The sequence below is a fragment of the Dromiciops gliroides genome, chromosome 4, assembly GCF_019393635.1.
Source record: "Dromiciops gliroides isolate mDroGli1 chromosome 4, mDroGli1.pri, whole genome shotgun sequence".
Classification (NCBI taxonomy): Eukaryota; Metazoa; Chordata; class Mammalia; order Microbiotheria; family Microbiotheriidae; genus Dromiciops; species Dromiciops gliroides.
In genome coordinates this window covers 431,558,369-431,702,547 of record NC_057864.1, presented here as the reverse complement: position 1 = coordinate 431,702,547, position 144,179 = coordinate 431,558,369, and positions in this window count along the sequence as shown.

The following is a 144,179-nucleotide window of genomic DNA, read 5'->3' as shown; positions in this document are numbered from 1 at the left end:
TGTTAAAGTTAGTGTTGGTGACATAGCTTTTCAAGGTGGGGAAAATTGAACCAAGAAGGACCAACACTGTTAATAAGAGAATGCAATCTCTTTAATCCTGTCACATAGTTAACTGCTGCTACTTTTTTTTCTTTCTATAACTGAGTATTATGCCACCATTTCAAATAGGTGGAAGGTAATAAGTTATCTATTGTCTATTCAACAATAAACACTTTTATTTTGCTTACTATATGCAAACACTACAAAGACAAAAAATGAAACCAACCCTACTAATAAATTGCTTCCATTCTACATTTCTCAAAGCCTTGCCAAGGATAGATTGAACATGCAGGATTCTAACATTTTTATGGAGATTTCCCAGTCAGTAATGCTGAGGACATAGTTCTTAAATGTGTCTGTGTGTGTGTGTATTACAAATATGACTGAAATGTCAAGTGTCTAGTTTAAATGATTTTCAGATGTTTCCTCTTATAATATTCTCACAATGATCAATTAATTTGGCTTCTTTTGCAATAAGTACATCCATGACCAAAGTAGTAATTCATTGAAGTTTTCTAGGTCAATAACAGCTCTTCACAAAATATATTTTTCATCTCCTTAATTACTCTTCCTAGTATATTATAAATAAGTAAAAACAACTGATTTTAGAGATGTTCATAACATGAAATAGAAACGAATTTTAAGGAGCTTTAATTAATTAGTTATACAATATAAATCCCTCCCCACTTTTTCTTGATAATAATATAAACTGAGAATAATTAATTTTATAGTCATTTAAGCTTTATAAAATACCTTCCATATATTATCTCATTTAATCTTCACAACTCTGTGAAGTACGTGCTATTATTGACCCTATTTTATAGATATGGAAACTGACTAAGATGTTAACCTCTCCTTTAAAATTCATTCAATCCATATTTATAAACTAATAAAGTCTGTATTAGATGTAATCTAACAACCCAGAGCCCCACAATCCCTTTACTTCTTTGGTGAGTTCAATGTCTAGCTCAAAGTCTTTCTCTTTAAATCTTGCTCTGAAACTAGTAATTCACTATACATATTAAAGCTCCATCAAACACATAAATTTTCAGGTCTTCAAATTACTCATTTCCAGTATCCTATTCCTCCATTCCATTTCACCCTTACTTAGCTATAGTCATAATCTGAATTTAGCAATCACCATCAAATGTTACACTTTGATGTTCATGAAAGTTTTGAAAAGCCTTCATCTCATATTATACCATTCCACCTTTACTTCTGCCTTATGACATCTAAAACTGTTCTTCATCCTCATTGTGACTTCCAATTCATTCATATTTCACTTTCCATTCCATTTTTAAGGCATGACTCTTATAATGGCAACACACTCCTCCCTTCCGTATTTGGCCCCTTTGTTACTCATTTCAATTTGACATCATCCTCTGAACTTGGGTACCTTGCTCCTTTATTTCTGATATATGACCATTCCTTGAGAAACCCCAGCTTTGGATTATTCCCTTAGTCTATTCCCTTCATTGCTATTAAATCGATAATAGAGATAGAGAAGGACAACAAAGTATACTTTTGGAGGTTCTCTTATGAAAAGGCTATTCTTTGTTTGATTTTTTTGTTTGTTTTGTTTTGTTTTTTTGCAGGACAATAAGGATTAAGTGCCTTGCCCAGGGTCACACAGCTAGTAAATATCGAGTATCTGAGGCAAGACTTGAACTCAGGTCCTCCTGAATCTAGGACTGGTGCTTTATCCACTGAGCCACCTAGCTGCCCCTTAAAAAGGCTTTTCTTTAGACCTTCCAAATCAATGCATTATAAAATTAAACACAGTGGTGTTTTTTCCCCAAAACTTTTCAGGCTACCTCAAACTTCCCATAGCATCCTCGCTGCTGAGAACTTTGCCTGAAACTTCAATGGAAATGTTGAGGACAATTTCTGAAAATTTTCTCTTCTACCCTCCTTTTCATGTCATAACCCAAAATGTCTTCATCCACTATATCCACTGTTTCACATTCACCTTAGATCCTATTCCATCACCATCATTTCCAATAGATTTTCCCATCTATCATTTTACTCTCACTAATTATCAATCCCTGCCTACTGGCTGTTACTTTGTTTCCTAGAAGCACCTCTTTGTATCTCCCAACCTTAAATAAGTCCTCTATTGATCTATCCATCCTTATAATCTATTCTCCTATATCTCTCTTCCTTTTTATTACTAAATTCCTTAAGCAAACCAACCACAATTGGTTCCTCTTCTTCCTCTCCTGTCATTCTCTTCTAAACTCTCAGCTCTCTTGGTTATAACCTAATCAATTAACTGAAACTCCTCTTTCCAAAGTTACCACAGATCTTTTTACTGACAAAACTAATAGCCTTTTCTTAGTCTTCATACTTTCTGACTTGTCTGCAGATTTTGCCATTGTAGATCACCTTCTTTTCCTTGGTAATTTCTTCTATTCAGGATTCCTAATACCACTCATTCCTGGGTCTGTTCCACTTTTATGACCTTTCCTCATTCTTCTTTGTTGGGTATGCTATCCAGTTCATTCTTGCTAAGCTTAGTTGTCCCCTCAAGGATCTGATACAGGTCCTCTTCTCCCTCTACAATGTCTTGCTTGGTGATCTCATCAACCTCCATGAACTGAATTATCATCTATATGCAAATATTTCAGGATCTATCCAGATCTAATCTTTTCCCTGTTGAACAGACTCATATCTCCAACCTCATATTGGACATATCAAACTGGATGTCACATAGACATATGAAAGAAAACCTATTCTAAACTTAATTCATATTTTCTTCAAATTCCTCCTTTCTTCCCATTTTTTTGGAAAATGCAATGAAAATCCCTGGCACAGAAATTTGCAATCTACATTTCAGCCTTGGTTCATGCCAAATCTTTGGCCAAGGCTTATAATTTATATCTTTGTAATATTTTCCATATACATCCCCTTCTATCCTAGCAGCCTATGACACAGTAGATAGAACACTGGTCCTGGAGTCAGGAAGGCCTGAATTAAAATTGAAATTCAGATACTAAGTAGCTATGTGTCCTTTGTTTCAGTTACCTTAACTGTAAAGGGGAGGTAATAATAACACCTGCCTTGAAGAGTTGTTGGGAAATACAAATGATATCATGTCTGTAAAAGCACTCAGTACAGTGCCTGGCACATAATAGAACAATATATAAATGCTTATTTCCTTCCCTTAGCACTTAAACAACCAACTACCCTTCTGGAGGGCCTTATCACTTCATGCCTAGATTATGAAAATAGCCTTCTGGTTTATCTTGTTTCAAATAGTTCCCTACTTTAGTCCATCTTATAGCCAGGTGAGAAAATCATCCTCCTAAAGTGTAGGTATAACCATATCACTTTCAAATACATACAAACACTCCATAAATTCTAGTGGCTCTTAATTACCTACAGGAACAAATACATAATCACATGTTTGGCACTTAAAGTCCTTCATAACTTTATCCCTTCCTACCTTTCTAGTTATCTTATATTTTACTTTCTTGATATATATATATATATATGTATATATATATATATATATGTGTGTGTGTGTGTGTGTAAAATCCAGTGACACCAACTTCTTTACTATTCCTATTATATGGCATTCCATTTACCAAGTCTCTGCCCTTTACTTGGTGTTTTCTTATTCCCTTGCTTCCTGATAAACTCAGTTCAAATGCTGTCTTCTATAGTTCCTCTCAATGCTAGCTCCTTCTCACTGAGATTATTTTAATTGTGCCTAGAATTTATCATCTTGGTACATGATACAGAAATTTTATTTGTTATAGTTGTTGTTGCTGTTGCTGCTGCTGCTGTTATTGTTGTTGTTTCTTCAGTGCTTGCCCCAGTTTCTGTCACATAGTAAGTTTACTAAAAGTATGTTGACTTTACAACATATGTGACTTTCCCAGTATCATATAGCTAGCAAGTGTCTATGTATCATTTTAATTCATGCCTTACTGATTATATGTTAAACCCTCTCTCATATTAAGCACATTTCATTGAGGTATTTTGTTTTAATGTATTTATAGCTACCTCCCTAGGATGAAGCCAAGCTGACTGCTGATTAAGTCTGCAAAAGCTATAACTCTTTATCTACTAGTTGTCCCTAGGCATGAGACCATACTTCAATTTCATATCTCATCTAGTTATCTGTCCTATCTTCCAAAGCATTTTGCTATTTGGTTACCATAGCAAGCACATTTCCATCTGTAAATTCCCCAGTCCTTCTCCTTATATTTGAATTTGGAATAATGATTATATCAACATTAGCATTTCTTTTAGAATGGGTCTGTTGTAGTTCAAAATCACATGACCAGATTGTAAAATGAATATATTCTCTGCTCCTCAGGAACTCTCAAACCTGTCAAATACAGGAATTATGTATAAAGGCCAAATAAATTTCTGTTGTCTCTATGGCCTGTCATAATCAAGGTTGTTTTTTTTTTATTTTTTTAAGGGCAATGAGGGTTCAGTGACTTGCCCAGGGTCACACAGCTAGTTAATTGTCAACTGTCTGAGGCTGGATTTGAGCTCAGTTCCTCCTGAATCCAAGGCCAGTGCTTTATCCATTGTGCCACCTAGCAACCCTTTTAATTTTTTTTAAAGGTATAATAAAGGTTTTTAATGACAAAAGTCAGAATAACTAATTAAGAAGCATAATTCCTAATCCTTAACATGCACACATGGCATCTTTTCTGAATGGATTGTACAACCCAAACATTATGTTTGCAATAGAACTTAACTCTCTATCCCCCTCTACTTCAGGTACCATCAAAAGTCAGATTGCTCTGTGGGAAAACACTGGGCATGGAATAAAGATGTTCTGAGTTCAAATATATCATCAGATAATTAATAATTGTGTGAGTGTTGTGAGGTCACTTGAATTTATCTACTTCAGTTGCTTCAGCTGTAAAATAGGGATAAGGAAGCTAGATGACATTATATATAGAGGACCAGACCTGGAGTTAGGAAGACCTGAAATGAAGAGGACAGAGTCAAGATGGAGGTGAAAAAGCAGCCAGTCACCTGAGTTTTCCAAAAAAACACTCCAAAAATGTCAAAATAATGTCATAAAACAATTGCTTGAGCAACAGAAACCAAAAAAGGATGGAGTGAAATAAGTCTCCAGTCAAAGACAATTTAGAAGGTTGGCAGGAACGATCTGTCACACCTGAGTGAAAGTGGAGCACAGTCCATCACAGGCCATATGAGCACAGACCTGGCCCCAGCAAATCATGAACAATCCTTGAGAGCCACTGAATCAGTAGTAGCAGCAGCTACTTCTGGAGTTCTCAACCCATAGATGGTAAGGGGGTCAAACAACTGATCAGAAGGAGATTGTAGGCTTCTCTTTGCTAGTATTGAGGCAGGATTCTATTGTCTTGCTTATTCTCAGATGTGGGTTTCAGTCCCAGGGTGAGGAAGAGTATGAACATACCAGAACTTGTGGCTGCAGTGGAGTAGGAACTTCCTCACAGTTCCAGGGAAGAAAAGAGTTCTTACAGTCATTCAGAGATCAGAGCATAGGTGAGGAAACTAGTAAACATACCTATCTTTATATCGTACCACCAATGAAGAACTCAAAACCTGCAGGTCCTAGAAATATCTCTGAAAACAGTTGCACATACCCCCTTGAAGCTTGGGAAAGTGCTCCCTCCAACCTAGAAGCAGAGCCCTACTTTAACAAATTTAAAAGCCAAGAAATAGGCTAGGAAAATGAGCAAACAACCAAAAGTATCTGACCATAAAAGTTATAGTTTTGACAAGGAAGGCAAAAACACATATGTACAAAATATTTCTAGAAGCTCTACTTTTGGTGGCAAAGAATTGGAAATTGAGGGGTTTCCCATCCATTGGGGAATGGCTAAACAAGTTGTGGTGTATGAAAGTAATGGAATGCTATTGTGCTGTAAGAAATGATGAACAGGAGGACTTCAGAGAAACCTGGAATGACTCAAGTGGACTGATGCAGAACAGTGGAATCTGAATGAAGATTGTACCATACTATTTCTACTTTTTTGTGTTTGTATTTTATTTTTTGAGGTTTTTCCCTTTTCTTCTGATTCTTTGTTTCACATGATTAATGCAGAAATATGCTTAATGTGATTGTACATATATAAGGCATATCAGATTATGTATTAGGGAGGGGAAAGGGATGGAAGGGAATGAGAAAACGTTGGAACTCAAAATCTTATAAAAACAATTGTTGAAAACCATACATGCAACTGGAAAGATATAGATATAGATATAGATATAGATATAGATATAGATATAGATATAGATATAGATATAGATATAGATATAGATATAGATATAGATATAGATATAGATATAGATATAGATATAGATATAGATATAGATATAGATATAGATATAGATATAGATATAGATATAGATATAGATATAGATATAGATATAGATATAGATATAGATATAGATATAGATATAGATATAGATATAGATATAGATATAAGCTCCCAGATGAAGGAGAAAATAATTCAAGCAGCCAGAATGAAACAATTCAAGTATCATGGAGCCATAGTCAGGATAACAAAAGATTTAACAGCTTCAATATCAAAGAATTGGAGGCTTTATAACATGATATTCCAGAAGGCAAGTGAGCTAGGATTACAAGCAGGAATCACCTGCAAAGCAGAAGGGAATATAATACTTTGGAGGAAAAAGTGGTCATTCAATGAAAGTGAGGACTTTCAAACATTCTTGAGGAAAAGACTAGAGCTGAGTGGAAATTTTAACTTAGAAATACAAGCCCCAAGAGAAGCACAATAAGGTTAACAAGAAAAAGAAATCATGAGCAATTTAATAAGGTTAAACTGAGTGCATTCTTATGTGGGAATATGATACTTATACCTTATAAGATTTTTTCATTATTAGGGTAATTTGACAGAGTATAGATAGATACAGGGCACAGGTGTGAGTTAAATATGAAAGGATGATATCTAAAAAATAAAATTAAGATGTGAGAGAGGAATGCACTGGGAGAAAGGGAAAGAGAAAAGTGGAATGGAGCAAAATATCTCACATTAAAGAAACAAGAAAAGGCTTATACAGTGGAGGGGAAGATATGGGTAGTTAGGGGGAATGAGTGAACTCTAATTTCATAGATTAGACTCAAAGAAGGAATAACGTAAAAACTCAATTTGGTATATAAATCTCTCTTACCCTGTAGGAAAGTAGGAGGGGAAGGGGATAAGAGAATTAGGTGGTGGACAGGAGGGAAGATTGAAAAGCATGTCATCAGAAGCAAAACACTTTTTGAGGATGGACAAGGTGAAAGGAGAGAGAATATAATAAACTGGGGAAGGGAATAGGAGGAAGGAAAATATACTTAGTAACAAATATGGAAAACATGACTCAAGTTTCTCTGATAAAGGTCTTATTTCTCAAACACTTAGAGAACTGGGTCAATTTTATAAAAATGAGATCCATTCCACAATTGATAAATGATCAAAAGATATGAACAGTTTCCAGATAATGTAATCAAAGCTATCTATAGCCATTTGAAAAATTGTTCTAGCTTACTATTGATTAGAGAAATGCACACTAAAATAATTCTGAGGTGCTACCTCATACCTGTGAGATTGGCTAAAAGGACTGAAAAAGATAATGACAAATGTTGGAGGGGATATATGGAAAATGAGACATTAATGCACTATTGGTGGAGTTGCATACTGATTCAACCATTCTGTAGAGCAATATGGATCTGTGTACAAAGTAACAGCAATATTATAAGGTGATCAGCTGTGATTGACTTAGCTATTCTCAACAATATAATGATCCAAGACTACTTTTAAAGCCTTATAGTGAAAAATTTTATCCTTCCCAAGAGAAAGAACTGATGAATTCAGAATACAGATTAAAACATACATTTTAAAAGTTTATTTTCTTGGTTTTTTTAATCTATTTTCTTTCAAAATGTGAGTAACATGAAATATGTTTTGCATGATTATACATACATAACCCTTATAGAATTATTTTCCTTTTCAATGGGAGATGGGCAGGGAGGGAGGAACGGAGATAATTTTGAACTCAAAATTTTTTAAATCAACATTAAGAATTGTTTTTCCATGTTACTTGAGTAAAATAAAACACTAAATTATATATATATATATATTATATATAATATATAACATATAATATATAATATATACATATATACACATGAATGTGCATGCACATATAAGTATACTCATATACACCTGCACACACACATATACACAAACAACATACATACACACACAGACACACACACATGTGTAAAATTGAGTTCCAATATACCCTCAAGACAATCGGAAGCTGTGGGACCCTGAGCATGTCACTTAATCCTGTTTTCTTCAGTTTCCTCATCTGTAAAATTAACTGGAGAAAGAAATGCTAAAATACTCCAATATCTTTGCAAAGAAAACCCCAAAAGGTGTCCCAAAGAGCAAGACATGATGGAAACAATTTAGTAACAATGACAAAAATGGGAATAACTATTGAACCTACTTTAGAGTATTGTTTTGAAGATCTAGTGAATCATTTTTAAGGCAGTTATCCAAATACCTGTAGCTCCTTGTTGCATTCTTTTCCCCGTACTTACTTCCCCCCATCTTACTCTCCCTGGGACTGAAATGTGTCAGTGCATACTCCTGCAAAAAATGCAAAGCCAGGAAATTGAGGAATAACAGAAACTGGGGAAGGTGGCAGTGGTATATTTCTGTGTGTGTGTGTGTGTGTGTGTGTGTGTGTGTCTATAGTTCCAAGGGAATGATGTAAAACGGACTGGCAGCAAGATAAGAACAGTTCTATCCCCTGAAGTATCTTGAGACAGAGAATAAAGCCAGCAACAACAAAAAAATTGCTTCTCCATTATGAGAGGAGGCCTAGACAACTTTGAGGTCTATTGCCTAGGGGAATTGATATGAAAGTGAAAGGAGTCAGACAAAAAACAAAGAAACAAACAAAACAATCAATACGGCAACATTAAGAAAAATAATGAAATTTCCAAACTTTCATGACAGAGAAAAGTTAAAGACCTTAGCAACAAACCAATAACTAATACAGAATTTATTAATAGGAAAAGGGAATATGTCTTCCATACCATCCAAGTGATTAGAAACATTTATGAATATGTAGTGCAAGACAAATAAAAATAATCAGCATTAAAGAAGCATAGGAACCTGAGGATTTTCAAGATAATGTGGGATTAAAGATGGATATTGATGAATACTTCAACAGAGAAATAGAAATCATGGAAAGGGTTTGCTAACTATCAGATATATCAGTTTACCATCCCTGTAACCCCTAACCACTCCCATACATGCGTTGCTTTCTCTTAAAAATATCTAAGTTCCTGGATAGTGAAGATCAATTTTATTTTTAAAGTGGCATGTACAGCACTTAGCATGACACTTAAAATAATAGATATTTACAAAAATTAATCAGTAAATTCACCTGGTACAACTGTACATTAAATAATTATGTCACATTTGCTTCAATCTCCTCCTGTAATCTCTATATAACATTCATTTATCTTTGACTTAAAATACCTAGTTTCATTCAAAAATCTGTTCAAATGACAAAATTTGTTTTTTTGTATTGTCCCACCTGCTACCCCTATCCCTTTGAATGTGTGTATACAGTCTGTGTTCACACATACACACATGTGTGTAAATATATGTATATGTATGCATATGTGTATATATCAAAATATACTATATATGGCACACCATACTGTTTATGTGATATATACACACATGCAGGTATACATATATTTCTCTGTTGAATATGCAATATATACATTTATACTATATGTGTAATTTATGGACATGATATATGCCTATAGATCTATCTATATCTTGATCTCTCTGCATATATATGTATACATTTATATAATCTTTTCCAAGAGAATCTAATAATATCCTTGAGAGTAAGGAATGTTTGTTATGTTATTGTATTCTTTGCACTTAATATAATGCCTAGAAAAGTGTAGCTGCTCAAAAATTCGTGGTTTATAAATAGATTGATAGGTATACACCAATTGATGAGTTGGTAATCTGGAAATCATATCATGGAATGCCCTCAGACCTTTGTGCCCTCCCCTCTCCTTCTCATGAGATTAATCCTTGAAGATCCTCTATTTTATTAGGATGCTTAAGCCAGCCGTCTATTTATTTCATATCAGGGTAATCTGAAATCAGACATCATGCCTACATGCTATGTATCCTACTCATCTCTCCCAGCTTGATGTTCCTCACCTTTAGCTTATATTGACCTTTAGACTGACCTTTAGAATGCAAGCTATTTTAGAGCAGGGACTCTGTTTTTGGTTTTATTTGTATTCCATTGCTTAGCAGCAAGTATGTTATGTAGTAAAAACTCAGTCTGATTGATGACATTGATAGAGTAATTCCATAAAATAATGCAGATCAACCTAACCATATCTAGCTATGTCGTAAGATTTTTTCTCCTATTCAACTCTAAACATATGAACATAATGTCAGTGTAATGGTTAAACAGTTCCAGTCTAGTTCCTGAGAAGAAATTGGAGGGCAGGAGGAATTGTGTGGAGAGAAATGCTTAGTCAAGCATGTGATTTGGGTAAATACATCAAAGTCATCAGAAACATTCTTTTGAGCAATTGTAGTCAACCACAGTGTCAAGTAGAGCTTTCAGCAGTATTCTGGGAGCCAAAGATTGGGCCACTCCTGCTATACCAATAAGATAAAGAAGTTTCAGGATTCTACTGAAACACTTGATCTTCAAGCCCCGGAGAGAGATATGCCTAAAGGGAATTTCATTCTATGTTTTCTGTTTTGCCCAGACTAAGTGATACCTTGAGAATGGATTCCTCAATAAATTCCTCTCATCTACTCTAAACCTCCCCCCAACCTCTCCTGATAGGCTTGGTGTATTCTAGATGCATTTTCCATCTTTATTTTCTTCAGTAATATTTCTTTTTTAAAACATTTTATTATTTTCCAGTTACATGTATAAATAGTTTTCAACTTTTGTTTATATAAGATTTCCAATTTCAAATTTTTCTCCCTCCCTTCCCTACCTTACCCCCTCCCCTAGACTGTAGGCAATCTGATATAGGTTATATATACATAATAACATTAAACATATTTCTACATTATTCATGTTACAAGAGAAGAATCAGAGCAAAAAGGAAAAAACCTCAAAACAGAAAAACAACAGCACCAAAAAATGAGAAATAATATGGTTCAATCAATATCCATATTCCACAGTTCCTTTTTTCTGGATTTGGAGAGCCTTTTCTATCATGAGTCCTTTGGAACTTTCTTGTACCATTGGATTGGTAAGAAGAATCTAGTCTATCACAGATAATCAACACATAATATGGATGATACTGTGTATAATATTCTTTTGTTTCTCCTCATCTCACTAATCATCAGTTCATACAAGTCCTTCCAGGTTTCTCTGAACCCCTCCTGCTCATTGTTTCTTACAACCCAATAGAAATCCATTACATTCATATACCACAACTTGTTTAGCCATTCCCCAATTGATGTGCAGTCCCTCAATTTCCAATTCCTTGCCACCACAAAAAGAGCATCTATAAATATTTTTGTACATGTGGGTCCTTTTCCTTTTTTTATGATCTCTTTGGGAAAAAGACCCAAAAGTGGTATTGTGGGGTCAAAGGGTATGCACAGCTTTATCACCCTTTCGGCATAATTCCAAATTGCTCTCCAGAATGGTTGAATCAGTTCACAGCTCCACCAATAATGCATTAGTGTTCCAATTTTTCCACAGCTTCTCCAATAGTTATTATTTTCCTTTTTTGTCATTTTAGCCAATCTGAGGTGGTACCTCAGAGTTGTTTTAATTTGCATCTCTCTAATCAATAGTGAATTTAGAGCATTTTTTCATATGGCAACAGATAGCTTTGATTTCTTCATCAGAAAACTGCGTGTTCATTGCCTTTGACCATTTCTCAATCGGGGAATGACTTGGATTCTTATAAATTTGATTTAGTTTCCTATATATTTTAGAAATTAGGCCTTTATCAGAAGTACTGGCCATAAAAAATTGTTTCCCAGCTTTCTGCATCCCTTCTAATTTAGGATGCATTGCTTCTGTTTGTACAAAACCTTTTTAATTTAATGTAATCAAAATCATCTATTTTGCATTTCATAATATCCTCTATCTCTTGTTTGGTCACAAACTGCTCTCCTTTCCAAAGATATGAAAGGTAGATGATTCCTTCTTCTCCCAATTTACCTATGGTATCACCTCTTATGTCTAAATCATGTACCCATTTTGACTTCATTTTAGGATTAGGTGTTTGATGTTGGTCTATGCCTAATTTCTGCCATACTATCTTCCAGTTTTCCCAGCAGTTTTTGTCAAATACTGAGTTCCTATCCCAGAAGCTGGAGTCTTTGGGTTTATCAAACACTACATTACTAATGTCATTTACTACTGTGTCTTCTGTGCCTAGCCTATTCCATTCGTCCTCCACTCTATTTCTTACCCAGTACCAGATAGTTTTGCTGACTGCTGCTTTATAGTAGAGCTCCAGATTTGGTACAGCTAACCCACCTTCCTGTGCATTTTTTTTCATTATTTCCCTTGATATTCTTAACTTTTTCTTTTTCCAGATGAATTCTATTATTACTTTTTCTAGCTCTATAAAATAATTTTTAGGTAGTATGTTTGGTATGGCACTAAAGAAATAAATTAATTTAGGTAGAATTGTCATTTTTATTATATTAGCTCAGCCTATCCAGGAGCAATTTCTATCTTTCCAATTATTTAGATCTGATTTGATTTGTGTGAAAAGTGTTTTGTAATTGTGTTCATAGAGTTCCTGAGTTTCCCTTGGCAAGTAGACTACCAATTATTTTATATTATCTACTCTTATTTTAAATGGAATTTATCTTTCTATCTCTTGCTGCTGGACTTTTTTGGTCATGTATAGAAATGCTGATGATTTATTTGGATTTATTTTATATCCTGCTACTTTGCTAAGGTTGTTCATTGTTTCAAGTAATTTTTGAGTTGATTCTCCAGGATTCTCTAAGTATGGGTTAGAGAATGTTGTAATGGGTTCCTTTTGTGCCTCTTCACATGAAATAATCAACCCCATTCCAACTTCCCCTTCCTCTTCTCCCCCTAGTCTTCTTTTATTCTGCCCTTTAAGCTTCTTTATATCATCACATCAAAGTTGATTTAATAACAATACCTTTACAGGGATACAAATCTCAAGAGTTAAAAGTATTATCCTCCCTCATATGGACTCAATCTGTTTAACATCATTGAATAACCCTTTTCACCCCTTTGTTTACCTCTTTATATTTCTCTAGAGTCTTGTATTTGGAGATCAAGTTTTCTGTTTAGTTCTGGTTTTTTTTCAAGAAGCCTTGGAAGTCCCCTAGTTCATTGAATGTCCATCTTTCAGTTTTGCTGGGTAGTTGATCATGGGTTGTAATCCAAGCTCCTTTGGTTTCCTGAATATCATATTCCAAGCCCTTCGAACTTTTAATGTTGAAGTTGCCAGGTCCTGTGCAATCCTTACTGTGCCTCCATGGTATTTAAATGTTTTTTTTTTTCTGTCTGCTTGGAGTAATTTTTCCTTCACCTGATAATTCTGGAGTTTGGCTACTGTGGGGACCAATTTTTAATTGTGGAATGTTAGCTAAGTGACTCGCCGCAATATTGGGGCAAGGAAAGAGACAGGCAGCCTCCCTCAAAACAGAGCAGGATTTATTTAACAAGAATGAACTTAAAAAAACACAAACAGGATCAGTAGGATTAAGGGAAAGGAAATAAAATGGGCAAAGGGAAATTATGCAACATGAACAACACCACTGCCCAGGCATCAGCTGAGAACACACAGAGGCGTCTTGTCACCTACCAGCTTCAAGCTAGAATGGCAGAAATACTCCCTACTTCCTAGAAGACCCCAGGCTGACCACACACAGTCCCCAGCCAACTGGCTGGCCACTCTGATAGTCACATGACTGCCCTCACTAGGCTTCCAATCATTATAATTTTGCTAGGCCCATGTAGGCATCAGCAAGTGGTGATGATGTGAGGTACCAGCCCCTTGGCGATGGCTACAACCAGTGGGTGGAGCACAGTGCTACCCACGGAGCCCCCAGGCCAGTGTGTGTGCTGAGGTCTCCTCAAATTCCAGCCAAAAGATGGGGCCATATAAACCTCAAATAAGAATTAATTCTTTACACTACTATATTCATTGAAGTGTACCATTTGGGGTCTCTTTCAGGAGGTTTTCGGTGTATTCTTTCAATGATGATTTTATCCTCTGATTCTACAATTTCAGGGCAGTTCTCCTTAATGATTTGCTGGAATATGGTGTCTAGACTGTTTTCTCAATCATGGCTTTCAGGTAGTCCAATAATTCTCAGATTATCTCTCCTGGACCTATTTTCCAGGTCAGTTGTTTTTCTAATGAGGTATTTCACATTTTCTTCTATTATTTCAGTCTTTTGATTCTGCTTGTCAGATTCTTGTTGTCCCATGGAGTTATCATCTTCCATCTGCTCAGTTTTAATTTTTAAGGCCTTATTTTCCACAGTAAGCTTTTGCACTTCTTTTTCTGTTTGGCCGATTTTTTCTCTCATTTGTCCAATTGTATTTTTTAAGGAATTGTTTTCCTCAGTCATTTTTTGTGCTTCTTTTTGCAGTGTAACTCTCATTTCTCTTATTCCTTTTCCGATGTGATTTTCTTCTTCCTCTCTTATTTGATTTTTAAGAGTCTCTTTGAGCTCTTCAAAGAAGGCTTTTTGGTCTTGAGACAACATCATCTTCCCTATTTAGTCTTCACTTCTGGGCATTTTGACCAAGTCATCTGCATTTGAGTTTTGGTCTTCCCTTTCACCATAGAAGTTGTCAATGGTAAGGGTCCTTTTTTGTCTCTTCCTCATGTTGTAGGCTACTTTTAAACTTATCAAGTTGAAGTCTGCTCTTGGGGCACAGGGTTCACACTGCAAGCTTCTTACTGCTCTCAGCTACCCCACTCGCAGCTATATCGAGTTGCAACACTGTTGAGTTGCCTACTGAGCCTACTTATGCTGAGAGAGCTACCCACTGAGCCAAGCTTTGCTGAGGTGAGCTGCCAGCTGGGATGAGTAGTGCTGAGCCGCCCTCCCCTTTCACCCAGGTGAGACAGACCTACTCTGAAGTCTTATAAATTATCTTACATATCATGATTATGTCTCTCTTTTTGTAGGTTCTGTAGTTCCAGAATCTGTTTAGAGGCTTTATTTAACATTGTTTTTGAAGGAAACATGGGAAAGCTCAGGAAAGTTCCTAGCTTCTCTCTGCCATCTTGGCTCCGCCCTCTTCAGTGCTATTAGAATCCAGATTTTGTAGCTCCCATGACTTTGATGATTAAAATTAGATCCTTAGGGACAGCTAGGTGGTGAAGTGGATAGAGCACCAGCCCTGGATTCAAGAGGACCTGAGTTCAAATTCAGCCTCAGACACTTAACACTTACTAGCTGTGTGACCCTGGGGAAGTCAGTTAACCCAATTGCATCACCAAAAAAAAAAAAAAGAAAGAAAAAGAAAAGAAAAGGTGCTTAGATAAATCTTGGTAGATTTTTTCTCTCTATTATATTTGTTAATCCTATGTTTTGGCCATATAAATCTGCTTAGTTGAATCCCTGTTGTCTCTGAATCCTGGTTTCTTTATCTTCTTTCCAGGCTCAGAGCAATTTTCACTTTCTGTAGAATGCCTTTCCTGTTCCTTTCTCATCACTGGACCTCTTCTGCCTTCCTCTCAGATTGCTATTTACATTGCATATTTTTATTATTTGTAATGTTCCTAATTAATTTCTTTTCTTTCCTTCATTAAAATGTGAATGACTTCAAGGAAAGAGTCATACATTTTTACCTTCTCTTTTTTTTGTATCCCCAATTTTCAGCTCATTTTCTGGCATATAATAGACATTCATGATCAGTAATGTAAAAATGAGGTCATTGTGTAAATTCCACCTTCTTTTTAAAAACTAAATAAATATTTTCTTTGATATTCTGAGACCAAATTCCCACTTAAAAAAAGACACCTGCATGAAGAGAAAAATTGCAAGGGAAATGCTATAGGAATGCTGGATATTCCTATGCTCTCAGAATGCAAGAGACCTTACACATTCAAACAATAAACATTTATTAATTGCCTATTATGTGCTGGGCATGGAGATAAACACCAGGGTTTCAAAAAAGAGACAAAAGATAGCCTTTGCCCTCAAATAGTTTACGCTCTAAGGAAGGAGATAACATGCAAACAAGCATCTACAAAGCAACATTTGTATAGAATCAATGGCAAATAATTAAGTTAGGGAAGAAACTAGAAATAAGATGGGTTGATAAAGACTTCCCATAGAAGATGGGATTTTAGTTGGGACTTCTCAGTAAGCCAGAGAGGTAAGTAGTCAGAGTGGATGAGGGAAAACATTGTAGACATGGCAGGACATCCAGAGAGAATGTCTAGGTCCTACAGAGGGAGATTCTTGATCATTGAAAGGCAAGGAGGCAGTGTTAATGGATTGAAGATGACCTTTCAGGAAGTAAAGTCTAAGAAGACTAGAAAGTTAGATATAGTCTAGGTTATGAAGGACTTTGGAATCCAAACAGAAAATTTTGCATTTGATTATGGAGGTGATAGTGAAGCCACTGGAGTTTATAAAGTAAGAAATGGTGCTGATGACATGATAGTACCTGTGCTTTGGGAAAATCATGTTAGTGGAAAAATGGAACATAGATTGGAGTAAGAAGAGACTTGAGACAGGCAAATTTTCTCCATTATGCAGGAAATAATATGACCTAACAGATAAAATAAATGAATCTTATAAAAATTGAGATCAATTCCAGCAATATATATTCAACTTTACCTTCAAGTATTTATAAATCAAAATGATCAGAGAATAACTGAACTTTTCCCACTATTTGCATAGCAGTCATAAATGTAAACAGCAGGAAGTTGGTAAAACAGTATATACAAATCATTCCCATTCTTATAAAGGACTGCTTAGAAACTAAATAACAATCCAAATAGCAAACCCCAGCAGCAAAATCACCCTAACAACAAGTGCTTAGGCCTAAAATTCTTGTTATTGTTAGATGAAGTGGAAACCCAAAAAAGATGGGCATCTAAATGATCATTGCAAGAGGCCATTATTTCCAAGCTTTTACTGCAGCAGGAAATAGAAATACACTTATGGGATTCACTGTTTTGTTTCATTTTTTAATTATCACATAACAATTGTAATTACATTGCACAATGACTATTGATTCTACCAGTAACAATTAGAAAACAAAAATCCATGTCATTTCTTTAAGCCATGGAAAGATGACAAAAGGATTTAGACCTTCTTTAATTATAGATCTGCCTAGTCATATCCTGCATTCTGATGTCCCTACCAAGGTCATTTTGCAATAACAGGAAGAGTATATTACAACTGTACCCTACCAGGATTTCATTTAACCATTGACCATAATGTGAATCAAATGTGAGATACTATGCTAGCATTTCAACTTCAATATCAACTTCCCTAAGCATTAATATATTTATCACTCTCATATTGCTTCATGTGTGCATAAAGATGGAATTAACTGATCTCCTTTCAGTTTTGTCACCTACAGTGCAGTCTTCATAAAATCTGTTATAACAATAGGTGGTTAGACTTGTTTAGCTCAGTTAGATTTATAATGGGCTCAAAGTCTCAGGATTCATGCTTCTATTGGACAATTGGTAATATGTTTTCCCATGACAAGAAATAATCCCTTTCTCTCTGTCCATCTTCCAAATGTATACCTTTCTTTATAAGCAGGACCAGGGAGAAAATGTAAATAGTTAAGCACAATTCTAATAGACTACTTAAGGAGAAAACTTTGAAGTTTAACATCAAATATATATACTATACAAACTATTTGGCAAAATAGGTGAAGATGGAATCCTACCAATTTCCTTTTATGAGACAAATATGGTGCTGATACCTAAACAGAAAAGAGCAAAATAACAGAAAAAAAGAATTCTAGGCCAATCTTCCTAATGAATACTGATACAAAAATTCTAAATAGAATATTAGCAAAGAGATTATAGCAATTTACCACCAGGATAATACACTATAACCAGGTGGAATTTATGCCAGGAATGAATGGCTGATTCAATATTAGGAAAACTATCAACATAATCAACCACATCAATAAGAAAACTAACCCAAATCACATGCTTTTCTCAATAGATACAGAGAAAGCTTTTGCCAAAGAACAGCACTCATTTCTATTAAAACAACAGTAGGGAGCATAGTGTGAGATTTAAAATTGGATATTAGATCATAAATCTCACCTATTTAACCTTTCCCTTAATTTATCTCCTAGACTAGTAAATGGAAGAAGCTTTTGGTTTTCTAGATAGACCTTTTATTGTTATGGTAGACACAAGGTGATGTTGATTAGAAGGATAGGAAAGTAGAAACACAATACAAATCATCTTAAGTCTAAGCTTAGTCTATATTCCTTATAAAAACTCACCAAAAACCCAAGGCCACCTTTGGGGAGAGAGAGACAGTGTCAAGCACGTGCTGCTGCTAACCGCTAGCCGGGCCCAGTCGAACTCTCATCAGCATCAGCCTGTGCAGTGCAGTCAGGAGACCAGCAGAGCAAGAAAAAAGCCCCACTTCTGTTCTCTCCTTGCCTTTTAAGCTCGCACCCCGGGAGTCGAGTGCATAGCAGGCAGTCTGACATGCGCAGCAGGCGCACTGGCGTGCGTAGCTCATGCCTTTGGTCTGCTCCCCAAAAGTGTGGTCCTTCAAAAAACTGGCATCTTTCAGTTATCCTAACTGACTGTTAAAAAACTTTCTTTTTTTTTTTTTACCACAATAGGAATAAATGGAGCTTTTCTTAAGATGATAAACAGTATCTACCTTATACCATCAGCAAGCATTATATACAATGGAGATAAGTTGGAGGCATTCACAATAAAATCAGGGGTGAAAAAAGGGTGTCCATTATCATCACTATTTTTCAATATTTTACTACAAATGTTTTCCTTAGCAAAAAGAGAAGAAAATGAAATTGAAGAAATTAGAATAGGCAAAGAAGAAACAAAACTATCAGTATTTGAAGATGATATGAAGGTATACTTACAGAGTCCCAAAGAATCAATTAAAAATCTACTTGAAATAGTTAACAACTTTAAAAAAAGTTGCAGAACATAAGATAAACCCATATAATTCATCACAATTTCCATATATGACCAACAAAACCTAGGAGCAAGAGATATAAAGAGAAATTCCATTTAAAATAACTGGAGACAATATAATATTTGGGAGTCTCTCTGCCAAGGCAAACCAAGGATCTATATGAACACAATTACAAAACACTGTCCTCATAAAAAATCATATCTAAACAAATTGAAAAATATAAATTGTTCATGTGTAGACTATGCAAATGCAATAAAAATGACAATTCTACCTAAATTTTTTTACTTATTCAGTGTCATACTAATCAGACTGCCTAAAATTATTTTATAGAGCTAGAAAAAATACCATAATTTGTCTGGAAGAATGAAAGGTCAATAATATAAAGGGAAGTAATGAAAAAGAAATGCAAAGGAAGGTGAACTAGCTGTACCAGATCTAAAACTATATTATAAATGAGCAATCATCAAAACTATTTGGTCCTGACTAAAAAATGGAGAGGTAGATCAGTGAAATATATTAGGCACAGAAAACACAGAAGTAAATGAATATAGCAATTTCTTCTTTGATAAACCCAAAGATCTAGTTTCCAAGATAAGAACTACCTATTGCACATACACTGCTGGGAAAACTTTAATATAATATATCAGAAACTAGGCAGAGACCAACATCTTATACTGTATACTAAAATAAGGTCCAAATGGACACATTATTTAGACACAAAGCGGGATACCATGGGCAAATTAGGAGAGAAAGGAAAAGTTTACCTCTAAGATCTATGGAAAGGAGAAGAATTTATGACCAAGGAAGGGATAGATAATATTACGAAATGAAAATGGATCATTTTCATTATATAAAAATTTTAAAAGTTTTTGTATAAATTGAAGTAATCCAGTCAAATTTAGAAGGAAAATAGAAAGATGGGAAACAATTTTATAGCCAGTGTTTCTGATAAACACTTCATATCTAAAATATATAGAGAACTGAATCAAATTTATAAAAATACAAGTCATCCCCCAATTGAGAAATGGTCAAATGATACAAACAAGAAGTTTTCAGATGAAATTAAAGCTAGGTATGGCCATATGAACAAAAAAATGTTCTCAATCACTACTTAACAGAGAAATGCAAATTAAAACTACTCTGAGGTACTACCTCATACCTATCAGATTGGCTAATATGACAAATAAAGGACAATTATAAATGTTGGATAAGTTGTGGGAAAACTGGTACACTAATGCATTGCTGATGGTGCTGTGCATTGATCCAACCATTCTGGAGAGCAATTTGGAACCATGCCCAAAAGGCTATAAAACTGTGCATACCCTTTGACTTAGCAATAAGTCAACAAAGAAATCAGAAAAAGTAAAAAAGGACCGACATGTGCAAAATAATATTTATAGCACCTTTCTTTGTGGTGGCAAAGAATTGAAAACTGAGGAGATGCTCATCAATTGGGGAATGATTAAACAAGTTGTGATATATGAATGTAACAGAGTACTATTGTGCTGTAAGAAAAAATAAGCAGGCAGATTTCATAAAAACCTGGGCTTACATGAATTGATACTGAGTGAAGTGAGCCTAACCAAGGGAATATTGTTCAGAGTATCAACATTTTGTGATGATCAACTGAGATAAACTTATACCTCTCCAGCAATAAATTGTTCCAAGACAATGTCAAAAAACTCATGACAGAAAATGCTCTCCATATTCAGAAAAAGAACTATTGGGTCTCAATGCAGATTGAAGCATATTTTTGAAAGAAGTGCTTAATAAATATGCATTTGATCCAATGAAATGTTTTCCTGCTAAGCAAAGTTTATGAAAATCCATTACATTTACATTTTAAGCTTTCACACGTATTTAAGATGCTTTCTGAATGACTGACATCTAAAAGGAATTAAACATTTAGCAAAACATATGCTCAAATCTTAGTTATCTGTATTAAAAAGATCAATTAAAGATAATCACCTTTCAAAATTCTAAGGGAACGATAGTTTAATAATATGAGATTTAAGGCTGCAATTTTATTTAAATCTGATTGGAATCTGTTACGGATTCTGAGAACAAGCTGGATGAGTTGAAAGGATATAAAACTAATAATTCCTCACAGTATATTTAGAAATTAGTTCATATATTATTCAGGCATTTTGCAAAATTAAAATAATAGTAATTCTTGGGGAACCTAGGTGGTGTAGTGGATAGTGGATAAAGCACAGGCCATAGATTCAGGAGGACCTGAGTTCAAATCTGGCCTGAGACAGTTGACACTTACTAGCTGCATGACCTTGGGCAAGTCACTTAACCCTCATTGACCAACAAATTATATATACATATATATATATATATATATATATATATATGTGTGTGTGTGTGTGTGTGTGTCCCTAAAATAATAGTAATTCTTAAGTCCTATAATGATAGTGCTGACCAGCTTTCTTCTAAGTTCAAACATATAAGGGATTTTCCATATTTAGCTTCATATATTCATGTTAGGTTATTAGGAATAAATACTTGGACCACTTTAAAATGAGGGAAAAAAGATTAAATTATTTGCTTAAAAATGCTCAATTAGCAATAGAATATTTATCACCGAGGAATTTCTAGATTTAGCCTAATAACATTTGCTCTACTGTCTCTGTCTTCATTGCCTTCTGATACTCCTTTAAAAATTATAATGCTCCAGTACCCCAATGAACTTGTGATTTTATTAATGAGGATACTCTTTCCAGTAATGAAGATTGTAAACATGTCACCATTTCTACCCTTTGCAAAACTTGTCAAAGTCCTCTAATAAATTTGTCGGATGTGGTCCTTTCAATGTACTGATGATGTTTCTTTCCTTCTCTTAATATTATATGGATCCTGTTGGATTATACTTTATGCTCTGAATTTGATCAACTCATGTTTTTTTCTGAACATAAATTTGCAAAATTTATCCTTTATACTGAATCTTATGTGCAATTCCTCATTTGTGGCAGCTTGCTATGCCCAATTAGTATAAACAAAACCATTAATTTTCCCCAAACTCCATACCTTGCTTTGTACCCACAGATGGTTGGGATTCTGACAGGAGAGAATGTATTAAGCAGATACATTTTCCTTAATACACATATCATTTGACAGATATCCTTCGGTCCTTATTCCCTAAACAGCTTTGCTCCCAGTGTTTAGGACTTCAAAAACATCTCTCTTCTTGGAACTTCCATCAGTGCTTGGAGACTCTTGGCTGTCCTAGAAATCCAAATGTACTCTTATGACCCTAGAATATTCTATGTCAGGCTTGCCCCCTTCTTTCATTCCTTCTTGGGACTCTATTTTCAGAAAAAAATTCCAATACACTGAATCATCCTCCTCCCTTTTTTTCTGTATTTCAAAAAAAAAATGCCCCTACTATAGAGATACATAAACCCACTCTCCCTGTCCCATTTTATTTTTAACATTCTCCCATTAGAATATACAATTTTTGAGGAGAGGTATTATAATTTTTTTCTGTTTATATCTGTATCCAAAGTTGTTACCAGTTCCTGGCACAAAGTAAGCTTGTTATCTACACTATTACCATACTTCTTTAAATTGATTATTATGTTTATAATAGTGCTGAAGTTCACTTCTTTTAACACTTTGGAGGGAGCTCTGTCTAACTGGGAATAAGTTCAGTTTGTATTTGTCATATTTCACACACACACATACACACTCCCACACATAGTTGTGATGGAATGTTATTGTGCTATAAGAAATGACCAACATGAAAATTCCAGAAAGGCCTGGAAGAACTTATGATATGAACATATGATATGAATTGATGTATAGTGAAATGAGCAGAACCAGGAGAAGGCTGGTACAGTGACAGCAATATTGTTTGATGAAGTACTGTGAATAACTTAACTATTCTCAGCAATGCAAGACAATCCCAAAGAACTAAAGATAAAGTATACCATCAACCTCCAAAGAAAGAACTTATATTGATTGGACAGACACAATTTTTCTTATACAAGATTACCAATATGATAATGTTTTACATAATTCCACATGTAAAACTTATATCTCATTGCCAACAAAAAGTCAAGTTAGGGGCCAGTTTTCACCTGTGGTAATCCTCTTCTAGCAACGTGACTTACTCAATTCAGCTCCTAGATTTATTTTCTTGATACCCACAGACAGACAATGGGGAACCCTTCCTATGGGTCCTGTTCTGAGGAAATGGACATTTTCTTCTTTAGGTATTTCCTTGTTGTCAGAGGGACTCAAACAGGGCTCATGTGTGTGCTGTAGGTGGAAGAAAGTGAAGTATGGTGAAAAGAGAGCCAGGGTTTGAGTCTGGCTCTGACACTTACTAGAAGCATGTCTGTGGACAAGTCACTTAGCTATCCTGACCCTCAGTTTCCTTCTGGTTTTACAGAGTCGGATTGGACTTGATGGTCTTTATGGTTTGACGTTCTTTGGAACTAAAAGATATTAGGGGAGGGAAGGAGAGATAGAATTTGAAACTCAAAATTCTAAGTAAAAATGGTTTTTATTATTTAAAAAAAGAAAAGACAGAATATCCCTAAATTTCTTTCCAGAATGTCTGGGCCAATTCATAGTTCCACAGCATATGTGAGTATTTCTTTTTGTAGCATTCAAAATACCCAATTTTTGCCATCTCTACTAATTAACCCCAATCAGAGATCACATTGATTTTAAATTACATTTCTCTTCTTATTAATAATCTCATATGACCTTTCATTTAATTTTAATAATTTGCAATTGATATTTAGAATGGTTTATTTGCTTTGATCACATCTATTTGAAAATCACTTTATATTTATATTAGTCATTGTGTGTCTTAGAAACTTGTCAAGAAGCATTTATTAAGTTTCTCCTCTGTGTTAGGCACTGTGCTAAGTTCTGAGGATACAAATTAAGGCAAAAGACAGTTTATGTTCTTGAGTATCTCACAATCTAATGAATAAACCTGATCTGTGATATTTGACACAATTTTTTTTTTGACCCTTTTTGTTGCTTCACAGCTTAATCCACTTACTTGGTTTGATGAATGTAAAAATTCAATTTCATATAATAACATTATTCTTTATCACTTCTGACTGTCCTTTCTTATTAAATGTTCTTTCTTGAGTCATGGCTTTGAAGTATATCTGTTATGAATCTCTTCTAATTTTTTATGTGATATAATTTTTAATATTCATGTACCATATCTTTTGATATCATTGTGATATATATTGAAATGCTGGTTGCTCCTCAAAAACATTCATTTCTGCTTACCTAGTCATATTTTTCCTAGTAACTTTTTTTCCAATAGGGAATTCATCCTAAAATAATTTATGGTCTTGGATTCATCAGTCACTAGGCTTATCCTTCCTTTTCCAGACTCTTCTGCCTTTCTACTTTTTCTGTTTTTTGTAACAAACAACAGATTATTTTGATTATTGTTGCTTTGTAATATGATTTGAAATCTATAAATTCCACTCCCCTTTTCTTCCTACTTTGTTTTATCATTTGGAGTACTAGCTTCTAGGAGACTTCAGCTCCTTATTTCTTCTAATGCTTATAAGCTAATGCTACCTTTCAGAAAATTGTGAGAATATCAGGACTAAATATTATTGATGAACATTTTTTTTTTCATTTTGAAGACTATTTAAAAATACATTTAATATGTAGGGAATTCTTAAGAAGTTATCCTAATGTTGTATTTTGTCAGTTATAGAGCATTGCCAGGAAATAAAGCTATTTTTTTTTAATTTTTTGAGCCAACTGAGGTTACGTGACTTACCCAGGAACACAACAGCTAGCAAGTGTCTGAGACTGCATTTGAACTTCTGTTCTCCTGACTCCAGAGCTGGTGCTGTAGCCACTGTGCTACCTGACTGCCCACAGCTTTTATTCTAAATGAAATTTCCAGAAAGATGAAATCTTAACCCTTTAAGTATATTATATAATGCATATTCCATGTTAAACATGATTATTTCATATTGTGATACAATCATGTTTCAATATAATAAAAGTATAATAGATAATATATTATGATTATACGATCTAATTACAAACAATATATTTGCATTTAAATATTGTACAAATGCATATGTATGCATGTATATTAATATAAATACTTTTTCATCATCATCATGGTTGTACAACACTATATGCCAAACATAGAAAGAATATGCTAAGTGCTTTACAAATATTGCTATTATTATCCCCATTTTTTTTTGTGGGGCAAGCGAGGGTTAAATGACTTGCCCAGGGTCACACAGCTAGCAAATGTCAAGTGTCTGAGTCCAGATTTGAACTCAGGTCCTCCTGAATCCAGGGACAGTGCTTTATCCTATTATCTCCATTTTATAGTTAAGAAAACTGAGGCAAAGTTTAAATGATTTATTTGGGGTCACACAGTTTGTATCTGAGATTTGATTTTAATTCAGGCCTTGCTGAACTAGTGGCACAGCAGCCTATTCACTTTACTCCCTAGCAGCCTTACATATATTAGTTTCTCTTTCCGTCATAATTAACTTATATGGCATATAATTTAACCCTTTACTTAATTACTTAGAACAATCTTTTGGAACATCAAATAGTGTACTATATTGTGATGCAGTAATGTTTCCAGGGGCTAGTGAGTTTAAAAAATGGTCTTTTACGATTTCAAAGAAGAATAATTCCCTGTATTTAATATGATACGGTAATTAAAATGGAAGCCATGGAGCTCTTAAGGGCATAGTCTTTTTATAAATTACTCTAACTTTAATCAATATTATATTTAACATATTATTTATATCACAGTTATTTCCTAATACTGTCCCTCAATGTTCCATTGCAACAAAAAGTAAAGAAACCAACACTTTTTTTTCACATTTGTCAGTCTCAACTTTCTACCTCAAATCTTTCAATATCTTTGTCCATATCTGGAATTTCTAATCTGTATCATACCATCTCTTTTCTAAAGGGTTTTACTATCAATTCTCTGCATGTACTTAGTCAATACAGCAATAGGATTTTTATCTTTCCCTGTTTTTCTTTTTATCATTTCATCACTTTATAAATCATATTTTCTAAATCTGATTAATGATTCATCATGTGTATCCAAATATTTGCAAATGATACTTTAAAATTTATCTTGTATGGATAGGGAAATTTGAGATACACAATACAGATATATATATATATATATATATATATATATATATATATATATATATATATATATATATATATATATATATATATATATATAGCTAAAGTAGGAAGGCTGAGTCTCCATACTTCACCTCGGATTTTCCCCCTTAATTCATGTTCATGTTACACTACAAGCATTTTATGATTTCAGTGGCTTTCATTCCATCTTTGCACAAAGATAGTAAATATTTATAAAATGAGTCTTGTGTAAAGAAATTCATAATCAGTGACAATGTAAATTATCAGGAATTTAATAATTCTACATGATAAAGTTATCACTAAATTCTAACAGTCTATATTCCAAAGTTCCTAATGATCTCTTAATTGCAAATCTGAAGGCTATATCACCATTTTAATCCTTTTTGTTCTGACTGGATCACTTGATATTTTTGACTTATCTCTTCCTGAATACTCTTTTCTCTGTGTTTCATGGCACTCTATTCTCTCCTCCTATTTGTTGGATAACTTTTTTCCCCCAGTATATCCTTTCTTAACCAGGATATCATCTCCTCCTAATTGTGGTTATGTCCTAAGGATTTGTTATGAGACTTTTTCTCTTCTCTTTTATTTAATGACTTGTCTGGTCCTCTGAATTTAATTATCTTCTCTCTGCTGATGCCTCCCAAATCATTATATTTAGTCTTTCCCTTGCCCAATAGTTCTATATCACCAGCTATTGGATATTTTGAGTGGATTTCCTATAAAATCTCACAATCAACATTTCCAAATAAGAGCTATTTTCATCCACCTTTCCCTAACACAAATATACACCACTGCACTCACAACCCACCCCCTCCTCCCAAGTCTTCCATTTGTATCTCTTTATTCCCCTTCATACTGTATATCTTGCCAATTGTGTTTCTCTCTTACATATATTGCTTTGTATCTCTGAAAACTAAATTCCCTAAGGCATAATCCTCCAGGCATTATTTAGAAGTATCCTTTTAAAAAAAAAGAAATGGCACAATGAAAGACATCCCATTCTGTCCCCCCTACAAAAATATTATAATTATTTTTAAATCCTCTATTTACTGAATAAAAATCTACTTTCCTGTAACTAACAGCATTCGATAAGCATACAGCCTTCTTCTTCATGCACATCTAGAAAAGAATGCTGCATATAACAGAACCATGTAGCATTCTGGAAGCAAAGGAAATTATCTTCAGAGTAGTTAAATGTTCTGACTTTCTTCCCTAGAGCATTCCTAGGAAAAGCTATTTTCAGAACTTGTATTTCTAAGTACATTGACTAAGAGTAGGTCATTGTAGGCTACAGTTCCCCAAGGAACCACAATCCCTGGTTTCTTGTGATTCAGCTCTTCACCCCTACTGTGAGAACTGTATAGATTCATAAAATCATAGAATTAAAGAACCATGGAGTTGGAAAAGAGCCCAGAAAACATCTTGTTTAGATCATACTTAATCAAGAACCTATTTTACATGCTCCCAAGAAGTATACATCCAGCTTTTACTTGAAGACATCCAGTGGTGAGAAACTCACCAATTCTTGAGGCAACCAAGTTCACTGTGGGCCACCCTCAATCATGACAGTTTTCTTCCTAGTATTAGACCTAAGCTTGTTTCTCAGTAATTCCATAGATTGCTAGAATTTCAGATTTGGAAGAAACCTTAGAGGGATAGTAGACTAATATATAATCTGTGTGATTTTTTTTTTTTTGGTGGGGCAACGAGGGTTAAGTGACTTGCCCAGGGTCACACAGCTAGTGTCAAGTGTCTGAGGCCAGATTTGAACTCAGGTCCTCCTGAATCCAGTGCTGGTGCTTTATCCACTGTGCCATCTAGCTGCCCTCGACTAATATATAATCAAAGCATAAACTCAAAGCTGTATATAACACATTTCATTAGGGTGTGAAGATGGAATTTATTTTATTTTTTAAGCTGAACATTTATCAAATACTTAATCATAAGTCATTATTTTATCACACTAAATAAGTTATAATTTAACTAATCTTATTTTATTAACAAATAAATTTAACTTAAAATATAAACTTAAAATGAAACACAAATTGCCATATTGTGGATGCATTGGGTTGTATACACATGAAGCCATAAATAAATTCATGTTGCCAACAAGAAATCTCCCCTCCAAGTATTACTTTAACATTCCAAGTCTATTATCTTATGAATGCAATATATTTTTATTTCATATCTAATTGTTAGGAAGTTGATGTTTATAAAAAGCTGTAACCTAAAACCCTATAATTTCCACTCATTTGTCTTAATTAATTTCAAAATCACAATTCTCCTAGAAATTTGGGTTGAAGCACATGGCAATTTGGATTGAATGAGGTGTGGTGAGTTTTCTGTGTAATTTGGAGGAAGGATTCATTTACAAGAAGCTCTAATTGGTCTGTCATTTTAGATTCACTAGCATAGTACCTCGCATATAGTAGGTATTTAATAATTATTTATCAATTGACTGATTGATCGACTGAAGCAACAACAAGTTGATAGCTTGAGAAGCCAAGTAGTTCCTGTATCTTAGACAACTGATGTAAAATACATTATACAGAGGCTCGACCAGAAAAGAGTGACAACTAGACAATCAGACTAAACATCTGTGGCCAGTTAAAGGAATGAAATAAGGTGTGTTTGGTGGTAAAGGAAGGGGAACTACAGTCAAATTTTGGCTCCCTACATCCTTAACATATAGACAACAAGTAATTTTTTTGACCAAATTATGGGAAGATTCTATCTATAAACTAATAATAAATGTTGCAATAATAGCTTAGAGGGCAATTAATCAATGAATCATTTAATATTTATTGAATACATGTTTGGCACTGAACTACTACTGTTATTCTTTTAAATATTTTGATTTTATGCATTGCATAACGTGTTTGTACATATTTATTTGGAGATTCCCTCATTAGTCTGTGAGAACAGGTACTCTCTTTTACTTTCCTTTGTATCCACAAAAAATAGCACAGTGTCTGGCACAGTATGTGCTTAATAAATGTGTATTGACTAAGAATATAAAGAAAAAAATGAAAAGCTTGTTGCCCTGAAGAAACTATAATTCTTGTAGGGAGATAACATTCAGATATAAGTATATGGAAACTATACAGAAAATTAATCCTAAATAGTTGGTGTGTGGGGGGGGGACATTAGAACAACAAAAGATTAGAAAAGGGGGGTAATTTTATGTTTTCTTAGTCAAGCACAATATATTTGCTAAGGCAGTAGAAGTTTTATGAACATTTTTCCCTCTCTGACAGAAATAGTAATGCCAAAATATTAATTATAACCTATTTTATAATAACAAAGCATTTAGAAGCTCATATGCGGAACTATTGTGCAAGAGTGCCTTATTCAAATATTTATTTAGTCCAAGAAGTGATTCTGAGAGTTCTAAGACACATCATGAGAGTAGAGTTTGTTCACCATTGACTGAGTTACCAAGTAGTCAGATTTATATAGTGACCTATACTTTTTTAAACACTCACTTCACAACAACTCTATGAGGTTTGTAATAAAGTGTTTTTTTAATGAAGTAAAATTTTTATACATAAGAATACTGAGTTTCTAAAATATAAAGTGAACTGTTCACAGTCATACTGCAAGTACAAAGCAAGGATCTTAGAGATTTTTGAAGTCACAAGAACATATATCTAAACTAGAAGGGATGTGAGAAGGTATCTAGTTGAATCACCTCATTTTACAAATGAGGAAAGAGCTTCAGGGAATGACTAGTCTGAGGTAATATAAGTCCATGTAATTTATATTATTATAGATAATAATATTATAATATTAGATAATTCACCTATATGGTGAATGTATGGGTTTCAATCCAGTTTCTCTTACTCAATCTATTGGCAATATTCATTCCTTCATGCTATACAGTTTTCCAAAAGACAGCCTTAGGAATTGATGTTGTTGTTGTTGTTATTTTGTTTTGTTTTGTATTTGTTTGTTATTTTAAGGGCAATGAGACTTAAGTGACTTGCCCAGGGTCACACAGCTAGTAAGTGTCAAGTGTCTGAGGCCAGATTTGAACTCAGGTCCTCCTGAATCCAGGGCCAATACTTTATCCACTACACCATCTAGCTGCCCCAAGCCTTAGGATTGTTGAACGATGGATGGTGGTCATTTTATTCCATATCATTATATCTAGCACTCTTTCCAGAATTACATACTGAGTTCAGAGAATGTCATTCTCTAGAATTCTAAAGGATCAGATTAGAATGAATTAGTTCAGTTGGGCAAGGGCCAGCTCACATGTTAAATAATGGTGTTAAATTCTGTTCACTACAGTTTAAGAAAGACATTGATGGAGGCAGCTAGGTGGCATAGTGGATAAAGCAAAGGCCTTGGATTCAGGAAGACCTGAGTTCAAATGAAGCCTCAGACTCTTGACACTTACTAGCTGTATGATCCTGGGCAAGGCACTTAACCCTCATTGCCATCCCCCCAAAAAAAAACAAAAACAAAAACAAAAAAAAGCAATGCCATTGATAAACTAGAAAATATTTGGGGCTGAGTAAGCAGAATGCTGAAGAGATTAAAATTCATTCCATCAAATCAAATGAATAAGTGTTTAGAATAACAAAGAGAAATGCAGCAGTATCTAGTTATTTTAAAGTATATGAAAGGGTCTTATGATTAAGAAGAAAAAAAATATTTCTGTTTGACCTCAGAAGAAAGACCCAAAAGCACAGAAGGAAGAACTAAATGCAATAGATTGAAGTTGGAGGGAGACACATTTAGGTTTTGGACATAAGAAAAACTTTCTTAATTAAAAGTGTATAAAAGTGGAATGGGTAACTAAGAAAGTACTGGGTTCAGTCTTCAATGTATCTAAGAAGATGTTGCATGGGGGGCAGCTAGGTGGCACAGTGGACAAAGCACCAGTGCTGGATTCAGGAGGACCTGAGTTCAAATCTGTCCTTAGACACTTGAACCTTACAAGCTATATGACCCTGGGCAAGTCACTTAACTCTTATTGCCCTCCAAAATAAAATATGCTGGATGCCCACTTGTTAGCACTTTTTAGTGGACATTCTTTCTCAATCATGGGTTGGGCAGGAAGACGAATGAATTTATTTTTCATCTCTTAACTCTTCTGTGAGATAACAGATGTCATTAACATTCAAAATTCCCTCCAGGTTTGTAATTCAAGGACAAGCAAACTAAATGCATCATGCAGTATGCTATTTGCTAGGTTTCCAATCACTGAAATATTTTGTTGTACATTAAATATTTTCTACTTATTGGATTATGTATTTTGTGGTTTGGTCCCATAAAAATATTGTCTTAAATTTCTTTGAAAATGTTTAGTATTGTAAACATTGAATGAAAATGATAGCTTTGGTTTCTTCATCAGAAAAATGCCTGTTCATATCCTTTGACCATTTCTCAATTGGGGAATGACTTGGATTCTTATAAAAATGACTTAGTTCCCTATATATTTTAGAAATGAGGCCTTTATCAGAAGTACTGGCCATAAATTTTTTTTTCCCAGGGACAGCTAGGTGGCTCAGTGGATAAAGCACCAGCCCTGGATTCAGGAGCACCTGAGTTCAAATCTGGCCTCAGACACTTGACACTTACTAGCTGTGTGACCCTGGGCAAGTCACTTAACCCCCATTGTACCGCCAAAAAAAAAAGTTTCCAAGCTTTCTGCCTCATAATTTATGATGCATTGCTTCTGTTTGTACAAAACCTTTTTAATTTAATATAATCAAAATCATCCATTTTGCATTTCATAGTATTCTCTATCTCTTGTTTCGTCATAAATTGTTCTCCTTTCCAAAGATCTGAAAGGTAGACTATTCCTTTCTCTCCTAATTGACCTATGGTATCACGTCTTATGTCTAAATCATGTACCCATTTTGACCTTATTTTAGAATAAGGTGTCTGATGTTGGTATATGCCTAATTTCTGTCATACTATCTTCCAGTTTTCCCAGCAGTTTTTGTCAAATACTGAGTTCTTATCCCAGAAGCTGGAGTCTTTGTGTTCATCAAACACTACATTACTAGTGTCATTTGCTACTGTGTTTCCTATGCCTAGCCTATTCCATTGATCCTCCACTCTATTTCTTAGCCAGTACCAGACAGTTTTCATGACTGCCACTTTATAGTAAATCACCAGATTTAGTACAGCTAACCCACCTTCCTGTGCATTTTTTTTCATTATTTCTCTTCATATTCTTGACTTTTTGTTTTTCCAGATGAATTTTGTTATTATTTTTTCTAGCTCTATAAAATAGTTTTTAGGTAGTCTGATTGGTATGGCATGGAATAAGTAAATTAATTTAGGTAGAATTGCCATTTTTACTATATTAGCTCTGCCTATCCATGAGCAATTGATATATTTCCAGTTATTTAGATCTGATTTGATTTGTTTGAAAAGTGTTTGGTAATTGTGTTCATAGAGTTCCTGGGTTTGTCTTGTCAAGTAGACTCCCAAGTATTTTATATTATCTACTGTTACTTTAAATGGAATTTTGCTTTCTATCTTTTGCTGCTGGACTTTGTTGGTCGTGTATAGAAATGCTGATGATTTATGTGGATTTATTTTATGTCCTGCTACTTTGCTAAAGTTGTTAATTGTTTCAAGTAATTTTAGAGTTGATTCTCCAGGATTCTCCAAGTATACCATCATATCATCTGCCAAGAGTGATTGTTTTGTTTCCTCCTTGCCTATTCTAATTCCTTTAATTCATTTTTCTTCTCTGATTACTAAAGCTAACATTTTTACTTAAAGAGTAAACTACGTTTCTTTATACAAATGAGAGTTTATGTTATTCTTTCCCTGAACCAAATCTGAAGATTGTAAGGTTGAAACAATGCTCACCCATCCCTTCTTTCCTTTTATTGTAATGGATTCTTTTGTAAAGGTGAAATCTGCAGGTCTTTGTTACAGACCAGTTATTGGAGTGAGACATAATGAGAATTTGATGATAACACCCAAGGTTTCAAGCCTGAAGGACTGGAAGGATGGTAGTAGCTTTAACAATTATAGGGAAGTTTTTGGGAAAAGATAACAAATTCACCTTTAGACCTGCTGAGTTTAAACTGTTTAGGGATCATCTAGTTCAAGATGTGTAATAAGCAGCTGGAGATATGAGACTCAAGGTTACCAAAGAGATTAGGTCTGGATAAATTGAAGATTCTGAATGCTGGCTAGCTAAATTGAGTTTGGCTAAGTTGTAAGGGTTAAGAATCATTAGCATATGGGTGATAAATAAATACTCGGGAGCTAATGAAACCATCAAGTTCTTCGTGTGAAATGAGTAGAAAAGGAGATATTAGCAGAAGACATCTGAGTGATCTAAGATGAGGAGATGAGGGGATAGAGAGTTCTCAACAAATGGATTCTCTCTGTCTCTCTCTAGTCTCTCTGTCTCTCTCACTGGTACAACATGGGACACGTATCTTAGCTGAGAACATGAGGGTAAAGGAGGAATAAAAAAGTTTGGAAAAGTCACTATGGTGAAAGTGATAGTAATATGTGGGAGGTGTAAAGGGGTTTCCTAGTAAATTGACGGCCCAGTTGAAGTTATGTAACATAAATTTGTAGTAGGCCCATATGATTTAATCCATCTTTTGACCTTGGGAGATATCCTAGACTGTGATAGACTTAATTCTTCACAGCAATGCAATGATCCAACATAATTACAGAGGACTCATGATGAAAAGCATTCTCCACATTCAGGAAAAAGGACTGTGGAATATGGGTGCAGATTGTACCATGCTGTTTCTCCTTTTGTTCATATTCTTCTTTCACAGCATGAATAATACAGATATATATTTAATGTGATTATATACACATGTATATACATATTTATGTCTGAACATATGTACACATACATATGCACACATGCACATGCATATACATACATATATGTCAGATTGCTTTCTGTTTTGGGGAGGGTGAGAGAAGGAGAAAAATTTGGAAGTAGAAATCATAAAAATTTTGAAAACTAATTACATATGTTTGGAAAATAATAAAAAAACTTTTATAATGTAAATAAAATAAAATAAATATTATGAGATGAAAATAGTCTTAATCTAAAAAAAAGAGACTGTATGACCAGTCATCCAATATATTGTAGAGTAAATTTTTTCACAGATTGCTTAGATGAGAAAGAAGACTTTTGTGATCAATTCCATTAAACTCATTGTAATTTTGTTTTTGTTCATTCTATTTATTTTTGGGGGGAGCAAAGAGGGTTAAGTGACTTGGCCAGGGTCACACAGCTAGTACGTGTCAAGTGTCTGAGGCCAGATTTTAACTCAGGTCCTCCTGAATCCAGGACTGGTGCTTTATCTACTGTGCTACCTATCTTCCCCTAAACTCACTGTAATTTTGTGCATATATATGCCATGTCCATGTCAAGTATATGTGTTTATTTGGGGAAGAAGAGAAAACTATCACTGTACTATCAAGGAGTACTTCATAAGGGAAGTAATACCTGGTTTGAGACATAAAGGAGGAGGAGGCTAGGTGACACAGTGGATAAAGCTCTGACTATGTATTCAGGAGGACCTGAGTTCAAATCCAGCCTCAGACACTTGACACTTACTTGCTGTGGGACCCTGGGCAAGTCACTTAACTCTCATTGCCCTGCAAAAAAAAAAAAGAGAGAGAAAGAGACATAAAGGAATTTTCAGTCATTTCAATTGTGTCTGACTTTTTGTTAACCCATTTGGCTTATTTGGGGGGGAGCAAAAATACTTGAGGGGTTTGCTATTTCCTCCTTCGACTCACTTTGAAGATGAAGAAACTTAGACAAACAGGAATAAGTGAGTTAGCAAGGGTCACATAGCTAATAAGTGTCTGACTCTAGATTTGAACTCAGGTATTTCTGTCTCTAGGCCCAGGGCTTTATCCACTGTGACACCTAACTGCCCTTCTTAATGGAATGGAAGAATGTAATAAATGACAGTGTGGGGATTCATGTAGAATTTGTGAAAAAGCTAGTTCTCCAGTTTGCCAGTAACATTGCACATATGAAAAGAAGTGATATTAAGTGAGTTTGGAAGGACCTTAAATGTCAGGCTGAAAACTTTATTTATTTATTTATCTATCTATCTATCTATCTATCTATCTATTTATTTATTTAAATATTTATTTATTTATTTATTTTCTCTGAGAGGTGACTGACAACCATTGATGATTTTACTAATGATTGCTATGGTTATACTTGTATATCTTAAAAGTTTTCTTTTGGGAGCTCTGTGAAACTGGGAATGATATTGGAGTAGCATAGGTAAGAGAACCAGTAAAGAAGCCTCAACAGTAGTACAGGTAAAATGAAACAAAGGTCAGTATGAAAATAGTAGCTGTGTGAGAAGCGAGAAAGAAATGGATGAAATTTCAAATTATTACCTTGTGCATTTATTCCATCTCCATCATTATATGATTCATATTTACTCCTCAAAAGGGCCATGCTCCACAATGGATAATGAAGTTTTATAGTTTAAAGATATTCTTAGACAGTTCATCACTCACCAACCCTCTCTTCCACTTTTACTAACGAAGCACTACTTCCCCTTTAGTCTACTCTAATAGAAGCACTGTGGATTACTTGAATGAAGTTTATATAATCATTATGTGCCTAAATAGGATAACCTGGGCTTCTATTACAAATATCAAGACAAAACAAGAAAGCAAATCTCAGAACAGGAAATGGTAGCATTAAGATCATCTAAAGGGGGCACCTACGTGGCAAAATGGATAAAGCACCTGCCCTGGATTCAGGAGGACCTGAGTTCAAATGCGACCTGAGACATTTGACACTTACTAGCTGTGTGACCCTGGGCAAGTCACTTAACCACCATTGCCCCGCTAAAAAAGAAAAAAAATATATTGAACAATGATTAATTGCAATAATGAATTTTAGTGCCAGAGTAGAGATGAGAATGTATACTTTTTGGTAGAGAGATATATTCATTTTGCAACAACTCTAGAAGGGTTGATATATTGTGATTGATTGATTTCACTTAATACTTTATTATAAAATTGTTACAAAAAAAAGCCTCCTTTCCTTGGAAGTAGGAAAAGTTGAGTAAATAAGGAAGGTGATGCCTCCATAAATACATGTGATGAGAAATGAGGTAACAATGAAATTTAAGAAGAACTTTTGAAAGAACATATTCAGAAACCTTTATCTCATATCTAAGTGGTTACAAAATAATAAGTTATGTTATTCATTGCAACCATGCATATGAATAGATAAATATGTGGATTTTGGAATTAATATAATGGAAGGGAGACATGCTATGTCTTATTACTACAGACTAAGAACTTTTTAATTTTGCCTCTTGGAATCCCTCACTATTTTTGAAATTCAACATCAGTAGTACCTTCTAAATAAAGCTTTTTTTCTGATCCCTCCACATTCCAAATTACCTTGAATTCATCTTGTATTTACTTATTTAATTATATGTCAGTTAAGTGATATACTAAATAGAGAGCTGTACTTAGAATCCTACTGCAAACACTTCCCAGATGTGTGACCGTATGCTAATCATTTAACTGCTCTTACCCACAGTTCCTTCATTTTTTTAAGGCAGAGGATAATAATACTGCCTATGCCATAGATTTATTGTGAGGATCAACATAGACATGTAATTTGTTTTTGCCTATATTAAAATGCTATGTAAATGTTAGCTATTGTGCTGGTGTTCTTTTAGTGGAATTTCTCAGAGCAAAAGGTAAAAGTCTTAAGGAGAAGGATTATACCAAGCAGCTTTCAGTTTGTTTTCTCAACATAGTGCCTAGTCCATGATAAGAGCTTAATAAATGTTTGAGTGAGCCACAATGCTGAATTGGAGGACACATAATTCTTTTGATTTGATTTGATTTATTTTTTAGCAACAAATATTTATTTTATTTTTTTCCAGTTAAATGTAAAGGTAGTTTTCAACATTCATTTTCATAAATTTAGAGTACCAAATTTTTCTCCCTCCCTCCATCATTTCCTCCCCCCTCCACAAGATAGCAACCAATCCAATATAGGTTATATATGTACAATCCATGAGTGCTCTTTCTTTTTAAATCTGTGTTCAGTCAATATCAGTTCTTTCTCTGGGAGTGGATAGTATACTTCATCATTAGTCCCTTGGTATTGTCTTGGATCATTGCATTAATGAGAGTAGTTTAGTCATTCAAAATTGCTCATAGAACAATACTGCCATCACTGTGTACAATGTCCTTCCAGTTCTGCTCATTTCACTATACATCAGTTCATATGAGTATTTCTAGGTTTTTCTGGAATACTCCTGCTTATCATTTCTTATAGCACAATAATATTCCATTACAAGCATTTATCACAGCTTCTTCAGTCATTCTCCAATTGATGGACATTCCTTTAATTTCTAATCCTTAGCCACCACAAAGAGTTGCTATAAATAATATTTGTACATTTCTCCCTTTTCTCTTTTTCACAATTACTATTGTTAACTGTTTCTCTCCATCCTATTCTATTCCCCAGGCTATTTAGTCTATTATGTAGTGGCTAAAAATCTAGTTAGTCTGTCTAAAATATCTAATTAGTACTCACCAATAAATTATAAGTTTAGCAAGAGTTAGACTTTTAAGCATTTATCAAGGAGAATAAGAATTTGGTGAAAAGAAAGAGAAAGTCCTAGAATCATCTATCTATTAAAGGGAGAGTGCCTTTCTAGCTCCCTTCTACACCCAAGTCCTGAGGAAAGAGAGCAGGAGAGCCAGCCTCGCACCCTCTTCCTCCCAACAGCAAACGTCACTTCCTGATGCCAAAGCAAAGCTGCGTGGCCTTGTCCTCAGAGGCCTTCTCCTCATGGTGCAGCTTTCCTACAGTAAGTCTCCAGCAGGTGACATCATTCCAATTGTTACAGTCCCCCCCTTTGTTTCTTCAAGAAACACAGAATGTTTCCTTGATGAAACAGTTAAAACTAACAGAATATATTACCCCATGCTAGCAAACAATGTGTTAATAACAATATACAAAAGGGAGAGAGAAAAGTTTTGTCCAGAGGGGCAGTCCCTCATGAACTGACGCTTTGACATTGGCCTTGCAGAGGGAGGGCCTCTGCAGAGAATTCATATTACAAATGGTCTACATAATAACAGAAAGGAATAAAAATAAAACAAATTTGTTCATTTAAAGTCTTTGAAAGTCTTTTCTCAGATGGTACTTGGGATGTCCTCTGGGTGTAGTTGTGGAATGGAAGTCTTTTCAGGGGTTGATATGTGGATGCAGGTAATCAGATAGGAAAATTTCCTACAACACTGAGCTTAATACAACTTTAAAATATCTTTGTCAGTAATCAAATCAAACAATGAGAGTTCTCGAAACATTTCTAATGGAATTCAGAATCTTAATTGTTATACATGAAACAAATAATAAAACAAAAATTGAAACATTCCCTAAAACTTAATATTACTTTATTCCCCCCTTCTCTATGGTAAATTGAGAAGACAATTGCTGCAATATTAATTGTAAAAATAATTTTTATCTTTTTTCATCACTTTTTGCATCATATGCCTAATTATCCTAATGCCATTTTGAGAAATTAAAGAATCTAATATACTTGGTAACAGATGTCAAGGCCAAATTCAACACTGTCTTTATCATGACACCAGAGATAATTATAGGGGTTACCATTAAATAACAGAGAAATGATGGGATATGAGCATTCCCACACTTGAACAATATATACTGCCCATGCAGTATGCCAGGCTTAAAATAGGTGGATGGGATATATGTCCATGCCACCAAACATATTGGAGGAAACTGAGTCAGACTTAATCAGATGCATGGCATTGAGATGTCCATGGCATCAGGCATATAGGAGGAGGCATAGAAGCCAGGAGTAGAATGAGATGGGTACAATGAATTGTGGGAAAAATATTAAACCAAGAGAAACCAACCTCAACATTTGTCAAAAGCCATTCCCTCAACCATACCTTGACTTCATGCATGTCTCCCCTCATGTGACAATTCAGTGTCTGCTCTTGTATGTATCCCTCTTCTAATTGGATGGCATCTTGGCCAACTGGCATCTGATAACTCAGAATGAAGGCAATTAATGTCTTAAATGATAAATTCCCATAATCCAAGTCTCATATGGATTTAAAAATTGAGCATAATAAATGCTTGCATAAAATGTGAATGTACCTTGACTCAAAATATAATATACAATTATGCAATAATTTCAAATAATGACTTTTTTACTAAATATACAATTACTTTTGTGAAAAATCAGAACATATTTAAATACAAGTTAAAGCACAACACGATCTTTTTTTTTTTTTTGTGGGGTAATGGGGGTTAAGTAACTTACCCAGGGTCACACAGTTAGTGTCATGTGTCTGAGGCTGGATTTGAACTCCGGTCCTCCTGAATCCAGGGCCAGTGCTTTATCCACTGTGCTACCTAGCTTCCCCACAAGACAATCTTAAAGAAAACTTTTTTGAAAATGAAAACTTTTTACATATATTCCCCTCTTTTTTGAATATGCTTATCAAAAATAATACTTATAGAATCAATTTACACTTTCCATGGCAACCAATTTGCCAGGAAAATGCTTTATAGAGTTTGATTAAATAATCAGTTGAGATAAAAAAATAATGAAAACAAAAAACTTCAAAATATGGGAGCACAATAGTCCCAGAATTAACATTGTATTATGAAATCAAAACCATCTTGCATTGTTTTAAAATAGAGATAAACAAATACAACAAAATACACATAGAAGAATAAAAGAAAATTAAATTCAAACTAGGGAAATCTAAATAAATGTAAATGACTGATAATATTAAACATTATTAAATGAATATGAACTTCACATTAATAAGAGTATTACAAAATATAAACTTGATCACATGTCTATAAAAAACTTTTACAAATATTCTCCCCCCTTTTTTAAGCTAAGTATAAAACACAATTTCAAAAGCATGAAAATCTCTAAGAAAATAAACGATACCATTAATTTCAAGATGTAAATGTTATAGCATAGAAATCCTATGTAACCTTTGAACTGACCTTATTTCTCTGAATGAATTTAGAACACTTGATTCTGATATCTAACAACCACGATACTCATATCAATACCTTGCTGCTTACTTCTACATTTCTGTAAAATATGTCTTCTTGAAATATGATGATTATTGTCATGTTTATTCAGCTTAAATTTGCCTTCTTTAACCCCTCTATATTGTCTGTTGGTCCTTTCATAATACAAATGCTTTATAAGGTTACTAATTAAAGACAAAAGTAGGTCAACAAAATTAGGAACAAAATGAGCATATCTGGAATTTAAAGGGTTTTCTAAGGTTGATTTGGGAGAACCACAGCAGGTCGAGTCAGAATCACAGCCAGGCTGGGAAAGGGCTGAGCCCGACTGCTCTGGTAACTGACTAGAAGCTGCAAATGTAGATAGAGAAAACTGCGCATGCTCTAAGGAAGGTGGAAGAGGTGGGGTCCCAAGAGGAGGGGAGGGGATCACCTCTCCCAAGTAGTACACAGCTGGGGAATAAAACTCAGGCCTGATTTCCCCTTCCCCCAATTTTAAGGGATTAAAGGCTTCTAGAGGCTGGGTAATTGCCTCCAGGCATGCAAAATTAGAGTAAGAATTAGTGTTAGAGTTTGGAAAAGCTGCAGATGTCAGAGGGTTCTCTGAAAATGCATAGTTGGGAGAGGGGGGTATATCTATATTTCCTTGTGTGAGCACCTTGCTGGCTCTTCTAACAAAAATTAAAATAAAGATAGAAAATCCACAAAAACAAAGAATTAACATGATCTTATCCCCCATTTGTCTGGTTAAACAGACTAAAATCAGAAATAGGTACTTAGGGAGTTGAAAAAACCCATTTGAAAACTTAAAGGGAAAACAGCCAGTACTTTAGAATTTAAAGGGACAGGGTAGGGGAAATTTCTTACGCAACCAGGAGATTAGAAGATTGTAGGTTCAGCTTTCCTCTTTGTGGTCAGCCATCTGCAGGGGCTAACATTCTTGCTAGTCTGTCTAAAATATCTAATGAGTGGTCACCAATAAATTATAAGCTTTAGCAAGAGTTGGACTTTTAAGCATTTATTAAGGAGAATAAGAATTTGGTGAAAAGAGAAAGGCTTATATTCATCTATCTATCAAAGGGAGGGAGTATTTCTAGATCCCTTCTCTACCTGAGTCCTGAGGAAAGAGAGCGAGAGAACCAGCCTTGCCCCCTCTTTCTCCCACCAGCAAATGTCACTTTCTGATGCCAAAGAAAAGATGCATGTCCTTGCCCTCAGAGGCCTTCCCCTCATGGTGGAGCTTTCCAACAGTAAATCTCCAGCAGGTGGCATCATTCCAATTGTTACAATTATCTATCTTCTTTTGCCCTATCCCTCTTCAAAAGGGATTTGCTTCTGACTGTCCGCTCCCCCAATATATCCTACCTTCTTTTACCCTTCCCTCTTTATCCCCTTACCCTCCTATTTTCTTGTATGGTTAGATAGATTACTCCACTCAATTGAGTGTGTATGTTATTCCTTCCTTGAGCCAACTCTGATGAGATTAAGGACTTTGAGCCTATTCTAATGACTGTAAAGTTCATTTATTGCCCTTCTTCTCCCCCATCTTGTCCCCCACTCCATAAGCCCTTTCCTATTTCTTTCATGTGGGATTACACCCAATGCTACCTCTCCCTTTCCCCCTCTCCCAGTGTATCCACCCTGGACCCAGGAGGACCCCAGCCCCAATCCGGCTCAGACACAAGACACTCCCCCACTACAGGATACTGGGCATGTCACCTAACTCAAACTTGTTTTGGTTCTCTAAGGTCTTGTTTTTGAAAGTCAAATTTTCCGTTCAGTTCAGGATTTTTCATCATGAATACCTGAAAGTCCTCTTTTCATTGAAGTTCCATTATTTCCTCAGAAAGATTATACTGTTTTTCTGGACAGGTGATTCTTGGTTTCAAACCCAATTCCTTTGCCCTCTGTAATATCATATCCCATGCCCTCGGATCCTTCAACGTAGAATCTGCTAGATCCTGTGCTATCCTGACTGGGACTCCATAGTAGTTGAATTCTTTCTTTTTGGCACCTTACACAATATTTCTCCTTGACCTGGAAGCTCTGGAAGTTGGCCACAATATTCCTGGGGGTTTTCCCCTTGGGATCCCCCCAGGAGGTGATTGGTGGATTCCTTCAATTTCTATTTTTAATTTCTGCTTCTAGAATATCTTTTTTAAAAATTCATTTACTTATTTTTTGGTGGGGCAATGAAAGTTAAGTGACTTGCCCAGAATCACACAGCTAGGAAAGGTCAAGTGTTTGAGGCCAGGTTTGAACTCGGGTCCTCCTAAATCCAAGGCAGGTGCTTTACCCACTGTGCTACCTAGCTGCACCCCCCTCCCCCCCGCCAGGACAATTTTCCCTGACAATTTCTTGGAAGATGATGTCTAGGCTCTTTCCTTGTTCATGGTTTTCAGGCAAACTAACAATTTTCAAATGATCTCTCCTGGATCTATCCTCCAGGTCAGCACATTACCCTCCATTTTTTTCTTCATTTGAATTTGCTTTATTGTGTCTTGGTTTCTCATAATGTCACTAGCCTCTGTTTGTTCAACACTAATTCTTAGCCAATTATTTTCTTCAAAGAGCTTTTATATCTGCTTTTCTATTTGGTTTCTCAAACTTTATTTTTATCATGTCTTTCCTTCATCACCCTCATTTCTCTTTCCATTTTTTTTCCTCTACTTCTCTAACTTTATCTTCAAAGTCCTTTTTCAGAACCTCTATGGCCTGAGACCAATTTGTATTTTTCTTGGAAGCTTTAGATAATAAGGGCCCTGATATTGCCATCCTCCTCTGAGGGTGCACCTTGATCTTCCTTGTCACTAAAGAAACTTTCTATGCTCCTCACCTTTCTCTGATCATGTTTCCTTTCTTTTACTTTTAGGTCCTTAAAGTGGGGCACTATTTCCATGCTTCACTGGCCCAAGCTTCAAGAGGTCCCAGCTGGTATGGTTTAAGGAGATGCAGGTTCTTCACTTGCCTGGCCTATTCCCTGTTCTGTAGATAACACCAGGCCCCCTTGCCAATCAGCCAGACAGCAAAATTTTGTGTGCTGTGGTTATCACTTTTGAAGCACCTGTGCCCTTCCCCTACCTGGGCCACCACTGCACAAGCCCACCTCCCAACAGGGTTGAAAAACCCAAGTTCTGCCTCAGCACTAGGAATGACCCCTGCACTCTCTCCCCCCTGCCAAGAGCTCAGCCCTCTCACCAGAACATGAGCTTAGTTCCAGACAACATTGGCACTGCAACTGATTCAGAGGATTTGGGGTTCTCTTTCTCTGTTGAGGCTTCCTCAGACTGGATCTGTGTCAGCATGACTATGAGCTTGGGCTTCACTCCTCTCTTGGCACAACAGCTCCCTTCTTCTCGACTTCCATGCCATCCTTGGTTGGAAAATAATCTCATGAGATTCTTCTGTGGAATTTTCTGCTCCAGGAATTGTCCTATAATAATATTTGGAGGTTTTGGGTGTGGTTGTGTTGTGAGTTTTTATTATTATTATGGATTTTATTAATATCCATTTTTGAAACAGAATGATAATATTGGATTTTGCTTCATATAGGGTGACAGTTTAAAGGAGCAAATTGCCTCTAAACAAAGGTAGCTAGCTATCTGTGTACTTTTCTGCACTTAGGCCTAGTGGAACATGACCTTTTTGTTGGTGGTAGCCTGACTTATTAATTAATGCTAGTATTCTTTCTTTCCTGCAAATAATGATGGCATCAACTTTGCAGAGAGTAACTGTGATCATTTGCTTTTGTCATTTACAAAGGGCACTGTAGAATGTGAGGGGAATCAGCATGAGACTCTTTGTCAAAGGCAACTATGGTTTAATATCAAAGGGAAAGTAGACGGTTCATTGAAATGAGAGGGAAGACTCTAAAATCTCCTTGGGGAAGGCCCTTTAAAGTTCAAATATTTCCCTTCTGATCCTCTCCTTTCCACTTATTTCCCCATTTATCTCCATTCCCCACAGAAAAATACAGGCAATCTCCATCTGCTACCCAAATGCTTTGCTTCTTCTGCATTAAATCACCCCAGCCACCATTCACTATTAGTGTTGTTTCTTCCAGTCCTTCTAGAAACAGTTGAAAGTTCCTAAACATTGAGGTTATTCCATCACAACTTCCCCACCCCTCCAATAATTTTCTATAGCAGATATGTCAAATACAAGATATTCTAGAGTGTGGCCTGAACTACATTAAAATGTAATTTGGAGGGGGCAGCTAGGTGGTGCAGTGGATAAAGCACTGGCCCTGAATTCAGGAGGACCTGAGTTCAAATCCAGCCTCAGACACTTGACACATACTAGCTGTGTGACCCTCAGCAAGTCACTTAACCCTCATTGCCCCGCCAAAAAAAAAATGTAATTTGGAAATGTTTGACAAGATGCATTGAAATATAGTTAATATTACATTTTATAAGTCAATATGAGGCTCACAGAAATCATTATGTGGGGTTAAATGCCCCCAATTTCTATTTGTTTGACACTATTGATTATCTATCTATCATGTATGTATTTCTTCATCCATTTGTTTACTCTAGTCATTTTGAGGTGTAGAAGTATGGTCTGTAATTAAGAAAACCTAATTAATCAATATGAAGACCCGTTCTCTGTGCAGTTTTTTTTAAATGGCTACCATTGGTCTGAAACTTTCAAAGATAACTACTGACAACCAAAAGTTACTTAAGTGTACAGCCATGATGACTTCTGGGAAGGAGATAGCCTTTACTATTTAACATTCGGTTGCTACTTATTTGTCCTAAGTTAGAAAAGGTAATAAGATCTTAATTACTTATAGATTAAAGTCCCAATATTCTTAGTTTGCAAGTCAAGGCCCTCAGCCCCATTGCTACCTCATATATGAGGTCTTTCCGTATATTATACATGTCAGTCTCTCCCCCCAAAAGTATTACTTCATTTTAATTTTTGTACATATTTTTGTAACCTAAATTGTAACCAAGGCTAAAGAGATTTGTATGCCTCTGTGTATGTGACATGAGAACAAAAGGGATGGAAAACAATGTTGACAGGATGCACTGATCCCATGTGAGTGAAGGAAATGGTTACAGACTTTATTACATAAAGACCTTTTTTGACAGAACTATGTTTGGTTCCAGATATTCTTTGGCATCGACTTTGGGCGAAGAGACAGATAGACTTTGGAATTTATGGATATTTATGAATATCAAGACCATCAAAATGTCTCCATTTCCAGGGTCTTTCTTTTTTCCTCCCTGGAATTTGTTCCAAAGAATGTCTGGAACCACACATGTTTCTTTTGAAAGATATGTCACCTACCAAAAGATCTTGATTAACTGTCACATTAATACATACAACCTTTTAAATAACTGTTTTTTCCAATTCAGCATTTTCCTTTGCATATGTAGCAGCTCAAAGATTTCCACAGGCTTGGCTAGAAACTTGATGTGTGCCTCTATGTTTCTAGCCTTTGAATGCCTGATAGGTATAAGGATGCTTGCAACAGGATTTGCCTAATAAATAACCATTTCTTGATTTTCATGTATTTATTTCCCATTTTATTTCTTGTGGGAACTCCATGACAGTCAAATGTCATCTTTCTGTGATGCCTTTAAATTGAGACAAACATTTTTTAAAGATCTACTATGTGCAATTTACTCTGAAAACAAACAAACAAACAAACAATAATATATAAAAAATATTCTATGCTGATGCCTTATAATGGTGAAAGTGACTGACCAGGGGTTCTTTAATGATATAGGAGCTCAAGTTCTAACAGATTCTATCAAGAAAGAAAAAAAAAATATCAACAATGGTTCTATTAATCAGTTGAATAGGTGCTATTCAAGAAGTTAGCATGAAGACCCTATAGTCCTTAAAATGTTTGTTCAATTCATGGATGCACTTTTTAGAAAGAGGTCAAATCATTTCATGAGAGAATCTTGTTAAATTTTCTTTGCAAGAATTCACTTCTCAGGAAATTTGCAAAAGATAAAATCAGGGTTTGATTTATTGTTTTCTCAAATTGAGAATATGGTAGAAAAATTATATTAATGCAAAATAAACTATTAAAGTGTATCATGGAAACATTTTTTCAGAAACACAATTTGCAAAACTTACTAGCACACCCCTGGTTCAAATTCTTTCGATAATATTTACTAGTTGTGTGGTCCTGGGCAATTCATTTAAGCTATATGTCTATCTCACTCAGTTTTCTCATTTTTAAAATTAAAGGTAATATATTTGATATTAATTAATATCCCTTTAATCTCTAAATATATTCTCTTATAACTCAGTGCATATATATATATATATGTGTGTGTGTGTGTGTGTGTGTATGATTTAATGATTTGGAGTGAGAGGTTCTAATTTTGGTTCTGTCATTTACTAGCTATGTGAATTTGAGAAAGTCATTTTGAACTTTATTTATTTTTCACATTTATAGAATTGTACTATTGTATATATTGTACTAGGTCATCTCTAATGTTCCCTTTGAATTTTTAAACTATATTTTATTCATGTCATTAAACATATCCAAATTGCATGCAAAAAAAGAATCTTTATTTTTTAAATTTTGAGTTCTACATTTTCTTTCTGTTCCTTTTTTTGCATCTACCCTCTCTTTGAGAAACAATCAATTTCATATCCATTATACATTTGAAGTTATACAAAATACTGCTGTATTGACCACATTTAAAAAAAAAACAAAATGAATAAATGAATAAAAATAAAGCAAAAAAAATGTATAGTTCAATCTGTATTCAGAATTCATCAGTTCCCTCTCTGGAGGGGACTAGCATTTTTCATTATGGGTCCTTTGGAATTTTCTTAGTTCATTGTCTTGATGAGATTAGCTTTCTTTTACAATTCCTTGTCCTTACATTATTTATTATTATTATTATTAATTTTATTATTTTTTGTGGGTCAATGGGTATTAATCGATTTGCCCAGGGTCACACAGGTAGTAAGTGTCAAGGGTCTGAGGCCGGATTTGAACTCAGGTACTCCTGAATCCAAGGCTGGTGCTTTATCCACTGTACAACCTAGCTGCCTCTGTCCTTACACTATTGATGTTACTGTGTACAATGTTCTCCTGGTCCTGCTCACTTCACTTTGCATCAGTTCATGTGTGTCTTCCTAGTTTTTTTCTGAAATAAGTTGTATTTCATCACTTTCAAATATCATACCTTGTTCAGCCATTCCCCAATTGATGGACATCCTCTCAATTCCCAATTCTTTGCCTCAATAAATGAAAAGCTTCTATAAATATTTTTGAAAACATAGGTCATTTTACATTTTTTCATCTCTTTGTGATATATAATTAGCAGTAATCTCTTGCAATTTTAAGCTGGGCTCCCATAGTGGCCTAGATGGGTTTGGACAGGTTCATCAGCAGGTAAACAGAAAAATGAAACATTTTTTTCAACCACAAAAAGTCACAGAGATGATCTTCTAAATGATAGAATGATTGTGATATGCAGCACTTGAGGCTAAATATGCTAAAATCATTGAGTGATTCTTCTTCTTCTTCTTTTTTTTTTTTTGGTAGGGAAATTAAGGTTAAGTGACTTGCCCAGAGTCACACAGGTAGTAAGTGTCAAGTGTCTGAGGACAGCTTTGAACTTGTACTGTGCCACCTAGGTAACCCCTGAGTTCTTCTTGTATTTAAAAAATAAAATCAGCCTTCCCCTCCAAAAAACTAAACATTCCTCTATACTATTCCAAGTGCCACCCTGTTCTTGAGGCTTGTTTTCTCCAGGAAATGTTTCCTAGCTACCCAAATCCTGAAATATAATGACATCATTGAGTAGAAAAAGGTTTTAGAAATCATCTAAACCCAAGTAAATTTCCATGCTTTTCCAACTATTCCATGCGCAACATCTCAAAAAGATTATGTAGCCATTAACCCTTGTTATGTCTCTGCTGTATTCACAAAGAAATCAAACAATTTATTTCAAAGAGTAATCCTTCAAATATTTAAAGACAGCTAAATAGTGGATAGAAATAATTACGTTTTTCAATGAGGAATGCAGAAATATGTGCTGTTATATTAGTCAGGTAAAGCCACATTTTTACTTGGGTTGCAGAATAAATCAATGAGATGTAAAACCTAGGTATAAATAATTCCCACATATCTCTATTGAATCAACTTATTAATTAAAAGAATAAGCCAGGGGCAAAAAAACCCAGTTAATCAAGAACTATTTGGAGCAGCTAGGTGGCACAGTGGATAGAGCACCCACCTTGGAGTCAGGAGTACCTGAGTTCAAATCAGGCATCAGACACTTAACACTTACTAGCTGTGTGACCATAAGCAAGTCATTTAAGCCCAATTGCCTCGCAAAAAAGAAGTAGTCAAATGTTTAAAGATGCTATATAGAAACTGATGCAGAAATATTTTAGGATTGACTGAAAAAATTAGATGTATAGTATCAAAGGTGATTATAATGACAGCATTCTAGGTGCAGCTAATATGGAGGAATAAGGCAGTGACTCACCTGAATCTCCTAAATTCACCTTCAAATGACAATAAAATAATGGCCCCAAACAAATTCTGGAGTGAAAATACTAAGAAAAAGAAAGGGCAAAACAATTTTCCACCCTAAGACAGAAGATTGTCAGGAAAGGTCTATCTCACTCAGGTAAAATTGTAGTGCAATCCAGTGAAAGAAACATCCAAGCAAGTCAAGAGCAGGCTATACTCCAGACATCCAATGAAAGGCCCTTTGCCCTTGCTGAGGTCAGCGGTGAGGCCTTGCTGGGGTGCAATAGGCCAGTGGCACAACAGGCCAGTATCCAGGCTCCAGTCAACTAGCACAAAAATCATGGGACAGCACTGCCTCCCCCACAGGAGAAGAGCTTAACTTTAAAAGTAACATAATAGCATGGAAAACTGAGCAAAAAAGCAAAAAAAAAAATAATGAAAAAAAATTTAAAAACAGGACTTGGCCTAGAAATTTAATATGGTGATATTGAAAACTAAAACACAGATTAAGAAGAGAACAATGTAAGAATACCTGTATGATAAAAGAGCCCAGATATGATATTTTAATAAATTATCAAGAGAATCCATGCTGATATAGTAAACCAGAGGATAAAGTAGAAATCAAAATAATTTAATGATCACCTTCTGCAAGAGATCCCAAATAAAAACTCCAATGAATATTGTAGCCAAATTTCAGGTCAAGGAGATATATTGCAAGTAGCCAGAAAAAAACAATTCAAATATAGTGTAGTAACAGTGATAATATGCAATTTTGTAGCTTCTACTTTAAAAGACTGATGTGCTTAGAAGATGACATTTCCAAGGGCACAGGATCAAGCATTACAACCAAGAGTGAACCAACAAAAACAATATGCAAAACATTATTGCAAAACTAATTATATATCAAGATAAGATCAAAATGGGTACATGATTTAGACATGAATTTAGACAAATTAAGAGAGCAAGGAATAATTTTCCTGTCAGATCTAAGGAGAAGGGAAAAATATATGTCCAAAGAAGAGATAGCATTCTGAGATGTTAAATGGAAAATTTTGATTATATTAAATTAAAATGGTTTTGCATAAACAAAACTAATGTAACCAACATTAGAAGGAAATCACAAAGCTGGGAAATTATTTTCACAGCACATAACTCTGATAAAGGACTCATTTCTCAAATATATGGAGAACTGAATCAATTGTACAGAAATATTCATCATTTGTCAATTGATAAATGGGCAAAGTATATGAACAGACAGTTTTTAAATGAAGAAATCAAAGCTTTCTATAAACCTATGTAAAACTGTTCTAATTTATGGAACTCTGAGGTACCACATCATACTTATAAAATTGACTAATAAGATGGAAAAGGAAAATGATGAATGTTGGAGGTGATATGGGAAAATTGCAACACTAATGAACTGTTGCTGGAATTGTGAACCGAACCAATCATTCTGAACAACAATATGTTACTGTGTCCAAAGGGTTACAAAACTCTGCATATTCTTTGATCTAGTAATGTCATTACTAGTCTGTAACCCAAAGATATATGTTTTAATTTGTTTGTTCTGTTTTGTTTTGTTTTGTTTTGTTTTGGTGAGGCAATTGGGGTTAAGTGACTTGCCCAGGGTCACACAGCTAGAAAGTGTTAGTGTTTGAGGCCGGATTTAAACTCAGTTACTCCTGACTCCAGGGCCGGTGCTCTATCCACTGCAACACCTAGCTGCCCCCCAAAGATATTTTTAAAGGATAAAGAAAAGAAACCATTTGCTCAAAACAATTTGTAGCAGCTCTTTTTGTGGTGGCAACAAATTAGAAACTGAGGGAATTCTTATCCATTGTTTCATATGATAGCAATGGAATACTCATGATTTCTTTCTCCTGTTTACCTTTTTAAGCTTCTCTAGGGTATTGTATTTGAAGGCCAAATTTTCTATTCATTACAGGTATTTTCATCACAAATGCCTGAAAGTTCTCTTTTTCATTGAAGTCCCATTTTTTGCCCTGAAAAATTATACAAGGTTTTGCTGGGTAGGTGATTTTAGGTTGTAGTCCATGTTCCTTTGCCCTCTTGAAGAGTATATTCCATGCCCTCTCATCCTTTAATGTAGAAGCTGCCAGATCTTGCGTTATTCTGACTGTGGCTCCACAGTATTTCAATTCCTTTTTTCTAGCTGCTTGCAATATTTTCTCCTTGACCTGGGCGCTCTGGAATTTGGCTATAATATTCCTGGAAGTTTTCCTTTTGGGATCTCTTTCTGGAAGTGTTTAGTGAATTCTTTAAATTTCTCTTTTACTTTATGCTTCTAGAATATCAGGGTAATTTTCCCTAAGGATTTCTTAGAAGATGACGTCTAAGCTCTTTTGTTTTGTTTTGTTTTATTTTGTATTTTTGTGAAGCAATTTGGGTTAAGTGACTTGCTCAGGGCCACACAGGTAGTAAGTGTCAAGTGTCTGAGGCCGGATTTGAACTCAAGTACTCCCGACTCCAGGGCTGGTGCTCTATCCATTGTGCCACCAAGCTGCCCTTAAGTTCTTTTCTTTTTCTTTTCTTTTTTTTTTTTTTTTTTTTTTTTTTTTTGTGGGGCAATGAGGTTTAAGTGACTTGCCCAGATATTATGTGTCAAGTGTCTGAATCTGGATTTGAACTCAGGTCTTCCTGAATACAGGGCCAGTGCTTTATCCACTGCACCACCTAGCTGCCCCTAAGCTCTTTTATTGATCATGGTTTTCAGGTGGTCCAATGATTTTCAAATTATCTGTCCTGGATCTATTTTATAGATCAGCTGTTTTTCCAAGGCAATATTTCTTACTGCCCTCTATTTTTTTGTGCATTTGGATTTGCTTTTTTTGTGTCTTCTTTTCTCATAAAGTCACTAGCTTCCATTTGTTCAATACTGATTCTTAGGCAATTATTTTCTCTTGAGAGTTTTTGTATCTCCTTTTGCATTTGGCTTTTCAAACTGTTGACTTTTTTCTCATGACTTTCCTCCATCACTCTAATTTCTTTTTTCCATTTTTCCTCTCTCTTTCTCTAAATCTTCCCTTTATCTCTCTTAATTTCTCTTCAAAGTCCTTCTTAAGTGCATCTATGGCCTGAGACCAATTCATTTTTTTTTTGGAAGCTTTGTATGCAAGATTTATAACTTTGTTTTTATCTTCTTCTGAGGGTGTATTCTGGTCTACTCCTCCCTCAAAGAAACTTTTGAACATCTGCTGCTTTCTCTGACTACTCATTTTGACCATCTTTTTTTTTTTTTGATTTTTAACTCCTTCTTAATATGTAGGGCTGCTTCCAGTACACACTGTTTTGAACTATATCTTGGCCCAGGGGGTGATTGGACTTGTTCTCAGCCTGTCTAGCCTGTAAGTAACCATAACCTGCTTTCTCTTTGACCCAACAACAGAAGTCTGATTGAAATCTGATTCTCTATGGTTGAGAATCTTGGCATGCCTGTGGCCCTCCCTGACTTGGTGGCTGTCCCTGGAGTTTGCTTGCTGGTTTAGAATGTATGTGCCCCACCCCAGTTCCAGCAGAGATTGGAGCTAATTCCCCCAAAAGCTGGACCCTTTCACTGGTCCATGAGCAGAGCTTCAGAAAAAGCAGGTAAAGATTCCTGAGGCTCTAGATGTGCTGCCTCCTTGAGGCTGTTCCTGCTTTGCATGCTGTGATCCTCTCTCAGACTGAACATCAGGTGATCCCAGTCACCTAATTAAGCTGTCTTTAACTGGAAAAGAGTCTCACTCTGTTTTTATGTGGGTTATGCTGTTCCAAGAGTTGTTTTATGGCATTATTTTTGGAGGTATATGGACAAGTTGTTGGGAGCTGGGAGAGTCACAGTCTTTCCTCTACAATTTTGACTCTGCCCCTCTGGAGCTCAATTTTTTGGATTCAGGAGTACCTGAGTTCAAATCCGGCCTCAGACACTTGACATTTATTAGCTGTGTAACCCTGGGCAAGTCACTTAACCCTCATTGCCATGCCCCCAAAAAATGAATGTTAAAAAATGTCTTTTCATGGAATTAGGAAAAATAAAATATTGGGGGAAAAAACAACAACCAGATCTTCAGCAACTAATAGTATCCTAAAGGCAGCTCATCCTGTGGATTAAGTGCTGGACCTACATTCAGAAAAACCTGAAATCCAGTCTGGTTCCATATACTTCCTACTGTGTAACCCTAGACAAGTCACTCTGTAAAAACCTAACTTGTTTTTTTTTTTTCAAGTGTAAAATAAGGTTAACAATAGCACCAACCTCATAGAGTTGTTCTTAGAATCAAATGAAGTAATAATTGTAAAATGTGCTTAGCACATTGCCTGGCACATGGCAAGCACAATATAACCTCTTGTTCCTTTCTCTTTCCCTGACTTAAAAATTAAACTTTGAGCAGCTACATCATTCCTTTTAACCTGAGCAGAAAAAGAGTCAATGAGTAAACCCAAATGGTATGTTATATTCTCTCTTTATTACATCACTATAGAGAATTTCCTCTGCTATAAATGGGAATAATAACAATAGTAACAATAATAATATCTACTTAAGTATTATCAGTAGTACTTCCTCAAAATGACACATTAGTATGTGTAATGATTGGAATGATGCCACCTGCTGGAGACTTACTGTAGAAGAGTTCCACCCATGAAGCGAAGGTCTTTGAGGGCAAGACCAGGAGTCTTTTCTTTGGCATCAGGAAGTGACGTTGGGTAGTGGGAGGAAGAAGGAAGAGACTAGCGCTCTGTCTCAGGCTTGCCTTTAGACTCTGGTGGAGAGCGGAGCTAGAAATGTGCTCTCTTTGATATATAGGAATCTAGGCCTTTCTCTCTCTCTTTACCAAATTCTTATTCTCCTTAATAAACACTTAAAAGTCTAACACTTGGTAAAGCTTATAATTTATTGGTGACCACTCATTAGATATTTTAGAAAGTGTACCTAGAATTTTAGCCCTAACATATGCATGACCCATGACAAAAGTCATGGGTCAGAGTGCTATGTCACCTCCATTGATACACATCAGTAGCTACCGGTTGGATGTCATAAGCCAATTCTCATATCTTGGCTCTATTGTCAGTGACAATTTGTCACTTGATTCTCAGATCAATCAGAGGATTGGGAAAGCTACTTCAACCATGGCTAAGCTTGCCAAGTGTGTCTGGGCAAACAGCAAATAGACAAGACAAACCAAAATTGCTTTCTATAGAGTATGTTTCCTGAGTAACTTACTCTATGGCAGCAAAACATGGACTATGTATACTAGACAAGAGAAGAAGCTTAATAGCATCCTTGGCATATCTTGGTATATCTTGGCATATCTTGGTCAGATAGGATCACCAACACAGAAGTGCTCCAAGGCGAGCAACTTCCGAGCATCTACACACTACTGAAACAAAGACAGCTACACTGGCTTGGTCATGTGCACCACATGCAAGACAGGCGCATTCCTAAAGACCTACTCTATGGCGAGTTAGCCTCAGACCAAAGACCTGCTGGATGCCCCCAGCATCTCTACAGAGATGTATGCAAGTGAGACTTGAGGGCTCTGGGAATAGACATAGGCAGCTGGGAGGAGATGGCCAAGGACTGCGCCCGATGGAGTTCAGTACTCAGGAGTAGCTTGTGTGCAGCTGAGATGGGCCTTCAAGCTCAGAATAAAGGAAAACAAATGAGACACAGGAACCGACAGGCAATGGAGAGTGCAGTTTTCTGATGTCCTCATTTCAGAAGGAGCTGAAGCTCCTCTATCAGACTGTACAACCACACTGTGACCTGTGGCTCTTCAATGCGCTGATCCATGGTCGTCCTCGACTAGTGGAAGCCTACTACTACTACTGAATTAGGCAGAAAATGATGGTGATCTCATTGTCATCTCTTTTATCTCCAATAAGCCATTGGGGTCTTTTTAAAAATGATAAAGTTATTTGTAGTAATCCAAGATATAAAATTTCAGTACTTTAAAAATAGGTAAATATTCTCTTGCTTTATCTTCTCTAATCTTTTTCTTAAATTATTCTTATCTATATTTGTTCTGCCTTTTTCAATTTGAATATCACATTATATTAAGATTTAGAGACTTAAAGAAGCACAGACATCATCTTGTCCAAGAGTTAACAAGGTATCTATGTATCTATGTATCTATCATTTATCTTTCCATCCATCCACTCATCCATCTTTCTTTCTATGTGAATCTATGTATACATGCCATAGATGTGTGAACATATGTAAATATATATTTGCATTCACATACATACAAATGTATACACATATATAAATATCACTATTTAACATAATTTGTTTCCTTTAGAGTTCTGTGGATTTTGTTTCTTGCTTTTAAAGGTTTGTTTGAGGAAAAGATTCATAGCCTTTCATGGAGAGATAAACTTCTAGCACACACACACACACCACAGATTAAGAACAGCAGATGTATCTAGTTTAACTGCTATACTTTACAGTTCAGAAACCTGAAAAACAAAGGGGACACATTATCTGCTATAGACCATCCAGTGTCTAAGTAGAAGAGCCAGGATTTCAATCTATGTTGTCAGAACACCCAGTCCAAGTATTCTTTTCTATTATACATCTTTAGATTTCAGTATTTTCACTGCCCCACCCCAGGAATCCAAATAGAAGCTTAAAAATGTATTTTATGACAATATTAATAATAACACAAAATTGGTAGCCCCAAAGTGGATCTATTCCTCTCCTGTTCTTCTTCTCATGAAACTATTTAAAATTTGCACTTTTACTGCCCTCAACATTTTTTCTGTATTTTATTATTTTCCAGTTACATATAAGGATAGTTTTCAACATTTATTTTCACAGGATTCTTAGTGCCAACATGTTTTTTCTCCCACCTTCCCTCCCTTCCTACCTCCCCAAGACAGAAGGAAGCCTGATATAGGATGTATATATACACTCATATTAAACATATTTCTAAATTAGCCATCTTGTGAAAGAAGAATCAGAGCACAAGGGAAAAACCTCAAAAGAGAAGGAAAAAAAGTCCAAAAGTAGAAACAGTATGGTTCAACCTGCTTCATAATTCACAGTTCATTTTTCTGGATGTTGAGAACATTTTCTATCATGAGTTCTTTGAAAATGTTTTGGATCATTGCACTACTGAGAAGAGCCAAGTCTATCCCCTTTGTTCATCATACAATGTTGCTGTTACTTACTGTGTACAATGTTCTCCTGGTTCTGGTCCTCTCAGTCAGCATCAGTTCACGTAAGTCCTTCCAGGTTTCTCTAAATTCCTTCTTCTCATTGTTTCTTACAGCACAATAGTATTCCATTAGATTCATATGCCACAACATGTTTAGACATTTCCCTGTTGATGGGCATTCCCTCAATTTCCAATTCTTTGCCACCACAAAGAGAGCTGCTATAAATATTTCTGTACATGTGGGTCCTTTTCCCTTTTCGATGGTCTCTTTGGGATACAGACCGAACAGTGGTACTGCGAGGGCCAAAATTTGATATATGGAGTATTATTTGGGTGACTCACCTTAATATTGGGGTCCTGGAAATAAGAGGGACCCTTTTAGGTTTAACCTCCCCTTTGAACTGCGCTTTTTAGATATTTCTCCCAGGCCAATAAGAAAGGATTAGATTTTATTACTTGGGAATTAATTAAACAACAAAGGTGAAACTAAGAAAAATCAAAGATAAGAAAATAGGAAAATTGAAATACAAAGAAATGCTCTTAACTCTAAACTTAGCTTAAACTGGTTCAAAGGGAATTAGGGTTTTCAATAAGTAACTAACCAACCTGAACAACCTGCCAATCTAAGGTTGCCAGTGTGCTACCAGGACCTCAGTTACCAGCTAGAGAGAGCAACCTCCCGTTCCAGAAGTCACTCTAGAGGTGACATTCCAGAAGTGCCCTTAAACCTCTCTTCAGGGAGCATTCAATCTTTTCTCCCCCAAAAGGGGAGGTCCTTCAAAGGCTGCCTATACCACAAATAATTGTTACCACAGTACCAATGTGTCAAGGGTATGAACAGTCCCATAGTCCACTGAATTGAGCTGTGCTGAGCTGAGCTGCCAGCTGAGTTGAGCATTGCTGAACTACCCTTCCCTTTCACCCAGGTGAGACAGACCTTTCCTGAAGTCTTCTAGATGATCTCTCTCTTTTTGTAGGTTCTGTGGTTTAGAATCTGTTTAGAGGCTTGATTTAATGTTGTTTTTGAGGAAAACACAGGAAAGCTCAGACAACTTGCTGGCTTCTCTCCACTATCTTGGCTCTGCCCCCAGAACTCTGCTCTCAACATTTTTTAAAAGTATCTCATTCTTGGCATTATCCTTTGCTGACACTTATGAGGATCTACATCATACAATGGTGAAAGATTATGAGAGAACAGTGCCTCTTGGCAAGACAATCCTGGAATATTTTTCCTGATTGTTTATTGTTTATGTAAAAAAAAAATTAGCTCAATTTGTTTTTTCCCCTTATTTATTTGTTTGTTTAGAATAGAGAAAGAACATGAGAATCTTTCCCTCCTTTTTTTGTTCCTCCCTTTCTTCACTAGTCAATAACCATGCTTCAGTTCTGGTAGGTTTAATCCATTGAGCCTATAATTCTAGAGTCACATAAAAGCAACAGCATTTGCAGCAGCTAGAGTATTTCCTTTTTCCTATCTTAGCAGTTTTGTGCAAGATGTTTTGAAGTATCTTTACTGAAATATGTGCTAATAACCTGGATGTTGTTGTTGTTTTTTTGCTATCCAGAAACCTGCTGTGTGCAATGTCACTTCCACAAAGCTGTTAAGATTGGGTGGGGTTGGGGCATGGGGGAGAAAGAATGATTTAACAGTGCTTCTTGTCTCTTGGTGGCAACATCTTTGTATTACTATCCATCTGATAGAGAACAGCTGCACCTATACCTTTGAATAAGATGAGGAGATTGGAGCAGATGAAGTTGAGAAATGTTGGTTCAGCCTTCCTGTTAAAAGATATTTGTCATTGGAAGAAACACCATCACGCTAATCAATAATGAAGCTTTATTTGAAACTGCTACTTCATGTAGAGATCCAAGGTCAATAGTATGAATATGACCATGTCTGCAGGCTTGAGGAAAACTTATCAAGATAGAAAATGGTATGAATTTGACTTTCTGGAAGATTTTTTTAAAGCAGAAATTGGTGTCCCTTAAAGCTAAATTAATTTATAAGAAAGCAAGCAAATTTGCCAATTAAGAGATTGATTAATGCTTATTATAGTTAATATATTTGCTTTAGGTCAAATCTATCATAAGTTTTAGTTTGGTTTTTGTTGTTCTTTGTTTGTTTGTTTGAGCCATACACTTTACATCATACTGGGTCTTTTGGCAAATCAGTATGCACAACCCATTTATGTTCATTTTATAGGACTTAGACTACATTTTTGTTATATTACATAATTATAGAGGTTTACTACTATTGTAGCCTTGATTTCAATGACATCTTATTGGTTTTAACTATTATATATTTAATGCTGAGAGCTTTGTCTGGAGTGGAGTCCTTGTTTTCAGCATTATTCCTGTGGGGGAATACCATGAACTTTTTGAGAATGTTGGGTTTTTCAAATTTTTTTTATTATTTTTTATGATGTAGTTTTGATAAAGACAATGTGAAAGTACTGGCTACTGCCTGTATTTGTCTTGTCTCCCCACACAAATATTAAGCCTTTTGAAAGTTCCAGAATCATTGTTTGCTTATTCACTTCATCAATGCCTACTAAAGTGCCTTAGGAGTAGTAGAAAAATAATACTACTATCAGTGATAACCATGGTGATAATGATAAGGGTATATAAGATAATGATGTCATAGGGTAAGTTTAAACAACACAGTAAGTATTCACCAATAAAATATTCCAAAAACAAATGCTAAAAAAATGTGAGTTGCAATATACTTTTTTGAAATGTGAAAAAAGGCCTGGATTTTAAACTAGTTCATTGTTCTCTCCATGCTTTCTTACATTTATCATATCTGTTGTTTTTTTACAACTAATAATATCCCATTACATTTGTGTACCACAACTCACTTAGTTATTCCCCATTCAATGGACATATATTCTTATTTACAATTACCTGCTACAGCAAAATAAAGGATTTCTATGATTATTTTGGTATAAAAAGGACACTATTATAATTTCTAGTCAGTGGCTTCTCTAGGATATCACCTTAGATTGAGATGTTTGGGAGAAATTATATGGATATTTTATTATATTTTTTTTCATAAATCCAAAGTTCTTTCTGTAATGGTCAAACAATACCACAGCTCCATGGATTTCCAGTTGGGAAATGATATTGTAATAGTAATCTTTTGTGTAATTGGTACTTTCAAAAATCTGTTACTCATGTCAGGATGGATATCCCAACACAAATGCTGAGACATTAAGTGATTATCATTTACACCCCCAAAAGAAATTACCTTCAATTTCAATCTTATGGTGATTACTTTTTAGATGTTTCCTCTGTATACTGACAAGTTTTGTTCACATATGTGCATCTATTTTGGGGCATGGACTTAAAATGATTTCCTTATATGACCCTTGAGACACAAGGACAGCAGCCATGACATGATGAAGAACTGGAGAAAGATTGCTTATGAGAATACATTTGTTATAATAACCAATATTCTTATATTCCATTTAATCTGTGATTTTCTTGCTATGAAAATTTCTTCTTCCAGTACTATTAATTTTTCTCATGCTATAAAAATCTTATACCTATACTGTCCATAAAAAGTTCAACCAAATTACAGGATGTCATGCTTTTTTTTTTTCAAATAAGCAATGTAGAGAATTCATACTATCAGTATCATACTGTATTTTTTAATTTTTAAATTTTCCCAGGTGTAAAGATAATACTGATTTTTTTTTAAAAATTGGAATAAAACAGGCATTTTCATGACATAGCACAATTAAAATATGATTGACCATAAGACCACATACCTACCATGCACAACTTGCTATTCCTTTCAAATATACAACAAAATTATTATGTAATTTTTTTTCTTTTCCCCTCATGTTAGAGGTATCTATTATATACATTTAAATAAATATTTTATTTGAATATGTATATATATATATATAAAATATTCTAAACATACTTCTATTTATCAGTTCTTTTTATGGATTCAGAGAGCATCCTTTACAGTTAATTTGGGTATTTATAGTAGTCAAAATAACTTATTTACTCATTCTTTAATAAAATATTGATGTTAGTTTTGATTATTTCCCTGTGCATTATATCATGCAAGTTTTTCCATGTTTTTCTAAGATCATAGAGCTCATTATTATTTTTTTTAAGTGAGGCAATTGGGGTTAAGTGACTTGCCCAGGGTCACACAGTTAGTAAGTGTCAAGTGTCTGAGGCCGGATTTGAACTCAGGTACTCCTGACTCCAGGGCCAGTGCTCTATCCACTGCGCCACCTAGCTGCCCCTGAGCTCATTATTTCTTATATCAAAGTATTCCACTACAATAATATACCACAACTTGTTCAGTCATTCCCCAAATGACAGACATCCCTGCAATTTCCAGTTATTTGCTACCACAAAGACAGCTCTGATAAATATTTTAGAATGTATTGTTTCATTTCCTTTTTCCCTAACTATCTTTAGAAACAGGAGTAGCAGTGCTATTGTTGGGTCAAAGGATATAAGTAGTTTAACAATTCTTTGTGTATAATTCAAGATTATTCTCCAAAATGTTTGGATCAATGCACAATTCCATGATCAATGAATTATTGTACCAATATTTCTACAATCTTTACAAAATTTTTCATTTTAGCCTTCAATTATTTTAGCCAATTTGGTAGGTGTAAAATATCTTAAGAATGTTTAATTTACATTTCTTTAATCATTAATGATTTAGATCATTTGTCCATATAACTATAAATTGTTTTGTTTTCTTCATTGGAAAATTGCCTCTCTATACCCTTTGACCATTTATCAATTGGAGAATGACTCATATTACTTATAGATTTGACAGTTCTTTATATATTTTTGATATGAGAACTTTATCTGATAATATATCTATAATCCCTCCACCCCATTTTGTTTCCTTCTGATCTTGGCTACATTTATTTTATTTGTAAACAAAATCTTCTAAAATTTTATTACAATAAAAAATTACACAATTTCACCTAACTTTTCTCCCTCTATGTCTTGTTTATTCATAAATTATTTGTCTGCCCATAAGTCTGATAAGTAATATGTTCAAGGTTCTTCTAATATTATTGTATTTTATTTATACTTAGCTCATGCATTCTTGCCCTATTATATATATATATATATATACACATGCATGTGTACAGAGAAAGAAAACTCTAGATCCATTTCCATAATGGATAATGTTGCAAAAATTTTAAATAAAGTACTAGCAAGGGCATTACAGCAATATATCAGAAAGATCGTATACTGTGGCCAAGTGAGATTTATATCAAGAATATTAGGAAAGCTATCAGCATAATCTACCATATTAATAACAAAACAAAATAATATATCATTATCTCTATAGATACAATAGGAATTTTTTTTTTTACAAAATATATGATTCATTCGTATGAAAAACACCAGAGGGGGCAGCTAGGTGGCACAGTGGATAGAGCACCAGCCCTGGAGTCAGGAGGATTTGAGTTCAAATCTGGCCTCAAACACTTAACACTTACTGGCTGTGTGACCCTGGGCAAGTCACTTAACCCCAATTGCCTCACTAAAAAATTTTTAAAAATAACAACAAAAAACAAAAAACAAAAAACAAAACCCACCTTAGACTAAGGAGCTTTCCTTAAAATAGCTTCTACCAATAACCATCAGCAAGCATTATCTGTAATGGGGCCCCTCCCAAATGAGTCAGCTAAAACTCCAATAATTTTTACCACAAATTATTTTTACCACATTCCCCCTTTGTGTCTTTGGCAAACACGTTTGCTCAATGAAACAGCCCAAAATAACAAAATATGATACCCTATGCTAGCAAACAATATGTTAATAACAATATAGAAAAGGGAGAAAGGAAAGTTTTGTCTAGGGAGGCAGTCCCTCATGAACTGGAACTTTGACATTGGTCTGCAGAAGGCCTCTGCAGAGATAACATGGAACAAATGGTGTATATAATAACAGAAGGAAAAAAGAAAAACAACAATAAAGCCCTGTTTATTTAAAGTCTCTGAGATCTTGTCTTCTTGGAGTGGTTATCAGAAAATAAATAGACTCTGGTCTGGACTCATCAGGAAAGCTGGACTCTGATCTGGATTCTGGTTGTTGTCTCTGGACTCACTTCTTTAGGTGTTAAAGTGGTGGAGTTTTTTACTAATCCTTAGCACAGCATTGTCAATTATCAAATTAAACAGTGAGAGTTCTTCAAAATATAACTCATACTCAAACTCTCTCTCTCTCTCTCTCTCTCTCTCTCTCTCTCTCTCTATATATATATATATATATATATATATATATATATATATATATATATATATATATATATATATATATTTAATATTAGATTACATTCCCCACCTTTATATAATACTTGGTTGAGGTAGCTATGCAATCTATAATACTTCTTATCACCATGTCTCTGGATCAAAGCCAAATTTAGTAATGTGTCCATGACACCTGAAAATGTTATGGAAAGGTTACCACACCACATCTTATAGTTCCAAGACATCCACCTGTGGCCTAGCACAATTTTAAGGGACCCATGATAATAATTGCTGTCTACTTTAAGAGACACAATTGATAAACTCTCAATTCATATTGAATCATACTTTTTAAACTTTCTTTAAAAATATTTTGTATTTTAAATCAGTTTTTTCTTTAATTATCTTCTATTTTAATTATGTAACTTAATTTTCTGAGCTTCCAGCATAGTTAAGTTGGTGAAGAAAAATTTCCAGGCTTTTAGGTCCTTTGTTTTATGGTGAAGGTTTTTTTCCAGATGATATCAGGATCAATAAGATTTTGCTTTTTCTATATTTTTTTCCTTTTATTTGGTAACTAATTTAAAGAGGTCAATCTGGGGGCAGCTAGGTGGTGCAGAGGATAAAGCACCAGCCTTGGATTCAGGAGGACTTTAGTTCAAATACAGCTTCAGACACTTTGATACTTACTAGCTGTGTGATTCTGGGCAAGTCACTTAACCATCATGGCCCTGCAAAAAATAAAATTAAATTAAAATAAATAAAATAAAGAAGTAAAGCTGAAGTTTTGAGCAGTTATTAATTGCTTTATCTGATAGAATTTTCTTCTACTTTGGTGCTACTTAGGACTTATTAAAAACTAACATATGATAGTGTGTAATATAAAATTCTAAATGTGGGTTCTAATCTGTTTCCCCAGTTTTGGGGGAAACTGACTAAAATAACTGATAAAATGAGTTTAGGTTTTTAAGGGTTTATCGAAAGATAGAAAGAGAAAGATTGAGAACAGAATTCCAGCAGCCTGGCATTCCTATCTTTCCTCAAATTTCCTGTGAAGTCCTCTGCTGTCACCACCACCATCAAGTCGGGAACCAAAAAAAAAAGAGAGCTCTCCACACAGGCCCTCTTTTCTCCTTCCTGTCCCCTCCCAGAAAATAGGAGGCTCCTCAAGTTTATTGGCTGGTAGCCTTGATAGTCAGCACCCATGAGCAAACGTGTTAGTGAAAGGTAATAAAATAAGTATGATAATAAATAATTAAAATAACAACAACAACAATAAAGTTCTTCATCTTGTAATAGAAAGAACTACATAATTTGCATTGAGGCTACTTTTTCAGGCTTGCTAAATTTGACTCCTTTAGAAGCACTCTATATTGTAGACAAAGGGACATAATTCAGTTTATTTTTTTATTTTTTTATGGTGAGGCAATTGGGGTTAAGTGACTTGCCCAGGGCCAGTATTTTATCCACTGCACCATCTAGCTGCCCCGTACACTTTATTTTTTATTGAAGAAGTAATTCAATGGAACAGTAGCCTATTCCCAATTTGAAAAAAAAAGCTATTTTTAAATAAGTATGTTTAAACTAATATTTTTGAAACCAGGGATTCTAGTGAGGTTTTCTGTAGCAGTCGAAAGTAAAATCTTCCAAGTTAGTTTTCTGACATAGAAAAATAACTGCAAACACCTGCCATTTTTCCTGTGTCGATTCATTAGGTGTACTCTAAATGTGTTCAAACAACATCTTAAAAAATCCTTAAAGGGCTGAGATAGAAGTGACATAGTTCAGGAACTGCTAATGTTTTTTTTTTTTCTCTCACTAATAAAAACTTTTTCCATTCTTTCAGAATCTTGACCTGTCTGAGTTATCTTAATAATTGAACACTGAGTACCTTTATTTGGTAACTAATTTAAAGAGATCAATCTGGGGGCAGCTAGGTTGCACAGTGGATAAAGCACTAGCCCTGGATTCAGGAAGACCTGAGTTCAAATCCGGCCTCAGACACTTGACACTTACTAGCTGTGTGACACTGAGCATGTCACTTAACCCCCATTGCCAGAAAAAAAAAATGTGCTGGCTTCTGTGTTCTCTTCCCTAGACATACAATGAGGTCTATTTTATTAACATAACTTGACTTTCTTATGTGCCATAGTCATTTCTGCACACAGGGCTTTAGATATTGAAATTTCTACCAAAAAAGTGATAATGGTGTTTTCTTATTAAGAATAAATTTGTGTAGAAATAATAATTTACCATATATTCCATTAATTGTACTTTTTCCATTATAAAAACTTGCAATGACCTTGCCTAACAAGATTTGAAACTATATGAAAGGATTTCTCCTCAAGAATGTTTATTTATTTATTTCACTGAGCAGGAGGTCTTTTGAAATATTACATTTTCACCTATTCAGTGTTTTGCTCATTAATTTGTACACCAAATTTGAATTACTATTCCTGTCCCCTTGAAAAAAAGTAACTCATGGATGCTGATTGATATGGTTTCTGAGCTTATTGGGAAGGACACTTTGGGGATGACTGTATTACATAAGGTTACATTTCTCTAAAAAATTATATTAAAAGCCAGTGTTGAAGGGTATCTAGGTGGCACAGTGGATAAAGCTCTGGCCCTGGTTTCAGAAGGACCTGAGTTCAAATCAGTCCTCAGACACTTGACACTTACTAGCTGTGTGACCCTGAGCAAGTCACTTAACCATCATTGTCCCCCCAAAAAAGACAGTGTCCTTTACTTTTTATCCATTTTCTATTTTTTAAAAGCCAACTCATTTTAAAATGTCATATTAGAGGTGCTATATGCACATAAAATGTTTTCTCATCTTTGATTTTTTTAATATTTGCCATCTCACAATGACTCCTACTAAAGAAGTGACATGACTGCACATAACGGTATGACTAAAATAACTGATATTGTAATTGTTATTTCCTGTCAAGATATAGTCAGTTTAATAACTTGGGTTGTCTGTGCTTGCCCTATCTATTGACTTTCTATTTGTTAATTCAAGTATTATTAATAAAGGGTTAATGAAGTACATTAAAACAATAATGTTATTTAATATCATTACATTATGATACTATGGCATTTGTTTTATAAAGTTAAAATATTATTCTGAGTATGGATCCATGGACTTCAACAGAATACCAACGGTATCCCTAACAGAAACATATTAAGGACCCCTATCCTAAATGAAGAAACACATGACTTCTGAGACTTTGAACTTTTTTATTTGCACTGATGGTATATATTAAAAGTCAAAGAACTATAATCCACATTTGAGTGCATAGTTGCATATATATTTATATATATATATATATATATACATACACATATTTGAAATGTGTATATTGACATATATATGTATGTAATTAAATGTAGGTATTGGTGAATGAACTGCTCTTATGTTTCTTCCAGTCTATTTGCTTTTGCTTCTTATGAGCACTATAAGAGGAGATTAATTATAATTGTTCTTAACTATATTTTTAAAAATCTTGTTTCATTTGTAAAAAGAATATCAATTTACCTGAATTTTGGCTCTTTCAGTACTATGTGAATTCCTTGGTCATTTGAAAAAGATGCCAACTGAAAAGTAAATGAATATTAGAAGATTATTTAGGCATAGGCCTAGCTCACAAGCCTGTGTCTGCCCCCTCTATGAGCTCCCAGATGTTTTTTGCTAACTCTAGCTATACCTTAATGTGGGCAATTGCCCCTGTTTTGACCAAGAGTGTGAACATGAAGTGGGAACTTGAAGGAGGATACCCTGCTGGGATCCTGGCCAGGTCCCTTCTAGGCATATCTCCCTGATTAACTGCCTAAGGTTCCCCAGGACTAGCTATTCCTAGGGACTGTAAACAATTCCAGGAGTAGTCCTGGGGGGTTGGCTCCCCCTCAGGCGTATGTCCTGAGAAACTAAATGTTTATTCTAACTTCTCTGGCAGTGATCCTGTGCCAACTCACTTGTTGTCAATCATAAAATTAGCTCATCATACAAGCCGCTATTGGTGGCTTCACGCTACTTTTGTTTAAGGTACTATATAAGTCAAAGTAAGCCCCCACCTCTTTGGAGTCTCACCCATTGAGAGGACGCTTTGCCTGGGATGGTCCCAACTGGGACTCTGGGAGGCTCTACCAGGGACCCCCAGGCAAATGGAACCAGGAGTTGGTGCTTCGCCGGTTTGGTGATGTATTTCTCTTTAAATCTCTACATAGTGGTCGCTTTTGCTTTAATAGTTACATTGTTAGGCTGCTTACTTTATTGCTGTTGCAAAACTACTATCTCTTTTCCTGTACTATAATATTCATTGAATTTAATTTTCTTCACCTGGTGTTGGAGTGTCATTTTTGTAGGAGTGAATCTGAACATTATCCTTAACAATATGCCAACTTAAAAGTAGGAACAGTTAAATTCAGGTGTGTAGATGATCTAAAAAAATTAACATGGCATATTGTGCTAATTTTGCTAGCAGTTCACCACATTTCCTTCTGTGAAAGCAGAAGAGAGAGCAACTGGAACAGCAAGAATTCAAGAGTTAAGAAGACGATTTATCATAAACCAGTTGCCTGAAAATATGAGGGGTTTATGTTTCTCTCTCCAAGGGCTAGGAACTTTCTTTAGGGAATCAATGGGCCGAGGTGTAGAAATAGGAGATTCATCCAATTTCCCCAAATATATTTTGAAATATTAGATCTACAATAATCCAGAGACAAAACCCTAAAATGACTACTTACCCAATTCTGACCCAATCCTATGACAATGTCAGTAGTTGTCTGAGATTTAAAGGCATAAAAATATTGTGCCTAATTATTACCATATTTTGTCTTTTGATCTGTTCTTAGTTCTTGTCTTTCTCTACATTGTCTTTTGGTGATCTCATTCACTCCAATGGTTGAATAAAATTCCTAATTAAATATGATAGCTAAATAATACCAGGTCTTAAAGATATTTACACCCCTTTTCTTTTTGGGGGGGGGGAGTTAGAGAGGATAAGTAAATTTTGAGCTATTTGGGCTATTTTTCTTGTGAACTACTATTGAAGTTTTCCTTAAACTCCTGTCACTTTTTGGTTAGAGCAGAGATGAACAATTAGTGAATGCAGCTACAACCAAAGAACATACTGGAGGTGCATGGTTCAGAGGTTTTACATGCTCAATCACTAAATATAAAATGTTTCGTGGCATTTATATTTCATATATTAGTGCTTAGCCTAGGAAAACTTCCTGCTTGGTCAATGAAATCTATTCATTTTATGATGGTAATTCTAGTTGTGGAATTTATGACTTACATCCGCCTGGCATGAGAATCCATGTTCTTCCTATTCCTGCTTTATTGAAAAGAATTTATTGCTACCTTCTAAGTAAAATGAGGTGGAATAAACAATTTCCCACAATAATTCATCATCATCAGGAAATGATTATTATTTTGCCAATATCAGGTTTAGGAGGTTGAGGTCAAAATAACTCTTAAAGATTACTATAAAACCAGGCAGTTTGGGTGCAAAGTAGATTTTATTCTAGAACAAAACAGAATGTAGCAGCACTCTTTAAACTGATTTCCATTGTTTCCGAGTAGGAAATTATGGGAGTGGGGGGAGCAGCGTTCTTCTCTGCTCTTGTTTTTACCTAATGTATAACTTTGGGTCTGCCACTTGTTATTAAATAGCATGAAAACATACTACTGGAAGGGTGCTTGGAATGATATACAGCCCAAAGTTTGATGCTACAATGTGACCTAAAAATAACTGAATTCTACAGATAATGACAGTTAGATGACATCTTTAAAACTATTATGCTCAGAATAATTTTCACTGTACAATAAGTTATAGACTGCTCGGTAAGGAATAAGGGAGGCCTCATAGAGCAGCATCTGCTCCTTAGACTAACAAAATATGGAAAGGAGTTGGTGCTAAACAGTCAACAACTTTATTATATTTAGCAAATACTTCACATGCAGGTCTGCCTCCCAGACCCCTATTTTTTCACTAGATGGGCTCTTGGTAGAGTTGCAAATAAATTATTTTTGGTAACTTGAAATGCAGAAGACCTCATTGCCCAAAGGAAAAATGTACTGCATTATTTTGCAAAGTGAAGAACCCCAATAGACAATGAAATAGCAACTTGCTAGTATTTTGTTCAATGGCTATATATGCTGATAAGATAAGATAAAGAGTAGAATCAGTATTACATATTACAAAGGAAACTATCCTTTGAGTTCACAAGATCTTGTCATATAATGTGGGCAGACCATTTAACCTTGTACTGATCAAGGAAAAGCTCTCACACTTCAAGTTACAGAGGCATGGTAGCAATCTACAATAGTAGAGTCTGTTTCCACACTGGGAATTCCATACACTGATGAAATCACAGAACAAGATTTTATATACTTAAAACAGAGACAGATAAATTGAGATATAATGTTCCCATTACACTTTAGGACAATGAAGAACAAATTAAACAATTGTAAGCAAGTTCTGAGAGGAATATTCAGTGTGAATTGATTTCCATAATTTGTGTTCAGCATTGTGGTAGGAATGAGGGGCAGGGATATACACTAAGAATATGAAACATACCCTTTTCCCTGAAGGAACTTCTGAAAGAGTAGAAGAAAAGACATTTATAGAAAAACAAACAAAAGAGAGGGATATGTCCAAATGAATATAATCAAGTGCTCAATTATATGGGCAATGTAAAGAATTAATTGTAATTTGAAGTTTTTATGCCTCAGCACGCACTGGCCTGGGGCTCCACAAACCACACAGTGCTCCACCCACTGGTTGAAGCCATTGCCAGGTCTCTGGCACCTCACCTCATCACCACTCACGGAAGCCTACATAGGCCTGGCAAAATTATAATGACTGGAAGCCTAGTGAGGGCATTCATGTGACTGTCAGAGCGGCCATCCCATTGGCTGGGGCTGTGTGGGGTGTTTCTAGGTTTCAGGGAGGAGAATTGGGCATTCTAGGTGGAAGCTGGAAAGCGACAGGTGTTCTGCTGCGTATTTTCATCTGATTCCTGGGCAGTGGTATTTTTTCAGGTATTATAATTTCCCTTTCCACATTTTATTTCCTTTTCCTTGATCCTACTGATCCTGTTTGTGTTTTTTTTTTTTAATTTTGTTCTTGTTAAAATAAATCTTGTTCTGTTTTGAGGGAGGCTGCCGGTCTCCTTCCTTGCCCCAATATTGCGGCAAGCCGCTTAGCTAGCACTCCCCAATTAAAAATTGGTCCCCATAGCACCATAATAAAGTTTCTTTGAGAAGATAAAGTCAATATGTCTGGAGGTGTTCTTGTTTTCAAATGATTCAGAATTCTTTTTCCCCCAGAATTATAAAGATTTTGAGCAAGCCTAGAAATAAAATATTGCCTTTACCTTTTTGTTATTCCTTTTTGTCTATTCTGCTTATTCACAGAATTTACATATAATAATTCTATTAGGGCAATTAATTTCTGACAGCTGAAATAAGTACTTATTTTTCAGCATCAACAATCGACATATAAATATACAGCAGAGAATATGAGAAAGGGTTGGACTTTGCATTGGGAGCTATGGGTCCAAACCCTAGATTGCCACTTATTTTTATATGACTTTTGCCTCTTAAGGGACTTCTGTAACTTTGAGTCAGCCATTTCACCTCAGGGATCTGTCTCTTCAATTTTAAAAGAAAAGATTTGTGATATATGCACTCTAACTTCTCTTCTACATCTACCTGTATACTTGGCAGAATAGCTTCACTTTTCTGAACAAACTTTCTCATTCATTTTACTAGGGAATGGACCTAAGAGATAGAACTACATCTGAGGCAATATGCCATCATGAATAGGAACTTGGAGTCAAGAACACCTGAGCTCATTTTTTGCCTCAGAAACTCCTTTGCTTTGTAACCTGGACCACAGACTTAACCTTCCTAGGCCTGTATAGTTTAAAAGGAATAGGTTGAACTCCATAGCATCTAAGGTTTCTTGCAGCTCTATGTCTATGACCTTAAGTTATCTAAGGACACTTCAAGCTCTAAATCCCTTAATAAAATATTTTAAGTGTATCCCTTTCTATGCCCTAATGAAAATTCTTTTGAATATGGATCACTTCAAAAGTAATGGGGCTATTTTATATTTGTTTTATATCTCCAGTATCATATTGCTAATTTAATTGAACTGAATTAAACTCATGCCCCACTTACTCCATCTGCCATGCTTGTAGCCCTGAACTACTTAAAAATTTGATACATCCTTGATTTCATTGTTTCAGGTATTCCAGTGAATAGCATCATAACTGCTAACATTTATACAGCATTTACTATGTGCCGGTTACTGTGTTAAATGCTTTATGATGATTATGTCATTTGATCCTCAAAGCAACACTGAGAGATAAATGCTGCAATTATCCCCATCTCACAGATGAGGAAACTGAGGCAGATGTAGTTAAGTGACTTACACAGGGTGAAACAGTTAGTAAAAGTTAATTGGAATCCATTCCAGTACCCCAGATTTTGTGGTTTCCTTTCATAAATTTTCAACTCTAGATTTTATCAGGCCTGCTGGTATCCAATATTCAAGAAAATTAACTAAATTATATATCTAACAATGAGGCAGCAGAGTGAACAGAGTACCAGACAGTTAGGATTACTGATTTCTAATCCTGTATCAGACACTTCCTGGTTCTATGTCCCTGGACAAAACGCTGAACCTCTCTTAGCCTGTTTCATACTCTATAAAATGGGATAATAGGACTTAGTTCTTAAGTTTCTTGTGAGGTACAATTAAGATAATACATTTAAAGTCTTTTACTGAGCATAAATTACTAGACAAATAGCTATTGGTGTTTTTGTATTCTTAACATTTATTGGCTGCTTACTATGTGGCAAATGTTGTGTTAAATTCTAGGGATACAAATGAAGGCAGCTATCTGGAGTGGTGGATAGAACCCTGGCCTTGGAGCCAAACTGTGAGGGCCAAAATTTGATATACATAGCATATTAGGGTGACTCGCCTTAATATCGGGGTCCCTGCAATATGAGGGACCTTTTAGGTTTAATCTCCCCTTTGAACTTTCCTTTTTAGATATTCCTTCTAGGCCAATAAGAAAAGGAGCCTCTGAGCTTTAGTTCATAAAGCATCAGATTTTATTACTTGGGAATTAATTAAACCACAAAGGTGAAACAGATTAAGGAAATAAGGAAGTAGAAGTACAGATAGATAGTCTTAAATCTAAGCTTAGTCTATGAAATCCCAGATCATTCCCAATTAAGCTAGTTAAAAGGAGTTTAAATCTCACCTCAGACACTTACTAGCTATGTGACCTTGTGGAAGTCACTTAACCCCAATTGCCTTAAATATTGGAGGCCATCTCCAGTCGTTCTGATATATATATATATATATATATATATATATATATATATATATATATATATATATATATATACACACACACCATAGCTCTGGAGGTGAGAGTGAGGTTGGTGACCTAGCACAGCCCTCCCTCATTTAAATCCAATTCAGTGTGTCATGACATTACCTTAATGTCATGGTCCTCTTCAAAAATGAAAGACAAACAACAAATAGAATCAGAAAAAATAGTCCCTGCCCTGTAGTTTACATTATAATAAAGGAAGATAACACATAATAGGAAACTGGGGGTTAGGTAGATGCAGATATAATTGTTGACTTAACTGGATGAAAGTTAGAGAGTTTTCTGAAGCCCAGAGAGGTTTAATGTTTTCCATGAATGAATGAAAAACACTTATTAAATGATTATCATGTATAGAGCATTATGCTAAGTGCTGGGCATATAAATATAAAAATAAGACATTCACTACTCTCAAGGTGTTCACATTTTTTTTGTTTGTTTTTGTTTTTGTTTTTGCAGGGCAATGGAGGTTATGTGACTTGCCCAGGGCCACACAGCTAATAAGTGTCAAGTGTCTGATGCTGGATTTGAATTCAGGTACTCCTGAATCTAGGGCCAGTGCTTTATCCACTGCACCAACTAGCTGCCACCTGGAGGTCACATTTTAATGTAGAAGATGACCTGTATAGAAGCGATGTTTTATTATTTATTTATTTCATTTATTTATTTATTTGTTTGTTTATTTATTTATTTGTTTGTTTGCTGTATGGCTTATTTTTTAAATTTAATTTATTTTCCAGTTACATATTATATATAAGAACAGTTTTCAACATTTGCCTTAACTGGATTTTTAGTTGCAATTATTTCATTTCTCCCCATGTCCCTTCCCTCCCTCCTCCCCAAGACAGAAAGCAATCTGATATAGGTTGTATATGTACAATCACATCAAACATATTTCTACATTAGTCATCTTGTGAAAGAAGAATCAGAGCACAAAGGAAAAACCACAAACAAGAAAGGAAAAAAAAACAAAATAGTCCAAAAGTTGAAAAAGTATAATTCAATCTACATTCATAATTCACTGTTCTTTTTTCTGGATGTTGAGAACATTTTCTATCACAAGTTCTTTAAAACTTTTTTAGATTGTTGCACTCCTAAGAAGAGCCAATTCTACCCCCATTGTTCATCACACAATGTGACTGTTACTGTGTACAATTTTCTCCTGGTTCTGCTCATCTCAGTCAGCATCAGTTCATTTAAGTCCTTCTAGGTTTCTCTGAACTCCTCCTGCTCATCGTTTCTTACAGTACAATAGTATTCCATTACATTCATATACCAAACTTGTTTAGCCATTCCCCTATTGATGGGCATTCCCTCAATTTCCAATTCTTTGCCACCACAAAGAGAGCTGCTATAAATATTTTTGTACATGTGGGTCCTTTTCCCTTTTCTATGGTCTCTTTGAAATACAGACCTAGAAATGGTACCACTGTGTCAAAGGTTATGAAAAGTTCAACAGACATTTAGACATAGTTCCAAATTGCTCTCCAGAATGGTTGGATCAGTTCACAGCTCCACCAACAATGCATTAGTGTTCCAATTTTTCCACAGCTTCTCCAACATTTATTATTTTCCCTTTTTTGTCATATTAGCCAATCTGATAGGTGTGAGGTGGAACCTCAAAGTTGTTTTAATTTGCATTTCTCTGATCAATAATGATTTAGAGTATTTTTTTGTATGGCAATAGATAGCTTTGAATTCTTCATCAGAAAATTTCCTGTTTGTATCCTTCAACCATTTCTCAATTGGGAAATGACTTGGATTCTTATAAATTTGATTTAGTTTCCTATATGTTTTAGAAATGAGGCCTTTATCAGAAATGCTGGCTATAAAAATTGGTTCCCAGTTTTCTGCCTCCCTTCTAACTTTGGCTTTATTGCTTCTGTTTGTAGAAAAGCTTTTTCATTTAGTGTAATAAAAGTCTTTTGTCTTGCTTTTCATAATATTCTCTATTACTTGTTTGGACATAAATTGTTTTCCTCTCCACAGATTTGAAAAGTGAACTATTCCTTCCTCTCCTAATTTATCTATGGTGTCACCCTTTATTACTAAATCACTTTTTTGTTGTTGAGGCAATTAGGATTAAGTGACTTGCCCAGCGTCACACAGCTAGTAATTGTTAAGTGTCTGATGATGCATTTGAACTCAGGTCCTCCTGAATCCAGGGCCAGTCCTATATCGACTGTACCACCTAGCTGCCCCTATAACTAAATCTTGAACCCATTTTGTATAAGGTGTAAGATGTTCTATGCCTAGTATCTGCCATACTATATTCCAGTTTTCCCAGCAGTTTTTGTCAAGTATGGAGTTCTTATCCCAGAAGCAAGAGTCTGTGGGTTTATCAAAGAGTAGATTACTATAGTTATATATAACTATGTCTCCTGTGCCTAACCTATTCCATTGATCCACCACTCTATTTATTAGCCAGTACCACATAGTTTTGATGACTGATACTTTATGCTATAGCTCCAAATTTGGTACGGCTAGCCCATCTTCCTGTGCATTTTTTTTTCATTAATTCCCTTGATATTCTTGACTTTTTGTTTTTCCATATGAATTTTCTTACTATTTTTTCTAGCTCTATAAAATAAATTTTTGGTAGTCTGATTGGTATGGCACTGAATATGTAAATTGATTTAGATATAATTGTCATTTTTATTATATTAGCTCTGCCTATCTATGAGCAATTGATATTTTCCCAATTACATAGATCAGATTTTATCTGTGTGAAAAGTGTTTTGTAATTGTGTTCATAGAATTCCTGGGTTTATCTTGGCAGGTAGACTCCCAAGTATTTTATATTGTTTGCTAGTACTTTAAATGGAATTTTTCTTTCTATCTCTTGCTGCTGAGCTTTGTTGGTTATGTATAGAAATGCTGATGATTTATGTGGTTTTATTTTATACCCTACAACTTTCCTAAAGTTGTTAATTGTTTCAAGTAATTTTTGATTTGATTCTCTAGGATTCTCTAAGTATACCATCATATCCTCTGCAAGAGTGATAATTTTGTTTCCTCTTTGCCTATTCTATTTCCTTTAATTCCTTTTTCTTCTCTTAGTGCTATAACCTAATATTTCTAACACAATATTAAATAATAGAGGCGACAATGGACATCCCTGTTTCACCCCTGATCTTATTGGGAATGCCTCTAACTTATCCCCATTACTTATAAGGTTTGCTGATGGTCATAGGTAGATTCTGCTTCTTATTTTAAGCTCCACCTATTCCTATGCTCTCTAGTGTTTTAATAGGAATGAGTGTTGTATTTAGTCAAATACTTTCTCTGCTTCTATTGAGATAATCATATATATTGTTTAGTTTTGTTATTGATGTGGTTGATTATGTTGATAGTTTTCCTAATATTGAACCAGCCTTACATTCCTGGTATAAATCCCACCTGGTCATAGTGTATTATCCTGGTGATCACTTGCTGTAGTCTCCTTGCTAATATCTTATTTAAGATTTTTTACATTAATATTCATTAGGCAAATTGGTCTGTAATTTTCTTTCTACATTTTGGCTATGCCTGTTTTAGGTATAACCACCATATTTGCATCATAAATGAAATTTGCTAGAACTACTTCTTAACCTATTTTTTCCAAATCATTTGACTGGCATTGGAATTAATTGTTCTTTAAATGTTTGGTAGAATTCACCTGTAAACCCATCTGGCCCTGGGGATTTTTTCCTAGGATGTTCATTAATGGCTTGTTCAATTTCTTTTTCTAATAAGGGCTTATTTAAGGATTTTATTTCCTGTTCAGTTAACCTGGGCAGTTTGTATTTTTGTAAATATTCATCCATTTGATTTAGATTGTTAAATTTATTGGCATATAGTTGGGCAAAATAGTTCCTAATTATTGCTTTAATTTCCATTTCATTGGGGGTAATATCACCCCTTTCATTTTTGATACTGGTAAATTGATTTTCTTCTTTCTTTTTTTTAATCAAGTTAACCAGTGGTTTATCTATTGTATTTTTTTTCATAAAACCAGCTCTTAGTTTTATTGATTAATTCTATAGGTTTCTTGCTTTCAGTTTTGTTAAATTCTTCTTTGATTTTCAGGATTCCTAATTTAGTATTTAGTTGGGGATTTTTAATTTGTTCCTTTTCTAGCTTTTTATGTTGCACGCCCAATTCATTGAACTCCTCTTTCTCTTTTTTTTATTCATATAAGCATTTAGAACTATAAAATTTCCCCTATGACCCCTATGACACACTATGACCCAGTGGGATTTATACCAAGAATGCAGGGCTGGTTCAACATTAGGAAAACTATTAACATAATCAACCACATCAATAAGAAAACTAACCAAAATCATATGATTATCTCAATAGATGCAAGAAAGCTTTTGACAAAATACAGAACCCATTCCTAATAAAAAACACTAGAGATCTTAGTAATATGTGGTGCTTTCCTTAAAATAATAAGCAGTACATATATAAAACAATCAGCAAGCATTATATGTAATGGAGATAAATTATAGGCATTCCCAATAAGATCAAGGATGAATCAGGGATGTCCATTATCACCTCTATTATTTATTATTGTAATAGAAATGTTAGCTTTAGCAATCAGAGAAGAAAATGGAGTTAGAAAAGGCAAGGAGGAAACAAAACTATCACTCTTTCCAGATGATATGATGGCATACTTAGAGAATCCTAGAGAATTAACTCAAAAATTACTTGAAACAATTAACAACTTTAGCAAAGTATCAGGATATAAAATAAATCCACATAAATCATCAGCAATTCTATGCATGACCAACAAAGTCCAGCAGCAAGAGATAGAAAGAGAAATTCCATTTAAAGTACTGGTAGGCAATATAAAATATTTGGGAGTCTACCTGCCAAGACAAGCCCAGGAAATATATGAACACAATTATAAAATGCTTTTCACACAAATCAAATCAGATCTAAATAATTGGAAAAATATCAATTACTCATGGATAGTCCGAGGTAATATAATAAAAATGACAATTCTACCTGAATTAATTTACTTATTCATTGCCATACCAATCAGACTACCAAAAACTTATTTTATAGAGCTAGAAAAAATGAATAACAAAATTAATCTGGAAAAACAAAAGGTCAAGAATATCAAGGGAAACAATAAAAAAAAATGCACAGGAAGGTGGGCTAGTTCTAACAAATCTGAAGCTTTACTATAAACCTGCAGTCATCAAAACTGACATTGGATAAGAAATAGAGTGGAGAGGGTCAGCTAGGTGGCACAGTGGATAAAGTACCAGCCCTGGATTCAGGAGGACCTGAGTTCAAACCCGACCTCAGACACTTGACACTTACTAGCTGTGTGACCCTGGGCAAGTCACTTAACCCCAATTGCCTCACAAAAAAGAAAGAAATAGAGTGGAGGATCAATGGAATTAGTTAGGCGCAGGAGACACAGTAGTAAATCACATTAGTAATATACTCTTTGATAAACCCACACTCCAGCTTCTGGAATAGGAATTCACTATTTGACAAAAACTGCTGGGAAAACTGGAAGATAGTGTGGCAGAAACTAGGCATAGACCAACATATTACACCCTATACTAAAATAAGGTCAAAATGGATATATGATTTAGACATAGAAGGTGCTATCATAGGCAAACTAGGAGAGGAAGGAATAGTTTACCTCTCAGATCTCTGGAAAGGAGAACAGTTTATGACCAAACAAGAGATAGAGAATATTATGAAATGCAAAATGGATGATTTTTTTACACAAAATTAAAATGGTTTTGTACAAACAGAAGCAATGTATCCAACATTATAAGAGAGACAGAAAACTGGGAAACAATTTTTATAGCCAGTACTTCTGATAAAGGCCTCATTTCTAAAATATATGGAGAACTAAATCAAATTTATAAAAAACCAAGTCATTCCCCATTTGAGAAATTGTCAAAAGATATGAACAGGCAGTTTCCTGATGAAGAAATCAAAGCTATCTTTTGCCATATGAAAAAATGCTCTAAACCATTATTGCTTAGAGAGATGCAAATTAAACAATTCCGAGGTACCACCTGACACCTATCAGATTTGCAAATATAACAAGAAAAGAAAATAGTGGATGTTGAAGGAGCTGTATGAAAACTGGGAAACTAATTCACTGTTGGAGTAGTGAACTGATCTAAACATTCTAGAGAGGAGTTTGGAACTATGCCCAAACACCTATAAAGCTTGGCATGCCCTTTGACGCAGTGATACCACTGCTAGGTCTTTTTCCCAAGGAGATCATTAAAAAGGTGCACACGACCCACATGTACAAAAAAATTTATAGCTTCTCTTTTTCTGGTGGCAAGGAAGTGGAAATTGAGGGGCTGCCTATCAATTAGGGAATGGCTGAACACTTTGTGGTATATATTGAGTATATAATTGTTGGTCCATATGATGTTGAATGAGATGCACAGAGACAGGAGAACTTTATGCACTGTATCAATTGTGATAGACTTGATTCTTCTCAGCAATACAATGGTCCAAGATAGTTCCAAAGGATTCATGATGGAAAATGTTCTCGAAATCCAGAAAAAAAAAATAGAACTGTTGAATCTGGATGCAGATCAAAATAAAATATTTCTATTGCTTTTGTTGCTGTTTTTCTTTTTTTTGAGGTTTTTTCCTTTTTGCTCCGATTCTGATTGTGCATATTTAATCTATATCAGATTACTTGCTCTCTTGGGGAGGAAGGAAGGAGGGGAGCGATGGAGAAAAATTTAAAACTGGATATCTTATAAAAAATGTTGAAAATTACCTCTAAATGTAACTGCAAAATTAAATATTTATATGGAAAGAGACTCCCTGGGGGAAATATATATATATATATATATATATATGTGTGTGTGTATATATGTATATATATATGTGTATGTGTGTGTGTGTGTGTGTGTGTGTGTGTGTGTGTGTATAGTAAGGGTTAAAATTCTAGCCATATTGTCTAAAATATCGAATGACTGGTCGCCAATAAATTATAAGCTTTAGCAAGAGTTAGGCTTTTAAGCATTTATTAAGGAGAATAAGAATTTGGAAAAGAGAGAGAGAAAGGCCTGGAGTCATCTATCTCTTAAAGGGAGAGAGCATTCCTAGCTCCCTTCTCCACCAGAGTCCTCAGGAAAGAGAGTGAGCCAGCACTCCAGCCTCCCCCTCCTTCCTCCCACAAGCAAAGGTCACTTCCTGACTCCAAAGAAGAGGCACATGGTCCTGCCCTCAGAGGCCCTCTCCGCATGTTCGAGCTTTGCTACAGTAAGTCTACAGCAGGTAGCATCATTCCAATCGTTATGGTCCCTGCTTTGTTTCTTCAAGAAATGGGGCATTTCCTTGATGAAATAGCCAAAAATAACAGAATATAATAACCTATGCTAACTAACAATATGTTAAAAACAATATAGAAAAGGGAGAGAGGAAAGTTTTGTCCAGACGGGCAGTCCCTCACGAACTGGCACTTTGACATTGGTCTTGCAAAGGGAGGGCCTCTTCAGAGAGTACATGTTACAAATGGTGTATATAATAACAGAAAGGAAAAAAAAAACAACAAAACCAAACTGTTCATTTAAAGTCTTTGAAAGTCTTTTCTCAGATGTCCTCTGGGTGTAGTCATGGAATGGAAGTCTTTTCAGGGGTTGATATGTGGATGCTAGTAATCAGCCAGGAAAATTTCCTACAAAATTGAGCTTAATACAACTTTAAAATAGCTTTGTCAATAATCAAATCAAACAATGAAAGTTCTCAAAAACATGTCTAAGGGAATTCAGAATCATAGTTGTTACACATGAAACATATAATAAAACAAAAATTGAAACATTCTCTAAAAGTTATTATTACTATAGTCCCCCCTTGTGGATGGTAAATTGAGAAGACAATTGCTGTGATATTAATTTTTAAAAATAATTTTATCTTTGTTTCATCACTTTTTGCATCATCTGCCTAATTATCCTCATGCCATTATGGGAAATTTAAAAATATAATATAATTGGTAACACATGTCAAGGCCAAATCCAACATTGTATATATCATGACACCTGAGATAATTATGGGGGTTACCATAAAATAACAGAGAAATAATGGGATATGAGCATTCCCACACTTGAGCTATTGCTCAAGCCATGCAGTATACCAGGCTTAAAATAGGTGGATCAAATATATGTCCATGCCACTGAACATATTGGAGGAAATTGAGTCAGATTTAATCAGATGCATGGGATTAAAACGTCCATGGCATCAGGTGTATAGGTGGGGGCATAGAAGCCAGGAGTAGAATGAAATGGGTGGGATCAAAACTTCCAGCCATCTGTACAATATTATGGGGAAAAAAATTAAACCAAGATAATCCAAACTCAACATTTGTCCAAACCTGTTCCCTCAGCCATACCTTGACTTCATGCATTTCTCCCCTCATGTGACAGTTCAATGTCTGCTCTTGCATGCATTCCTCTTGTGATTGGATGGCATCTTGGCCAACTGGCATCTGATAATTCAGAATGAAGGCAATTAATGTCTTAAATGATAACTTCCCATAATCCAAGTCTCATATGGATTTAAAAATTGAGGATAATAAATGATTACAAAAAATATGAATGTATCTTGACTCACAAAATAATATACAATTAAGCAACAATTTCAAATAATATTTTTTTTACTTAGTATACAATTACTTTTGTGAAAAATTGGAGCATATTTAAATACAAGTTAAAGCACAACACAATCTCAAAGAAAACATTTTTTTTGAAAAAAGAAAACTTTTACAAATGTTCCCCTGTTTTTTTTTTGAATATGCTTATCAAACATAATACTTCTAGAATCAATTGACACTTGCCATGGCAACCAATTTGCCAGGGAAATGCTTTATAGGGTTTGATCAAATAATCAGTTGAGAGAAAAAATAACAAAAACAAACAACTCAGAATATGGGAGCACAATGCTCCTAGAATTAACATTGTATTATGAAATAAAAACTATCTTGCAATGTTTCAAAATTAGATAGATGAATGAATAGAAGAAAATGCACATGGAACAATAAAAGACAATGATATTCCAACTATGGAAATCTAAATGAATATGAACTTAATATTAATACGAGTATTATAAAATATAAACTTGATCACATAACTACAAAAAGCTTTTACAAATATTCTCTTTTTTAAAAAACTAAGTATAGAACACAATCTTAAAAGCATGAAAATCTCTGAAAATAAACCCATACAATTAATTTCAAAATGTAGATGTAATAGCATAGAAATCCTATGTAACCTCTGAACTGACATTATTACTCTGAGTGAATTTAGAACACTTTTGATTCTGATATCTAAAATCCCCAATTCACATATCAGTACCTTGCTGCTTACTTCTACATTTCTGTAAAATATGTACTCTTCCATGGCAAAAGAAGTGGAGTTTTGAACTATGATGATGATTGTCATTTTTATTCAGCTCAAGTTTTTCTTCTTTAACCCCTCTATATTGTCTGTAGGTCCTTTCATGATAAAATGCTTTATAATGTTACTAATTAAAGGCAAAAGCAGGTTAACAAAATGAATATATCTGTAATGTAAGGGTTTTTTGAGTCAGAATCACAGACAGTCTGGGGACGGGCTGAGACTGACTGATTAGAAGTTGGAAATGTAGATATCGAAAGCTGCACATGCGGAAGATCAGAATCTGAGGAGGGTGGATTAGATCTCGTGACCTCCTGGGCAGGAGAACCAAGGAGCTTGGCCAAGGGAGATGGTGCCAGAGTAGGTGGGGTCCCAAGAGGAGGGGAGGGGAACACCTCTCCTACACGGTGCAGTGCCCAGGAATTGAACTCAGGCCTGGTTTCCCCTTCCCCTGCTTCTAGGGGATTAAAGGCTTCTAGAGAAGCCTCCAGGCATGCAAAATTGGAGAAATAATTAGCCTTAGAAGTTGGAAGAGCTGCAGGAATCAGAGGTTTCTCGGAAAAAGCATGGCAGTGAGAGGGGGGATATTTCTATTCCCTTGTGTGAGCAACTTGCTGGCTCTTCTAACAAAAATTAAAAAAAGAAAATCCACAAATACAAAGCATTAACATGATCTTATCCCCCATTTCTCTGATTAAACAGAGTAAAATCAGAAATAGGGTACTTAGGGAGTTTAAAAGGTCCATTTGAAAATTTAAATATAAAACAGCTTGTACTTAAGCAGTACTTTGGATTTAAAGGGACAAGGTAGGGGAAATTTCTCACCCAACCAGAAAAAAAGAAGATGGAGGTTTCAGCTTTCCTCTTCGTGGTCAGCCATCTGTAAGGGCTAAAATTCTAGCTATACTGTCTAAAATATCTAATGAGTAGTTTCCAATAAATTATAAACTTTAGCAAGAGTTAAGGATTTTTTTTGTCAATGAATTTTTGCATCCCTTTTTCCATTTGGCCAATTCTGTTTCTAAGGTATTATTTTCTTGAATATTTTTTGTGTCTCCTTTACCAAGCTGTTGACTCATGTTTCATGATTTTCTTGCATATCTCATTTATCTTCCCAATTTTTCCTTGACCTCTCTTACTTGATTTTTAAAATCCTTTTTGAGCTCTTTCATGGCCTGAGACCAATTCATATTTTTCTTGGACACTTTGAATATAGGGGCTTTAAATTTGTTATATGGTTGTGAGTATGCAGTTTGATCTTACTTGTCACCACAGAAACTTTCTATGCTCAGAATATTTTCAAGATATTTGCTCATTTTTCCATCCTATTTATTTTGACATTCAACTTTTTGTTAAAGCAGGCATCAGCTTCCAGGGTGGAGGGTTCACTGTCCCAAGCTTCACAAGTTTTGTTCAACATTTTTTAGAGATGCTTGTAGGGACCTCTAAGTTTTCATTTCTTCCAAAGTGATATAATCTAAGGAGAGGTGTTTACTTTTCTCCTTGACTCTGCTCTAGTCTGTGAGAGAGCACAAATACCCTCTTCTGCTATTATTACTAAGCCCCAGGTCGGTTCCAGCATGTTCATTGCCCTGGGACTGCCACCTAGGACTGATACCAGGATTTGAGTTTGGGTAAAGCAACAGAGTCCTTCCCCCAGTGCTAGCAAAGAGACAATTGTAAGCTCCTTCTGAGCAGTTTTTACTCTCTACTGGCTGAGAATCATGAGAATTGTCATGGTTACTACTGTTTCAGTGGTTCCCAAGGCCAGCTCCTGGTTTGCTGGGGCCTGGTCTGTGCAGGAAGGGCCTGAACTGAACTGTGCTCTTCTCTCACCCCAGTGATACAGGCCTTTCCTGCCAACCTTGTAAGTTGTTTTTGGCTAGAAAATAATTCAGCCTGTCCTTTTGCAGATTCTGCTGCTCCAAAATTTGTTTTATGGTATTAAATAAAAATTATTTGGAGGAGTGTGGTGGAGAGTTCATGTGAGTTATTGCCTTTTCTAGGCCATCTTGACTCTGCTTCTTGTGCTTAAAAAAAAAAAAGACTAATGACAACACATGGTGATATATTGACTTGTGTGTGAATTGTATTCAAATGAGGCAGAGTTTCACTCTCTCTCCCAGGGTCATCTGGAAGATAGCAAGAAAATTGTTTTCATCTACCCATCCCCAAAATGAAGGTTTTCCCATGCTTGGGGTAGACATCTCCTTAACTTGACAAGTGCTTGTTTAGCCATTCTGCCAAGACAGTTTTACCACTGTATGGCTGCTGTGCATTGTATATCTTCTTGGATCCACAGGCAATATTTGGGTGGAAAGTGCATATGAAAGGTAGATCAACAGCCTTGAAAAGGTATCAGCAAGTCAGTATATCAGATGTGCTAATCCTTCCTGAACACCCCATACAAGAAGATTGGGGGTTGGGGTGGGATTAGAAATGAAGAGGGAACAGATTTTGAAAAGCTTTAAATAAAATCATGGATGTAATAGCAAGTTATCAGTTGATTAAGTAAAGGAATGACATGGTTAGGCCTACACTTTAGGAAGATCAATTTGACAACTAGGCAGAAAATGGAATACAGAGATTAGAACTTTGAGGCATGGAGAAAAACGGCTATTGCTATTGTATCCAAAAGGCTATTATAATAGTCTAGATCAGGATCTATAATAGAGTGCTTGCAGTGTCCCAGCAAAAACAAAACAAAACAAACAAACAAAAAAAGATAGGGCCTGTTAAAGAGATATTGAAGATTGGATATGAGGGCTGAGTGAGAATGATATTCAAGGTTTTACCTTGTGATAGTTAAAATCTAAATGTGTGGTTGCCTTAAATTAGAAGCTTTATCAATGGTATTTGGCCATCTAGCATTTATTAAAGCATACCAGGTATTCACTTGGAGATCTATCTGAAAGTTAAGAAAAGGCCTATCTAGCCTTGAGTTTCAGCCTGGTCAGGTTCTTCCTCAAGTACTCTGCCATGCCATGAGCCTGTTTCAATCACAAACTCCCTCAAACTGAGTGTGGAAACTTTTTATAGGTCTGAAGCAGAGGTGGTCCTTACACACTGCTTCAAGCTGATTGGTTAGCGTCATCCAAATCCATTGGTTCACTGGACTTGAAGGTGTTCTCGAGTTGAGTTCAAAGTCCTTAGCTTCTGAGAACAATACCTCCTTAAGGGCAGCCCAGGTGTGGTTATAATATCATTAACTTGAAATAGGCTAATCAGAAAAGTCAATCACTCTCACTTAATTCAATCAGTTTAGATTAAGCATTCTTTTTTTTTTGTTTGTTTTAATGAGGCAATTGGGGTTAAGTGACTTGCCCAGGGTCACACAGCTAGTAAGTGTTAAGAGTCTGAGGTTGGATTTGAACTCAGGTACTCTTGACTCCAGGGCCAGTGCTCAGTCAGTTTAGATTAATCTCCAGGTGGGCCTTTGAGTATCTACCAAATTCCATTAATTTATCACAACCTTCATTAAGTATCAGAGCTCAGACTCAAACACAGATAGATCATCCAGTGCCAAGACAAGCACTCTTCTGTTAAAGGATGGAGAAGAGAGAAGAGTGTGATCCATTAATGGAAGCACCTGACTGATCCTGACATCTTAGACCTGCAGTATCCATGATCCTCACATTTAATTAATTTTAAAAATAAATTGTCCACTTTGTGCAGAGTATTATCCTCCACACTAGGAGAATAGTTTAGCTGAAACAGATATTCATTTTATAACTTTGATTTTTTTTTTAAATTAGGTAATAGATTATAGCATTGTACTGTGACAAAATTAGAAGCTTTTCCTTTTTTTCTTAGCTATGAAATGTTGTGAGTGCTCCATAATGCAAAACTGTCATATTTTTATGGTCAGTGTGGGATGAGAATAATGTGTGAAATTATACACTAACTCACATTTATATACATGTGTTTGTGTATAGATGGACCTTAGGATTTTATTAATATTTCCCTTTCAGTTGAGGTAAGGAGTTGAAGCTCAGGAATTAATAATTCCATCTCTAAGTCGTTTTCATGAGCCATGTTAAAAAAAAAGTTATAGGAAAAAAGCTGGAACAGAGTTTACCTTCACCATACATGGATCAAACTATCAATAATAATTTCTGCATGTCACAAAGGCAAAATCAATGTGGGTATTATGCCTGTATTTATACATTTACATTTGAAGAAATTACTTAAAGATGATTTGCACTTTGAAGATGGAATTCATATTACACAAATAATAGAATATCAGCTAGAGATGGCTTGGACATCCAGAATTGGCTCTCATCTCCATTACAGGGAGTTAGCTGTCATATAGCTTTGATATCCTTTTTCAGATCTTTAGCAACATTTGAAGAGAAACAAAACATTATGAGCTTTGGTTCAGCTGGTGGTTTTATAATCAAATTTCTTTCAGTGATAGAGGAGTATGATATATGGATATCTTTTCTTAAAATTAGTTTATATGGAAAAGGAAAGTTGATTTTTTTTTCAGAAAATATAATAACAGCTTGGTACCAAAGTGCTGACAACTAAAAGGCTAAAAAAATATGCAAACATTTTCTGTCAACTTGTATGACTTTCTCCCATTATTTCTCCTTATAATCATATACTTATGTCTTCTTTGGACATAAAAACCCCCCACAAAGCTTAGTATATATATTTAGTCTATGGTTAGAGCACATTTTTGTGTTATTTGTATTGAATTCACTGTCAGAACATTTGGAATAATAAAACTTCATGCATATACACACATATGCACACACATGCATACCCACATACATCTGTGTATGTATAAACACATCTGCATTTATGAAATTCATGGTCAGAACACTTTTGGTCAGGAAAATTGGGTTCTAAATTCCATCTACTATGTGTGTTCATTTGAGAAAATAATAGCTTCAAGGAACACATATATTTGTGTGTATGCATAAATATAAATATATTATATTATAAATGTGTTTATATTTAAAACTATAAATATAATTATAAATGTATTTATAATATAAACAATAATTCATAGTTTTATATATATCATATACTGAGCTTGGAATAAAAAAGATGAAAAAATGTCTTTTAGGTGTGTGTTTTAGGTATGTGATTTAGGCATGTGTTTTAAGCATGTCTCTTAGGTGTGTCTTTCAGGAATGTCCTTTAGGTGTGTCTTTCAGGCATATCTTTTAGGTGTGTATTTTAGGTATGTGTTTTAGGCATGTGCTTTAATCATGTATTTAAGGCATGTCTTTTAGGCATGGGTTTTTGGTGTGTCTTTTAGGAATGTGTTTTATGTGTACGTTTAAGGTGTGTGTTTTAGGCATGTCTTTTAGTTGTGTCTTTTTGGCATATGTTTTTGGTGTGTCTTTTAGGTATATCTTTTAGTAATGTTTGTTAGGTGTGTCTTTTAGTTGTGTGTTTTAGGAGTGTGTTTAAGGCATGTCTTTTAGGCATGCATTTTAGGCGTGCTTTAGGTGTGTGTTTTAGGCATGTGATATTAGTATGTGTCATAGGCATGTGTTTTAGGTGTGTGCTTAAACACACTGCAAGTAACATCTTTGCTAATGTCAAAATTTGATGTCATAACCTATGTGGGCAGAGCTGTGCGTGTTGGCATGCCTTTTGGGCATGGGTTTTAGGTTTGTTTTTTGGTGTGCCTTTTTGGCAAGTCTTTTAGGTGTATGTTTAAGTGTGTGTTTTAGGCATGCTTTTTAGGCATGTCTTTAAGGTATGTCTTTAGGCATGTGTTTAAGGTGTGTGTCAGCTGTTATTACTGTCATTATTGCTATTACTCATCTCATTCTCATGATTTTCTGCAGAGTTCAGATGATTTAGTAGTAGTCAGTGGCATTATCGAAATAAAACGTATATAATGACTCATGTTGATTATTTTTAAGCTCATAGAATGGTTTTCAGTTGCCTTTTAAATCAATAAATTTATATGTATATAATGAGAAATTTCTATGAACATTTAGAGGGAAACACAGCCTTTTTATTTTATTTTTTAATTTAAATTTTTGTTTTTTTATTTTTCTTAATTACATTTTAAAACATTTTTTTTTGAGTTCCAAATTTTTCTCCCACCCTCCTGAGGCTAGCAAGCAATTTGATATAGGTTATATCACTATCATGTTAAACATATTTCCATATTAATCAGAAAAAAGGGAAAAATGAAAGAATAAACAAGAACAATGACAAAAAAGCAACAACAAAAGTTAAAATAGTATGCTACAGTCTACATTCAGAATCCATTGTAGTATGCTCAGTGTACATTCAGAATCCATTGTTCTTTTTCTAAATGTGGAGAGCATTTCCATTTTTGTACGGCAATGGGGATTAACTGACTTGACCAGGGTCACATAGCTAGTAAGTGTCAAATATCTGAGGCAGGATTTAAATTCAGGTACTCCTGAATCCAGGGCCAATGCTTTATCCACTGTGTCATCTAGCTGCCCCTTGGAGAGCATTTTTCCACCATCAGTCTTTTGGAATTATCTTGGATCATTGTATTGCAGAAAAGACTTAAGTCTATCACAGTTGATCATCTCACAATGTTGTTATATCACTCAAACTGATAGGCATGAGGTGGTACCTCAAAATAGTTTTAAGTTGCATTTCTCTAATCAGTAGTGATTGAGAACATCTTTTCATATGCCTGTAGATAGTTTTAATTTCATCATCAGAAAACTGCCTGTTCCTATCCTTTGACATTTTTCAATTGGGGAATGACAATTACTCATATATTTGATTCAGTTCTCTATATATTTTAGTTATTATACCTTTATCAAAATATTGTCTGTAAAATTTTTTCCCAGTCTGCTGCTTGTTTGCATTTATTTCATTTGCGTGAAACTTTTTTAAATTTAATATAGTCAAAAGGATCCACTCTGCATTTTGTAATGTTACCTATTTCATCTTTGGTCAAAAATTCTTCCCCTCTCCATAATTCTGATGAGTAAACTATACCTTCCTTTTCTAATTTGCTTAAAATGCCACTCTTTATTTCTAGATCTTGTAGCCATTTTGACTTTACTTTGGTTTAAAATGTTGGTCTATGCCTAGTTTCTGCCATACTGTTTTCCAGTTTTACCATGAGTTTTTGTCAAATAGTGATTTCTTATCCTGGAGGATAGAGACATTGGGTTTATCAAACAGGAAATTGCTATATTGATTTACTGCTGTGTTTTGTGTACCTAATCCAATTATCTGGATTATCTGGCCAGTACCAAATACTGTTAATAATTGCTGCTTTATAATATCATTTTAGATCTGGTACAGCTAGGCCACCTTGCTTTGCATTTTCTTCATTAATTCCCGTGATATTCTTGATACTTTGTTGTGCCATATGTATCTTCTTGTTTCTTCAAGCTCTATGAAATAATCTTTTCAGAGTTTGTTTGGTATGCCACTGAATAAGTAAATTAATTTGAGTATAATTTTCATTTTTATTGTATTAGCATGGCCTACCTATTAGCAAATTATATTTTTAAATTTGTTTAAATCTGATTTTATTTGTGTGAAAAGTGTTTTGTAATTGTGTTCATATAGATCCTGGGTTTGCCTTGGCAGGTAGAATCCCAAGTATTCTATATTGTGTACAGTTAGTTTACTAGGGATTTCTCTTTCTATATCTTGCTACTGGAATATGTTGGTCATATTTGGAAATGCTGATGATTTATGCCAGTTTATTTTATATCCTTCAACTTTGCTAAGGTTCTTAATTGTATCAAGAAGTTTTTTAGTTGATTCTTGGGATTCTCTAAGTATACCATCATATCATCTGCAAAGAGTGATAGTTTTGTTTCCTCCTTGCCTATTATAATTCCTTAATTACTTTTTCTTCTCTGATTGCTACAGCTAACATTTCTAGTATAATATTAAATAATATAGGTGATAATGGACATCTCTGTTTCACCCCTCAACTTGTTGGGAAGGCCTCCCAATTATCCCCATTACATATGATGCTGGCTGACAGTTTTAGGTAGATACTGTCAATTAAAAAAAAAGATATTGTTCATATTCTTAATTAGAGCTCCACTTATTACTATGAACTTTATTTTTTTATAATAGGAATGGGTGCTGGTCAAAAGCTTTCTCTGAATCTATTGAGATAATCATATGATTTTTGTTAGTTTAGTTATTGATGTGATCAGGAAACTTCGTGACTTCTCCCTGCCATGTTGGCTCTGCTCTGAAACTAATGACTTTATGAGAAATAAAGACACAATAAAGCAAATTGAAATGAATAAAATATAGAGGGCAATGTGAAATATCTTCTTAGAAAAACAGCTTACCTGGAAAGTATAACCTGGAGGGATAATTTGAAAATCATTGGACTGCACGGAAAACATGATCAAATTGAGAGCATAGACATAATCTTTCAAGTTATTCTCACGGAAAATTGCCCTGATATTTTAGAAGCAGTACGTAAAATATAAATTGAAAGAGTCCCCTAATCACATCTAGAAAGATATCCCAAAAAGAAAACTTCCAGGAATATTATAGACAAATTCCAGATATCACAGGTCAAGGAGAAAATATTGCATGCCTTTAGAAAAAAGGACTTCAAATATTGCGGAGCTACAGTCAGGATAACACAAGATATAGCAGTTTCTACATTAAAGGATCAGAGTGCATGGGATATGATATTCCAGAGGGCAAAGGAACTGGGATTACAACCAAGAATAACCTACCCAGCATAACTTATCGTAATCTTTCAGGGGAAAAAATGGGACCTCAATGAAAAAGAGGTCTTTCAGGTAATTGTGATGAAAATACCTGAACTGAATAGAAAATTCAACTATTAAATACAAGAACCTAGAGAATCATAAAAAGGTAAACAGGAAAAAGAAATCATAAGGGATGTTAAAAGGTTAAACTGTTTACAATCATACATGGGAAGATAATACTTCCAACTCATAAGAACTTTCTCAGTATTAGGGCAGCTGAGAGGAATATTCTTACATAGAGGACACAGGTGTGAACTGAATATGAAGGGATGATATCTGTAAAACATTTATTTTTTATTTTTTATTTTTTTTGGTGGTGCAGGCAGGGTGGGGTGTCTTATTTCTGGGGCCATATTTGGGCTCAGGGTCTCCTGGGTCCAGGGTTGGTGCTTTGTCCACTGTGTCACCTAGCTGCCCCATGATGTCATCTTTAAAATAAAGTTAATGGTAAGATGAATGCACTGCACGAAGGGAAAAGGGATTGGTGGAATGTGGTAAGGAAGCTCACATAAAAGAAACAAGAAAAAGCTTATGGAATTGAGGTGAAGAGGGGGAAGGAGTGGGGGAGTGAGTGAGCCTTACTCTCATCAGAATTGGTTCAAAGTAGGAATTATATACACACTCAAGTGGGTATAGTAATATATTTTACCCTGAGGGAAAGTGGAAGCAGAAGCAAATTAGGGGGAATATGTGAAAGCAGGGATGGCAGATTGGAGGAGGGGGCAGTGGAAAACAAAACATTTTTGAGGAGGAATAATGTGAAAGAAAATATAAAATAGAGTAAATATCAAGGGGAAGGAATAGGATGGAGCAGAATATAGTGAGCAATAGTAATTGTGAAAGAAATGATGAGCAGGATGCTATCAGAAGCATGTATGAAAAATGCAAACCATCAACAGAGAAAGCACTGATGGTATCTGAATACAGATTGAAGTATAATTTTATTTGTTAGTTCCTCTTCCTAAAGTTATTTTGTCTGTTTTCTTTTACAATCTGAGTAATGTGAAGATGTTTTGCATAACTGCACATGTATGACATATTGAATTGCTTTATTTTTTAGGGAGAGGTGAGAAAAGAGGGAGGAAGAAAATTTAGAACATGAAATTTTAACAAATCAATGTGAAAAAAAAAAACCTTTTACATGTAACCTGGGGAATATTTTAAATAAATAAATAAATTAAAATTAATAATAATAATAATAATAATAATAATAATAATAAAACATCTTTATCTTTCTCTCAGAATCAAGCCCAACATCACCTTTCTTAATAGAAGCCCTATTATTAAAATGGGAGAACACAAGTACCTCCTTCAAACATAGGTCGATTTCATGTTTAAGTACTCAATTAAAAAGTTCCCATCTTGTGTTACTTTAAAAAATTCGTATGAACACTTACAAGAAAAGAACATATTAGCTAAGATAAGAAGAGTATACCAAAAAGGCTCATGAATGTAAAAATCAACTCCTTATTGAATTTTATAGGCTTTTATTAAGCCACCTGAAAGAACCATATCTTTTATTCTACATTTATTTTTATTTTTTACTCTGGCCTTATTTGCTCAGCTATATAATGCAGTTAACTTTATTGCTTAAGTGAATGAAGCTGTTGTAAAGAAAGGTCTTTGTTAAACCTTTAAAATATCTAAAACTTTGCTTGCTATTATTATTTTCTGCCATGTTAGTACCAGTGCTTCAAAATGGATAGAAAGCAATTCTTGGAGTCAAAAATGTTAGTATTTGAGTCGTACATTTGGTACATTATAGCTATTTGAAACTGGACAAGTAACTTTATGCCTCAAAGGGAAGTAAAGGGAGAAAAAAATCCAAAATAACAATAACAACAAAAAATTTATTAAGTATTTATTATGTTCCAGGCACATTGGAAGTGCTTACATTTATTACCTCATAGAACTGTAACAAAAATTCTTGATGCCTACTATTAGGATCTCCCTTTTGTAGTTTAAGAAACTGTGACAGACAGGAGTAAATATCTCACAGGGGGTCAGCATCTGAAGATGTATTTCAGTTCAGATTTCTTTTCAGATACAGTGTTCTGCACAACCTAGCTACCTCCAGGATACTCTAGGAATCTAATTTGTACAACAGTTATTGACCTAAATCATTAGAAATGGGGTTACTTTGTATATTCTAAATAAATAAACAAACTAATTAATTAATAGATAAATGAATAAATAAATAAATACATAGATGGAGGAATGAATGAATAAACGAATGAATGATGAATAAACAAACAAGAAAATAAGTGAATAAGTAAATGAATAAATGAATGAATGATCAAAAAGATAATAGGTAGATAGATAGATAGATAGATAGATAGATAGATAGATAGATAGATAGACAGATAGATAGACAGATTCATAGATAGATCCACCTCCACGGCAACCTCCCATCTCTACAATTCAGAGAGCACACGAATCCTGAGTTTGTCAGTGCCCTTGCTCTCAGATTATTTGCCCTGTTTTCTGACCTGGCTCATATAACCATAATCCAAGGCTTCATTCCTTGTGGTGGTACAGCATGGCAATTCCTTCTGTGGGTCATTAAATCTATACTTTCTCAGCTGCTAAAACTGATAAAGATCTGGGGAAATATCTTAAAACCCATGACCTTACTCCTATCAAACAGTTAAACATAGGAAAAGCATATGATTTTACCAATTGAAATGACATCAAAGAAAATATATTGCAATCTTCTTTGGGACTGTACTATAATTATAGTGGGGCCTTTCCATCCAATTTGGTGCTGAACCAAATTAGAACATGCGTTTTCTATACTTTTCAAATGTGAGCTCCTTGAAAAACTGCCTTTGGTACTAAGCATTATAAGCTTTGAATAGATGGCTTTGGTTCTATCCATTCATTCAATCATTGATCCCTTTATGCATTCAATATATTTTTCAGGCATTTATATATATTGCTATTGTCTCCACAAACAAAATATAAGCTCCTTGAAGGCAGGAATGATTTCATTTTATTTTTCTTTCTAGTAGGAATAAAATAAGTACTTGCTAACTGATTAAAATTTTCTACCCAGCTTGTGTGCGCATACAGAAACAAGACAAAGAATTGTGGTTAGTTGCTATATGAGAAGCAAAGATGACTAAGATGTCATCATTGCCTTCAAAAAGTTTATGTTCTAATGAATATTATGCCTCTTACATGATTCCCCCCAAAAAACCCCATATTATAAAGCAGAAGAGAGTAAATTGTCATATTTTTTTCCTTAAGAACCTGATCCTGTTTAATCACGTCTGTATGTTCAATATTTCCTCATGCTTCAGGTACTTAGTCATGTTTTATAATCATTTCTTTTTCTTTAAAAAGTCTAAGATTTCAACATGGATAAAACCAGTCATTGTGTATTAAAATGTGTGTCAACAGGGAAAAGAGAGATAATAATTTTTTTGTTTTATTATTTTTTATTTTTTTACTTTCTCCTTCCCTCCTCAACCCTCCCTATGAAATCAAGCAATTCAATATGTCATACTTGCGCAGTAATTCAGAACATCATCACCTTCCTCAAAAGTGTTTTGCTTTTACTGCTCTCTCCCTTCATCTGCCTTTCCCTCCTTCCCCTCTTCCCCCTACCCCTTATCTCCCTCCTCTCCCTCAGGGCAAAAATATATTTCTATACCTACTTGAATATGTATGTTAGTCCTTCTTTGAGCCAATTGTGATGATATTAAGGTTCACTCAATCCCCAACTCTTTCCCCCTCTTCCCCTCCCATCCATAAGCTTTTTTCTCATTTCCTTCATTTGAACTACCTCTCTCCAGACCATCTCTCCCCTTCCCCCTCCCCCAGTCTATTCCTCCTACACCTCAACCCAATTTTAAAGATGTCATCCTGGGTTAGTAGACACCATAGACAAAGCACAAGCCCTGGACCCAGGAGGCCCCAAGCCCAAATTCGGGCCCAGACATAAGACACTCCACCCTGTCTGCTCCACAAAGAACAAAACATAAATGCTTTACAGATATCATCCCTTCATACTCAGTTCAGACCTGTGTCTTCTGTGAATTCCTTACTGAGATAGTTCTTACGACTTCAAAGTATTATCTTCCCTTGTAGGAATGTAAGCAGTTTGATCTTTTACTATTCCTCATGAAGTCTTTTACCTGTTTACCTTTTTATGCTTCTCCAGCGTCTTGTGTTTAAAAGTCAAATTTTCCATTCAGTTCAGGTCTTTTCATCACAAAAGACTGGTAGTCCTCTTTCTCATTGAAATTCCATTTTTTACTCTGAAAGATGATGTAAGTTTTGCTGGATGCATGATTTTTGGCTGTAGTCCCAGTTCCTTTGCCCTATGGAATATTATATTCCATGCCCTCCAGTTGTTTAATGTAGAAGCTGCTAGATCTTGCTTTATCCTTATTGGAGTTCCACAGTATTTGAATTCCTTTTTTCTAGCTGCTTGCAATATTTTCTCCTCGACCTGGGAGGTCTGGAATTTGTCTATAATATTCCTGGAGATTTTCCTTTTGGGATGTCTTTCAGGAGGTGATCGGTGGATTCTTTTAATTTCTATTTTAGCTTCTGCTTCTAGAATATCAGGGCAATTTTCCCTCACAATCTCTTGGAGGATGGTATCTAAGCTCTTGTTTTGGTCATGGTTTTCAGGTAGTCCAATGGTTTTCAGATTATCACTCCTGGCTTTATTTTTCAGGTCAGTTGTTTCTCCAAGGAGATATTTCACATTGCCCTTTATTTTTTTATTCAATTGGATTTGCTTTACTGTGTCTTGGTTTCTCATAAGGTCACTACCTTCCATTTGTTCAATCCTAATTCTTAGGCAATTATTTTCATCGCACAGTTTTTTTTTAAATTTCCTTTTCCACTTGGCTTTTCAAACTGTTGACTTTTTTCTCATGACTCTCCTGCATCTTTCTCATTTCCCTTTCTATTTTTTCCTCCTTTTCTCTACATCTTCCTTCTATCTCTCCTATTTTCTCTTCAAAGTCCCTTTTGAGAGCTTCCATGGCCTGAGACCAGTTCATATTTTTCTTGGAAGCTTTGGATGTTGGAGATTTGATCCTGTTATTTTCTCCTTCTTCTGAGGGTATATTGTGGTCTACCTTTCCTCCAAAGAAGTTTTCCAATGGTCCTTTGCTTTCTCTGCCAATTTATCCTGGCTTATTATTTCTTGGCTTTTAACTCCCTCTTAAAGTGTAGCACTGCTTCCATGATACACTGTTCAAGCTACAGTGTGGCCCAGGGGGTAATTGGGCCTTTCCTCAGCCTACCTGGCCTGTGGTAAACACAGCTGCTTTCTCTTTGACCCGGGAACAGAAGTCTGATTGAACTCTGATTCTCTATGGTCAGAAGCTTGGCATGCCTGTGCCCCCCACCCCCCACACTGGGCCATGGCCACTCAATTCAGCCCACTGGTTCAAACCCAGGGCACTTTGCCCCAACTCCAGCAGAGACTGCCTCAACTTTATCCTGGCCTACTGCCGAACCGCCTCACCAGTCCATGATTGGAACCTCAGAAGCTGTTGTTGCCGAAGACTCTGACAGGTGCCAGAAGCACTCTCCCTGGCTGGGTACAGACTACATGCTGAGCTATTCAGCCTGATCAGTAAGTGATCAGAATTGCCCTCTTTTGATGATCAATAGTCTCACTATGTTTTTATGTTCATTAGGATGCTCTATTTTTTTTTACTGCATTATTTGGGCTTGAGTGGAGAGGTTCATCTGGAGCTTGTGGGAGTCACAGCCTGTCCTCTGATATCTTGGCTCTGCCCCTGATAATACATTTTAAAAATAGCAACCCATTTCTCATCACTGAGTCTTCTTATTTAGAAAATCAACATCTTGGTTTTATTCATATTAGCTAATATTAAGTATAAAATCAAATACAAAGTCAAAGGTTTCCATTAGAAGCCTATTTCTTAAATATTTGGAAGCCTATTTCTTAAATATTTAATATTTTGAAATAAGTCAAAAAAGCCAATCATTTCCTAACTCCCTGGCTCACCTCTACCTTGAGACCTGCTAAATAATTCAAGTGCTTTATTAGCAAATGATGGCTTCTAGGTTGACAACTTGCATGGTTCAATCTGATGTGATTTAAAAAGTAGCAGAGTAGCAAACCCTTGAATATGGAGCTTTAAATAGTAGTAAGTCTTACCTATTGTTAAAAATGGACATTTTATTAAAGGAGAGTCTGAAAAACATCAAAATAGATATTATATATTTACATTATATGTATACACAATATATGATACATACATATATACATACATATATATATATATATCCATAAAATCATGAGATGTCTCTGCAAATTATGGTGGGTTTCAATTATTTTATTACATATTTTATTCTTAGGCTAAAGATCCTGCAAATCATAAATTGATAAATGGTCACATAATATTACAGGTAATTTTCAGTGAAAGGAATCCTAGCCATTCATAGTCCTATGGGCAAGGAAAAAACCAAAAACCTATAATAATTAATTAAAAAAATAAAAATAACCTTGAGGTTTTACCCCATACCAATCAGATTGGCTACATTAAAAAAAAATGAGGGGCAGCTAGGTGGCGCAGTGGATAGAGCACTGGCCCTGGATTCAGGAGGACCTGAGTTCAAATCTGCCCTCAGACACTTGACACTTACTAGCTGTGTGACCCTGGGCAAGTCACTTAACCTCAATTGCCTTACTAAAAAAAACAAAAAAAAAAAATGAAATGCTAGAGGGGATTTGGGAAAGAAGTTACTTTAATGCAATTTTAGTGGACCTATGAACTAGTGTAAATCATTCTGGAAAGAAATTTGGACCTATGACTTAAGCTATTAAATTATGCATACAATTTCACCCAACAATTCTACCAGGACTAAACACCAAAGAGGTAAAATAAAGAGGAAAATGATCCATATGTAGCAATACATTTATCCATACATGCATACATACATATATACATACATACATTTGCTTTTTTGGAGACAAAGATTTGAAGGTACACTGTTAATAAAGGAATGACTAAATAATTTAAGGTATATGAATATTATGGAATAGAATTATATTGTAAAAATTATAAAGCGATGGTTTCAGGGAGAAAAAATTTAAAGATTTATATGAACTGATGCATTGTCAAGTGAGCAGAACCAGGAGAAAAACTTATATAGTAAGAATAGTGGAAAGAAACTCATCTTTGAAAGATTTAGTAACCTTGATCAACACAATAACCAATGGCAATTCCAGTGACAATTCCAAAGAATACATATATTAATAAGATCATAATATAACAATAATAAGATATTAGTATTCTATAACAGGCTATCCACCCAATATAGTTTATAGACAAACATAGAATGAAGTCCTGTGTGTGTGTGTGTGTATGTGTGTATACACAGCTATGACAGATATTAGTTTTGGTTGGCTGCACATATTTGCAATTGGTTTTGTTTTCTATGCTTTCCTAATGGGTGGGGGGAGAGAGAGATAGAAAATTCATAAGTGAAAATAATATAAATTTGGATTAATAAAAACAGTAATTCCTAGCATGTTAGGACAAAGAAAAAAGAAACTGGGGAGGGACACAGGCATTAAAGAACTTAGTTTTAGACATTTTCTTTGGAAAGTTACTATATACTAATTCAGTTTCCCTTGCTACTAAAAAGAATAGACATTTATACATATCTTATACAAGGGTACTGAATTTATAAATAATATGTAACATAATGAATTTTGAGATTTCTTGTAGGGGAAAAAACAACAACACTTTAGTTAAGGTTTAGACTTTTGCCTTGATAGAATCTACATGACAACAATAGATTGGTTTTCTAAAACAGATAGATTAGGCGGTATCTTGAAATCTATGAGCTCCTTTATTTGGTATTGGAAGTTCATGTAGGGAACTTCCCTCCCCAGCCAATCCACACTTTTCATTTCCCTTTTGTGTACTGTTTTCCCTCATCAGAATATAAGCTTCTTAAGGACAGGAACTTTCCAATCTTTATGCTTGTATTTGTACCTTCAGTACATAACACATGAACTGGTGGATAGTAAACACAAATAAATCCCTGATGACTTGTATTGCATTGGCCAACACCCCTGAAATAAAAAGGAAGGGGCAAGAAAAGAGGACCTGCTATGTTTCAGTAACTATGCTAGGCTTGAGGAGTACAAAGACAAATATCAAACAATCACTAACTCCAAGGACAATGGATTCTATTTGAGGATAAATCACTTACACAGTAGATAGATAATGAATAGGTAGATAGATAGATGGATAGATAGATAGATAGATAGATAGATAGATAGATAGATAGATAGATAGATAGATAGATAGATGGATGGATGGATGGATAGATATATTTTGGAATGCGTGTTGGAACATTTTCTCAATTCCCATTGTTTTGTTTCCTACAGATGATATAACAAATGAGATACAGATTAACTAGGGACCCAAGTATTTAGTCTGAGTGTCCTTAGCCAAAGCAGATTACGGATGTTGAGGAGGGAATTCCAAAAATTCTGGCACAAAAGGGGTTAAATAATTGATAAATTTGAATGGTTAGGGAAGGCATATTCTTTTGAATGGGATGGAGGTAGTCTTTGGGGACAGAAAACCTGAATTTAAAGTTTTTCTTTCTCTCTGTTTTTCCTTCCTTCCTTCTTCCCTCCTTTTTTTTTCTTTTTAAGGGAAAGAATAGTCTTTTTTCCCAACAAAGAATGTAAAATGATAAAACCCCACAGAAGTTGTAAATTAATATAGAAATCATATATAACACTCATAGTTGCCCATAAACAATTGATACAGTTATTATCTCAAATCCCAGTTTTTCTTCCTATTTAAAACAAATCCTGAATTTAATAAATGTCTACTAAAATAAATATCTAAAAAACGTCTATATTCACAGTAACAAAAAAGAGGGGTTTGTATTTGTTAGTACAAATCACTGTTATTGACAACTTGTTTTTTTCAAATATATAATGAATTCAATATGTTACTTCCAAACAACCCCTTGTTTGTGATCCCTTCTTGCCTTTCTTCTATTCTCTTCTGTGAATTTCAAAGCCATGCTCCAAAGATTATTTTATTTTATTCTTTTTGTAGCTTTCTTCTTAACTTCCTTCTTGCTTTCCATTCTACCTCCAAAATTAAAAAAAAAAAGAAAAGAAAAACAAAACTTTTCTGTGAGTATGAATAGGCAAACAAAATATATTTTAAAAGTGAATGTGTCTGAAAATGCATATTTCATTCTAAAATTTGTGTCTGTAACCTGTCAAGAGGTGGATAGAATTCTTTATTATATTCATCAAAGTCCTCTGTAATTGCGGTATATCATGTAATTGATCAGAGTTCTTATGGCTTTCAAATTTGTTTTTCTGTATAATGTTATTGTAAAAATTGTTCTCTGGTTCTTAGTTCATTTTTCACTATTTCTTTTTTTTTTTTTTTTTTTTTTTTTTTTTTAGTGAGGCAATTGGGGTTAAGTGACTTGCCCAGGGTCACACAGCTAGTAAGTGTCAAGTGTCTGAGGCCGGATTTGAACTCAGGTACTCCTGAATCCAGGGCCGGTGCTTTAACCACTGCGCCATCTAGCTGCCCCATTTTTCACTATTTCTTAATGCATAATAATATTTCATTGCATTTGTTTTTTTTTTGTTTTGTTTTGTTTTGTTTTGTTTTTTTAGTGAGGTAATTGTGGTTAAGTGACTTGCCCAGGGTCACAAAGCTAGTAAGTGTTAAGTGTCTGAGGCCGGATTTGAACTCAGGTCCTCCTGACTCCAGGGCCAGTGCTCTATCCACTGCACCATCTAGCTGCCCCCATCATTGCATTTGCTTAACATAATTTGGGTTTCTACTCAATTTATTTCCATTCCCTTAGTTTCTACTTTTTTACAGCAGAAAAATAACCTTTATAAATATGAAAAGCTATTAGGCAACCAGTTTGAAATATAAAATTTATCATGGGGAACACAGTGGAAGGTTGGAGGATGAATATATAGATGTATATTTCAATCTCGTGGTGATGATAATTAAAAATCCTTGATCATTTATATTGTCTCCAAGTTAGATAATATAAAGGAAGAAAAATAAAGCATCTATCAGCAAAGTCCTACTATATATCAAGAGTTGGGAAGGGGGAATAACATGAATGATGAGGAATCAAAGGAGATCAAGAAGTGTCACTCAGAGAATGGGTGTAGGAAAGTCAAGAAATAAAAAATACTGTCACAAAAACTCAGAAAAGAGAGTACACATGAACGGAGGCTGGCAGAAAGTGTTAAGTGTATCAGAGAAGTTAAAATCAATAATGATTGATAAAAGGACAGTGTTTTGACAATTAAGAGATCACTGATATTAAGCAGTAATGTGAAAAAAGATCAAAGATAAATAATTGACTGAAAGGTCACTAGAAGCCAAGTATGACATAACTATCTGTGACTTCTTCATTGAAAAAAAAAATCTTTGCTTGAAGAATGCAGCCACAAATAAAATCCAAACCCATGATTCTTAACCCCTATAATTTAACTTCTAAACTTATTCCCTGTCCCCAACTCCTTATTCCCATAGTTCTCAACCCTGCCACCCCAGATTCCCAGCCTTTCCACAATGCCCTCTACAATGACTGTTCCACAGACATTCCTTTCATCTTAAATATTTTCCTCTACCACTCATTCTGTCTTCTAGCAATCAGAGAGATCTGGGTCCCCCTGCTGCTACAGTTTCTTTTCCTAGCCATTCCAGAAATGATTATATTGTCATTTGTTACATTGGACCACTGATCATGGCAAAGACTTACAATACTCTTTGCTTCCTATTGCCATTTTTAGGTTTTCTCCCTAATTCCATCAATCAGTAACTTCTCGTACTTTGAGGGTTATACAGTGCTTATTTACAACCCATGCCTTTCCTACATGATATATAATTTGTATTGAATTTAATTTCAGAATTAAACATATACTCCTAAACTGTCACAATTTATATTTTTAATTTAAACCATGCTACTTTGTAAACATTATCTTAATCTGCCAACTGGTAAGTTGTATTGGTTTTATACTTTGTCTATATGGATGAGTATCAAACTAAATTATGTCAAGTAAAGCTTTTATGTGGTAATGAAAGAATCAACATCAATATTTTGAGTTTATTCTACATTGAGGCTTGGGTCCCCAAAAAGTTTAACTTTGAAGTTTTCTGTGGTCATCATGCAGAGATTATGACCTAATGTGTAATTCTGAGATAATAAAAATGTTATTATTTTACCTTAATGGATAATTGAAGTAGAATATCTTGGTTTCTCTTTAGGTGATATTTCCTATTGCCCATGATCCCATGTTTCTGTGGTGTACTCAGATTTTGAAATTTAGTCATTTTCACTCTGAAACATGGTTCATACATAGGCATAAGTGTCAATTTATAGTCATGGTTTATTAGCCATGCAATTTCATTATATGCTAGCTATCATTATTTGCCTATTGTACTAAACATAGCATATATATATATATACATATATATATACATACATATATATGTATACACATATATACATATATATGTATACACATATATACATATACATATATACATATATATATACATATACATATACATATATATATATACATATATATATATATATATATATATATATATATATATATATATATATATATATATATATATATATATATATATATATGAGAAATGGTACTAAAATTTGATTCTCTCAGAAAGGAACAGTATACTAAACTCCATCTAACATCCTGAAAGTTATTTTTCAGATGCATTTATAGCTAAAATCTCCTCACAGCTAATTGAATTCAGTTTTTTTTTTTAAGAAATTGTTGCCGGAGGACGTCTCAAGAGATATATATATATACATACATATGTATATATATGTGTGTGTATATATATGTACATATACATATATATATATACACACATATATATATGTATATGTATATATATATGAGGACATGATTATTTAGTTTTACCTTTGTCCTAAGATAAAACGCGAAGCTTTAATGCAATCACATTCATTTCCCATAATTTTCTAGGCATTATAGGTAACATAGAAAAAGCCGTGATCCTTTAATTGTAAGGCTTTCATTTAATTTCATTTAATTTCATTTTTTTGTTTCTGGTGGGACAAAGAGGATTAAGTGACTTGCCCAGGGTCACATAGTGAGTAAATATCTGAGGCCAGATTTGAATTTAGGTACTCCTGAATCCAGGGCTGGTGCTTTATCCACTGTGCCACCTAGCTGACCCTGGGGCTTTCATTTTAAACAAGAAGTTCTTAACCTTTCTTCTTTCATGGTACCTATTTACAGTCTGGTAAAAACTATACAACACAGGGCAGCTAGGTGGTGCAGGGGATAGAGCACCAGCCCTGGATTCAGGAGGAGCTGAGTTCAAATCCGGCCTCAGACACTTAAATACTGAGAAAGGTCTTATGTGTTAGAAGTATTATCTTCGTATGTAGGAATGTAAATAGTTTAACATTTAACATCTCTCATGATGTCTTTTTCATGTTTACCTTTTTATGCTTCTCTGGGATCTTATATTTGAAATTGAAATTTTCTATTTAGTTCAGGTATTTTCATCATAAATACCTGAAAGTGCGCTTTTTCATTGAATTACCCCCCCCAATATTATACTCAGTTTTGCTGGGTAGGTGATTCTTTGCTGTAATCCTAGTTCTTTTGCTCATATTTCATGCCCTCTGGTCCTTTTATATAGAAGCTGCTAGATCTTGTGTTATCCTGACTATAGCCCCTCATTACTTAAATTGCTTATTTTTAGCTGCCTACAATATTTTTTCATTGACGTGGGATCTCTGGAATTTGGCTATAATATTCCTGGAAGTTTTTATTTTGAGATCTCATTCTGGAGGGGATTAGTGCATTCCTTCACTTTCTATTTTACCTTCTGATTCTAGAATATAAGGGCAATTTTCCCTGACAATTTATTGGTTCTTGTTTCTGTTGTTTTTTGTTTTGTTTTGTTTTTGGTATTGGGGGGCAATGAAAGTTAAGTGACTTGCCCAGGGGTCACACAGCTAATGTAAAGTGTCTCAGGCCAGATTTGATCTCAGGTTCTCCTGAATCCATGGCCAGTGCTTTATCCACTACTCCACGTAGCTGCCCCACCCCCACAACAATTTATTGGAAGATGATGTCAAAACTCTCTTTTTTTGGTCATTGTTTCCAGGTAGTCCAATGATTGTCAAGTTATCTCTCCTGGATCTTTTTTCCAGGTCAGCTGTTTTTCCAAGGAGATATTTCATATTCTCTATTGTTTTTATTCATTTGGATTTTCTTTATGTTGTCTTGATTTCTCAAAAAGTCATTAGCTTCTATTTGCTCTATCCTAATTCTTAAGCAATGATTTTCTTCAGTGAGCTTTTGCACCTCCATTTTGCCAGTTTGGCTTTTCAAGCTGTTGACTTTTTTTCCTTGACCCTCCTGCATCACTCTCTTTCCATTTTTTGTCTATCTCTCTTACTTTTCCCTTTACCTCTCTTACTTTGTATTCAAAGTCCTTTTTGAGCACTTCCATGGCCTGAGACCAATTAATATTTTTCTTAGATGCTTTGGATGTAGGAGCTTTGACTTTGATATTATCTTCTTCTGAGGGTGTATTTTGATATAACTTGCTGCCAAAGAAACTTTTGATGGTCTGCTGCTTTCTCTGCCTGCTCATCTTGATAGTATATTTCTTGACTTTTAACTCCATCTTAAAGTGGAGCACTGCTTCTAGGATGCACTGTCTCAAGCTTCAAGGGGTCCCAGGTGGTTTGATTTAAGGAGAAGCTACTTCTCAGCCATCCTTGCCTGTAATTTATCAGGGGCCTACTTTCTCTTTAACCCAGAATCAGAAATCTCATTCTCTGTGGTCTGTAAGCTTGGTATGCCTGTGCTCCTCCCCCACTGGGCCTCTGCCACTTAAGTCTGATTCTTGAGCAATCTGCTCTGCCACTGATCCAGCAGAGACCCCCCATACTATTTCTCCCCAGTCAATCAGTGGACCCCCTCACTGGCCCATGAGCTGAGATTCAGAAGAAGCTACTGATGTTGAAGAATCTGAGGCTCTAGAGGCATGGCTTACTTGAGGCTGGATCTGTGGCTGCTCTCTGAGCACTTCTCTCACCCTGTTATAACAGACCCTTCTTGCTAAACTTCTAATCCATCTCTGACTGAAAACTGATCTCACTCTTTTTTTTTTTTTCGTGTGGGTTCTACTGCTCCAGGAGTTGTCTTATGGAATTTTTTATGGACAGATTTGTCAGGAGCTCTGAGAGTTACAGCCTTTCCTCCACCATCTTGTCTCTGCCTCCTGGAAACTTCTTGAGGCCAGTAACTGCTCATGATTTGTCATTTGAATCTCTTAGTGCTTTCTGGTGAGTATGCTTTCCTCCAGTCTTTCCACTCTTCAGGCTGTCTATCATGTGCTGTCTCCTCTTAATATCTGAGACTATTGTTGGCATTCTTAAATGGATGATTTCACATTACAAAACCTCATACCTTTCTTAAAGCCAAAATTCCTCTTCTGAGCTTTAATTTATGGAACTGATTCAATTTTTGCAGTTTTAGTTTTTTTGTTGTTGTTGTTGCTCATGATGCTGTTGTTGTTGAGTCATTCAGTCATATGGGGTTCTTTGTCACCCTGGGGGCCATAGTCCATCAAGCCCTTCTATACTGCACTATATCTTGAAACCTTTCCATGTTCATGTTCATTGTTTCCATGACACTATCTATTCCTCTTGTCCTATATTATCCCCTTTTCATTTTGCCTTCAATCTTTCCCAGCATCATTGTCTTTTCCAGTGACTTCCATCTTCTCATAATGTGGCCAAAACCTTTAAGCTTCAGCTTCAGTATTTCAAGTAAATAACATGGGTTAATTTCTTTAAGTATGAATTTTTTCTTTGTTGTTCAAAAGACTTTGAAACATTGTCAGCAACACAATTACAAAAAATGATTCTGTGATGCTTAGCTTTCCTTATAGTTCAACCCTCACATCCATATGTTGCTATTGTAAAAACCATAGCTTTTTAGTAGGCTATACTGATTTTCCATAACATTCCTTTTAATAAATATGTCTTTTATTTATTCATTTGTTTCTTTATCTATTTATCTTTCTATATATTTGTTCACTTATTCATTCATTTATTCATTTGTTTATTTACTTCTACATATTTAATTACTTGTTTGTTTGTTTATTTATTTTTAGTTGCAGTTTTTATTTGGCATGATTTTTAAACCAAGAATATAAAATCTGATATTGTTTCCATTACTTCTCCCCTATTTTCCAAGAAGTGATAGGACCAATTGCCAAGATCTTAGTTGTTTTTTGATTGTTTATTTTTGTTAATCTTCAGAACTCGCTTTTAGACTTTGCTCTTTCACTATCATCATGAAGCTTTTTAATTCCTTTATACTTTCTGATATCAAAGTGGTATCATATGCCTGTCTGAGGTTGTTGATATTTTTCCCGGCAACCTTAATTCCTGCTTTTGATTCATCCAACCTGGTATTTTACATGGTATTCTATACATATAAATTAATTAAATAAGTTGACAACATAAGGCCTTGGGGCACTTATTTTACAATCTTAAACCAATCACTTATTCCATTTTATGTTCTAATTGTTGCTTCTTGGTCTACATAGAGTTTCCTCAGGAGACATGCTTCCATCACTGAGGATTTGCCACTTTACTTTTTTCTTTATGGAATCAGGCTTTTATTTTATCACGAGATATATCTGCAGCTGTGCTCCTTTCAACTTTGGCCCAGTCACTTTTTTTAGTAATAGTATTTGTCCTTCACTCTTCCCCAGAAGTATATTGGACACCTTCCATTCTGAGAGGCTTGTCTTCCAATGTAAACCCTTTCATAATTTTGGTACTCTCCATGGGATTTTCTTGGCAAAGATAATGGAGTAGTTTGTCATTTCCTTCTCCAGTGGGTCAACTTTTGTCAGAACTCTTCACTATGACCTGCTTTGGGTAATTGTGAATAGCATAGATTATAGTCGTAGTGAGCTACACAAGCCCTTCTGGCACAATATATCCATGATCTGGGCTGGGGTGGGGAGCTTCAGTTTTATCATTTTGTTTAAGCCTTTCCATATTGTTACCTAACCTAAAGATGCGTCTTTATATTTATTAAAATTTGAAATCCAGACCAGAATTTGAAGAAGCTTTCAAAGTGTCAGGTATATAGTAGTTTTTTTTTTTTTTAATAAACATCCATTTAATAGAATTAAGTTGGTAGAATCATAAATACAGCATTAAATGAAAACTAAGAGGTTGACTTGTCCAATAGCTTCATTTACACAGAGAAAATAAAGGCCTAGAGAAATCACCTGGCTTTTCCCAATGTCACAGTTAGTAAATGGCAGAGTTACTTGAATCTAGGTTATGAGTGGTAATCAAGAAAAAAATGTCCCTGGCTTATAAATATAAGACTTATTTTATTCTATGAATTAATTAGGTCTACATGAAGGCCTTTAAAGATTAAATAATCACTGAATAATATTTAGGGTCCTGAATGTTTAAGTTATAGAATATTTTTAGATTTTAGAAAATAAATCTTTATAACATCTGCCATTCTAATGTATCTCAGATATAGTACACAAACCATTCATTGTGAGATTTTATATGCAAATATAAATTGTTGTTCATGATATTGTGAAATTAAAAAGAAAATTTTCATGATGCCAGGCAGATAAGATACATGTTAGTTCTATAGGGATATCCTCCAATTTCAGCCATTTTTTTTCTTTTATGTTACAATGTGATATATAGATAAAGGTAAATTGGGAATTATATATCTTTCCTCTTATTTATTATGCAAGAGCCTAAAGCCATTTAGGAAAGAATGGTAAAAGAATGTTCTAGCAGGGAATGAGCTAATAGGACTGTTTTTTCATACTGTCCCCTTGATGTTTATGTAAATAGCTGAACCCAAATTAACAACGAGAAGTGGAAATGTTGCCCCAAGACCCTCTTGATTTTCCCCCTCACCTAACTTCTCAAAATAATTGTTATATTGCATAGTTATTTAGCCTCATACACCTGAATATCTCAAAATGGTTTACACACATTAATTAATCAAAATTTACAACGCCCCAGTGTAACTTTAATGAACCAAAAGTAAACAAAGAAACGTCTGTTAGCACACTGGGTATTATTGTTCAAGCTCCATGCAACTCTGCATCCACAAAACAAGACTTTAGCTATTAAATTTTAATTATTTTCTATGTATCACTGCCAATAAACTGAACACAACTGCTCAGTTACTTTTAATTATCCCTAGCCTTGTTGGTAATAATGCGACCCAAGCTCATTTGATAATACTTGTGAATTTATTTTCATTATGGAGAATATGTGATAAGTTATGTTTTCCCTTAACACTGGGAAATGTAAGATTTTTGGCAAGATTATGAATTAGGAAAGGTGATGAATTAATGCCTTCAGCCTTGCTTTGAATTTAATCATGCGAATTTCATAAAGTAAATTTTCCCTGTTTTAGAATGCATGTGGGAGAATATCCAATGAGTGATAAAAGTGGCAAGGTTAAAAGGAATCCAAGGATCTGGGAACATTAAGTACATTTTCAAAGATCAGAGCAACACATTTCTATGACAAGGTAAAATTTTAAATTAAATGCCAAAAAGAAATGCGGAAACCATTAGAGTCACATGGCCCATGAATATAAACCATCTGAAACAAATGTTCAAAGTAAGAGTGATTGGAGCATGAAAATCCATTGTCCTTAGTCTCCTAGATGTAAGTAATAATGGAGATTATTTCCTTTTGCAATTTATTGTCCTGAAATCTGTTGACAGATCCAATAGGATGAGGATAGATGAGAAAACATCAACTTCTACCACCACAAGGATAATGCAAACCTTATATATAGAAATTTTAATCAAATGACCAATTTTGTGCCTCGTTTCAAAACAATTAGATCTGATAGAAGTTCTTTACATCTGGTGTATACTTTCAAAGTTAAAGAAAGTATAATATTCTAAATTTAAAATTAAGAGCAAAAATAACATATGCATATGTACTACTTCTGTGTAGGTAATATAATTTATGAAATAATGACAGTTTGAAAACATTTTATATGTTTATTGTAAATATTGCTTGGCACTAGAAGAGGAAAAATTTATACACACACATTTACATATACATATATATACATATATATGTATATATATACATATATATACACACACACACACAAAATGTCATTCTTGAGATTTCTCTGATATTAAAAGAGAAGCTATATTGGCATATTCAAATAGATTTGCCATCTCATTAGTTAAGATTTTCCACTAACTATAGATTACAATATATCTTTTATGATTCTTGGATGACGTATTTATTTTGTCCTGGCATTACAAAAGTAGCAGTAGTATATTCTTGTTTTGTATATTTGAATATATATTTCTTTTTATGTTCATGTTTTGAGGTACTTGACATGACTCCTACAAATTGGGACTATCTGAAAATGGAATAAATTATATAGGGTATATTGCATGGAAGATCTTCAAACAAAAAGATTTTAATATTTTTCAGACATTTCACAGAAGGCATTGTTTTTAAGGTCAAAAATGGACTACATCTTACATATGTTTTGACTGAGACTTAGTGATTCTGTATATTATACAGTGATACATGGTAGATACATTACAGAACTACAAAACGAAGTATTAATAAGGTCAGCTGGGGAGGGTTGTAGTTGACATGACAAGGAAATCTACATAGAGATACTAGTGTGTCAGTTTGATTATAAAAAAGGGCTGTATTTCAGCAGCTACAAAGGTGAAAGATCATGTTATGTTCATGAGAAATGGCACCATGTAGCAAAGGACTAACTGTGTTTTCAAGATCAGAAAGCAGTTAGGTTTTGGAGTTTACAGCATGACTAGAGGATAGTGATATCTTCAGAAATTCACATGACATCATTAAATATAGTAAGAGAGGAGAGGGAAGCTATAAAGTAGATATAATTGATTATATCATTAACATAAAGAATATTGTACCCCACAATAATTTTAAAATTATAAAAAATTATATAACTCAGATACACACACAAATACCCATGAGTTTGCCTAAAAGCAAATTTTTTGATATATAGAGATAGATATAGTAAGTTTAATGATTGTACATATATAACCAATATCAGATTGTTTTCCATCTTGGGGAAGGGGAAGGTTAAGAAAGGTGGGAGGAAGACAAATTGGGAACTAGAAATCTTATGAAAATGAAGGCTGAAAACTATCTTTACATGTAACTGTAAAATAATAAAATACATTTAAGATAAAAAAGTAAAATCCTAAGCAATCTAGGAGAGCAAAGAATAGTTTACTTGTAATATCTATGGAGAATGAAAGAAATCATGACCAAAGAAGAAATAGAGAACATTGTGAAATACAAAATGCATAATTTTGATTACATTAAATTTAAATGTTTTTGCACAGATGACCAAATGCTGCCAAGATTAGAAGGAACAAAGAAATCTGGGAAACAATTTTTACAGTCAATGTTTCTGATGAAGGCCTCATTTCTTAAATATATAGATAACTGAATCAAATTTACAAGTATATAATTAATTCCCAAATTAATAAATGGTCAAATGATATGAACAGATAATTTTCAAATGAAGAAATTAAAGCTATCTATAGTCACATGAAAACAATGTTCTCAATCACTATTGATTAGAGAAATGCAAATCAAAACACCTCTGAAGTACTGCCTCACACCTTTCAGATTCGCTAATATGACAGAAAAGAAAAATGATAATTATTGGAGATGTCAGAAAATTGGTAAACTAATGCATTGGTGGTGGAGTTATGAACTGATCCAACCATCCTGGAGAGCAATTTGCACCTATTCCCAAAGGGCTATAAAACTGCATACTCTTTGACCCAGAATTAGTATTACTTAGGTCTGTATCTCAAAGAGATCATAAAAAAGTGGAAAGCATACATGTACAAAATAGTGTATAGCAGCTCTTTTTTTGGCAGCAAAGAAATGGAAATTAAGGGGATGACCATCAATTGGGGAATAACTGAACAAAATATGATATAGAAATGTAATGGAATACTATTATTTTAAGAAATGATAAGCAGGCAGATTAAAAAAAAAACACACGCAAAAAAATCTAAAGTAACCTGGAAAAATTTACATAAAATAATGCTGATTGAAGGGAGCAGAACCAGGAGAACACACACAGTAACAGCACAATTGTGTCATAATAAACTGTGAAAGACTTAGTTTTTCTCAGCAATACAGTGGTCCAAGACAATTCCAAAAGACTCATGATGAAAAATGCTTTCCATATCCAGAGAAAGAACTCTGGACTGAATGCAGACTGAAGAATAAAATATTTGCTTGTTTTTGTTTTTTTGGTTTTTTTTAAGTGTCTTTTCAATTTTATTCTGTTTCTTCTTTTGTAGCATGACTAATATGGAAACATGTTTAACATGGTTGCATATATATTGCCTATATCAGATTACTTGCTATCTGGGGGAAGGAGGATGGGAAGGAGGAAGAAAAAATGTGAAATTCATAATCTTATCAGAAACTAACATTGAATTTATCTTTACATGTAATTTGAAACAAAAAGTAAAATACTTTTTACAGAAAAAGAATGTAAGTGAAGCAAGAATATCTATTACCTCCACTAGTTTTAAAATTATACAATAAATGCTAGTTATAGCAATAAAACAAGAAAAATAAATTGAGGGAAGTAAAATAGGAAATAAGGAAACAAAACTATTGCCCTTCACAGATGATTTGAGGTATGCTTAGGAAACATCAGAGAATCAGCTAAAAAACTAATTGAATTAATTAACAACCTCAGCAAAACTCCAGCATGGAGAATAGGCACATATAAATCATTAGCATTTCTCTATATTACCAACAAAATCCAGAAGCAAAGTGATAGAAAAAGTAATTCCATTTAAAATAATTGCAGACAATATAAAATATCTTGGTGACTACCAACCAAGATAAATTCAGTGTTCATATGAACACAATTATAAAACACTTTTCACACAAATACATTCCGATCTAAATAGCTGGGGAAATTGTTCATGGTTAAACTATGCCAATATAATAAAAATGATAATTCTCCCTAAATTAATTTACTTATTCAGTGTCATACCAAAGTACAAAAAATCATTTAAAGAGTTAGAAAAAATAATTTGAAAATTTATCTAGAAGAAAACAAAGGTCAAGAATATGAAATCAATCTATGGGAAAATTGTTAAAAGAAGTGCCCTAGGAGTACCAGATTTCTGGAATGGAATAGAATATTTCCCAAATACAGACTAGTAAATGACCATAACAATATAGTGTTCCATAAAACCCAAAGATCCAAGCTTTTGGGATAAAACTTCAACATGTGACAAAAAAATTTCTGAAAAATAGAGAAAGCAAAATAAGACATAGACAAATGTTTGATACAATATACAAATATAGAATCAAAATGGATAAATTAAGTCATTTAATAATAAAAGAATGGAAAAATATTCATGGCAAATCTATGGATAAGGAAAGATTTTATGACAAATTAATACATAAAGAAAATTACAGGAAATAAAATAGATAATTTTGATTACATGATTTTTTAAAAGCTTTTGAAAATGCAAATTAATGCAGCCTAATTTAGAAGGAAAATAGAAAACTGGGAAAATATTTAAAGTATATTTCACAGATAAAGGCCTCATTTCTCAAATTTATAGGGAACTGAGCTAGATTTATAAAAAATAAGCATTTCCCAACTGGTAAATGTTCAAAGTATATGAACAGGCATTTTTTACAAGAAGAAATTGATTTTACCAATGATCACATGAAAAAATCTCTAAATCATCACAGAATAGAGAAATACAAATTAAAACAATCCTGAATTACCATTCACTCCTATTGGATTGACTAACATGGCAGAAAAGGAACATGTTAAAGAAGATTCAGAAAAAAAGGGGGAAAAACTCAAAAAGAAAAACAACAACAAAAGTAGCAACAGTATGGTTCAATCAGCAATACAATTCTACAGTTTCTTTTTCTGGAAATACAGAGTATTTTCCATCCTGAGACCTTTGGAATTGTCTTGGATCATTGTATTGCTAAGAAGTGCTAAATCTATCACAGTTTATCATTGTACAATGTTGCTGTTACTGTGGTATTACCCATTATTTCTAAATCATATACACATTTTTACCTTATCTTGGTATATGGTATGAAATGCTGGTCTATGCTTAGTTGCTGCCACACTATTTTCTAGTTTTCCCAGGAGCTTTTTGTCAAATAGGGAGTTCTTATCCCAGAATCTTTAGGTTTATCAAATAGTAGATTATTATAGTAATTTACTACTGTGTCTTCTGTACCCAATCTATTCCATTGATCCACCACTCTATTTCTTAGCCAGTACCAAATAATATTAATGATTGCTGTGATCTAATATAGTTTTAGATCTGGTATAAGTAAGCCACCTTCCCTTGCATTTTTACCCATTAATTCCTTAATATTCTTGACCTTTTGTTCTTCCAGATGAAGTTTGATATTATTTTCTCTAGCTTTATAAAATATTTTTGGTAGTTTGATTCATATGGCACTGAATAAGTAAATTAATTTAAGTAAAATAGTCATTTTTATGCTATTGGTTTGGCCTGCCCATGAGCAATTGATATTTTCCCAATTATTTAGATAAAATTTTATTGTATGTAAAGTGTTTTATAATTGTGTTCATATACTTCTTGGGATTGTGTTGGTTGGTAGACTCCCAAATATTTCATACTGTCAACTGTTATTTTGAATGGGGATTTTCTTTTTATCTCTTGTTGTTGGTCTTTGTTGGTAATACATAGAAATTCTGATAATTTATGAAAATTTATGATAATTTTATATCCTGCAACTTTGCTAAAGTTGTTAATTATTTTAAGTAGTTTTTTTTTTTAGTTGATTCTCTAGGATACTCTATACCATCATATCATATGAACAAATAATAGTTTTGGTTTTTTATAGCCTATTCTAATTCTTTCAATTTCTTTTTCTTCTTTTATTGCTAAAGCTAACATTTCTATGTAATTTTAAATGATATGGGTGATAATGGGCAATGTTGTTTTACCCCTATCTTCTTGAAAAGCTTCCAGCTGATCTCCACTGCATACAATGCTTGCTGATGGTTTTAGCTAGATACTACTTATAATTTGAAGGAAAACTCCCTTTATTCCCATCTTCTTCAGTGCTTTTATAGGGTAATCTATATTATCACAAGTTTTGTTCTACATCTCTTGAGATAGTAATATGATTTCTGTTATTTTTGTTATTGATAAGGTGAAATATATTGATAGCCTTCCTAATTTTGAACCAGCACTGCATGCCTGATATAAATTCCACCTGGTCATCATGTATTATCCCTGTGAAAAATTTCTATAATCTCTTTGCTACTACATTATTTTTGTGCATCAATATTCATTAGGAATATTGGTCTGTAATTTTATTTTTGTCTTTTGTCTCTTCCTGGTTTAGGTATCAGCGTCATATTTGTGTTGTAAAAGGAGTTTTGCTTAGATTCCTTCTTCAGCTATTTTTTCCAAATAGTATATGTAGTATTGGAATTAATTATTCTTTAAATATTTGGTATAATTCACTGGTAAATCTATTGATGGCTTTTTTATTGAGCTTTTTTCTAAAATGTGCTTATTTATTTTACTCCCTTTTCTGATAATCAGGGCATTATGTATGTATGAATGTATGTGTATATCTGTATATGTGTATATATATATATATATATGTATATATATGTAAATATTCATCCATTTCACTTAGATTTATAGTTGCATAAAATAGCTAATAATTATTGTTTTAATGTCTTCTTCATTGATGGTGAATTCACTATTTACATTTTTTATATTGGTAATTTGGTTTTCTTTCCTTTTAATAAAATTCACCAAAGATTTATCTATTTTATTGACTTTTTCCACAAAACCAACTCTTAGTTCTATTTATTCTATACTTTTCTTACTTTCAATTTTATTAATTTCTCATTTGATTTTGAGAATTTTTAATTCAGTACTTAATTAGTAATTTTTAATTTGCTCTTTTTCTAGGTTTTTTAGTTGCATGCCCAATTCATTGATCTTCTCTTTTCTACATTATTCATGTAGGCATTTAGAGATATAAAATTTCCCCTAAGAGCTGCTTTGCCTGCATCATATAAGTTTTGGTATGTTGCCAAATTATAATGGGGACAGCCCAGGGGGTATGTTGAACCAATTGAGACTTAGCAGGGTTAAGAACATCCCCTTCCTGTGGGTGAGGCCAAAAGGGAGGAGAGAGGAGCTGGGTGAGAGAGCTTTGTAGGTAACCCGAGAGACTATACAGCTGACTCTCATTGAAAAATTACAGACCCCAGGTGGTGGTGAGTAAAAACAAGGTCAGCCCTTTGAGCTATCTGAGCAGCAAGCAAGTTTGAGTCAGTCTTTGCTAGAGCCAGGAAGTTTATTTGTTTTCTCTTCCCCATTCCCTTCCTTGTTGTCCCTGGATTTAGTAACTTCACCTATGTTTCAAATTTTGTTCCCTTTAATATAACCTGGTTTGTTTGTAGAAAAGAGACTGTTAATCTCCTTTCTTATTAGTCTGGGAGAAATAACTAAAAAGGCAGTTTGGAAGGGAGGAAACTTTGGACCTATAGGTCTCTCATTATTTTCTGAACCCCAATATTATGGTGAACCACCCAATTAAAATTTGGCCCTTACAGATTGGTGAACCAGCCAGGAGTTAATGAACCTGGTGGATCTCTTTAACACCCCGCCCCAGCCTGCCTCTGTCATTTGACCAATCTCCCTTACATTTAAAAGCCCCCGAAAGCCTTATTTCAAGAGAAAATCCAGTCCATTTTAAATGGCACCATGGTTGAATATTTTTTCTCCTTATGCTTTTTCTCATTGGAGTATTTTGGGACTACATAATGTCCAGGTTCAAACAGATGACCTACTCAGTATTTTCTCATAGTCTTATGGCTTTCTCCTCATCTATGTAGGACAAAAACTTTGGCATAATGGAGTGGGAGAGTCTGTCCCCCTCACCAAGCACATGTGTAATGTTACTGGGAGCATTATATCTAAATTTGAACCTTACTATGGTAGTATAAACATAGCTCTAGTGATTATAAATTTTATTTTATTATCATTATTGTAACCTGTCATTTTATCATAAAAACCTGGAGAGAAAAGAGTGTGACCATAGTAGGCATAATAAATTCGGCTCCAACTTTTTACCTTTTTCCTTTACTCTGTGCACGTCTCTCTGCTTTAAATGTGTTTTTTGTAAACAACATATTGTAGTATTCTGGTTTTTAATCCACTCTGTTATTCACTTCTTTGTATCAGAGAGTTCATCTCATTCACAGTTATGAATACTAACTGTGTATTTACCCTCTTCCTATTTTCCCCTTTGTTTGTACTTTTTTTCTTCTTTCACCCTATTCCTCCTCACTAGCATTTTACTTCTGAGCACTGCCTCACTCAATTTTCCCTCCCTTTTATCATTCCTCCTCCATTTTCTTTACCCTCTCCTCACCTGCTTCTGCCCCTCTTTCTATCAGTGCCACCTTTTTCTCCTTACCCTTTTGGTTAAAGCTAAATTTCTTTATTTTCCAGTTACATGTAAGGATAGTTTTCAGCATTTGTTTTCATAGGAATTTTAGTTCCACATTTTTCTCCCACCCTTCTTTTTTTTTTTTTTTTAGTGAGGCAATTGGGGTTAAGTGACTTGCCCAGGGCCACACAGCTAGTAAGTGTTAAGTGTCTGAGGCCGGATTTGAACTCAGGTACTCCTGACTCCAGGGCTGGTGCTCTATCCACTGCGCCATCTAGCTGCCCCTCTCCCACCCTTCTTTCCCTCCCTCTTCTCCAAGACAGTAAACAATGTGATATTTTACATATGTACAATCACATTAAACATATTTCTTCATTAGTCATATTGTGAAATAAGAATCACAGCAATAGGGAAAAACTTCAAAATAGAAGGAATAAATGGCCCAAAAGTTAAATGAATGGTTCAATGTGTATTCATAAATCACAGTTCTTTTTTTCTTGATGTTGAGAACATTTTCTATCATGAGATCTTTGAAATCATTTTGGATCATTGTACCATTGAGAAGACCCAAGTCTGTCACCATTTTTCATCACACAATTTTGCTGTTCCTGTGTACAGTGTTCTCCTGGTTCTGCTCCTTTCAGTCAGCATAAGTTCATGTAAATCCTTCTAGGTTGCTCTTAACTCCTCCTTCTCATCATTTCTTACAGCACCATAGTATTCCATTACATTCATATACCACAACTTTTTTGCAGGTCAGGGAGAGTTAAGTGACTTGCCCAGGGTCACACAGCTTGCAAGTGTCTAAGTCCGGATTTGAACTCAAGTCCTCCTGAATCCAGGGCCAGTGCTTTATCCACTGAGCCACCCAGCTGCCCCTCTACCACAACTTCTTTAGCCATTCCCCAATTGTTAGACATTCCCTCAATTTCCCATCCTTGGCCACCACAAAGAGAGCTGCTATAAATATTTTTGTATATGTAGGTCCTTTTTCATCTTTTATGATCTCTTTAGTATATATACCTAGCAGTTGCATCACTGTATCAAGGTGTATGAACAGTCCCATAGTCCTTTGGGCATAATTCCAAATTACTCTCCAGAATGATTGGATTAGTTCACGGCTCCACCAATAATGCATTAGTCTTCCAATTTTTCCACAGCTACTCCAACATTTTTTTTATTTTCCTTAAATTTCTTTATCCTAATGAGTGTATATGTTATTGCCTCTTTGAACCAAATCTGATGAGAGTAGGGTTGAAACGATGCTCACCCTTTCCCTCTTTCCCTCTATTGTAATAGATTTTTGCCACTTTTCATGTAATGTAATTTGACCCATTCCAAATTCCCTTTCCTCTTCTCCCAATATATTCCTTATTTTACCCTTTTATTTTCTGCATATAATCACATCAAAATCAATTAAATAACTATATACTCTGTCTATAGTCCTTCTATCTTCCCAAATACAGACATAGATCTCAAGGGTTATAAAGATTTTGGTCCCCTTTTAGGGATGTAAATAGTTTAATCTTATTGAAAAAAAAATTCTTATTTACCTTTTTATACTTCTCTTTAGTCTTTTATTTGAAGATCAAATTTTCCCTTCAGTTCTGGTCTTTTCATCAGGAAAACTTGAACGTCCCCTATTTCATGAATGTCCATCTTCTCCACAGAATGAGAATGATCAGTTTTGCTGGGCAGCTGATTCTTGGTTGCATTCTTAGTTCCTTTGTCTTGTGGAATACTATATTCCTAACTTTGTAATCCTTTAATCTTGAAGCTGCCAGGATATGTTCAATCCTGATGGTGATTCCATGATATTTAAATTCTTTCTTTCTAGCTGCTTGAACTATTTTCTCCTTTACCTGATAATTCTGGAATTTGAATACAAGATTCCTTGGGGTTTTCTCTTTGGGGTCTCCTTAAGGAGGTGATCAGTGGATTATTTCAATGACTATTGCATTCTCTGATTATACAATACCAGGGCAGTTCTTGATAATTTCCTGGGATATCATGTCTAGACTCCTTTTTTGATCATGGCTTTTCAGGTAGTCCAGTAATTCTTAAATTATCTTGCCTGGATGTATTTTCCAGGTCATTTGTCTTTCCAATGAGGCATTTCACATATTCTATTTTTTCATGCTTTTGATTCTGTTTGTTTGATTCCTCATGTCTCATGGAGTCATTAGCTTCCATCTGCCCAATGCTATTTTTTCAGGCATTATTTTCTTTAGTAAGCTTTTTCACCTCCTTTCCCATTTGGACAATTGTATTTATTTATTTGTTTGGTTTTTTTGGGGGGGCCATGGGAGTTAAGTGACTTGCCCAGTGTCACACAGATAGTAAATGTGAAGTGTCTGAGGCTGGATTTGAACTCAGGTTCTCCTGAATTCTGGGCTGGTGCTTTATCCACTATGACACCTAGATGCCCTTTGGCCAATTGTATTTTTTAGGGAATTGTTTTCTTCGGTCAATTTTTGTGCTAACTTTTCCAACCTGTTGACTTCTTTTACATAATTTTCTTGTGTAACTCTCATTTCTCTCATTTATTTTCCCATTATTTCTTTTACCTCTTTCATTTGATTTTGATTTTTACATTTCTTTTTGTGTGTGTGTGTGTGTGTGTGTGTATATGTGTGTGTGAGGAAATGAGGGTTAATGACTTCCCCAGTGTCACACAGCTTGTAAGTGTTAAGTGTCTGAGGCCGGATTTGAACTCAGGTATTCCTGAATCCAGGGCTGGTGCTTCATCCACTGCACCAACTAGCTGCCCTACATTTCTTTTTGAGCTCTTCCAAGAAGGTTTTTTTGGTCTTGCGACCAATTCATCTTCCCCCTTGAAGCTTCACATGTAGTCAGTTTGATAGTATTATTCTCATCTGAGTTTGTGTTTTGGTCTTGCCTGTCACTATAGAAGCTCTCAATGTTAAGGATACTTTTCTTTTTCTCACTCCTCTTTTCGACTATGTTTTACGTTTAAAGTTGAGGTCTGCACTTGTGGCTCAGGGGTAGTATTGTAAGCTTCTTGTTCTGGGGGATAGGAGCAAGGTCACTGGCTTTCTGCTCTTAGACCCCTGTGGCTTGTGGATTCCTCAACACCCTAGGCTTGCTCCCTGCACTGGGATGGTTTGACCAAGTCATACCTATTATGTTGGTGATTCTCTAGCTGACAGTTTGCCCTCCCAGCCAGGTCTGGTGGGTCCCATAACTGGCCCATTGTGACACCAGCATGCTGAGTCAGGCCCAAGGGACCTCAGCTGCTGATCTGTGCTATGGCCAAGAATTTCCTGAATAAAACAATATTGAAGTAAATTCTCAATGAGTTAGCCTGTTTTAGCACAGAATATAGCCAACAGCACTAACACAAACTTCCTGCTAACTTGACCAGAAAGCTTCTGTGCTCCACTGCCTAGGATAACTAGCAGTGACCCCAGGTAAATTTCTTGACAGCAGTTTCTGTATATTTAAGTTACAAGGGTTGACCTAATGGCCTCTATTGTCCATTTCAGCTGAAAATATATGATATCATCATATGAACTACAATCCTTTACCTCTTTGATGGCAAGATACAGTCCAGTTAGTGTTGTTTAATCTCAGTATTCACATTCCACTGCACTATATATTCCACATGCTTAATAAAGTTCTTTTGAATTCAAGTGAATGATAGGGAAAGAGGTCCAAACGATGAGTTTGGAATTAAGGATACCATGAGGTCCAAAAATATAACATCATGGAAATATTTCTTTATATTTTGATAATTCCTTATTGAATGCACAATGTAGCTAAAACCATACTGCTAATTATCTCAACCTAAATTTTTGAACATTTATGAAACATGGCAAATTCCAAAATATGTCCAGATAACAGTAGATCTATGGACTATACAAAAATGAACAAATACTTCTTTTCAGAAAGCAATCTGAAGGAAATTTAAATAAATCCTTAAAAATGCCATGTCACTGCTCTCCCTCAACTTTTCCCTCAGGGTAAAAGTAAGGACAAAGCCAGTTAAAAGGGATTGGTTGATAATGCCCAGTTTATTTAAGGTTCTATACATAGAGTCCATCCAAGACAATCTGGGATGAAATAATCTAATCCAATCTTCTTCAGCAGTATTGTTCAATCAGCACTGATTTATATGTAGTTCTTGTCTCTACAAGAGGAGACAAGACATACTCATGATGGCTAGTGCTCAATTATAAAGTTTGCCCTTGAGGCACAGAGATATACTTTTTCAAAGTAGTTTCTCTTGAAGAGCATATTCATAGAAGGAACTACAAAATAAAACAGATCTCAGGATGGTGGTGTTGTGAATGTTGGCAAATCTTAGGGAATTCAGGTATTATGTTTTCTAGGTTTGAAGTAATGACAGATTCTCACCTAGAAGTAAGCTCATACATCATTTGCATTAATTTTATAAACAATAGCAATAATAATAAGAAAAATAAATAATTCTTCATTGGAGTCCAATAGGGTCTTGTCTTAGTACTAGGGGCTATATTCTGTGTTAAACTTAGCTTAACTTATTGAGAATTTACTTCACTATTGTTTTATGCAAGAGCAGCAGCTGTGAGAGCACCTGCTGTATCTTTTTTTTTTTTTAATAGATTCCACTAGGATCTCAATGAGCCCACTATGGTCCTGGGGTTGTGTGACTCAGAGTTACTGATGCTGTTCAGTGATAAATTCTTAAATAGGCACAATTCATCAGTGGCAGGATCTTTAGGAATAAAGCAATCAAGCCTTGTATTGTAGCTGGATATGCATCGAGCTAGATATATAAAGCTATATTATGTACTCATTGTCTGATGGCTAATTGAAAAGACATATTCAGGAGTCAAAACACATGATTTTGGCCTTTTCACTTATCTGGAAAAAAATAAGCAATAGAGATGCTTATGAAGCCCTGCTGCCACCAGTTTCTGATGTTATTCCTCTTGGCAATGCTTCCTCCTGACTTACATCTACCTATTAAACCCAGTCCTAGTTTGTTTGCTTTTGCAAAGATTCTGCCATATTCTATTCCATCACTTTTTTTAATTTTCAAGAAGCATTTCTCCATCCCTTTTAATTCTAGTTCCTTACTTATATTAACTATTTTCTGTTTGCTTTTTATATGTATGTATCTATATCTATCTTCATATGTGTGTGTATTTTGCTTTGTCTATATTTGTTTGAATGTTGTCCCCCCAATTAGTTTGTACATTTTTTAATCCCATGAGCTTAGCACAGTGCTTGCACATAGTAGATGTAGACATTAAAAAATAGACATTTATTGATTGAGTTAAATTCATTTGTAAAGGTAGTTGAAATTTTTTAAGTAGGTTTCAACAAATAAGTAGCTTTTCTATTTCAGGCTACTCTTTTTGTGATTTTTAATGTACTTTTGATTATATATAGTGTTTTAGATGCACGTTGGATTGTGTTCTGAGAAGCCAAATGGCATAGGAGATAGAGAGACCTGGCTCCAGAATTCAGAAGAGCTGAGCTGAAGTACCACCAATGAAAAATATTGATCATGTGGTTTGGGTCAGTCACTTAACTTCTCACTGCCCCAGGAAACTAAGACTCCATATTGCAGAGTATTTGTTGATTTATATTGGTAAAGATATTTTCTTCATTGGAAGTTCCTCATACCAATTAAATAAAAGGTCCCTGTGTAGGTCCTCTAACACAATTACTGGCCCTGCTATTTGATTGCTGTTTCTAATTTAAATATCTAGAGTTTGTAAAAATTGCTATTGTATGTGTACATATTTCTGAATCTTTTAAAATATGGGCTCCCATATGCATATGAATGCATGCATACATATATACAGGTATATACTACAAGGTATACAAGTATACTTGAATATGCATGAATTACAATTTCCTAAAGATTAAGTCTTAGCCCCTTGTTCTTTTTAAAGCTTTTTACTTTTTCTTCCTATCTTCCGCTCAGTGATTTGCCCCCAAATGACAAACTTACCTAGTAATCAGAACATCTCCAAAGTTAGGAGAACTTTAAATTAACCAGTGAAACTAGATGGCCTGAACAAAATAAAAGGGCCTATTCTATTACAAAAACATGGAAGCAATTTCACTGTTTTGTGAGGGTGAGGATAGAAACACATCTTACCCATTGACCGCAGAACCTTATTGGAGAGGCTCATTTATCAGAATCAGTTTGTGGCATTAATACTATGTTCCTTATGAATATTTCAGTTCCAAATGATTAACTTCATTTCAAGAAGCCCACTCACAGTGAAACACAAATATGTTTTCTGGCCTACAGTTTTGCATATTTCATTGACTATTTGTACATGAAAATGATAGAAAGGAGCCACAATATATGGGATATAACCTTAAAAACTGTTTTCTGGATCATTTGACTAACTTGCTGTAGCATAGATGTTATGAAGCCTGGATTACCATGTCATTGAGCCATCTCATCCTGAACTATATCTGAAAGAGAAGTTGATTATGTACTGCATGTGGTTACATTTCAAGTCACAATGTTGTTATAATGGTTTGTGTGTTCACAGATAATGGTATTTCTGTTTCTGCAGATATCTTGTTATGGGACTGATAAGGAATTGGTGAGGTGAGGCATTTCTTGGAGTTTTACAAAACAAAACACTCTTAAAATGATTTTGAGATGCAAGAGTAAAACAATATAAATTACCTATGTTATTTTGGTTTATATATCCAAAATTAAACTACATGATAAATGATGTTAACTTAAATGAAGTGGTGGATATTTTTTTTTTACTACGGAGGACGGTTAAATATCACAGAGCGTTATTGAGGGAGGCTGAAAAATGGTCTCAACTATGTTTTTGTTTTTGTTGTTTATTAATTCAGGGTATTTTTAGATCTCTGTAGCACTTCCATTTTTTCCCTTCAAAGAAGGGAGGGAAATGGACTTGTGGATATTTTATATCCCCTTAACTCCTACCATTCTAGGTATTACTATGAAAGCACCTTCTTACATTAAGCTATTTAATCAATAGCATCATAGAATTAGAGAAATTGAGTGTTGGGAAGACTCAGTGGCCATTGAGAACAACACATACAAGAAACAAATTCATACTATAATATGTGTTACAAGTGTTCAACCAGCATCTGCTAACAATGTGTGAGAAAATAATAGGTTTTGGGGGTCCCAGAGGCCCTCCACTCAGGTCCTAAATCTGGAGCCCTGCCTGACCTCTTTTAAGGCTAGCCCAGAAACAGTAAAGTTGGACCTGGGACTCTGAATAGAGACAAGAGGGATTAAAACCACACCTACCTGAAAGCCTTTTTTCCTTTGAGGGTCTGTCCTCTGGACTCTGACCTCATCATGTACTGCTCATTTTAATATGGACCACCTTTAAGTCCAGTAAACTAATAATTTGAATGATGGTAGCCAATTGGCTTTGAGCAGTGTATAAAGGCCACCTCTACTCCGGACCACAAGGAGCATGAGCTCTCCCACTTGCTCTCTTGGCGTGGAACACTGGAGGAGGCAGCCACATAGCCCCCTCACTCTCCCTCTAGCCTAGGTTATATAGGGCTTCTGAACTTTTGGAGCCATGTGCTCTTTACTAACATTTAATATGTTTTAATGAATGCTTCAAATTCCAAAGACTGGTGCTATAGCCTCTAATTTATAAGTAGCAATATATTAGAAACCATAGCTAAATTCCCCAAAAAACCTAGAACAGAGACAGGAACCCCCATATATTTTCAAATGACACAAATGTGTAAAAAGTGAGAACCCAACACATATTTATATATAGCTCTAATTGTTAGGAAGTTGCTCCCCTCCAAAAAAAAATAATTAGGCCCATATTTGTATCTGCAGCTTCAATAATTTGTTACTATTCTGCTAACTAAGATGAAACTGCAAGTCCAATTTTTTTCATCTTGTTGCAACCTTTCAATATTTAAGGTTAGCTACCATGTCTTCTATGAGTCTTCTCTTCCCCCGGCTAAAAGACTCAATTCCTTCAAATGATTCCCATATAAAATGGACTCAAGTCCAGATTTGGCAAATAATATTCCATATTAGACTATGTGATTTTCCATCAAACAATTAAATGATTTTTTTTGGATTCCTTTCCAATTGCATTCCAAATCCTTTAAATTATACAAAAAAGATTAGAGATTCATTTTAAGATAAAACAATAGACACAATCTTGTCCAATAATCATTTGATCATAATATTGTGTGTTTTGTCACCAAAGGTGTTAACTACTATGATGGATAAGATGCCATACAGATTCCAAGTCGAAGGGGGATTCCCTATGATTGTATGGTATTGCATATACTCGATTCTGGGAAACAGTGAAGTTTGCATTAAACCCAGGATCTTTGCAGATCTTTCTAAACAAAAAAGTTCATTACTACCTAAAATCTTTGTCCCTAACTATATACAAAGGGAAAATAATACTAATGATAACTGAAAGAAAAATATGTATTGTGCATATTAAATGTATACTTAAATTAGACCATCTATAGAATGTCAATCTAAGATAGACATTACAAATGACCAATGATTGTTGCTCAGAATGAGAGGGATAGGAGGCTTCCAGGAATTATAAACCCATCAAATGATTCCAACCTACTCCCAGAAAAAAAGTCTCATATTTTATGTAAATATTATATTGAAATTGGAACACAGCCATGAATCATGGAATATAACACTCTTCAAAGAAAGGAGTTTTATTAGAAGCCCAATATGTACCAATGTACATATGAATAAACTACAAAAAATGTAACAAATGAGATAGTTCAAGGACCTGTAGGAAAGGATGACTTCACAGAAAGGTATGAGCATAGAAAAGATGAGCTAATCATTTGGAGGTTTGCAATGACTGCTAAATGAACTGAGAGCTTTACTGGCAAGTTTATAACATTGGGAAAAAGTGAAAATGGCCTCTAGTTTCTTCTCAAAGAGTGTGTAGCCCCAGATGGAGAATACTGGGGAAAATAGGGAGAAGGATTGTACAAGATGTAAAGGCATTAATTAATAGGTTAGTACTATCATCTTAAAAGGTAATATTGGCTGCAGCTAGGTGGCACAGTGGATAGATCACTGGCCCTGGATTCTAGAGGACCTGAGTTCAAATCCAGCCTCAGATACTTTAAACTTACTAGCTGTGTGACCCTGGGCAAGTCACTTAACCCCAATTGCCTCACCAAAAATGGTAATATTTGGGGTATAGTCAAGATGGCAGAGAGAAGCCTCTGCTCTCCCAAATTTCCCTCCAAAACAACATGAAAGCCTCTAACAGTTTCTGAAAATATAAAAGTTACAAAAAGACATAGAGACACAATCCTCCAACTTGAGATAATTTAGAAGACTTTAGGAAAGGTTGGTGTCACTTGGGCAAAAAAGGAACACAGCCCAGCTCAGCTCAGTAAAATTAGAACAGGATCTAAGCAAGTCAGCAGGAGGCTCTTGGTCACACAGCACAGCAGGCTGGTGGCAAAACAGGCCAATTGCGAGAGCCACCAGCCCTGGTTGAGAGCCTGTCAGCTAAAGAACCACCCATAGGACAGGCATGACTTGTCCAAACCATTCCATTGGAGGGAGTGAGCCCAAGTAGCAAGCCTACAGCTGTGAGGAATCCAACAGTAACAGAGGGATTAGAGCAGAAAACCGGTGAAACAGCCCCTATCCCCCAGCACAAAAGTTGAGAACAATAGTCCCTGGGCTGCAGGAGCTTTAAAAGCAAAATAATAATAAGTAGAAGAAGAAGAAGAAGAAGAAGAAGAAGAAGAAGAAGAAGAAGAAGAAGAAGAAGAAGAAAAAGAAGAAGAAGAAGCAGCAGCAGCCACAATATTAGCAAGACACAAAAAATATGTTCCCTTACCATTGAGAGTTTTTGCGTTCACAGGGAAGACCAAAACACAAATTCAGATAAAGACAATATTCTCAAAATGCCTACATATGAAGCCTCAAAAGGGAAGGTAAATTGGTTTCAGGAGCAAAAAGCCTTCTTGGAAGAGCTCAAAAAAGATTTTAAAAATCCAATGAGAGAGGTAGAAGAAAAATGGAATAAGAAATGAGAGAAATGAATACTATACAAGAAAAGTAAGAAACAAAGAATCAACAGCTTGGAAAAGGAAGCAAAAAAATTGACTGAAGAAAATAATTCATTAAAAATACATTTGGCTAAATGAAAAAGGTGGTGGAAAAACAATGCTTTAAAAATTATACTTGAGCATATGGAAGCTAATGACTCCATGAGACAACAGAAAACAAGCCAAACCGAATTAAAGGAATGAAAAAATAGAATAAAATGTAAAATTCTTCATCGGAAAAACAACTTACCTGGAACATAGATCCAGGAGAGATAATTTAAGAATTATTGGACTACATGCAAGCCATGAATAGAAAAAAATAACCTAAATGCAATATTCCAGGAAAGTATCAAGGAGATATATCCTGATATTGTAAAATCAGAGGATAAAATAGTCATTGAAAGACTTTACTGACCACCTCTGGAAAGAAACCCCCAAAGAAAACTCCAAGGAATATTTTAGCCAAATTCCAGAATTATGAGGTGAGGGAGAAAATACTGCAAGCAGCCAGAAGGAAACAATTTAAATACCATGGAGACACAGTCAGGATTGTACATGACCTGGCAGCTTCTACATTGAAGGATATGAAGTCTTGGAATATGATATTACAGAAGGCAAAGGACCTTGGATTACAAACAAGAATTAACTACCCACCAACCTGAGCATTCTCTTTCTGGGAAGAAGATGGAAATTCAATGAAATAGGTGATTTTCAAGGTTTCCTGATGAAAAGACCAGAACCGAAAAGAATATTTGATATTCAAATACAGGATTCAAGAGAATTATAAAAAGTTAAACTGGAAAAAATATTCAATAAGGTTTTTAAACAGTTTACATCCCTGCAAGGGGATCATAATACTTATAACACTTGAGAACTGTATCTCTATTTGGGCAGATAGAAGAAGTATACATGGAGGGTATAGGTATAAATAGTCTTTGATATGATGATATAAAAAAATTGAGAGGTGTAAAAGGAATATATAAGGAGAAGAGGAAAGGGGAGACAGAATGAGGTTAATTAAATCATATGAAGAGGCACAAAAAACATATTAAAATAGAGGGAAAGAATGGAGGGGTGAGCATTATTTCTACCTTACTGACATCAGATTTGATTCAAAGAGGGAATAACATATACTCATTTGAATAAATAAATTTAATATACCCTTTTGGGAAGTAAACAAAGTAAGGGGGAAAAGGGGACAGTGACAAAAGGGATGGAATAAGGGCAGGAAATGGTAAGAAAAGGGTGGGAATGATAAAAGGGAGGAGAGATTTGGGGAGGAAGTGGTCAGTAGCAAAATGTTGGTGAGGAGGAAGAGGGTAAAAGAAGAAAAAGAAAGGGCAAACAAAGAGCAAAATGGGATGAAGGTAAATAAACAGTAATAATACCTCTAAATGTGAATAGGATAAACTCTCCCATAAAACAGAAGCAAATAACAGAGTGGAATAAAACCAGAATCCTACAGTATGCTGTTTATAAGAAACACATTTGAAACAGAGAGATACACACAGAGTAATGGTAAAAGGTTGGAGCAGAATATATGATGCTTCAGATGAAGTAAAAAACATTCAGTGGTAGCAATCCTTATCTTGGACAAAGGAAAAGCAAAAATAGATCTAATTAAAAGAGATAAGGAAGGAAACTACATCTTGCTAAAAGGTACCATAGATAATGAAGTAATATCAATACTAAACATATATGCACCAAGTGGTAAAGCATCCAAATTCTTAGAGAAGTTAAATGAGTTACAAGAGGAAATAGACAGCAAAACTATATTAACCTTCCCCTCTCAGAACTAGATAAATCTAACAGCAAAATAAATAAGAAAGAAGTTAAAGAGGTAAATAGAATTTTAGAAAACTTGTAGAGGATAGAATTCTGGAAAAAAATTGAATGGTGTTAGAAATGAATATACCTTTTATTCATCAGTACATAGCACATACACTGAAACTGATCATGTATTATGGCCTAAAAACCTCATAGTCAAATGTAGAATGGCAGAAATAGTAAATACATACTTTCCAGATCATGATAAAATAAAAATTACATGTAATAAAGAGCCATGGAAAGATAGATAAAAAATTAACTGGAAACTAAATAATCTTATCTTAAAGAATGAGTGGGTCAAACAAGAAATCATAGAAACAGTAACTTCATCCAAGAGAATGATACCATTGAGACAATATACTAAAACTTATAGGATGAAGCCAAAGCAGTCCCTAGGGGAAATTTTATATCTCTGTTTGCTTAAATGAATAAAATAGAGAAAGAGGAGATCAATGAATTGGACATGCAACTAAATAAGGTAGAAAAAGGAAAAAATTAAAATCTTACAACTAGCTAATATGGGATTTTTTTTCCATGACTACTCATGTATAATTTATTTTGAATTGATTTGAGTTCTTGTGGGTGGGGGTGGGAATGGAGGGAGGAAGAGAAGTTGGAACACAAAGTTTTAAAACAATTGATGTTAAAATTTTGTTTTTACATATATTTTGGAAAATAAAATTCTATTCAAAAATTTTAAAAATCCCCAATTAAATACTAAATTAAAAATTAAAAAACCAAAGGAGAGATTAGCAAAATTAAAAGCAAGAAAACTATAGAATTAATGAATAAAAATAAGACCTGGTTCTATGAAAAAAATCAATAAAATAGATAAACCTTTTTTAATTTGATTTAAAAAAAGAAAACCAAATTATCATTATGAAAAAGGAAAAAGGTGAATCCACTACCAATGAAGTAGAAATTTAAGCAATAATTAAGTTATTTGACTCAACTGTGTGCCAATAAATTTAAAAATGAAAGTGAAATGGATGAATATTTTTATAAAAATATAAATTACCCAAATTAGCTGAAGAAAAAATAAAATCATTAAATGAGATCCTTTTTGAAAAAGAAATTGAACAAGCCATCAATTAACTACCTAACAAAAGTTTCCAGGGCCAGATGGGTTTACACGTGAATTCTCCCAAATATGTAAAGAAAAATGAATTCCAATACTGTATAAATTACTTGGAAAAATAAGCAAAGAAACTTTATCAAATTCTTTTTTTGAAAGAAATATAGTGTTGATACCTAAACCAGGCAGAACCAAAACAAAGAAAGAAAATTATAGACTAATTTCCCTAATGAATATCCATGCAAATATCTTAAATACAATATTAGCAAAGAGATTACAGCAATTCATCACCAGGATGATACAGAATGACGAAGTCAGAAATATACCTGTAAAGCAGGGCTGGTTCAACATTAGGAAAACTATCAACATAGGAAACCAGATCAATAATAAAACCAAAACATATGATTATCTTAATAGATGCAGAAATGGGTTTTTGACAAAATACAACACTTATAACAGCAATAGTGTAAGATGATCTGCTGGGAAGCATGTGGGTATTTTCAGCAAAGCATTGATCCAATATAACCCTGAAGGACTTATGAAAATTGCAACCCATCTACAAGGAATTGATAGTATCTGAAAACAGATGGAAACACATTTTTAAAAATTTCTTTTCCTCTTTGATAATTCTTTAATCTGAAGTTTTGGGATTTTTGACTGTTTTCTTTCACAACCTAGCTAATGTGGGAATGTTTTCCATGACTACTCATGTATAACTTATTTTAATTGCTTGAGTTCTTTTGGGTGGGGGGTGGAAAGGGAGGGAGGAAGTGAAGTTGGCACAAAGTTTTAAAAAAATTGATGTTAAAATTTGTTTTACATATATTTTGGAAAATAAAATTCTATTTGAAAGAGAAAACAACATTAGAGATCATAGGGATAAATGGAGGTTTCCTTAAAATGATAAGCAGTATCTACCTAAAATCATCAGCAAGCATTATATGTAATGGGAATAAATTAGAGGCATTCCCAATAAAATTAGGGGTGAAACAGGGATGTCCATTATCACCTCTATTATTTACTATTGTACTAGAAATGTTAGCTTTAGCAATGATAAGAAAAAGGAATTAAAGGAATTAGAATAGGCAAGGAGGAAACAAAACTGTCACTCTTTGGGGATAATATGATGGTATACTTAGAGAATCCTAGAGAACCAACTAAAAAAAAAAAAACTACTTGAAACAACTTTAGCAATGTAACAGGATATAATATAAATCCACATAAATCATCAGCATTTCTATACAAGACCAACAAAGTTCAGCAGCAATAGATAGAAAAAGAAATTCCATTTAATGTAACTTTAGACTATATAAAATACTTGGGAGTCTATCTGACAGGACAAACTCAGGAACTCTATTGAACACAATGAGAAAACACAAATGAAACCATATCTAAATAATTGCAAAAATATCATTTGCTCATGGATACACTGAGCTAATATAATAAAATGACAATTATACCTAAACTAATTTACTTATTCAGTGATATACCAATCAGACTACCTAGAAACTATTTTATAGAGCTAGAAAAATATTAACAAAATTCATCTGGAAGAACAAAATGTCAAGAATATCAAGAGAACTAAGGGGAAAAAATCCACAGGAAGGTGGCCTATCTGTACCAAATCTGAAGATACACAATAGCGCAGCAGTCTTTAAAACTCTGGTACTGGCTTAGAAATAGAGTGGTGGCTTAATGGAATAGGTTAGGCACAGAACACAGTAGTAAATCACTATAGTAATGTACTGTTTGAGAAATCCAAAGACTCCAGCTTCTGGGATAAGAATTCAGTATTTGACAAAAACTGCTGAGAACACTGGAACATAGTATGGCAGAAACTAAGCACCATCTTACACCATATACTAAAATAAGGTCCAAATGGGTACAGGATTTAGACATAAATACCATAGGTTAATTAGGAGAGGGCAGACCAGTTTACCTCTCATATCTATGGAGAGGAGAACAATTTATGACCAAACAAGAGATAAAGAATATTATGAAATGCAAAATGTATCATTTTGATGACATTATATTTTAAAAAACCCTTTGTACAAACAGAAGCAATGCAGCTGAAATTAGAAGGGAGGCAGAAACATGGGAAATGATTTTTGCAACCAATGTTTCTTATAAAGGACTCATTTATTAAAAAAAATATAGGGAACTAAATCAAGTTTATAAGAATGAAAGTCATTCCCCAAATGAGAATGGTCAAATGATATGAACAGGCAGTTTTCAGGTAAAGAAATCAAAGCTATCTATTGCCATATGAAAAAGTGCTCTAAATCACTATTGATTACAGAAATGCAAATTAAAATAATTCTCAGCTACCACCTCACACCTATCAGATTGGCTAATATTACACAAAAGGAAAATAATAAATGTTGGAGAAGCTATAGGAAAAAAGGAACACTGTTGCATTGTTGGTGGGATGATGAACTGATTCAACCATTATGGACAGCAATTTGGAACTATGGCCATAGGGTTATGGGACTGTTCATACCCTTTGAACCAGCAATAGGACTATTATTTCTGTATCCCAAAGAGATTATAAAAAAGTGAAAAGGATCCACATGTACAAAAAATATTTATAGCTGTTCTTTTTGTGGTGACAGAAAATTGGAAATTGAGAGGATTCACTTCAATAGGGGAACGGCTGAACAAGTTGTGGTATATTAATGTAATGGAATACTATTGTAAGAAAGGATAAGCAGGCAGATTTCAGAAAATCCTGGAAATATTTACATGAACTAATGCTTAGTGAAACAAGCAGAACCAGCAGAACATTGTACATGGTACCAAAAACATCATGATCAACTTTGATAGACTTAACTCTTCTCAGCAATATAATGATCCAAGATAATTCTAAAGGACTCATGATGGAAAATGCTCTCCACATCGAGAAAAAAAGAACTGTGGAATCTGGATGCAGATTGAACCATACTGCTTCTACTTCTTTTTCCACTTTTTTTTGATTCTTCTTTCACAACATGACTAATGTAGGAATATGTTTAATGTGATTGTACATATATAATGTATATAACCTTCTTGAGGAGGGGGTAGAGAGGAGGAAGAAGAAGTTGAAATTAGAAATCTTATATAAGCAAATGTTGAAAACTATCTTTACATGTAACTAGAAAATAAAATACCTTTATAATAAAAAGTGATATTCAATTGATTAAATCCCAGATCACTTGAGTATTTGGGGAAACATTTCAATCATAACTATCTTTTCAGATAGCTAACATAACTATAATGTCCTTTTCATATGAGCAAAAATTGAGACAAATTTATTCAGTGATTTTTTCTTGCACATGTTGATATTAAGTAGAAGGTATGTTATTCATATTCAAGTACTCCTTAAATGTTAGCTTTCTTTCTATTGTATTAATTCTCTCCCTCTCTCTCTCTCTCTCTCTCTCTCTCTCTCACACACACACACACACCACACACATGTATACATGTATAAGTGTGTGTGGGGGGGTGTGGGTGTATAAACACACACCCATACACACACTTCCCTGGCCCACTTCCCACTACATCTATCTGCTTTCCTAGGTCTAGCCTTAAAAGGTTCAGAGTTCACTTTTGTCTTAGCATGATGAAAATTTTAGCTACAGAAACTCAAGTATTGTCAGAGTGTTGTCAAATAAAATTCTAACAATTATATGCTTCAAGGAATATTCAATCATTTTGATATATAAACAGTAGACATTTTGCCCAAAGAGAGGCTTTTAAGTGGTGTTATATTCTGCCATAACAAATGCTTTTTTAATAGTAAAAATATAGGTGCAGTCCAATATACATTTATACCTTCCAATTGCTAGTATGATGGTACAATATACTAAGTAATTTTTCTTATGAAAAGCTAACATTTTCCCCTTTAGCACACTCAGATTTTAATTCACTGTCAAGATTTTTACTCTTCTTAACTAATCTTCATTCTCTGATACTCTGTAAAAAATCTATGCTCCTAGGCCATAATATTCTTCCTCCTTACTCACATCCACATTCACTCTTTGGGCTTCTCCCCCTCATCAGTAACCTCTTTTCTTACCATCATTTATCTCTCCTTTCTAGCTCCTCTTTTCATGTTTTGTCTCCCTGTTAAAATGTAAAATCTTTTAGGTCAAAGGCTGTCTTATTTGCTTGCCTTTGAATTTCTGGTACTTGGAAAAGTACTTAACAAATATTCTTTCTTTTATCAAGGATACACTCAAAATGGCATCTTATAAAATGTTTTATTAATATATGAATATAATAATGATAGTATTTGCAAAGTACTCTCTCATAATTGGGGGTAAGTCACTTTCCCAGGGTCACACCGCTAATAAATATCTGAGGCTGGATTTGAACTCAGGTCCTGGTACTTCTGGAGCTGACACTCTATCCATTGTATCACCTACCTTTTCTGTTAGCTACCTCATGTAACCCAGTCCTAAAAGATAGGGCTGTCCTTGGTGTTTCAGGAATAAGGAATATAGCAGATAGGGTAGAAGGTGCAATACAAAAAAGTCAGACAATTGATAGAGGAACTTCAGACAAAATGCATTTGCTTTAGTTTTCTTGTTTATCTGTAGCCATCATAACTCTTCATTTGCCAAGCAAAATAAGTCACCAAAGCACCTCCTTATGTTCCTTATTATGATAATTAAGATTATTAAATTCTGAATGAAGTTACTCTAGCCAGAATCAAAGTATCTTCCTCCATTTCACTTTCTTCCATATCAATAACTTCCCTTCACAGTACTTCTAGGGCTTTTTTTTATTTTAAAATTGTTGTTGTTCTTGTTATTAAGCAATATTTATTTCCTATCTGTCTTACCATGTTCAAGAACAAGAACAAGAAAAAAAGCAAAAAAAAAAAGAAACCAGGAATAAGAAAAACAACCAATAACAACAAGAACAAAATGAAGAAGAAACAAGGACAGGAAAACAAGATTTCTTCTAGATTTGAGTGTTTGTAATTTATTCCTTAGTGCTCTCTCAAAGTCTGAATCAAAATCCCGCCATATGGCTGTCCTCTTTTTAAAAAGTAGGCCATATCTGAATCAAGAAATCTTCCCCTTTTTTGTAAAAAGTGTTTGTTCAAGTAAGGCACAAGACACATTGGTCTTCCTTTTCCAAAGACCTATTCTTTCATTGGGAGTCAAAGTAGATTCTCAGGTTTTTAATGGGGTATGGGTACATAATTAGAAATTGATCAATAATGGCAGTATTCCCTACTATTTTCTTTCTTTTATTTATTTTTTGCTATATCCTTTCAAGGAATATTTCTAATGGATATAGCAAGTGCCATCAAACAATAAACAAGTTTTTATTAAGCACTTACTATGTTCTCAGACACTGTGCTAAACATTAGTAATATAAATACCAAAGTGAATATATATATATATATATATATATATTCTGTCCATCAAAGAATTTACATTCTCTTGAAAAGAAAGCTAGGAAAAAAAGAATGCTACATACACATTTAATACATATGTAAAGAGATAAAAATAGAAATAAAATAAATTGGGGCAGCTAGGTAGCACAGTGGATAGAATATCAGCCCTGGAGTCATGAGAACCTTAGTTTAAATACAGCCTCAGACATTTATTAGCTGTGTGACCCCTGAGCAAGTCACTTTACCCCAAGTGCCTTTAAAAAGCAATTAAAACAATTGGGGGAAAATGTCTCTAGAAGCTGGGGAGGAATTAGGAAAAGTTCCATGTAAGAAACAAATTTTAAACTGATATTGAAGGATATTACAGATTTTAAGAGGTAGAAATTAAAAAAAATGAAGTCCTGACATGAGCAAAAACCTGGGGAAAGTAACTAAGGTAGATATGGAATATCTTTTCAGTAAGAAGATTTAGTGCAATGACTAGGTGTGTGAGGTTGAGTTATTTATAATGAGGCTGGAAATTTGGTAGAAGCCAAGTTGTAAAAGCCTTTAAATACAGAATAGAGATTTTTTTTTTGTTGTTCCTTTTGTTTTTTATTTTTCCTGAAAGACAGTTGGAATCCAATGGGACATTTTGTGCAGAGGAATTACATGGTCAGACCATTGTTTTATGAATATCACTTTAGCATCATTAACAAAAATGAAATGTATAAGGGAGACAATTGAGGCACAGAGGTTTATTAAAAAGCTTTTGGAATAGTCTGGAGGCAGACTCTTAATATCTTAGATCTGTTGGGAGCAAGTAGTCTTAGGACCTTCTGGCTACCGAGTATAGTAACAAATGGAAATCTGAAACTCACAAAATAAGGACACACTTTTGCTATTTGTTTATTGGAGATCATGAATAACATGGTTCAAAGAAGAAATATCTAATCATTACAAACAAATGAATCAATTAAAATGGCTCATTTCATGCTTAACCTTAAATATAATCCTGACAATAGAACACAATCATTGCTAAAAATGAAGATACCTATAGAAATCGTAAAAGTACTGGTCCTGAACCTTCATAGACACAAAACCATACAGACTTCCAAACTCCTAGGAAAAAAAATAAAGAAGGGAGAGAAAGAAAGGAAAAGACTATTAGTGATTTCCTCATCAATTAAGACAGCCAATTTCTATCCTCCTCTATCCCTGGAGGAGTTGAAGAGCCTCCAATTACCCACTTTTCCTTCCTTCAAAGAAGAAGTAAACAGGACCACTAGTGGTGTTAACTCAGGATCAAAATGCTGTTACTCTTTCTTACTCAACTATTAAAGAAAAGAAAAACAAAATCAAGGGAATGATTTCAGAAAGCCAAACAATTCTTTCTTTGGAAATATGCTACCTTCTTTTAGACATGTATTCCTTCACTAGGTTCCATGAATGTTTTAAAGCTCATCTCCTGAGGTTGAAGAAATATATTACTTTCTACATTCCCAACATTGACAAAAAAGACATCAGTTATGAATGAGAGTCCCTGCTCCATTAATGGACAGAAAATTGCCAGCTCAATATATTGACATGATTCCACAAGGAGTACAGCTTAGAATGTATATGGACATGTGGATGAGTAACTCTTTTAAAAGTATGATGTTGTGCCTACAAATCATGATCCATGTGAAACCATATATGTACTGATTGGAGCTAAATGGAAGACTATTCAAACAACTAGAAGTTGTTACTTATTAACAGATTATTGCCAAGAGTGTCAGATATTAGTCAGTCTTACTAAGGGGAAAGTAGAGTAGAGAGGAATACAAAGACTTTATGTTTTAGGATTTTTAAACAAAATATGAGTTAGGCACTTTATTTCTTTAGAAAGTCCATGGGCAAGAGGTAAAAGAAAAAAGGTTACAGCCTGATAAAAAGAAATTTGTTTTAAAGTTTCTAAAAGCTTTCTTTTGTGGTAGTTTATTAACTATCATTTGAAATCTTTAAAATAGGTTTAGAGAACTAGTTATTTGAGAAATTTTGTTAATTTTCCCCATCTTTTATCTATTTACTCAGCTAAGGCCTTGGTCAGGCCCTTTTCACCTATAATTTTTAAAGTCTTTTAGTATGTCTCCCTATTTCCAATCTCTCTTTGTCTGATCCATCACCTACACAGCTATAAAATTAGTATTTCTAAAATGCAGTACTCATGTCATTCCCATAATCAAAAAGTTCTGGTTTCCTTAATAATCTAATATCTTTTTCCTAATGTGCTACAGATTCCAAAAATGTCATGATAAGATGCTTATTGTTCCCATGTTATGAGTCGCAAATTTTGACAAACTTTAGACTAACAGAAGAACTGTTTTCAGCAACATGATAATGGAATTCAGTGAATAGACTACTGCATTTGGAATCAGGAAGATACTTTCAAATCTCTCTTCAGATGTTTAATAATTCTGTTACCCTAAGTCACTATTTTAACCTTCTTAATCCTAAGTTTCCTTATCTGTAAATTAATGGAGTTGGATTCAGTTACCTACCAGATACATTCCAGCTCTTAATCTACTTTTTTTATGGTACTATTTGGTTTATGCACATTTGGAATCCATATGTAATACCTTTCCATAAGATTTTGGATTCAGTCTGACTTTATTTGTTCATTCAGCAAATATTCATAAAATGTCCACTATGTGTTAGGAATACAAGATAGGAGTTACTTGAGTAAAGTTATTTATTGAATGACTTTTTATATTGTTTCCATGCTGTTCCTGTTTTTGTTTTTGTTTTGTTTTGTTTTTAAACTTTTCACTCACTGCTTCTAACTTTTAGGCAGGCAGTTGCAATCAAGTCCTTCTTAAAATCATTCAAAGTCCTTCTTTCTCAAACCATTGCCCAAAATTTTGCAGCTTTTGGTATTCGTTTGCAACTTGGAATTGCCAGTCTTTCATTTCTGACAACAGGATCAGCATTTCCTCCAGTTGAATTTAAGGAATTTGTAGACATGAACCTTATCTAAGCTGTCACTATTGTGTCACATTGCTCTTAAACAAATGGTACAACTGAAAGGATGTCATGGCCTACTAAGAATGCCCTCAGGTCAACTATAGGAAAAGATTATCCAAGTTTCTTCTCATTCCATGTGACACATCAACAACAGGAATCAGTCTTATTGAATTACTAATAATATGATATCTTAAGATTTGCCTTGGCCATTCCATCGAGCCTTAGCCAAAGATTTTCAAGTCAAAAGGAAGCTATCCTAGCTTTCTGATGTTTGTATCTATTACCTAGTAACTTTTGCCACAAAAATGACTCTTTGCTAGGTACTATGTAGCTGGATCAAATTGTATTCTTATCATTGCAGTTAAGGTCACATGCTGTTGTTGGGTTTTTTTGTTTTGTTTTGTTTTGTTTTGTTTTACAATTTCCAGAGTGCATTTGGGTCAGTTTAGAGGTAGCACATTGATCTCCTAAGAAAGTGTTCTTACAAGGAACCATTAGAAGCAGCACCATCAGAAGCTTGGCCTCTAATGCTTTCTGGCATTGATTTTAGACAAAGAAATAGAAAGAAAAAGAAGCATTTCTGCCCAACCCCTTCAACTGTTAAAGCAAAATGATTTGCTATTTCTACCCTGAGCCATACAAAATAGAATTTCACAAAAATGTTATGCTCTTTGGCCAAAATAATTAATTTGTAATTAAAAATACATATTTCTTAAAGAGAAAGAGGTATACCCTAGAGAATGCTATAAGGCAAAATTCTATTTTTTTGTGAGTTCCAATTGACATTTTGTTCCATTTTCTCTCCCATATTTTAAATTATGATGCATTTATCTCACTGATTTCTTTTTTCCTTTTTTATAAAAGACACAGATAACATTAGCATCTTGGAGTTCTGTTCATCCCTTCATGTCTTTATAAATACTAACAGCTATTAACTTTTGGTGTTAAGCATGGCTTTTAAGTGACAGTGATAACACTGCATAAGAAAGTTGATGGTCTTCCTTCAAGAGGTCATAGTGTGAGTTAGTGTCTCCACCATTCTTCTAAACTTTATATCTATTTACAAATTGCTATCCTACTTATATTGCACTCTACCTAATTTTTATAAAGGTCATGCCTATAATCTTTTTTAATTATCTTTTTGGGAACAGCTCAATAGAAAACATTTTTCTACCAAGTGTTTATTTCCCTATTGCCTGAAACTATAGTACATTACTAAAACTTATAACTGAGACTTTTGCCTCACCTAGCTGGGACAAGTCTTAACTCATTTGTTGGCATGTGGTATAATTGTATGTTGGCCTGACAATTAGAATTCTATTTGAAGATACTACATAGTACCTACGAATTTTAATGAAGCTATAAGCCATACATTCTTTCATTATCTTTCCAGAATTAAGAATAACACCACCAACCATGGGAAAAAAAATGAGCTAGATACATAACACTTCAATTTTTTTTTGCAAAGTTGTTTACATACATTATTTCTTTTGAGCCTCATAACAATCATGAAATGCACAAGTACTCGATTTTATAGAGGCAAACTCAGAGAGGATATTTGTATTTACCAGAGCACACATGAAAAAAATCTGTAAACTTGCAGATTTATCCTCACTCCTTTATTTCCCTGAACAAAATATTGGTATTATTCTTTATTTCTATAGTCATATGTTACTCTTTCAATTTCCATAGTCATTCATCTGAAGGTTTGTTGATCTCCAGATAAAATTATTTACTATATACCAACTATAGAGAAGAAAAATTATAAGAACCTTCTCCTGAATTAGCCATGAGTAGTTGAATACTAAGATAGGGACCATGCTAGTCTCTCTCTCTCTCTCTCTCTCTCTCTCTCTCTCTCTCTCTCTCTCTCTCTCTCTCACTCTCTCTCTCACACTCTCTCTCTCACTCTCGGAGGGGGGGGAGCTTAATAATATACCTATAACATAAAACAATGTGCTAGTTATTTATATGGGTTGCAATTCCTACAAATTTTAATTTTGCTAAATTTTAAAAATAATGGCTTCCTGAAATCTTAATATTAATATCATCCTCATTATTATTAACTACTCATCAGGCCTTATCAAGAACACAATAGTGAGTGCATATGTTTCTGTTCCTTTGTTCAAATGCTTGAAGTAAAGGATTATGATTCCTGATATATTAACCTAATCTTGATTTTCATAAGACAAAGCTAAAATCAAATAAATAGAATGATGAATAGGAATGCTAAGCATCTTTCTTTACCAATGAAACAAACAACCATAGATAGAATTTTCATCCTTAACAAAAAATGGAATTAAACTATTTTGGTCAGAGAAGGAGCATCTGTTTACAAATAACCATGTAATTGTCTAGGAATGAAGAGCTACACAATTTATCATTTTTATTTCATAAATAAAGGCAAGAAAGACAAATTTTGGTTTATATATTCAGTGTATTTTTAACAAAAACCTCTTTTGTCAGGTTTTACATTTTAAATTCTACTCTGTTCAATGAAAGAAATTTTAAAAAAATTATGAAGAACTTACTTCATTTAAATAAAAGCCAACTTACTCATTCATAAAATTAGAATAGTTAAGAACTTGACTTAGGGTAATTAATGATTTGAAGTTATAAAGATGTATGATTTTATGGTGTGGGTATTTCCTCCACTATTTAAACCCCTCCTTCTCAATTCCCCTAACTACCCCTAGCCTACCCTTATGATTCTATGTAATTTTGGGTGTGTTTCATCTATAAAGTTTCTAATATACTGTAAACCTCCCTATTACTTTAGTATTTAAGACATATTTCCTTGGTATTTGGGTTCCATATTAATTGCCTCTTCATCTTACATATTATCCTGGCAGCTTCATTTATGTTTGAAACAGAAGTCTATCATTCAAACCCTAACTTTGCCACTAATTTCCTGTGATACCTTAAGAAAGTCTCTTATCCTCTCTAGGCCTCAGGTTCCTTATATGTGAATTGAGAGTACTAGACTAATTTTGTCCAGGTACTTTTGTACATCTTGTAGTTATTTTATTACATTATCACACCCATTCTTTTGAGCAAACCATCACTGGTAACATACTATATTGTTTATGATTGCCATGAATTTTTCCATTTAATTTTTGCATGTGACTTTACTTTCTGATCAATATGCAGTACTTGTCCAAGAGCCACATATGATGGGTGAATCCTAAGATTTATGAATTTGATTACAGGCTATATGCCTTTGTTTAAAAGACAGGATTTATGGAAGCAAATATGGCATACATACATACATATACACATACACATACATATACACATACACATACATATATATATGTGTGTATATGTATATATATGTGTGTGTGTGTGTGTGTGTGTGTGTGTGTGTGTGTATTGTGATGAAATAATGGGATTTAGCAGATACTCAAAGACCCACCTGGAGTTTAATCTAGACTGATTGAATCAAGTGAGAGTGATTGACTGCTGATTAGCCTACTTCAAGTTAACTGGATTGTAATCACACCTGGCTAGCCCTTAAGAAGGTATTGTTCTCAGAAGCTAGACTGTGAACTCAACTTGAGAACACCTTCAAAACCAATGGATTTGGATACCACCAACCAATCAGCATGAAGCAGTGTGTAAGGACCACCTCTGTTCCAGATCTATAAAAATCTTCCACAATCAGCTTGCTGGTGAGTTCCTGATTAAAGCAGTCTCATGGAGTCTCAAGTCCTCACTTGAGGAAGAACCCAACCAGGCTGGAACTCTAGGCTATGTAGGACTTCTTTTTCTTAACTTTCTGAACTCCATGTGAATACCTGTATGCTTTTAATAAATGTTTAATGCCCAAAGACTGGTATTGAAGCTTTTTAATTTAAGGCGATCACACAGTCTAGATTTTAAACATCACAGTATATATGTATATATATAAAATGGATATAGGGACTGGCCTAATTTTCCAGTGTTTAGAAGTTGTATCTGTCATGCTTGGTGACTCAAAAGTGGAGAGCATGGATTCTTGCTTTAAAACTATCCTTTTCCATGATCTACAAAAGCAATCTGTGTAGTTTCTTACCTCCCCATTTTTCTTTCCCTGTGTGTTCTATCCCTTGGATTTCCAGAAAGAACAGCAGCAAGCAGTGGGCAATAAATTCAAACACACACTCTGACTCTGACTCAAGCAGCACACAAAAAAAAAAAAGTTTGAAAGAAAAACACAGTGTAAACCTGAAAGGAGGTTTCTGGGCTTTCCACTCTAGTTTAATTACTTTTGCTTTTCTCTTTCATTTTTGAATGCAGGTGATAAACCTATATCCCAAGGAATGGTTATTCCAGGATAGTTTTAGAGTTTTAAGAAATGTAGAGTTACTCAGTTTAATTATTGGCACAGTGGCTTCTTAGGGAAGTACAAATTCCTTAATATTGTAATAGCACTATGTGAAAAAGGAGAGGAACACCCTGAGGGATTCTGCAGCTGGAAGACTGGAGTTATGACATGGCGAACATAGAAAACTCAACTTTGCCAAGAAACCATGGTATTACTGGCAGAAAAAGATGAGCAGGGAATATTTGTTAGCTGGATCTCAAAATGTCTTCACTTTCTATGGAGAATTTAATGGGCTGTTTATGCACTTTATTTTTGTTTATTTGTTCAAGGACTCCCTCAAGATCACACTGCAGATAGGGCAATAATGTTAGACCCAAACCATATGAGATGATTCACTTTGGGGCACCCAGCTATGCATCATAAATGCTGATATACTAATCAAGTCAGGTATTTATTCTGTCTCCATGTAATTGTCTGGACATTATGATATTTTCCATCATTGTTTTCATTGGATCAACACCGTTGTTTTTTTTTTTAATTCACATTGTTGTGAATATGAGTAAAAAGGCTGAGTATTATTCTGAGGTTTGAAAGAAAACATATAGTATTATCTAAAATAAGCATGTTTAGGCTATCTTTTACTCCTTTTATTTGGAATTTAAGCCGGCATCCTCACTGTTACTTTCTGGTCAACACACCTATTTTCTGGTTCCCACTTGTTTAATATCAGTGTATACTAGAACCAAGTAATATCTTTTGTCACGTCTGTCATGAAGGTTTGTATGATTTTGATGCCTTCATATAGTTGGCATTTATATATCACTAGGATGTATGCAGAAAACCTTACTTTTATTGTCACATTTGATAGTTACACCAACCCTGTGAGTTAGGCAACATCATTAATCCCATTTTACAAATGTGAATACTGAACATGAACAATTGTATGTGTACTGCCCAGAGTCACAGAGTGAGGAAGTTAGAGACATATTGATAAATCTTTTATTTACTATATAAACTTACTGATTTGATATATACCACTGACCTACTACTGTATTATGTGTATACAGAAAAATATAGACAAGAGTCACATAAAATGTTCCAACATGTATAAGTTGAAATATGCACTATTCAAGAGATTCTCTACTTCATTGAAATTATATGTCTATAAATGCATCAAAAATTCATAATAAGATCTTAAAAAATTGAATGTATTATTAAATTAAAAGGGTTTTGCACAAATAAAACCAATGCAACCAAAATTAGCAGCTCTTTTTGTGGTGGCAATGAATATAAAATTAAAGGGATTTCTAGCAATTGGAAAACAATATACACAATAACAGCAATATTATATGATCAACTGTGAATGACTAAGCTATTCTCAGCAATAGACAGATCTAAGATGACTCCAAAGGATATATGATGAAAAAAACTCCCCCAGTGAAAGAACTGATGGATTCTAATTGAAGCTCAAAGCATACTATTTTTGCTCTACTTTTTATTGTTTTTGTATTTGTTTTGTTTCACAAATGATTAATATAGAAATGTTCAGCATGATTTCACATGCATAACCTATATAAAATTGTTTACCATTTCAGGGAGGGGAAAAAGGACTTAGGGAGGGCAAAACTTTGAAAAAAAATTTAAATGAATGTTAAAGATCAGTTTTAGATGTAATTGGGAAAAATAAAATAGTATTTTTATAAAGTGAATGTAGTCTTTCTGTTTATATTACGTTTTCTGGAATTGATCTAACTAACATATTACAGTGAAAACTTAAAACAGAAAAAAAGGCCTAGGCACATATAGTGGAAGAACAGGGCTATAAAGCTTTTGAAATACTAAAAGAGGGGAGGATCCAAGATGGCAGAGAAAAGGCTGTGACTTCCCCAACTCCCAATAAGTAATCCAAACACTCCATAAACAATACCATAAGACAACTCCCAGGGCAGCATAACCCACATAAGAACAGAGTGAGACTATTTTCCAGCCAAAACAGCAATTGGGATCACCTGCTGTTCAGAGTGAGAGAGGAGCTAAGCACATGGGACCCAGCCTGGATTAGAATGCACCTCCAGAGCCTCAGTATTCTGAACTAGCAGCTTCTTTTGACAATCACCTCACAGACCTGAGTGGGTTTGGTGGTTGGCTGGGGTGAGGTGGCTTCAGTCTCTGCTGGAGTTAGGGAAAAGTAGCCTGATTCTGAACCAGTGGGCCAAATCAAGTGGTGGCAGCCTAGTGGGGGAGAGGCAAAGGCACCCCAAGCTTCTGACCATAGAGAATCAGATTTCAATCAGACATCTGTTTCCAGGTTGATATGAGTAAGAAAGAAAATAGCAGACAATAGAGAGATTCTTTGGGGGAAAGATAGACCAGAACACACTCTCAGAAAAAGATAATAACAGTCAAAGCTCCAACATCCAAAGCTTCCAAGAAAAATTTGAATTGAGCTCAGGCCATGGAAGCCCTCAAAAAGGACATTGAAGAGAAAGTAGGAGAGATAGAAGATTTAGAGAGGTGGAGGAAAGAATGGAAAAAGAAATGAGGGTGTTACAGGAAAGTCATAAGAAAAAAGGCATCAGCTTGAAAATACAAATTGAAAAGGAGATAAAAGCTCTTTGAAGAAAATTATTGCCTAAGAATTAGAATTGAACAAATGGAAACTAGTGACTTTATGAGAAACTAAGACACAGTAAAACAAATTTAAATGAATAAAAACATAGAGGGCAATATGGAATATTTCCTTGTAAAAACAGCTGACCTAGAAAATAATCCAGGAGAGATAATTTGAAAATCATTGGACTACCTCAAAACTATGGCCAAAATAAGAGTTTAGACAGCATCTTCAAAGAGATTGTTGGGGAAAATTGTCTTGATATTCTAGAAGCAGAACGTAAAATAGAAATGGAAAGAATCCACTGATCACCTTTTTTTTTTTTTTTTTAGTGAGGCAATTGGGGTTAAGTGACTTACCCAGGGTCACACAGCTAGTAAGTGTTAAGTGTCTGAGGCCAGCTTTGAACTCAGACACTCCTGATTCCAGGACTGGTGCTCTATCCACTGCACCACCTAGCTGCCCCTCCTGATCACCTTCTGAAAGTGATCTCAAAAGGAAAACCTACAGGAATATTATAGCCTAATTCCAGAGCTCCCAGGTCAAGAAGAAAATATTGCAAGCAGCTAGAAAAAAG